Here is a 144179-nt window from a genome sequence, read left to right as displayed (position 1 = left end):
TCTAAGGGGTCAAAGAAAGAAAGAAAGAAAGAAAGAAAGAAAGAAAGAAAGAAAGAAAGAAAGACATGAAAATAGCAAGGAGAGAACAGAGGTTGAAATGAAAGAAAGGAAGAAAGAAGAACAGCAAGAAGAGAATGGAGGTTAGAAAGAAAGAAAGAAAGAAAGAAAGAAAGAAAGAAAGAAAGAAAGAAAGAAAGAAAGAAAGAAAGACTCCTGTGTCTTATCCCTGTCTAAGGGGTCTGAGTCACGTCAGTTCAAACTAAGGCAAAACAAGTTAATCAGCAGTAAAAACTGCTCACCGATTAAAGAGACGGTTAGAATGAAAACCTGCAGCCATGCAGCCCACCAGGACCAGTTTCGTAATTAGATGCCAGGCCTAGTAGATGATGACAGTCGGTGTTTAGTTATTTGGCTTGTTTGTGCTTCCAATTTTCCAAGACAAATTATCACGTTGTAGATTTTTCCATTTTCTACAAGTGTTATCCTTACGTTTTGTGGTCCGAAGCAGACCTGTACGTCTTGGCCCTTCCCTTGTCTCTCGTTTATTTCCAAACATTTTCTTAACGCAGGTACTTCATGGTGCAGGCACACTGGTTTAAATGGCGCAGCACGTTAGAGCTGCTGGTTATCCTTTGCAACTGACGGCTGGTTCAGAACTGTATTGCTGAAGTTTAAAACTAAAATAGAACAGAAATAAATGAATTATAAAGAAAGGTTAAAAGAGCTGAGCCTTTAAATGAGATTAAGAGGAGACCTGACTGAAGTGTTTAAAATGATGAAGGGAATTAGTCCAGTGGATCGAGACGGTGAGTTCATCAAGAGCACGGGGACACGGTTGGAAACTTCTGAAGAGTAAACTTCACACAAACATTAGGAAGTTTTTCTTCACACAGAGAACCACAGGCACTTCAAAAAAGTGACAAAGTATACGAGGAGGACATTAGGGACGTTTAGAACTCGACTTGATGTTTCTTTTAGAAGAATGGAGTGGAGAGGACTGGCGAGCTTTGTTGGGCTGAATGGCGTGTACTTGTTCAGATTATTCTAATGTTGGCAAATAAAGGCAGTTACGTGTTCTGAATTGTAACAAATGAGTTAACAAAAACTAAGCCCTAAGTTATTTTGCATTATTAGTAGACCAGTGTCGGCACGTTGCACGATAACATACAGTGAATATTCTTGACTTACAGTTTTCATCCTCTTTCTTTCTCTGTACGTTTACCATTCGTGTGCTCAGAGGTTGATGCGCTTGCTGCTTCCTGAGCAGCTCTTCTTCTTTTCTCCACCCTAGCGGCCCACTTCTTCTCTTCGGTCGTCAGCATCTTTTCGCGTTAGAACTGATTATTCGGTGTTTGTGTTGCAATTACTTAGTACGTTTTCTTACATTTTTTTCACCTAAGCTGGCACTTAAGTTTTCAATCTGCCTCAAGAATGATTTAAGATATGAAGAGGTAGGGGAAGTGATGGCGAAGGTGGTAGGGAATGAGAACGGCACACGGCTGCTGCGGAGAGATGATACTACAATAAAATAAAATAAAATAAAAAGAGGAGTAACTTTGGAGATCAAGCATCACCCCGAAAGCGGATAGTAGACGTCACGCAGTATATGTGTACCAAATTTCAGGTCAATATTTCAAACGGTTTGCGAGCTACAGGCGATTTAAAATCCTGGTCAGACAAACGGACAGCCGAAGAAGATAAACAGGTTCTGTTTAAAAATTCGGTTAAAGCTGCAGCCACTGCAGACCTCCAGGACCCGAGCTGAGTACCCCTGCTGTATTCGCTTTCATAAATATATCTTCTGTTATCTTAGTGTTGTGAATAAATTGCATCATTTGGTTTATTGCAGGAAGCGTATTTGGGCTACTTGTTGATAAATAGTGCATCGCCACGTCCGAACACACACACACACACACACACAGAGTGAAGGTTGCTTCGTGCAGACCTTCATCAGTTTTTGAACTTTGTTCTCAAGCACAGACCCCCTCATAGTTCTGGCGCCCACCCCTCACACAGACTTCCACAAGTTCTTCATGTCAGACGCTACATCAGATCACACAGTCAAGAGTCGAATCCCCACCTTTGTGTGTATCCCTGGGTAGGACACTTAAGCTGTCATTTGTCACCTTATATACGATGCATTTTTGATTTGCAAGTCGCTAATATTTTTTCCCCATTGAAGTATTTTTATTTTTTTTTTTATTGTGTATAGTGCGCTATTTGTAAAATGCAAAACTGAAATCGGGGAGCTGCTCCTCATGGGTATAGCGGTGGGCATCCCCACCTGTCACATGGGTTCGAGTCCCGGACGGGGGCCGCTTACGGGCTGGACGGACTGAAGGGTCTCCTCTCGTTTGTCAGGTTCCCTCATTTTGCTCCAACATCTCAAAGACTTACACGTTTTAAGACTGCACATCGACTCAATGCCTGAGTGTGGACTGACACCCCTTACATCCCCCTGGGATTAATAAAGTATCTATCTATCTATCTATCTATCTATCTATCTATCTATCTATCTATCTATCTATCTATCTATCTATCTATCTATCTATCTATCTATCATACAGTGCCTTTCATATCTATCTGCGTATCTATCTATCTATTATATAGTGCTTTCATATATATCCTTCTTATTCTGCCTACTATGCTAATATTAAAATTGATCTATTTATCATGCAGTATAAATAAATAAATAAATCTATTTATCATACAGTACCTTTCACATCTATCTATCTATCTATCTATCTATCTATCTATCTATCTATCTATCTATCTATCATCTTGCCAACTACACTATAATTGATATCTATCTATCTATCTATCTATCTATCTATCTATCTATCTATCTATCTATCTATCTATCTATCTATCATCTTGCCAACTACACTATAATTGATATCTATCTATCTATCTATCTATCTATCTATCTATCTATCTATCTATCTATCTATCTATCTATCTATTATATAGTGCCTTTCACATCTATCTATCTATCTATCTATCTATCTATCTATCTATCTATCTATCTATCTATCTATCTATCATCTTGCCAACTACACTATAATTGATATCTATCTATCTATCTATCTATCTATCTATCTATCTATCTATCTATCTATCTATCTATCTATCATCTTGCCAACTACACTATAATTGATATCTATCTATCTATCTATCTATCTATCTATCTATCTATCTATCTATCTATCTATCTATCTATCTATCTATCTATCTATCTATCTATCATCTTGCCAACTACACTATAATTGATATCTATCTATCTATCTATCTATCTATCTATCTATCTATCTATCTATCTATCTATCTATCTATTATATAGTGCCTTTCACATCTATCTATCTATCTATCTATCTATCTATCTATCTATCTATCTATCTATCTATCATCTTGCCAACTACACTATAATTGATATCTATCTATCTATCTATCTATCTATCTATCTATCTATCTATCTATCTATCTATCTATCTATCATCTTGCCAACTACACTATAATTGATATCTATCTATCTATCTATCTATCTATCTATCTATCTATCTATCTATCTATCATCTTGCCAACTACACTATAATTGATATCTATCTATCTATCTATCTATTATATAGTGCCTTTCACATCTATCTATCTATCTATCTATCTATCTATCTATCTATCTATCTATCTATCTATCTATCATCTTGCCAACTACACTATAATTGATATCTATCTATCTATCTATCTATCTATCTATCTATCTATCTATCTATCTATCTATCTATCATCTTGCCAACTACACTATAATTGATATCTATCTATCTATCTATCTATCTATCTATCTATCTATCTATCTATCTATCTATCTATCTATCTATCTATCATCTTGCCAACTACACTATAATTGATATCTATCTATCTATCTATCTATCTATTATATAGTGCCTTTCACATCTATCTATCTATCTATCTATCTATCTATCTATCTATCTATCTATCTATCTATCTATCTATCTATCTATCTATCATCTTGCCAACTACACTATAATTGATATCTATCTATCTATCTATCTATCTATCTATCTATCTATCTATCTATCTATCTATCTATCTATCTATCATCTTGCCAACTACACTATAATTGATATCTATCTATCTATCTATCTATCTATCTATCTATCTATCTATCTATCATCTTGCCAACTACACTATAATTGATATCTATCTATCTATCTATCTATTATATAGTGCCTTTCACATCTATCTATCTATCTATCTATCTATCTATCTATCTATCTATCTATCTATCTATCATCTTGCCAACTACACTATAATTGATATCTATCTATCTATCTATCTATCTATCTATCTATCTATCTATCTATCTATCTATCATCTTGCCAACTACACTATAATTGATATCTATCTATCTATCTATCTATCTATCTATCTATCTATCTATCTATCTATCTATCTATCTATCATCTTGCCAACTACACTATAATTGATATCTATCTATCTATCTATCTATCTATCTATCTATCTATCTATCTATCTATCTATCTATCTATCTATCTATCTATCATCTTGCCAACTACACTATAATTGATATCTATCTATCTATCTATCTATCTATCTATCTATCTATCTATCTATCTATCTATCTATCTATCTATCATCTTGCCAACTACACTATAATTGATATCTATCTATCTATCTATCTATCTATCTATTATATAGTGCCTTTCACATCTATCTATCTATCTATCTATCTATCTATCTATCTATCTATCTATCTATCTATCTATCATCTTGCCAACTACACTATAATTGATATCTATCTATCTATCTATCTATCTATCTATCTATCTATCTATCTATCTATCTATGTCATCTTGCCAACTACACTATCTATCTATCTATCCACAGCCACCACCATCCAAGCCCCCCCCCCCCCCCCCCCCCCCCCCCCCCACAACCCCCGTCTGGTGCCCAGTCCTGCCAGTATAGGACTCTGGCGACAAACATCTGAACGAACGGGTGGAAGGCTTCAATTACCACTAGCATTATTTCAATTCGTGCGTGGGCCGCGTGTCTTGATGGAGTCCGCACGGCCATAATTAAAGTATCCCGGTGGGAAAACAAGGCGGTAATAACGAAGGCGTTATGTGGTTCTAAACACTTCTGGATGCCACTTATGGCTGCCTGTGTCCAGCTCCACGTTCCGGATCGCCTGATCGTGTAATATTTGTTTTGGGCCAGGTTTAAAGCAGCTCCTTGATTTTTAATTATAGCCTTCCGGAAAGGAAGCTGCAGGCACTGATAGGGGTGGGAAAAGAGAAAGGGGTTAATATTTAGTAAACAGGATTTCACGCTCTTCCTCACTGGAAATTATCCATCGCGATTTAAATAAAAAAGATGAATGAAGGGCCAGACGTCAGCTCCGCGGGTCTGCCAATGGCCGCGCTGCAGCGCCACAGGATGCACAGCGACCTTGATTCATCTCTCTCCCACTTTCTGCGGAGAAGAGGCAGGAATAGCAGCCCAAACACGGCGGGGCGGAGGTATGGAGGGATGGAGGATGTTGTTTAGGGTTGAAATCCTGTTTTCTTCCTTTTCCTTTTCCAGAAGACTAAAAGCAGTGCAGGTGCGTAACCAACCCCAAACCCCCCCACCATGTCCAAAGATCCAAGGCAGCGTGTGAACCGCCAGCCGGCCATATCTTCAAGTGGCCAGAGGTCACGGGTCCTGCACAATGACAGCCCCGTGGAAGAAAAGTCCGCACCTCTCCTTTTGTTTTTTTGCTGCATACACAAGATTTACCGGCTATTCTCACTCGATTCTCATCAGTCTGTTTGCTTCGAGTCCTTCCTCCAGAGACAGCAGTCATCCTAATAATAATAACGATGATGATGATGATGATGATGCTTCCTTTTGTATGCCGTGCTCTTCTGTCGCGCCCCCATTTGTTTTTTGACTGTTTTCTTCAGCCTAAATATAGAGACGATGCTCCATTAACAACTGCGAATACAAAGCATTGATCAAAAAATACTCTTATAGACCCCCTTAATTCAGACAATGGTTCAAATCGAAATCTTTATAATTATAGTAAAAAGGCAAGTGGGAGGGACAATATTATAGTCATGGGGGACTTTAATTATCCCAATTTGAACTGGAAATAGAGTGGAGTTTTCATGCAGTATGTTAAGGCACCAATGTGGGAGAGCTAGGGGAGCAGTGCTGGGCAAAGCCCACTTGGAGCCCTATGTGGCAAGGCGGGACAACAAACCCTTTGGTGTCCATAACGGGTAGTCAATGTTAGACTTCGATGACCTTGGTAGTGGTCCCCCTCAGTGACCGGAGCGTCTGCCCCTTCATTTACATACATGGTGCCCCTCCATGCTCATACTACAGAATTTAAGGAGTGTGCCCCCTTTAACTTCTTATATACGCCACACAAAAGTATTATTAGATTTAGATGATTGATGTTTGGTACCCCTCGGTATCCACCACGTTTGCCCCTTCATTTATTTAAATGGTGCCCCTCCATGCTCATACTACAGAATTTAAGGAGTGTGCCCCCCTTTAACTTCTCATATACGCCACACAAAAGTATTACTAGATTTCGATGATTGACGGTTGGTCCCCCTCAGTATCCGCCACGTGTGCCCCTTCATTTACATTGTGGTATGGGCTGTATTGCGCCCGACCTGGCACAGACTTACACAGAGGCACGTGTCAAAGGAACATCCATCCATCCATCCATTTTCCAACCCGCTGAATCCGAACACAGGGTCATGGGGGTCTGCTGGAGCCAATCCCAGCCAACACAGGGCACAAGGCAGGAACCAATCCCGGGCAGAGTGCCAACCCACCGCAGGACACACACAAACACACCCATACACCAAGCACACACTAGGGCCAATTTAGAATCACCAATCCACCTAACCTGCATGTCTTTGGACTGTGGGAGGAAACCGGAGCGCCCGGAGGAAACCCACGTAGACACGGGGAGAACATGCAAACTCCACGCAGGGAGGACCCGGGAAGCGAACCCGGGTCCCTAGGTCTCCCAACTGCGAGGCAGCAGCGCTACCCACTGCGCCACCGTGGGTCTTTTATTTCTTTTATGTCTTTTATGTCTTTTAAATCTTTTATTTTTCTTCAGCCATGGGGCACACCTTCCCTGTGTCCCACAGGCCCAACACAGTCCCAAATTAGTCCCAAAACACTTAAGTCACAGACCACACTCTTCCTCTGGCACCACCAACTCTCCTTCCAGGCAACCTCGTCCTCTTCCTCCCGATTCTGGCTCTGAGAGGTGGTTGCCGGCTCCTTTTATGGCCCTCCCGGTCAGTGCTCCTGGTGCTTTCTCACCTGTTCCCAATCGCACTCCCAGTTGGGGCCGATGATTAGACCAGCTGGGCTTAATGATCTCTGCCACGCCCCCTGGAGGCCATCCCAGGCCCCCACAGGGTTGGGGAGAACTCCATCTCCCATGAAACCCTGCGGGAAACTGAGGCATCATCGTCAACCAGGGAGGCTGCCACCAAGTGTCCCGGGGGAGGTAGTGAGGAGTCCAGGGCTGCCTCCCCGGAACATAAGCAGAAGGGGCGTCCCGGCTGGGCAGGGGACCTGGCGGCCAGCCACAACATAAATGGTGCCCCTCTGTGTACATACCATGGAATTTACGGAGTGTGCCCCCTTTTACTTTTCATATACAAGACTTTGTTGACCTGTGAATGGCCGCCCTTGTTATCCAGTTGTCAGTTTCATAAACGGCACCCCACTGTGGGCATATCATTGAATTTACGGAGTGCTCACCCCTTACCCTTTCATATACGGCGCACAAAGTATTACTAGATTTGGATGACTGAGGTTTGGGCCCCCTCGAAGTTCACATCATGTGCTCCTTCAGTTACATAAATGAAACCCTTCTGTGTTCATAGCAAATTTACAAAGCCCATGCCCCTTACTTTTCATATATGCCACACAAAGTATTACTAGACATTGACGATTGGGGTTGGGGGACTCGGTGTCCTGAGAACGTGGGTCCATATATACACTAGGCAGACTTTACGGAGTGCATAACCCACACCCTTCATATACACCTCATAAAGTATTACCAGACCCCGATGACCTGTAAATGCCTCCCCCCTTGGTCTCCATAGTGTGCGCCCCTTCAGTTACATAAGTGAGGCCCCTCTGAGTTTCATACCGCAGAATTTACAGTGCATGTGCCCCCTTACCTTTCACAAATTCTGCAGGTAGTATTGCTAGCCTTTAATGACTGGGGCTTGGTCCTCCTTGGTGTCCAGAGCATGCGCCCCTTCATTTACAAACACTGAGCCCCTCTGTGTACTGTGAAAAGGCGCTAAATAGGCACCCAAGCTGGCACAAAGAGACAGGGAGGCAGGCGTAAACATAACACAAATATTTATTTTTCGTCACCTGTGGGGTACGTCATCCCCGTGTCCCACAGGCACAGCACAGTCCCAGAAAGAACAAACAAAAACACCAAAATAAAACACACTGGTCCTCCCAGCAAGCGTTGTCCTCCTCCTCCCGACTCAGGCTCCCAGAATGGTGGCTGCTGGTTCCTTTTAAAGTCCATCCGGAAGTGTTCCCGGTGCTTGATCACCTGTTTCCGGTTGCACTTCCGAGTGTGGCTGAAGAACCACCCAGATGGGCTCAGGAACCCTTACAGCACCCCCTGGTGGACACCCCGGGCCCCAACAGGGCTGTGGAGGACTCCATCTAACATGGAGCCCTGCAGGAATCTGAGGCACCACTGCCACCCAAGGGGGCTTTCATCTAGTGACCCGGGGGAGATATCGTGCAGCCCATGACTGTTCCTCCGGATCATGTGCAGAAGGGGCGTCCCGGCCGTCCGTCACAGTACATACCCAATTTATGAAGCGCGCACCCCTTATCTTTCATATATGATACACAAAGTATTACTAGATTTCAATGATGGGGGGCCCTCGGTGTCCTAAGCACGCACACCCCCTTCAGTAAATAATAACTGGCACCCCTCTGTAAACATAACATGGACTTTACGGAGTGCATGCCCCTTACCTTTCATACACACCCCTCAAAGTATTACTAGCCTTCAATGACCTGTGAATTGCCCCCCCTTGGTCCTCAGAGCATGCGCCTCTTCAATTACATAAACGGAGCCCCTCTGTGTGCATATCTCACAAATCATGTTGTGTGCACCCCATATCTTTCTTATACAGCGCACAAAGTATTGCTGGACTTTGATGACTGGGGGGGGGGAATTGGTTGGTCCCCCTTGTCGCTTAAAGCATGCGCCCCTTCATTTACCTAAATGGAGCCCCTCTGAGTTCATACACAGAATTTACAAAACGTGCCCTCCTTAACTTCCATACACTTGCTACACTTCGTCAACCCGGGGGGAGTTTGGCCCCTCGGTGTCTTGATTTCATTTATATATGTAAGTGTTATGTCCTGTGTGTTTTGTGGGTGGTCCCCCAAGAGTCAGGACCACCTGCCAATCACTGCTAGGAACTGCCCTCCGCCTACAGATTGAGGGGGTCTCCCACAGTTCCTGCCGGTTGATTTCAAACGTGCCTTCTGCAAAGAGGTGGCTAGTAATGAGTTACATTTACTTGAGTAACCTTTTTAAAAAATTGTACTTCTAAGAGTAGTTTTACTGCACCGTACTTTTTACTTTTACTTGAGTACATTTGTGAAGAAGAAACGCTACGCTTACTCCGCTACATTGGGCAACACTCGACTCGTTATTTTTTTCCATTTACACATTAGATACGCTATATTTTTGCCAGAGAGAAGCAGCCAGTGGATCTACTGCATGACTGTTTCACCAATCAGACATAGCAACAATAATCACATGACTACATTTCACCAATCAGACATAGCAATCATGATCACATGATTCCGTTTCACCAATCAGACATAGCAACAATAATCACATGATTCTGTTTAACCAATCAGACATAGCAACAATAATCACATGATTCCGTTTCACCAATCAGATGTAGCAACAATAATCACATGATTCCTTTTCACCAATCAGATGTAGCAACAATAATCACATGATTCCGTTTCACCAATGAGACGTAGCAACAATAATCACATGACTCCGTTTCACCAATTAGACGTAGCAACAATAATCACATGATTCCTTTTCACCAATCAGATGTAGAAAACAATAATCACATGATTCCATTTCACCAATCAGACATAGCAACAATAATCACATGACTCCGTTTCACCAATCAGACGTAGCAACAATAATCACATGATTCCTTTTCACCAATCAGATGTAGCAACAATAATCACATGATTCCATTTCACCAATTAGACGTAGCAACAATAATCACATGACTCCGTTTCACCAATTAGACGTAGCAACAATAATCACATGATTCCTTTTCACCAATCAGATGTAGAAAACAATAATAACATGACTCCGTTTCACCAATCAGACATAGCAATCATGATCACATGATTCCGTTTCACCAATCAGACATAGCAACAATGATCACATGACTCCGTTTCACCAATTAGATGTAGCAACAATAATCACATGATTCTGCTTCACCAGTCAGACATAGCCATGCAGTCACATGACCACACACAAACTGTGGCAGCACAGCGGCACAAACTCCTCACAGACAGCAGACAGGGAAAGAAAGAATACATGAAAAATAGCAGAGGCAACTGTCTCCAATGGTAAAACTGAAGAGGATGAGGATGAACACCACTGGCCTCATATAAAAATCAAGTTTCGCTTACACTCAATACAAAAGAACAGCTATATAATGCAATGTCTTCTGTGTCTGCCAAAACAAACGGACATTTCAGCATACAAAAACTTGACGTCTAACAGGTGGAAACATGTCGCGGTAAGTTTTACATAAATTCATTTTTTGCGGATGTTAGTTTTGTTGTGAAAAATTTGTGTTATTTGTGCATCTTTATTTTGCAAAGATGTTTTTTATTTTTACTCAATTTTTATTTTATTATTTGGAAATAGCAGAATTTGCACATTATTTTATATTTTTGTCTGTCTTGTTACAACATTTCTAAAAAATAAATCATTTATTATGCTCAAACAGTTACTCAGTACTTGAGTAATCTTTTCACCAAATACTTTTTGACTCTTACTTGATTCATTTTTTGGATGGCTACTTTTTCCTTCTACTTGAGTCATATTACTTTGAAGTAGCGCTTCTCTACCCACCTCTGCTTCTGCATTTTGTAAATGACTGGGTTTTTCGATCCGTTTGCTCTGTGTTTGACTGTCCCTTACAGTTCTGGTTTGGGATTTGATTGCTTTGGGCTGCCCCTGCCTTACTGTGCTCTGCAGAGTTCCATGGATTTATAGAGTTTGTTTTGTGAAATAAACCTTTTGATTTTATAAAGATTCAGTGCTTGCCTTTATTAATAGCCAGGGTTTCATGGTGATATCCCCCTCATCTCCTTAAGGTGAACAATGAAATGTCTTACCATGAAAAGCCCGTGTGTCACTGATGTGCCTATTTATCTTATTTTATTTCATGGATGGGGTCCAGTAGCTGTGGGGCATCTGTTGATGAAGAAAGATTCACTGATCTTGACTTTGCTAACGATGCTATGGTCATCGTGGAGTCAATGGAGGCTCTGATCGGGGCTCTCGAGAGACTAAGCGAGGAGTCTGAGTGTTCTGAATACAAACTAAGATGCAGGCCTTGTAATGACCTCTTGGGCACGGCCATCAGCAGTGTGTCTGTCTGCAGAGAGAGTGTCGACCTCAAGCTGTGACATTCATGTCTCTGGTGACTCTTCCTATGAAGTCAGTAGGCAGATTGGGAGAACATGAGGGGTCATGAGGGGTGTAAAGGGGTGTGTGGCACTCCTGATATCCAAGTCTTTAGAGTCCTGGTGCTTACTGTTTTGCTACATAGTTGTATGGACGCTATCCAGTGACCTGAGATGAAGACTGGACTCCTGTGTCTCTTCAGAGAATCCTTGGGTTTGACTTTGTGTTGCTCATGGAGTCCCGAATGAGGCACATGACCTACATTGCGAGGGAACGTCAGTTACGGCTCTATGGCCATGTGGCGCTATTCCTCAAGGGTGACCCAGCTCATTGTTGAGGCCAAAGGGATGGCAGATAGATGGTCATTTCTGTGGGCGAGGGGGATTGGACCGCATGTCTGCCCCAGTGGGATCCCGAGCTGTTTCATCGTGTGGTGGGTGCGGCAACTTGCTGTACTAGTGCATGCTCTCCCACCCGACCTGATTTGATGGATGGCAGAGGTAAGAGCACAAGCATGGAAACAGGTACGGCCGGGGAGCGATTGACTGAGCAATCTTGCTGGCATTAAGAAAAAAGGGAGATTATCGTCAAATAGGTAGAGAATTAACACCAGAAATCCAGGGTTACAGGGGTTGAATTATGAGGGAAGGCTTAAAGAGCTGAGCCTTTACAGTTTAAGCCAAAGAAGATGAAGAGGAGGGCGGCACGGTGGCATAGTGGGTAGTGCTGCTGCCTCGCAGTTAGGAGACCCAAGTTCGCTTCCCGGGTCCTCCCTCTGTGGAGATTGCAGGTTCTCCCCGTGTCTGCGTGGGTTTCCTCCCACAGTCCAAAGACATGCAGGTTAGGTGCACCGGCGATCCTAAATTGTCCCTAGTGTGTGCAGTGGGTGTGTGTGTGCCCTGCGGTGGCCTGGCGCCCTGCCCGGGGTTTGTTTCCTGTCTTGTGCCCTGTGTTGGCTGGGATTGGCTCCAGCAGACCCCCATGACCCTGTAGTTAGTATATAGCGGGTTCGATAATGGATGGATGGATGGAAGATGAAGAGGAGACCTGAGTGAAGTGTTTAAAAATGATGAAGGGAATGAGTCCAGTGGATCGAGACGGTGACTTTAAAATGAGTTCCTCAAGAACACAGGGACACTGTTGGAAACTTGTGAAGGGTTAATTTCACACAAACATTAGGAAGCTTCTCTTCACACAGAGAACCGAAGACACATGGAATAATTCACCAAGTATTGTGGTAGACAGGAGGACTTTAGGGACCCTCAAAGCTCCACTTGATGTAATTTTAGAAGATTGAAGTGGAGAGGACTGGTGGGCTTTTCTGGGCTAAATGGCCCACTCTTGTCCAGACTGTTCTAATGTTCTAACATAATGAAACCTCCGTTCCTTAAACTGGCTGCTATTATGACACAAGACATTTTTTCTTCAAGGCAATGCTTCTCCTCACTTCGGGTCGTGGGTTGAGGGTATCTCACCGTGAAGAATGTATGTGTGCTGTCCATTACCTTTTGGCAGCTCTGTCTCCTCTGTTCATTTTGATCTTCGTTGGACCACATTGCTGATTTGTTTTCCATTTTGAGTTCTTAGCGTCATGAGGCATTCACCCATCGACCCCAAAAAAGATGGCCTAAGTGATCAACCGCGCACGTACGATATTCATCCGCGTTAGTATCAGAATCCCACCCTTGTTTTCACTTGACAGCAAGGAATCCTGAAAAGTGACGACAGGTTACAGAAATTAAACAAAAAAGTTCTTCAGCAGAAAGGTAAACACAAGAGTCGGTACACCACATTCATCGTTTTTGAGTTTTTACGCATGTCGCAATAACGGCTCGGTGACACGAAGTATTACACGCGAGACTCATCATTTAGCTGGTTTAGCTGCACTTCCCCACGTGATCAAGGGTGTCGCCATTTCCCACTTATGTTGCCATAAATATGCGCACGTTCTCCCGTCAAGTTTTCTTGATTTATAAATCCCGACGTCCGTGCAGAAAGTTGTGTACGCACACATTTCGCGCCTGATCCTGCATTTATCTCATTCGCCGTCCGACTGGCCCATTTTTTTTTGTATTTGTGGCATAACAGCCCCCGTCTGTTGCATTATCAGTTGTTGTTTCTGCAACGAGATTGCGAGACATCATCACAAAGCGTCAAATAAAACGGGAGAAATCCCAACATGAATTTTGCTGTGACGTTTCTAAACCCCTAGAATATTTTCCTTGTCGGTTTCGTGATCCTGTTTGGGATGTCTGTCTGAGGCGGAGGCCATTATCGAGGTGCATGTAAATCTAATCCACGTGGCTGGAGTGCTCTACCCTGATACAGTTAAGAGAGGAGTCAGAGACCCCAAAGTGAAAACATTTCTGTCCTCCCCAAAAGCCGCGGAGCTCTGGTAGCCCGTCCACATTACTCCAAGTGAGGCATCTGAACAACCTTAAGGGCAGCGACAGAAACAGAGGCCTGTGAAGTCTGCTTATCCACAGGGCTGCAGGCCAGGTCCCCACTGCTTCATAATATCCCACAAGAGAAAAAGAAAAAGAGCGCTGCCAGCTCCCGATGGCTGAAAGGTGAGAAAGGAAACAATCTGACGTCTGAGGGCAGGAAGAAAAACAGCTTTGTTGGCCCAAGGAGTAAAGCACGCTTCAACGGCTTTGACTGAAGGCCTTTAAAAAAAAAAAAAAAAGGGATAACGATCCGCATTCCAGCCACATCCGGTATCCGAAAGCACAAAATGATCGGCAAACGGGGACTCCCTTTGACCTCTAATGGCTGGGCCGAGGCTACTGAGGGACGTCGTCTGATTTCACAGGCAGAACATTTCAGGATTAAGGAACACTAAAGTGGACTGAAGCCAAGCAGGGCCACACCTCGCAATCCCCCGTCTTGACCTCTTGGAGGCAACGCTTGTACAGTACACTGTGTGGATTACACAGCACCACCTGTTGGGCTCGAAAAGAACTTCAGTCAAGGAATGGTTCGAACTTGAGGCACATCGGAGTTTGGAGGAATGACTCACCTTGTTGTGCGGAGTAAATCTCATCCAGAAATGAAGTTAAACTTCTCGTTTAGAGGGGCATCGCTCTCACACGGGTTAACCAACACGCAACCTCCCCCCAGCACGCCAATACTGGAACTTCATCAGCTTGAAGAGACATCATCATCGTCAAGAGGAATTGGAGCAGAAAAGCTCAAACTCAGATGGTCCTCCTGACCTCAAAGTCTTTTAGTCGCCTTTAACGACATGCAAGAGGGCCGGTGATCTTATTATGAGTCCAGGTCACAAGGAGTTACGAGGGGGAGTCAAGCTGAATTAGAAAATGGGATTTATTAGAAAAGGGCAGCACAGTGGCACAGTGGGTAGCGCTGCTGCCTCGCAGTTAGGAGACCTGGGTTCGCTTCCCAGGTCCTCCCTGCATGGAGTCTGCATGTTCTCCCTATGTCTGCGTGGGTTTCCTCCAACAGTCCAAAGACATGCAGGTTAGGTGCATTGGCAATCCGAAATAGTGTGTGCTTGGTGTGTGTGTGCGCCCTGCGGTGGGTGGTTTGTTTCCTGCCTTGCGCCCTGTGTTGGCTGGGATTGGCTCCAGCAGACCCCCCGTGACCCTGTAGTTAGGATATAGCAGGTTGGATAATGGATGGATGGATTTATTAGAAAATGGTAACGAACCTTCACAAAACTGATAATGGAGTCTCCACCCCTCTCAATGCACTGGAAGTGCCCAGATTCCAGCAGAATAAAAGGTTTTATCTTTATCTTGTCCTCGCCACCACTCGTGCACCCAAGTTATTATCGAACACTCCATGCCGAGGGGTACAGCAGTCACTAGTGCAAGTTACTGGGACTTGCTGGAGACCAATGTGAAGCCCGCTATTTGATCCAAGCGGCGGGGACTGCTCTCTCAAGGAGTCCATTACTGGAACTTTTGCAGCTTGAAGAAACATCATCACCAAGGGGCATTGGAGCAGAAATGTTTAAACTCAGATGCTCCTCCTGACCTCAAAGTCTTTTAGTCGCCATTAACGACATGCAAGAGGGACGGTGATCTTATTATGAGTCCAGGTCACAAGGAGTTACGAGGGGGAGTCAAGCTGAATTAGAAAATGGGATTTATTAGGATAAGGCGGCACGGTGGCGCAGTGGGTAGCACTGCTGCCTCGCAGTTAGGAGACCCGGGTTTGTTTCCCAGGTCCTCCCTGCGTGGAGTCTGCATGTTCTCCCCGTGTCTGCGTAGGTTTCCTCCAACAGTCCACAGACATGCAGGTCAGGTGTATTGGCAATCCGAAATAGTGTGTGCTTGGTGTGTGTGTGTGCGTCCTGCAGTGGGCTGGCACCCTGCCCAGGGTTTGTTTCCTGCCTTGTGCCCTGTGTTGGCTGGGATTGGCTCCAGCAGACTCCCCGTGACCCTGAAGTTAGGATGTAGCGGGTTGGATAATGGATGGATGGATTTATTAGAAAATGGTAATGAACCTTCACTGATAATGGAGTCTCCACCCTTCTCAATACATTGGAATAAAAGGTTTTATCTTGTCCTCGCCACCACTCGTGCACCCAAGTTATTATTGAACACTCCATGCCAAGGGGTAGTACAGTCACTAGCGCAAGTTACTGGGACTTGCTGGAGACCAATGTGAAGCCCGCTATTTGATCCAAGCGGCAGGGACTGCTCTCTCAAGGAGTCCATTACTGGAACTTTTTCAGCTTGAAGAAACATCATCACCAAGGGGCATTGGAGCAGAAATGTTTACACTCAGATGCTCCTCCTGACCTCAAAGTGTTTTAGTCGCCTTTAACGACATGCAAGAGGGACGGTGATCTTATTATAAGTCACAGGAGGTCACACATTGGTCTCCAGCAAGTCACGGTAACTTAGACTAGTGACTGTAGTACCCCTCGGCATGTAGTGTTCAACTGTAACGTGGGTGCACAAGTGGTGGCGAGGACGAGACAAAACCTTTCATTCTGCTGGAATCCGGGCACTTCCAGTGCATTGAGAGGTGTGGAGACTACACTGAGAAATGTACAGTAGTCATTATCAGTTTTGTTAAGGTTAATTCTATTTTCTGATGAAGATCTTTGGCCTGAATCAAATGTATTCAAGGATTCATCTGTACAAGCTAAACTGAAGTCACCTACTGTAAGATCAGGTTGTTTTAAAATTTAAAATCTTCAAAGACATTGGGCGTAAGAAGTCTACCATCGACGGCATCCTGGCACTGAGGGTTCTCATGGAGCGCAAATGCGAATATCAGCAGAGTTTCTTTGCAGCCTTTGTCGAGTTTCGTAAAGCGTTTGACTCAGTTGATCGAGCTGCCCTGTGGGACATCCTAAGGGTTCGCGGGATCCCCTCAAGGTTGCTGGATATCATGGCCGGCCTGTACACTGGTACTGTGAGTGCTGTGCTTAGTGGAGGCAGAACCTCGGTGTTTTTCCCAGTTGATTCTGGGGGTCTGTCAGGGGTCTGTTCTGTTCCTACTCTGTTCAATGCTTATATGGACTGGGTGTTGGGCAAAGTCATGGGGTCCAGCGGCTGTGGGGCATCTGTTGGTGAAGAAAGATTCACGGATCTTGACTTTGCTGACGATGCTGTGATCTTCGCGGAGTCAATGGAGGCTCTGATCAGGGCGCTTGAGAGACTGAGCGAGGAGTCTGAGTGTCCTGATAAAGACCAAAATCCAGGCCTTTAATGACCTCTTGGGCACGGCCATCATCAGAGTGTCTGTCTGCGGAGAGAGTGCCGACCTCGTTGAGAGGATTACTTACCTCGGCAGTGACATTCATGTCTCTGGTGACTCTTCCTATGAAGTCAGTAGACGGATTGGGAGAGCATGGGGGGGTCATGAGGTCACTGGAAAGGGGTGTGTGGCGCTCCTGATATCTATGCAAAAGGACGAAGGTCCAAGTCTTTAGAGTCCTGGTGCTTCCTGTCTTGCTATATGATTATGAGACATGGACGCTATCCAGTGACCTGAGATGAAGACTGGACTCCTGTGTCTCTTCAGAGAATCCTTGGGTACCGCTAGTTTGACTTTGTGTTGCTCATGGAGTCCTGAATGAGGCACATGACCTGCATTGTGAGGGAGCCTCAGTTACTGCACTACGGCCATGTGGCGTGATTCCCCGAGGGTGATGCAGCTCATAAGATCCTCATTGTTGGGAACCGAGTGGCTGGACCAGGACAAGGGGTCGCCCACGTAATACCTGGCTGTGGCAGATAGAGGGTCATTTCCGGTGGGTGGGACCCTGGGGGGTTGCCAACCGGGATCCCGAGGTGTTTCATTCTGTAGTAGGTGCGGCAACACACTATACCAGTGCATGCTCCCCAACTTGACTTGACTTGAAAGACTGATAAAGTAGATCCAGCAACGCTCTTTCAGCTTGAGGGTGAATCACACACTCGAGGACGGCAGAGGAAGGGCGTTTAGGGCTGAAGTCAGGGAGCACTTCTTTACGCAAAGAATCATGGGACTCTTTAATGAACTACCAAGACATGGAGCTGAAGCAGAAACCATGAGAACCTTCAAGAAGGATCAGGATGAGATGTTGGGACAACGTAGCTATTAGCTAAACAATCAAGCCTGATGGGCTGAATGGTCTCCTCTCATTTGTTTAATTTCTGGAGATGAAGCAGAAACCTTGAGAACCTTCAAGAACCTTTAAGAAGAATCTGGAAGATACAGTTGGGACAGCTTAGCTATTAGCTAAAGAAACGAGCTTGACGTGTTGTTTATCACATTCTTATGTTCTTATGATCAGACCCAATCTGACAGAGTATGCGACTCAACTCCCGGTCCAGGATTTTGTCTTGTCACGACGTCTCAACTTCTGCCAATCTCTGCTGGCAGGAGTTGAGGCCAAATTTCCCCCTGGGGACAAATAAAGTTCTCTCTGTGTGTCACCAAGGTGCTGCTTGATTCAAAATGTAGTGGCATGTTAACTGACATCACTCCTCATGTCAGGTATTTCCAAATCTTGATGTTTACCTATAGAGTACTCAGTGGGTCAGCCCCAAGAATGGCTAAGAACAAGACATTGGACTTTCCTGAAGTGGCCTTCTAGAAGCCTGTGGAACATCAATGGAAAGACCTGAAACTTGCAGTCTGGAGAAGGACGTTCCCCCCCCCCTCCAACCCCCTCTTCAAACCTGACCCAGCCTTAGCTCAGGACGAGTGGGCCAAACTACCTGTGGACAGGTGCAGACGTCTCATGGATGGCTCCAGGAATCGCTTCTCTGCAGTGACTGCAAACTCAAAATGTTATGCAACAAAATGTTAGGTTTAGGGTCCCATCGCTTTTGCGTTATTATCTGAAATAATCTGTTAAATCAAAACTCCAACGCAAAGTCTGATTTGTATTAAATACGCAATAAACAATGATGGCTGCCAGTTTCAGGTTCGTTCAGAGACAATTGGGGGTTCTTCTTTTCCCGTGGAGGGGAACCAACAAATGTGTCCAGTTACACATTTACATTTACTCAATACAGCGGCCATTTATGGCAGTAATGGCGAAGGGCACCACAAGGATTGAGTAGAGCTGATGCCAGGTAGCGATGCCCTCCCAGAGGTTTTGTGCTAACGAGTTCAATGTGGAGGAGTCTTAAATAAGAAGTCAACAGTGGACATCATGTAGGAGAAAGACAGGGGGTCCTTCTGGTCTGTCACAGGATGAGTCCACCTTACAACTGGCACTTAACTTGACAAGCATATCTTTGGAGATTGAAGAAGAATGGGGTGACCTGCACTGGGAATATGAAGCCAGGCTGCTGAATCCTTACCGAGGCACCACGTTCCAGTGTGCCACCCACCAATATTCCACCAACATTCTTCATTTTCGGATTCTGGAGCTGCGAGGGCAACAGCACAAACCACCATGCCGCCATGCTGCTTTTCAATGATGTACACTGAGGGCGATGTTGAGTAACACCTGCACTGCTGTAGCTCTGGCTGCCATAGGTCTGGCCTTTATTTCAGGTTCAAGATCCAGCTGTCCATTTTTCCGTACTTTTAACTTCTATTTCAAGGTTACCCAGATCCTAACCCAGCACCAGTGGCAGCAGTCCATCTCTAAAACAGATGGCCCTTATGTTCAGAAAGCTCAATTGTTTTGTCTAAAACTTTGTTTGCATACAACATCAATGAGCACTCGGGACATATCAGCTTATCTGACCTTGTCACATCAGTATGTGACACGGGTTTCTGTCCCTCAGCCAAGTGAATAAATGCAAAGGAAAAAACAAAAACTTAGTAAGAAAATCCACCGAGGCCAAGAGAAGTAAAGCGTCTGACACAATGAAGAGGAAGCCAGAGACGTCCGAGAGCTGGCGTGAAGTGCATCTGATTGCCTTGTCAACTGTCCCGTGGGCCTCATCTACCACGGGCTGAGTGCCAGCATTGACACTTTGTTTAAAATACGGCTGTGGCATTCAGGCTGTGCCGGTGGTACGTCCCCAAACTGGAGAAGACGACCAGATCAGCGTGTTGTCTACCACAATTTTATACCCAAATTGGCTTTCTGAACCTGGAAAAACTGGTTTATTATTTTTGGTTAGAAGGTTATGTTGTCTGTCTTTCTGGATTACACAGCCGATAATGACTTGTGACTTGAGTCGGAGACGGGAAGGTGGCTCAAATAATTAAGACACTTCCCTTTCCTTGAATCATAATGATAAAATATCCCACGCTTTCCTCACCATGGCTCATTACAGAAAAAAAAAGACATTGAGAATGAAAGGAGACCATGATCAAATTGAGCCTTCCTCTCTCCCATAATCTGCAAAGAAGACACGCAAGCAAAATGAGTGGCATAAGTGCCATGGAACATTTGACACCCACATATATAAACAGCACAGTGAGGCCCCTTCTTGGATTGATCTGTTGCCATGCCATGCCTGAAGGGCTTAACTGGTGGGTGACCCTTAAAGTTGTCAAGAGTCTTATTCTCCTTGTCTGGAAAGCCTTAACTGTAGTGTTTCTGAAGATAGATAGACAGATAGATAATTTAGCGTAGTTGGCAGGATTACATAGATAGATAGATAGATAGATAGATAGATAGATAGATAGATAGATAGATAGATAGATAGATAGATAGATAGATAGATAGATAGATAGATAGATAGATAGATAGATAGATAATTTAGCATAGTTGGCAGGATTACATAGATAGATAATTTAGCATAGTTTGCAGGATTAGATAGATAATTTAGCGTAGTTGGCAGGATTAGATAGATAGATAGATAGATAGATAGATAGATAGATAGATAGATAGATAGATAGATAGATAGATAGATAGATAGATAGATAGATAGATAGATAGATAGATAGATAGATAGATGGATGATTTAGCGTAGTTGGCAGGATTACATAGATAGATAGATAGATAGATAGATAGATAGATAGATAGATAGATAGATAGATAGATAGATAGATAGATAGATAGATAGATAGATGGATGATTTAGCGTAGTTGGCAGGATTACATAGGTAGATAGATAGACAATTTAGCATAGTTCGCAGGATTAGATAGATAATTTAGCGTAGTTGGCAGGATTAGATAGATAATTTAGTGTAGTTGGCAGGATTACATAGATAGATAGATAATTTAGCATAGTTGGCAGGATTACATAGGTAGATAGATAGACAATTTAGCATAGTTGGCAGGATTAGATAGATAGACAATTTAGCATAGTTGGCAGGATTAGATAGATAGACAATTTAGCATAGTTGGCAGGATTAGATAGATAATTTAGCGTAGTTGGCAGGATTAGATAGATAATTTAGCATAGTTGACAGGATTACATAGATAGATAGATAGATGGATGATTTAGCGTAGATGGCAGGATTAGATAGATAATTTAGCGTAGTTGGCAGGATTACATAGATAGATAGATAATTTAGCATAGTTGGCAGGATTACATAGGTAGATAGATAGACAATTTAGCATAGTTCGCAGGATTAGATAGATAATTTAGCGTAGTTGGCAGGATTAGATAGATAATTTAGTGTAGTTGGCAGGATTACATAGATAGATAGATAATTTAGCATAGTTGGCAGGATTACATAGGTAGATAGATAGACAATTTAGCATAGTTGGCAGGATTAGATAGATAGACAATTTAGCATAGTTCGCAGGATTAGATAGATAATTTAGCGTAGTTGGTAGGATTAGATAGATAATTTAGCGTAGTTGGCAGGATTACATAGATAGATAGATAATTTAGCATAGTTGGCAGGATTACATAGATAGATAGATAGACAATTTAGCATAGTTGGTAGGATTAGATAGATAGATAGATAGATAGATAGATAGATAGATAGATAGATAGATAGATAGATAGATAGATAGATAGATAGATAGATAGATAGATAGATAGATAGATAGATAGATAGATAGATAGATAGATAGAGTAGTTGGCAGGATTACATAGATTTTTCCTGCATGAAACAACATTCAATACCACAGCATAACAAAGTGAAATGATTTTTGGACTTTCTGAAAATGTAAATAAAAATCAAACACTGAGATATTCCACTGTCACGAGTGTTCAGACCCTTTGCTATAACACCAGAAATATGTCTCAGGCTCACCCCATTCTATTGATCAGCACTGAGATGTTCCCACACCTCAGACTGGGCGGAAAGTTCACCGTTCAACAGGACAAGGACCCCAAGATGAAAGTAAAGACCAACACAGCCATGGCTTAGGGTCAAATCAGGGATTTGTTCTTGAGTGGCACCACCAGTGCCCAGACTTGAACCTGATCAAATATCTCTTGGGCGATCTGAAAAATTGCAGACCACCAACTCTCTGAATCCAACTTGACAGAACTTGAGAGGCTCTACAGAGGCGAGGGGCAGAAAGCCTCTAAATCCAGGTGTGTGTGAAGCCCGCAGTGTCAGACCCAAGAAGATGCCAGGCTGGAATGACTGCCAACTGAGGACTTTTGTCAACGTGAGAGTTCAGTTTTTTGTTTTTAATAAATCTGCCAACATTTCTATTTATTCTTATTTTGGGGCATTGAGTGTTGCTTGATGTGGGAAAAAATAAATGTAAATGATTTTAGCAGGAGGTGGCAACTGATCAAAATGTGTAGAAACTTTAGGGGTCTGAACACTTAGTGAAGGTGCTGTAGACAGACAGAATGTCATCCATGTTCAGAAAAGCACATCAATACATCAAAATCACTTACAAAGACACAAAAGGAACTCAGGAAGGAAGATGAAGAGAGAGGGCCTTCCTCAGCTTGCTGGAAACATAATCCATACGTCCAAGCCAGTGATCCAAAAATAGGTTTGCTTGCTTGCTTTCTTTGTAGATGGAGATAATTTAAGGCCGGGTTCAAAGAGTCACAAGCGACCGGGATGTGCGTCAAAACAAACCTGCGTCAGCTCTGGAGCAGGTGCCACCGCCATGAGCCCCAAGAAGCACAGAAATCTTCCCAGCAAAGGAAGTGAGTACCCGCCTCTGCCAGTGAGAAGATGCCCAGGCCAAGGGGATTGCTAGCAAATGTCTTTTATCAAGTTGTTTGTAAAGTTGTATCCTGTGTATACATTTGAGGGTCTCAGAGGTTAACTTGCTGTTTAGGTTCCAAACCTGGAAAATCAAAATGTTTCATTTGTGAACATGCAATTTAACCAAGGGAGTCAACTATAAAATTGAAATGTCCGCATCATGTGTTGTCCTTCATTCGTTCATTGAAGTACGCTCTCTTGATGAAGGTTGTAGCAGCCCAGTTAGCATGGGAGGCACCAGCCTTGGATGGCATTCAAAGCCAGCTTAAAATCTGGGTGAGCCTGTGGATGGCCGAATGGTGGTCTCCATAGGGGTTTTGGGGCAGGATCTCAAATGTGCAGTTACCACTCCAGCGAAACGACAAAAATGATGCAGTTTTATAAAGAGTAGTTGGCCACAACACTCTGAAAGAGACTTCTGCTGTTGTGTTACCTGTGTTGATTTCAAGAGTTGCAACTACAGTCATGGTGGCGCAGTGGTAGTGCTGCTGCCTCGGAGTAAGTAGACCAGGGTTCACGTCTTGAGTCCTTACTGAGTGGAGTTTGTATGTTCTCCCCATGTCTGTGTGGATTTCCTTCGGGCGCTCCGGTTTTCTCCCACAACCCAAAGACATGCAGGTTAGGTGGATTGGCATTTCTAAATTGACCCAAATGTGTGTGTGTGTATGTTTGCCATGGCAATGGACTGGCGCCCTTTCCAGGGTTTGTTCCTGCCCGGCGCCCTACCGTATCTGGGATAAGCTCCAGAAGCCCCCGTGGCACTGGTCTGGAGGAAGTCCCAGCGTGCATGAGTGTAGGAGTTCTCCTCTAATCTCATGGCTTAAAAGGAACCGTCTCTGAGGGTCTTTGCAATAACAACGCCATGTGTTCACCACTAGTTATTGGCAGTTGCAACAGTGCAAATGTCTGGAGCAAGATGGGCCGTAGCAGGACTCAATGACAAAACATTTGGCATAGTCGGCAGGATTTTCACTGTGGACGGGTAAGTGTGGTGGCAGTGCAATGCAAAAAATTTGGAGGATGAATGGAAGAGAGCTCATCTGACACCACCAGGAAGCCCGCCACTTGGTCGTGCTTAGAGTGTAGGAGGTCTGCAATTGCTCATAGCGTGAAAGGCTCCATTTCTGATGACATTTTTATTCCAGATGTCGCATGTTTGAGACTGGTCACTGGCAGTTACCTCAAAACAAATGTCCATCCAGATTGTGGTTTGATCCCACGATAAAACACAAGTTAACTAGCGATTCTGAAATTGGCCCTTTGGTGAAGCAACTCCTAAACTAGAACACTAAAGCATTCCTAAAGCAAATCGAGCTCAAATCCTCACCATTCATTCCCAAAATGTAATCCTCCATTGTTACCGACAGGATATTATACAGTGCATCCAGAAAGTATTCACAGCGCCTCACTTTTTCCAGTTTTTGTTATGTTACAGCCTTATTCCAAAATGGATTAAATTCATTTTTTTCCTCAGAATTCTACACACAACACCCCATAATGACAACGTGAAAAAGGTTTACTTGAGGTTTCTGCAAATTTATTAAAAATAAAAAAACTGACAAATCCCATGTACATAAGTATTCACAGCCTTTGCTCAATACTTTGTCGATGCACCTTTGGCAGCAATTCCAGCCTCAAGTCTTTTTGAATATGATGCCACAAGCTTGGCACACCTATCCTTGGCCAGTTTCGCCCATTCCTCTTTGCAGCACCTCTCAAGCTCCATCAGGTTGGATGGGAAGCGTCGGTGCACAGCCATTTTAAGATCTCTCCAGAGATGTTCAATCGGATTCAAGTCTGGGCTCTGGCTGGGCCACTCAAGGACATTCACAGAGTTGTCCTAAAGCCACTCCTTTGATATCTTGGTTGTGTGCTTAGGGTCGTTGTCCTGCTGAAAGATGAACCGTCGCCCCAGTCTGAGGTCAAGAGCGCTCTGGAGCAAGTTTTCATCCAGGATGTCTCTGCACATTGCTGCAGTCATCTTTCCCTTTATCCTGACTAGTCTCCCAGTCCCTGCCGCTGAAAAACATCCCCACAGCATGATGCTGCCACCACCATGCTTCACTGTAGGGATGGTGCCATGTTTCCTCCAAACGTGACGCCTGCCATTCACACCAAAGAGTTCAATCTTTGTCTCATCAGACCAGAGAATTTTCTTTCTCATGGTCTGAGAGTCCTTCAGGTGCCTTTTGGCAAACTCCAGGTGGGCTGCCATGTGCCTTTTACCAAGGAGTGGCTTCTGTCTGGTCACTCTACCATACAGGCCTGATTGGTGGATTGCTGCAGAGATGGTTGACCTTCTGGAAGGTTCTCCTCTCTCCTCAGAGGACCTCTGGAGCTCTGACAGAGTGACCATCGGGTTCTTGGTCACCTCCCTGACTAAGGCCCTTCTCCCCCGATCACTCAGTTTAGATGGCCGGCCAGCTCTAGGAAGAGTCCTGGTGGTTTCGAACTTCTTCCACTTACGGATGATGGAGGCCACTGTGCTCACTGGGACCTTCAAAGCAGCAGAAATTTTTCTGTAACCTTCCTCAGATTTGTGCCACGAGACAATCCTGTCTCGGAGGTCTACAGACAATTCCTTTGACTTCATCCTTGGTTTGTGCCCTGACATGAACTGTCAACTGTGGGACCTTATATAGACAGGTGTGTGCCTTTCCAAATCATGTCCAGTCAACTGAATTTACCACAGGTGGACTCCAATGAAGCTGCAGAAACATCTCAAGGATGATCAGGGGAAACAGGAGGCACCTGAGCTCAATTTTGAGCTTCATGGCAAAGGCTGTGAATACTTATGTACATGGGATTTCTCAATTTGTTTATTTTTAATAAATTTTCAAAAACCTCAAGTAAACTTTTTTCACGTTGTCATTATGGGGTGTTGTGTGTAGAATTCTGAGGAAAAAAATGAATTTAATCCATTTTGGAATAAGGCTGTAACATAACAAAATGTGGAAAAAGTGATACGCTGTGAATACTTTCTGGATGCACTGTATAATATCCTGTCAGTAACAATGGAGGATTACATTTTGGGAATGAATGGTGAGGATTTGAGCCCGATTTGCTTTAGTGTTCTAGTTTAGGAGTTGCTTCACCAAAGGGCCAATTTCAGAATCGCTAGTTAACTTGTGTTTTATTGTGGGATCAAACCACAATCTGGATGGACATTTGGATGTCAAACAAACACGCGGGCAATGATCAAATATTCTCCGACACATAGATTATTGTGTAAAAATATGTCTTTATTGAGTTTACATCAGTTCAATTGCACACGCTCAAACTCTGCAACCTTAAGTGTTTACAGAAACATTCCCAAAAAAGAAAAAGAAACATAACAACAGCTCTTAGTCGTAGACAGCGATGTGTTGAGACACTGAGAACTCAGGGAGTGTGTGTGAGTTTGGCATGTGCTGCATGGCTTTGGCTATCATCTCTACCTTCCCAGGCTCATCATTCGTTTGGTTAAGTTGTGTGCAACAACCGACTCCGACGCTAGTCATTTGCACACTACAGGCCATGCGAGCGCCGGCCTACGCTTCCTAAAGTGGGTCGATACACGTCTACCCTTGGGACTGATGGCAGTCACTTGGAGTCACGGTCTTTGTCATAAATGAAATTCATTGAGGATAATTCTTTACTACAAAAGACACCCGGAAAATGAACGGATTTAAGCGATCACCTAGAAGATCCACTCCGTGTATTGAATCTCGTTGCACGTATTTATTTTCTTTTTGTGGATGCATTATGTGCCACTTGACTCTGTTTGCAATCTCGTCTTTAAAAACAGACCAGCACACACCTATCAATCCATTTTCCACCATTCCTTCCGGGTTCCCACTTCCCAACTCCAGGCTTCTTCCAATCAACCAAGTGTTCATTTCTCGATTTTTCGTAAGCATGTCGACTGTTATGGTGCACGAGGTCTGAACGAAAAGTTCTAAGACTCGGTGGTGATGTACAGGCTGTGAGCTGCCATGATGTGTGTCCCAACCAGAATATGAACGGAAGCCCAGAGGAAGTCATTTGCACACACCGTACACCACTGTTGAGAAAAAGGTGGTGTGCAAAGATCTCCTGCCCCGGTCATGATACAAATGGATGGAAGTGAGGAGGCAACGCGTGAGCTTTAAACTCGATGATAGTTGTTGCCCTAAGCATGGCCCTTAATGTGAAAATTGCTCCAAGGGCGCTGTACAATTTTAAGTTACGTTTTAAGCCTTCGGTGCCTTCTGTGATGTGAATTTCCCCTTGGGATTAATAAAGTATCTATCTACAATGGCTGACCCTATGCTCTGACCTCCAAGGGTCATGTGAAGAGACAACTTCCTCCTCAGAGATTAAGAACGTGAATGAAATATGGAACGGAAATCCTCTCATTGTTAACAACTACTTTTAGTGATTAATCAGTGGATAAAACATGTCCAAGATGGCCGGGAGTGAGCCAACGATGACCCTCAACACCATGGAATAAGAACATCTGAACAGGTCAATCTGATAAGCTTTGAAGGTCTCCAAACGATTTCTCTCTACCCCGCTATTCCATACATCTATGATTTTATAACGGTTATCCAAAATGTACCATATATACTCACATATAAGTCGGGTCTTGAAACCCAAAAAATCAATCATAAAATCAGAACCCGACTTGTACGCCCGTTCAGAAATGCGACGCTTAATTTTTTTAAAGCACTTCTTGCCTCCTCCAATCTCGCACCAGTTTCTCAGGGGCATTGAATTTTGTTGCAGCAGCGCAGTTACCAATTTCTTTCGTTACTTCAACCAGCTTCATATTTCCTTCTGATCGAACGCTCCATCACAGATAAGGGATGCTCTTATGATAAAAGTGTATGAGGGTGTGAGATACAAAAAAAACACAAAACAGTGCAAACGTCACTTCGGAATGGTTCGGGCATTACTGTGTGGTCACGTAGGCACGATACAGGCCGTGTGCTCTGTGGTTACTCTGTCAGTTGAGTGTTAGCATATCATCACCTTTTGGACCAATAGCATCAGTTTTACACATTCGACTTATATGACGGACATTAAAAAAATACCAGAAATCATACGTTAAAAACAACTCCCGACTTATCCACGGGAGAACTTATCCGTGAGTATATACGGTACCCTTAACAAGTTTCCATCTGCGTTCTTGTTAATTGATAAAAAGGTCACCGGGATGAAAGCAACAATTTGTACCCATCGACGGTTCACAATCCGAGAAATCCCCTTTTGAGTCGTGTCAACGATTTCGACAAGATGACCTTTGCATACGCTGAACGTCAGCAAAAATCGTTCCGAGATCACTAACAGATGATCGAAAAATGTCACTATCGAGAAACGTGAAAGGCTGAAATTTGAGCCTAGAGTGTTGTGTGTTCTCAAAATGAGGCAGAAAGGGGAGAAATTTGTTGATATTCTCAGCTGGTGGAATACTGAGAAGACTGTGAATGCTGTGCCTGCGAAAGTAGCGAGGATCTTGGGATAAATGCGTACAGTCTTACTTTGAGGACAACCGCACATAATTAAGTACAATTCTCAAACCTCCTTAACCCAATTCAGGTTGTGTGAGGGTGGGGGGGGGGGGGGGTATGGTCGTTATACTTTTCAATAAACATTAAATCTTAGAATTTGTTTCCACTCCTCATATGTGATAAATCTTAGAATTTTTCGACCACGCCCCATAAATGGCTGCTGCAACTGAAAAGTGAATATCGAAAACGGGATGAAACTGTAAAGGAATACTCCACCCATAAATATTTTTTTTTTATATGTTACTTACCCCATGTAGTTGGTAGTGATGGCCGAGAAAATTCTTTAACTCACGTTTTTAGGTAGCAGGGAGATAACAAGGTTGCTCTGAGGCTAGGGATCTGCACTGGCAATCGGAAGGTTCACGGTTCGAATCCCATAAAATGCCAATAGGGACTCTGCTCTGTTGGGCCCTTGAGCAAGGCCCCCTTAACCTGCAATTGCTGAGCGCTTTGAGTAGTGAGAAAAGCGCCATATAAATGCAAAGAGTTATTGATAGAACAGAACAATGGACAACAGCAAAAGGGTATCAAAAAAAAATCTGCGAAAAAAAAATTTCATGTTGCTTGTGTCGAGTAATCCACAGGTCAAGTCATCCACTCGTAAGCTCACAATGTCTCAAACAAATATTTGTTGAATAAACCAGATCTGGAAAACATTCTCGTGAAGCATTTCAATTGAAGTCCCGCCTCTCTCACTCGTTCATTGGTCAGGAGGGCGGCCAAGTAACAGCTTATCCATTGGCCAACATTGCGCGTCATGTGATATTCACATGACAAAGTGCACTGAGTAACATGTAAAGCTGAAGATTAAGAATGGACGCTTGGAACGCAAGGTACGAGTCGAGCCGTGCGTCACTGAGCCTGTCTAGGCGCCACGTATGATATAACTCGTATGTCAGTATACCGCCACTATAGACGCAGCTTCTGCATCTCGGTTTTCTACTACACTGCTGCCATCTAGTGGGCATCCCTACAATTTTCTTTTTTTTTTCTAGCTGTAACAGTTAATGGAAAACAGTTGGTTAGTGAGGCTAGGGATCTGCACTGGCAATCGGAAGGTTGCTGGTTCGAATCCCGTAAATGCCAATAGGGTCTCTGCTCTGTTGGGCCCTTAACCTGCAATTGAAGATGTGAGTTCCAAAATCTGCTAATTACGCCTTTTGGTAAAATTTACTGAACACGTGATTGTGACTTTTCATGCAGTTGGTCATGCGCTGAAAATATGTTTGAGCTTCAAAACCTGCTAATTGCAACACAGTGTAGCACTATTGTTGTAGAGATTTAGTTTCAAAATCTGCTTACGGACCCAGATTTTTCTATTTATCTCCAGTACTAGGGTGTTGTACCATGTTAGCCATTATGAATGTAGAGAAAAGCCCAGCAATATGACACCTTTTATTGGCTAACTAAAAAGATTACAATATGCAAGCTTTCGAGGCAACTTAGGTAATTACATCTTGCCTGAAGAAGGGGACCTAAGTTGCCTCGAAAGCTTGCATATTGTAATCTTTTTAGTTAGCCAATAAAAGGTGTCATTTTGCTTGGCTTTTCTCTCTATTTATCTCCAAAATTTATCTTTTGTACTTGGCTGATTTTGGAACTGAGCTCTTCAATTGCTGAGTGCTTTGAGTAGTGAGAAAAGCGCTACTATATAAATGCAAAGAATTATTAGTGGTGTCATTGCAAAAAAGCTCCTGATGTTTTGAAACAACTAGATTTGCTGCAAGATTCATATTTTGATGACCGTGATCGTGTTTCTTTCATTGAAGAAATCTTTCTAAACTAAGAACTGCTGTTTCAAAGTCAGAATTGGAGAGGCTTGCTCATTCATTTGTTTCCTCACGACTTTATATGGGTCTGAGCAAGTCCTCTCTCTCTCACGTCTTCAGTTAGCCGCTAGCCGGAGGGATCATATCACTCCCATTCTGGACACGCTGCACTGGCTCCCAGGGTTTTATTGAATTCTTTTCAAAATTTTGGTACTTAGCTCCTGAGTTATACAGCTTGTCAGGCTCTGAGATCTGGGCAACAGGGACTTTTAGTTGTCCCACGCACCCGGCTAAAAACCTGCAGGGATTGTGCTTTTCAGTCCGTGGCACCAAGACTATGGAACAGCCTGCCTTATCGTCTGATTCTTTTAAATAACAACTGAAAACATTTCTTAGTAAACAGACATTTAATCAGTGCTGAGTAGTTTCTCTTTGTTTGTTATCTTATGTTTTGTTCTATTTGTTATGCTTTGTATTGTATTGCTGTTCAGCGCTCTTTGACTCTTGTCTGTGAAGGGCGCTATATAAATAAACGACTACGACTACTACTATCATAGATTGAATGATACAATACAATACAATACAATACAATTTATTTTTGTATAGCCCAAAATCACACAAGAAGTGCCGCAATGGGCTTTACCAGGCCTTGCTTTCTGACAGCCCCCCAGCCTCGACTCTCTAAGAAGACAAGAAATACCTATTGTAGGGGAAAAAATGGAAGAACCCTCGGGAAAGGCGGTTCAAAGAGAGACCCCTTTCCAGGTAGGCTGGGCGTGCAGTGGGTGTCAAAAAGAAGAGGGGTCAATAAAATACAATGTGTAACTAACTATGAACCTCTGTATTGTGAATTTCCCCTTGGGATTAATAAAGTACAGTATCTATCTATCTATCTATCTATCTATCTATCTATCTATCTATCTATCTATCTAATCCTGCCAACTACGCTAAATTATCTATCTATCTATCTATCTATCTATCTATCTATCTATCTATCTATCTATCTATCTATCTATCTATCTATCTATCTATCTATCTATCTATCTATCTATCTATCTAACTATAACATACAGTAACTACATGATGTGGACACCTGTAGACCCTGGCACCGATGTCTGGATAGCACTACATGGACATTCTGCTGCCCACCGAGTGCAAACATCACTGGCTACTAAATATGGTTGACAATGCAAAGAAACTACGCCTGCACGTGGAAACTTCTAGTCAAGTTACTGGTGAAAATCACGTAAGAAGCAGTTTCGTTACATTGCTTTCTAATACATTTCTTTAATGAATTTTGATAGAGTTCCTAATTTATCACATATGCATAGACCAGCGTTTCTCAACCTTTAAGTATTTACGACCCAAGTTTTCATAACAGTTTTAATCGCGCCCCCCTAAAGTTTTTTTGAAACCCTAATAAAATTTATTCCTGTATTTTTTGCTGCCGATACACTGCTACAAGTTAAAAAAGTTTCCTACGAATAGCGAAATTACGCCACATATGGCAACATTCGCACCCCCTTTTTTGTTACTTTTAGTTTGAGAACCGCTGGCACAGACCAATACATCAGCCTCCTGGTAATAAACAGTCCAACAGTCAATGTTTTAGGAAAGCAAGGAAGAGAATGAGCCGCGTACTTGTGTGGAACCGAGATGCTTCAGCAAGCAGGAGATCTATAGGCTGCTGCTAACTGATCTCGAGGTGCTCCAGTTTTTGGATATGAATATAAACGTAATGACGGGAGGGGGGTCTTCTTCACGTCGGAGTATGTACCATTTCCGTTCTGAAAAAAACGAAGGGGTTTATTTAATGACATTTGAGTAAAAATGCATGTGTTTGGCACGTTGTGAGCCTACAACTGGATCTCTTAAAACACGTGGATTACACAACACGGTCTGTCTTCATGGAGATCTTTGAAACCGTGTGCTGTCGTCCAGCGTTTGTCACCCTAGATGCCTATTCGCTCACAATCTCATGAAAACATGAGATTAAAGTTTTTTCTCGTCCTTCACTACAAACTACAAGGAGTGCATAACATGTGGAGTACTGTAGGCCTTTAAGGGGTACAAAACACATCTCTGCCACAGAAGACATTTTCAATTGAAATTTCATCAAAAAACGACAGCCCTTCTTACGGCTATTTAAATTAAAACAATCATCTTGACCAAGGCCCTTCAGTATATTTGAAGAAACAAAATACTAGCTATTAGCTAAATACACATCAATTCGGTCTTTAAATTAAAAGCAGATCGGCTTTCAAAACATGTGTGCATGTGCAGGTACGCATGTGTATGTAAGTGAGGTTGTGAAATCCAAGCATGTGCAAAGCAGCAGCCACCTGGCTTGATGGCTTCAGTTCTTTCTCTGCTCTCACGGGACGCACAAAAGAAATGGGAAAGGCGCTATATAAATAAAATTATTATTAAGGATGTTAGAATGACAACCTGGCCTACTGGATATGGTGTGCAGTTCTGGTCACCATACAACCAAACAAACCATAGCAGCTCTAGTGTCCATACAAGGAAGAGCAACCAAGGGGCATCCATGGAATTAAAGGGCATGTGCCACCGGGAAGCCAGTGTGAGGATCTGTCTGGCAAAGGCGTCAATTAATATGGGCAGGGTTCTTTATTTTTTTGCCATCTGACTCACAAATGCAAGTTTGCTCAATGGAAACAAAGATCTACTCAAGGCAGAAACGGGAATGCGCTTCTGTACACAAGGGCTTGTAGAAATCTGAAGCAAACATAACGTGTCATGCAGGTGCAGAAAAAAAACATCTGGATGAGATACAACTTCTTACTGCACCGTCCTGCATGCACTCATACAGAAGGGCGGCTGGTCGGCTCAGGTCATCAGAATTGTTCCTTTGGGGTATAACCAAACTGTGGACCCCCAGAGGTTGACTGGAGTTTTTCTTTCCCTATGCACCATTGTCAATTATAATGTCAAAGGACCCACACTGTCTTCATTTATGCTCCTGAAGCGTTCAGTTTTTCTACGTATTCACTGTAAGTCATATCTGTATACATGCTTGGTGGTTACTTATTAATTGTTAATTATTTATAATTGTAAATACGTGCAAGTGCTTTTGAGTGCGATACAAAAATAAATCAAATTGAACACCAACACAACCAAACAAGCCAGATGGACTGAATGGTCTCCTCCATTTTTTTTTTTACACTCTCTAATGTATCTTTTGGATGCCCACGACAAGCTGGGTGGTCTTTTATCTTTGGAACCCCCAGAGGTTTGTTTTTTTTTTTTTTTTGTCTCCATCAACCATGTCTGCTGAATTTTTTGCTGTCCTCTCCTTCTCAACTCTCTGACCATAGCGTTCAAGGGGGGAGATCGGAATCGGTCAACAGCACAGGAGTTTAATATGTATATATAATATATGTACTATATTATATTATAAATATTAAAAGAAATATATATCTTTATATACTGTATAATACACTACCGTGGATGTCCGCTTGTCTGTCCAGGATTTTAAATCGCCTGTAGCTCGCAAACCGTTTGACCTATTGACCTGAAATGTGGTACACAGATACTACATGACCTCTACTGTCCACTTTCAGGGTGATGATTGACCTCCAAGGTTACTCCTCTATTTATTTTTGTTTTACTTTATTGCAGAATCAACTCTTGGCAGTGACCAGCAGGGCGGCGCATGTGTATGGGCGCCGTTCTCATTCCTTACCACCTTTGCCGTCACTTCCCCTACCTCTTCAAATCTTAAATCATTCTTGAGCCAAATTGAAGACTTAAGTGCCAGCTTAAGTGAAAAATTAAGGAAAACGTACTAAGTAATTGCAACACAAACACCGACTTAATCAGTTTTAACACGAAAAGATGTCGACGACAGAAGAGAAGCAGTGGGCCGCTAGGGTGGAGAAAAGAAGAAGAGCTGCTCAGGAAGCAGCAAGCGCATCAACCTCTGAGGAAACGAATGGTAAACATACAGAGGAAGAGGCTGAAAACTAGGAATGCTCAAGTCAAGTGTATTCACTGCACGTTATCGTGCAGTGCGCCGTTACTGGTATCTTATATATATATATATATATATATAAAGGAGAGTTGGGATCCGAGAGACTGTCTTTGTGTGTTTGTGGAGGGATGGAGAGTTAAGGCGGGTGTTGGAGTCACGTGATCATCTCCCCTCCAATTCACCTCATTTCATTCACTTCATTTTGCTCCGAGCTGAGCTCAGCTGCTGACTTGGTCTTGCCGTTCTTGATTTGCTTTTCACATGGCCAACTATACGTTGCATGCTCAAGAGTAAGATCAGCGCCCAGCTTGGTCATATTACAACCGGAGGGGCAAACTGACAACATGGTATACAAAGAGATCCTTAACAAATAATTATTGGTATATTTTCCCTCAGTTTATTATTTAAAATTTTAAAGCAGTACTTCGCCACTGTGAAGCGCAGGTATTTTGCTACTACATAATATAGCACAGTTCTCGAATATGCCGCTGGGTATCGTAGGCCTACAGTCTGGTTAATCAGTCCGCCAAGCGGCATTGTGCAGAGCTGGTTATTATACGTATATATAAAATGCCAATGTCTCTTTATCCGTCATGTGATTACTCACCAACTAATGGGGCTAGAACCATTTTCTCTGCCTTATTCATAAGTTCATGACCTGGTATGTTCTGGAAATTCAAAAAAATTTAGGTAGGGGCAACCTGGCGGGCAGAAACGTTTGATGTAATTAAAACACAGTCCCCACGGCCCACTTACTGACAACGCCCCAGGACCTGATACATACATTCAAATGTACGCTCTTTGCGTTTTATTTTGTGACGGTAGGTCTGCGCGTTTCACTAACATTTTTTAACAGCACATTTTGCTCGGGCGTAGGCCGAAGCCAACCAATGTAGTGAAAGCTAGGCTGCCTTCTTGTGCACCCTCCTCTGGACAGGCTGGTGGGAATCAACCTATACTTGGAGAGTCTTCCACATCTGTCTTGCTCACCAAACCCCCAGTGATTAGCGCATCTTTGGGCCAATTTGTGGAAAGACTTGCAAGTCAGATGAAGAGGTGAAGGACAGGAGGTGTATGGATGGCTGCGCACACAACCAGAAGACTTTAAGTGCTGGAGGACTTGTATCAAACGGCATGTTACACTGGAAAATGATACACTTGTACGAAACCTATGGTGCAATACATTATGGAGAAAAACATATTTAAGGTTTTCATATTTAAGGTCAATTTTAGACATCATTATCTTCACCTGCTTTAAAACTTAAGGCGTCAGAACAAGTTTTTCTACCTCCTTCCCCAACATAACGTAACCCTGCCAAGACAATCCCAACACCGATATGCTACACTCCTACACCACCAGTCACCACATGCATAACTCAGTTTGACTAATGAGAGACCCCCACATGCAACATGCAGTCAAGAATCCCCACTGACTAGTCTACCCAAACTGGAGATAAGGTGGCACTTTTCAGTTTCCAAAAGGGAAAACCATGAACTCCTAATGCTCACAACAGGCCTCATCAAGGCTCAGCGACACAACACAACACACCTCTAGACATCTAAAATGTTTTAATTCCTCAGATGTCCAAGTACAAAAAAATGGCGTAATTAATCCACACAACTTGCACAATGACTTCACGTGATTTTTCAATCAAAGCAATCAGACTCACTGTTATCAGAAATACTGAATACCAAGGAAGTCCACCTGACCTCCAAGCTGTGGCAAGTCCATTTCAGGTGGTGCTTCATCCTGTCTTTGTCAAACAACTCAAGAATTATTTGAGTGCTGGACTAGAAGTGGACTGTCCGACCTCCTCGATCAGCTGGTAGAACATCCCATGGACGTTAATATGATATTGGTTTTCCCAAGAAGCACACATTTTGCGGATTTAACTAAAAACACTCAACTTCTCATCTCACCTACATGCCACTCTCACATGCCCATTGCAACCTGGCATTACATTTCTATGTCCATTCTCTTCAAAGGTTTTCAACATGTTTGACTTGTGGACCAGCAGAAGACTGAGAAGATCTTTGCGGATCAGGAAGGTGGAAACATCTAATAAACGTATTTATTATAATTTGTTCAACCAGTGCCCGAAGTAGAAATCCATAACTGCCGGAGATTTGACTGCCCACATTTAATAACATTAGATCTGTAAGCGGTAAGAGATTTTCCTGTTTTTAAATTTACTAACTTGGTGGAGGGTTCACCCCCATTGGAGTTTTGAGCATTTAGATTTACTAACATTAAATTGCATGTGCAGACCCCCAATTCAGATGTACTAACATTAGAACGGTGACCAGCTTCCCCTTTCGAGTTTCCAGGACCCTGATTTAATAACATTAGATCGGTAACTGGGGTCTCCTTTGGAGTTTCCAGTGTTAATTTTTATTAACTTGGTTTCATTAACTCTGGAGTTTTGAGCATTCAAATTTACTAATATTAGATAATTGATACGGGCCGCCCTTCAATCTAAGAATGTCCAGATGTACTAACGCTAGATCGGAGACCAACTTCCCCCTTAGAGTTTCCATTGTCCAGATTTAATAACATTAGATTGGTAAGTGGGGTCTCCTTGGGAGTTTCCAGTGTTTATTTATATTAACTTGGGGGGGGGGGGTCTTGTGCATTCAGATTCACTAACATTACATCACTGGTGCGGGCCACCCTTCAATCATAGAACGTCCAGATGTACTAACATTAGATCGGAGACCAACTTCCCCTTTGAGTTTCCAGCACCCTGATTTAATAACATTAGATTGGTAAGTGGGGTTTCCTTGGGATTTTCCTGTTTTTAGATTTACTAACTTGGTGGAGGCTTCACCCCCATTGGGGTGTTGAGCATTAACATTTACTAACATTAAATTGCACGTGCAGACCCCCAATTCAGATGTACTAACGTTAGATCGGAGACCAACTTCCCCCTATGAGTTTCCAGCACCCTGATTTAATAACATTAGATCAGTAAGTGAGGTCTCCTTGGGAGTTTTCCAGTGTTTATTTTAATTAACTTAGTTGTGGGGGTCTCATCCACACTGGAGTTTTCAGCATTCAAATTTACTAATATTAGATTATAGGTGCAGGCCCCCCTACAATTTTCGAGCATCCTGATGGACTAACGTTAGATCAGAGACCAACTTCCCCCTTAAAGAGCTTCCAATATCCAGATTTACTAACATTAGATTGCAAGTGCAGGTCCACCTAGAAGTTTTGAGCATCCAGATTTACTAACGTTAGATTGGAGACCACTGGCGGGTTCTTTCCTCCTTGGAGGTTTCAAGTGTTGAAATTTAGTACAATTTGCTCGGTTAGGTGAAGTTAAACATATAGCTGTAGGGGTTTTGGATTCTACATAATGGTTTTTGGAACCTTTCAAGTCCAATAGAAGACCTGAGTTTCCTTATTAGTTTATGTGTACACCAGATGCACAGGGCAGAACATGGTGTAACTTTTCATTTGAAATGTCATCTGAAAGTGTTCGCATTGACTAATTCACAGACCGGTACTGATTCACGGATTGGCGGTTAGGAATCAGTGCTGTACAGCATCTACTGTAGCAGCTGCCAGAAAAATTAAACTGAAGCGTAACTTTCATAGAGAATAGCATGGCCATAAGCAGCTCTGGATTGCTCTTTCTTCTCTTCCTACTAAATGAAACTGCTTAGCAGTTTTAATTGCAATGTGCAGCCGGTGACCTGTTTGTGTTGAGCCCACCTCTGACTGATGTGCGCATTCTGATTGGCCAACTCTTCTGTCACTCAGTATAACCTTAGCATTTAGCCTAACCACTGCAATGTCACAGACAGTGTTTCAGCTTCTAGGGAAGAATGACTGGGTCAAAGTACCTGGAAAATATGGAAGGTGAAGGCTCTGGACAATTTCAGTTAATGGGCAGCCATGTGCATTTTGTACAAGTGCTAAGGATTGCATTTGTTCTAATGTGCACACCATTAAGCAATGCACTCATTTCACCACCCATCTCTGTGGCCATGAGATTATCTCCTGCTACTAAGTAGGCATGGCCCTTTATTCTAGCACACACGGAAAACTCATAGACAAGTCTAGCTAGGATTGAAAGGAATAGCCCACCACATACTGCAAGTCACTGACCTGCTGCTGACCACACCCATGTCTTCTTGTAGTAGCAGTGTTATCCCTCATATAAGTACAACTCACTCTGTGTTAGTTGGATGACTAGCTGTGGACTTGTTGATGAAGTTCGAGAAGAACATTGAGTATATGGGCACTGTTCTGACTAGAGGAAATGGAGAAGACCACCGATTCTGCAGATGTTGTTCACACTGGAGATGGTCGAGAAGACCATTGAGTCTGCAGGCATCATTCAGACTGGAGATGGTCGTGAAGACTATTTAGTCTATGGCCACAGTTCTGACAGAAGAAGGTCAAAAAGACAAATGAGTCTGATAGTACCGTTAAGACTGGAAGTTGAGAAGACCATTGAGTCTGTGGGCACCATTCACACTGAAGGATGAAGAAAAGACCATCGAGTCTGTGGGAACCTGTAGACTAGAGAAGGTTGAGAAGACTATTGAGAATGAAGACACCAATTACTCCAGAGAAGGTCAAGAAAACCATTCAGCCTGTGGGCATCATTTAGACTGAAGAAGGTAGAGAAGACAAAAGAGTCTGCTGGCACTATTCAGTCTAGAGAAGGTCGAGAGGACCATTGAGACTGGAGATGCCATTCAGACTACAGAAGGTCGTGAAGACCATTGAGACTGCAGGCACCATTTCTACAGGAGGAGGTCCAGAAGATCATTGAGACTCCAGACACCATTCAGACAGCAGAAGGTTAAGAAGACCATTGAGATTGCGGGCATCATTCACACTAGAGAAGACCATTGAGTCTATGGACACAATTCTGACCGGAGAAGGTTGAGAAGACCATTGAGTCTGTGGGCATCATTCATACAAGACAAAGTCAAGAAGACATCCAAGTCTGTAGGCACCATTCAGACTGGAGAAGGTCAAGAAGACCATTAAGTCTATGGGCACAGTTCTGACTGGACAAGGTCAAGAAGACCATTGAGTCTATGGGCATCATTCATACAAGACAAAGTCAAGAAGACCACCAAGTCTGTAGGCACCATTCAGACTGGAAAAGGTCAAGAAGACCATTGAGTCTGTTGGCATCATTCATACAGGACAAAGTCGAAAACACCACAGAGTCTATGGGCACAGTTCTGACTGGAGAAGGACAAGAAGACCATTGAGTTTATGGCCATCATTCATACAAGACAAAGTCAAGAATACATCCAAGTCTGTAGGCACCATTCAGACTGGAGAAGGACAAGAAGACCATTAAGTCTATGGGCACAGTTCTGACTGGACATGGTCAAGAAGACCATTGAGTCTATGGGCATCATTCATACAAGACAAAGTCAAGAAGACCAGCAAGTCTGTAGGCACCATTCAGACTGGAAAATGTCAAGAAGACCATTGAGTCTGTGGGCATCATTCATACAGGACAAAGTCGAAAACACCACAGAGTCTATGGGCACAGTTCTGACTGGAGAAGGACAAGAAGACCATTGAGTTTATGGCCATCACTCATATAAGACAAAGTCAAGAAGACCACCAAGTTTTTAGGCACCATTCAGACTGGAAAAGGTCAAGAAGACCTTTGAATCTATGGGCACAGTTCTGACTGAAGAAGGTTGAGAAGATCACCAAGTCTGTGGGCATCATTCAGAATTGAGAAGGTCAAGAAGACCATCTGCTGATGGCATTTTTCTGCTCGTTTGTTTTGTTCATATTGATGTGCACAAGAGGAGAAATTAATCAAGTAATCTGTAATTTAGCCCTTTGATGTCTACCAGGTAATTTCTAACTTTAAATTAATGTGTGCATATATATATACACACTTACTGTACATACACATACTATAATTATATACTGTATTTGTATGTGTGCACATTATACATACATACATATACATATATATATATATAAATAAAAATAAACACACACACACATACAGACACAAATAAATATCTCTCACTTTATGTGTGTGTGTTTATGTAATACATGTTTTATATATATATATGTATGTATACACACACATGCACATACACACACCCACACACACACAGATTCATATTGTATAGATAATTACACACTTTAAAAACAATTAAAACATTGCTAAATATTTCAACTATTTTCTAAATCATTTTTAAGACCCATTCCATAATCCTTGTGCTCTAAATAAAGTCTGCAATTTACCCATCTATAGTATTTTATTAAAATATTTATTTTTGGAAATCACACAAAATTATTATTATTTTTTTAAACATTATTAATTTAAGCATTCACTATAAATAAAAATAAAAAAAAAACAAAAAGAAAAGAAAAACCAAGTGTCTACACAAAACTTCATAACTCACTCTGCAGCACCCTGGCGGCTGTACGGGGGGGGCCTTGAACGGACGAGCAGGTTTCTGATTTGCGAGTTCTCAGTTTGCGGATGTCTAAGTGTGGCGGTCACCCCTTCCTCCGTCGTCACCGCCCTCCCTCACCCATAACCCTTACGGCACGTTAACATGAATTTTGCGGGATCACACTTCTTTCATTTTTATCTTGTGTGTGTGTTTTCTTGCTGTTTTTGTCCTCTCAGACTTTCCAGATTGCAGTTGGTGCGTTTGTGCAGCAGTACAAGCTCGACTCGTTGGACTGGTCCGCGGGAATTCATTCCCCCAAGATAATTTTTACAAAACTGGCCACATCGGTCTCTTTGGAATCATGAAGGGTGAAAAACTGATGTTGCTGCAAAATCAAAAAAGTAAAAAAAAAAAAAAAAAAAAAGAGAAGCCCATTAGCGATTTCATCAGAACAGTTTGCCTCATCTTACTAATGAATGAAACGCAATGAAGACAATTCTAGAACAATTATAAGATGCCGTTCCTGGATTGCGCTCAGACAGAGATATTAAACACAAACGGCACAACACTTCAACCTCCATACGACACAGAACATCAGAGAGGACAACTTATAACACCAATGTGGACCCTGATAAGATGGCATGGCACACCACCTCATGACGTTCTTGTGCGTTTAAGACTGCGTCATATAGCTGGCTAAGCTGTGGTGATCTGTTGTTATGCCAGCCATACAAGATCAAGTTATAAACAAACAGAAATTTTTCTTAAGGACGCTGACATTACAAGCAGTACAAGAAACAACCCAACGGCTCCCATCAGCTGTAAACTACTGACACAGACAGACAAACGTTAGACATTGAGAACTGGCGCTACAACACACACAGCAGCCATATTAGAAGTTCAGCCAGCCTCACCACGGCACACACATAAACTAGACTGGGACAGACAGAAGAGACCACCAGAACAGACCAGACATGACACTGGTAGACAGACAAAAATCAAACGAAATGAGCTATTGACATTGCCATACTAAACACACACACAACTTACACAATACACACACAAAATGAAAATCCAGAACTGACAGAAGAAGACACCAGTGGGGAGCGGACAAGGTGATCATGGTGCCCGTTGGTGTCATTCCACAAAAGCCTACAGACATTACACAGAAACCAATGCACAGATAGAAAACTACAGAGAGCAGCCATTTTATATACATATTGCATAGTGAGGGAATTCCTTAACACAAACGCAATCACAAATGTACCCCCCACATGCTGGAAATCCGCCCCATGTCTTGGCCTTCGCCCAACATACACGGTAGCATTGGGACTATCCCAGATAATACTTGGAAATAAAAATATTACTTTTATTATCATTTACTTCATTTACTATGATGATGATGATTTTGTAACAAACAAAGCAAGAAATATTAAAACAACAAAAGACACCCTATAACAATTTAATTGTACCATTTACAGGTAACACAAAGTCTAAATTAGCGTAAGATACTCTAATTCAGGATTTTCATAAGAAATGTATTAATTAACTTCAATGTTTTACAAGTACAAAATGAACAAGAATACTCAAATATTAAAATGTGCTTCAGTGTGAAAGTTCAAATATTCTCAAATATAATTGAAACTAGTCATTTGTCACCCTCTGATGGAGGTCCACACAGGGTTATAGACCCCTAATAAAGGATCAAAAGTCAAAAAGAGCATCGTATTCAAATTGCTGACCTTAAAATAGTCTAAAACGATACCCCACATGCTTATGTTTGGAATTTGTCATTTGTAACCTTCTTGGAGGGGCTCTTCAAGAGCTTAGGACCACCAGTAAAGAATTAAATATCAAAGATATTATCATGTTCGTGATCAGCAACCACAAATTAGCGCAAGACTCTCCACTACTGATCTCCATTTGTTTTGGAGGTTTTGTGTAAAGGAGTAGCTTTGACCCCCGCGTATCCCATTAGGTGGTCGGCTGATGGGCTATGCGCAGCTTCAAGTCATTCTGATCATTTTTGCTGAAGACACCTGTGGGTTTACTCTTAATCATAAGGGGGTCCTTTCCTTCACAATTCAAACACGGCCTACAAAATAAGTGTTTTTCAGGTCTGGAGGGTCAAAAATAGTGAGGGACCCCCAATTTTACATAACTAGACATGAAGATGTGTCAAATGGTATATCACATATGGGGGATTTTCTCAAATGACTGAGTCAGGAGGCACCAGACCAAAAAATTGAAGTGATTTCAAAACGTTTAGAAGTAATTCTTATGAACACAACAACCTTAGAAAAAGCAAAAATCCCCCAAGAAGAAATTCATTGTACGTGCCACCTTCAGATAACAATACATTTGAACTTGAACTTAACTGTGGACCGTAAAGCACGATTTCAAAGACTTTAAGAAACAGAGCGCGGGATCAGCTGACAGTGGTCATTACTTGGGCTCACCTGCCACCTGGTGGTCAGAGTTTAGAACTGCAGCAGGTCCAGATGAGCCATGCGGGAGTGAAGTGGCAATGAAGAGATAGATAGATAGATAGATAGATAGATAGATAGATAGATAGATAGATAGATAGATAGATAGATAGATAGATAGATAGATAGATAGATAGATAGATAGATAGATACTTTATTAATCCCAAGGGGAAATTCACAACGATTCACAAAGAGATGAGATGAGACGGCCTGCTTCTCTACATACTTTAATTACTAAATGTTAGCTGAGATCAAATAAGATACTTGAGAATTAAAAAATTCCTTGAACTAACTAAATATAAACCCTAATAGAAATCCTATTTACAAAGATAGCATCCATAACTGAAGCCAACCAAGTGTTATGGCCGGGATGCCAGCAGGATGGAAGGACCAGGAGGGAGAGCACCTTGTGAGGCGTTACCACCCCTGGGATATTGGAGGGCAGCTGTGTCACCACGGGTTCCTCCAGCACAGACTGGGATTGAGACTTTCATGCAGTCCTGTTGGTTCCCATGGGGGCCACCAGGGGGAGTTGAAGAGCCTGGCGAAGGATTTCCATCACACCTGAGAATGATCCCAGGTAATACTGGGACACTTCCAGGACCTGTTTAAAGGGCGCTAGCCACTGCTAATCTGGGGAGAGAGTCGGGAGGAAGAAGAAGATGACACAGCTTACCAAAGAGGAAATAGAGGCAGAAAGAAAAAGAAGAAGATGATGAAGAAGAAGAAGAAGAAGAAGAAGATGACCTTGTTGTGTTTGGTACTGTATAACAGAAATGTGCTGTAAGACTGGGAACGGAGTGGACTGATTCCCAAGAGGAAGATTAATAAAACGAGTGTTGTGTGGTAAGAGCCGGTGTCGGGTAAGGGTGGCACTGCGTGTCCCTGGGCTCCACAGTGGCATCACAGTTTGCACAGTCATGGCCAAAAGTTTTGAGAATGACACAAATATTAAATTTTCACAAAGTTTGCTGCCTCCGTTTTTATGATGGCAATTTGCATCTACTCCAGAATGTTCTGAAGAGGGATCAGATGAATTGCAATTAATTGCCAAGTCCCTCTTTGCCATGAAAATGAACTTCATCCCAAAAATCCACTGCATGTCAGCCCTGCCACAAAAGGACCTGCTGACGTCATTTCAGTGATCCTCTCGTTCACACAGACGAGAGTGTCGATGAGGACAAGGCTGGAGATCACTCTGTCACACTGATTGAGTCAGAATGGAGAGGTGAAGAAGGCTTCAGGGTGCCCTAAGAAAGTCCGGCAAGCGCCAGGACCGCCTCCTAAAGTTGATTCAGCTGCGGGCACCACCAGGGCAGAACTTGCTCAGGAATGGCAGCAGGCAGGTGGGAGGACATCTGCACACACATTGAGGGAGGTGAAGACTTTTGGAGGACAGCCTGGTGGGTGTCAAGAAGGGCAGCAAAGAAACCACGAAAAACATCTGGGACTGACTGATATTCTGGGATTGGACTGCTGGGGTCAAGTCATCTTCTCTGATAAATCCCCTTTCTGATTGTTTGGGGCATCCGGAAAATAGAAAAGGTGAGTGGCGCTACCATCGGTCCTGTGTCACACCAACAGTAAAGCATCCTGAGACCACTCATGTCAGTCAAGGCAGTGGGCACACTCACAATTTGGTCTAAGAACACAGCCATGAACAAAGAATGGGACCTCCGAGAGCAACTTCTCCCAACCATCCAAGAACAGTTTGGTGACCAACATGACGGAGCACCGGGAGTTAAGGAAAAAGTGATAACTAAGTGGCACGGGGAACAAAACATCGAAAATTTGGGGTCCAAGGCCAGGAAGCTCCTCATTGAGAACTTGTGGTCAATCCTCAAGAGGCGGGTGGACAAACAAAAACCCACCAATTCTGATTATGCAAGAATGGGCAGCTTCCATCAATCAGGATATGGCCCAGGAGTTGATTGACAGCATGCCAGGGTCAATAAAACGAAGGGCCAACACTGCAAATATCGACTCGTTGCATAAACTTCATGTAATTGTCAATAAAAGCCTTTGAAACTTATAAAATGCTTCTAATTCTACTTCAGCCTACCATAGAAACATCTGACAGAAAGATCTCAAAACACTGAAGCAGCAGACTTTGTGAAAACAAACACTTGGGTCATCCTCAAAACGTTTGGCCACGACTAGAAGTGCTTCTTCTGAAAACGAAGGGATTAGTGGTGAGCAGATTTTAAACAAAGCGTCAAGCTGTCCGCGCTGAGTTAGAATTCTGAACGGAGCTGAGCTGAGATGGTCACGGGCCAATGGTCACTCAATTAGCAACTTCTGAAATTCCTGTGACTCGTTCATTTGCGAGACTAGGGATCACTTGTATCCTGCTGTTAATTATTGGTCACATTTACTTTAGTGCTCATAAAACATGGATTTTCTTGCAGGGTATTTTATTATGTCGGCCACTTCCTGGCACATATTTACAATCTTAAACCCAACAATAAGACAAGGCACTTACCATAAGTTCAGGATAGGTGGGCCTCTCCATGGAATTCTTCTTTAAACTACGGGAACACAAGTTAGTGCATCAACCAAATGAACGTTCAGATCAACATGAAGCACGGGCGTCTCAAAGCCAACACTCAGTCAGTCCTGTCTACCAGGGCAGAAGCAGCCGCATATGGCCGGCCGTCTCCTGTCTGGCACTGCCCCTGGCACTCAGCTCCTGCACCACAGGCTGGCGTCTTATCAGAGACGAGCACAACGCTTCTGAATCTCAGTCTGCTCTTGTGCGTGTCCTCTGATGTAAAATAATATTTGAAGAAAAGATGCCCTTGTGCCAACGTATTGAAACAAATTCCGTAAACAATAAAAATCAGTTTGGCTCAATTTATTGTGAAAAATACTCATATACTCACCTCAGTATGTGATATGACCTCCTCGACTCTTGAGAAGCATCTGGATGCGATTTTGCATGCAATCCATCCGGTTTTGAGCAATCTTGGATGATTCTGGGGTCTCCGTCCCAAGCTTGAATTGGGGCCTGAATCATCTTCTCCATGGCTGTGCAGTCCCATTCATTCCATGAAGTCGCTGCTTATAAGCAGATTTTCAACTGGCTTCAGATAAGGAGATCTACCAGGCCACTTTGGTTCTCATCTAAAAATTTCTTCACTTGTTTCAACGTGTGACACGGGGACCAGACCTTGATGAAGAACACCAGATCCATTGGGAAAATAACTTTTTCAGTATCTGGAACATTTTTTTCCGCAGAGAATATATTGTGGTGGGTACATCATGACCTCAGCTGGGTGCAAGCAACCAATGTCATAATAGCTGAAACAACCCAAAAACTTCTTTGGTGGGAGTTTCATGTGATCTGGAGTTTTTCAACATTTGAACACATTCGAAAACAAGTGAAGACATTTTTCAATGACAATCAAAGGAACATCCAGGAGTGGCCTGGAAGATCTCTTAATCTGAACCTACTTGAAACTCTTGTGGTCCGCCTGTAAGCTACAACTTCATGGAATGAATGGACTGCACAACCGTGGAGAAGACAATTCAAGCCGTAATTCAAGACCATAAAGTCCTGCAAGCCTCCTTAAAGTTGGTGGATTCCAAGCCAAATCGCATCCAGATGCTACTGAAGGGTCGAGGGGGTCGTACCACGTACTGATGTGAGTTGTTTACGGAGTTTGTTTCGATTAATTTGTACAAGGATGTATATGCTGCCCACTTGAAAGACACGGTTTCATTTTCTGATAAATACATAAAATATATATAGAATAATAATAATATATATAACATTACATTCTGTATAAATAACAATAAATATATTCATGTTTCAACTTAAAGTAATTGCCTACTGCATATAAGAAAAGGAAGTGTAATCTTATGTGTATAAGTTGAAAAAATGAAAACAAGTGAAACGGTAGGATGACTTGAATATCATAGAAGGAGGTGACAGCTGACACGGCTCGACTTTCAAGTCACCCAAACAGCAAGTGACATCCACTGGGGAAATGGCGCCCCCTGCCGGTGATCGTCTTGTAAAGAGATTCTACTTGGTTTTATTGTTTTATTCCCCTTGGGATTAATAAAGTACCTATCTATCTATCTATCTTGTTCCATTTTTGGAACAGAGTTAATTCTACAATGTGCTATAAAGGCCTCACTGATTGGTTACCCATATACTGGCTTTATCATGGTCTACAACTTCATGTTTTTCTCATACTCTCTCTATATATCTCTATATATCTATATCTATCTATATCTATATATAAAATCCAATGTCTGTCTGTCTGTCTGTCGGTCCGCTTTTCCCGAGAGAACTACTTAACGGACTTAGATCGGGTTTTTTTCTATAATTTGCTTGAACATTCCGGCTGATTTTGCGACTCCTCTCATTGCGCTATGTATCATGGTTCACATGCAGGAGTGATATATTCGCACTAATCCGAGACAAAGGGTGTGGGCCGAGGGGAGGGGGATGCGTGACGTCAGGAGTGGGGAGCCGGGTGGAACCCTCCACATTGTCCTGTTTCACTTCTATGAGGGCGGAGCCGCAGGAGACGGCTAGTATAGAATAAAGTAAAGTGCTGTATAAAATTTTGCTGCAAGACAATTAACTTGATTTTGAATTACAGTTGCAGAAAACTGGAAGGAAGACTGATTCATTCCTTGAGCAGTTTTGCTCACATGTTGCCTAGAATTAAAACAAACTGCACATCTTATACTTTTTTTGGAATAATTTAAATTAGAATAGTGGGGGGGGGGGGGGTGATATCTTTGAATGTAAAATACTTGTGGCATCTCGGAACAAATGTGTGCTCAGTTTCCTCAGACCACCAAAGAGATATCTGGCGGGGGTTCTCATAAATGTAAAGATGTAAATTAATAAATGGTTTAATTATGATTGTTTCTGGAGCTGTAAACTTCTACAAGCACTCTGTGACTGCACTTGGTAAAGAGTGCTATGCTAGAAAAAAAAATTAAATTAAATGAATAAATAAATATCTTAGAAGAATAGCAAAAAGTAAACCTGGGCTAAAAAAAATTGGAGATAAATTAATGAACAGATAAAGAAGAACAAAGGCAAAAAACAAAAGTACTGTGGCAAACAGCAAACAGACAGAAAATGTAATCCTAGATAGATAGATAGATAGATAGATAGATAGATAGATAGATAGATAGATAGATAGATAGATAGATAGATAGATAGATAGATAGATAGATAGATAGATAGATAGATAGATAGATAAGCATAGTTGGCAGGATTACAGACAGACAGACAGATAGATAAGTGTAGTTGGCAGGATTACACATAGATAGATAGATAGATAGATAGATAGATAGATAGATAGATAGATAGATAGATAGATAGATAGATAGATAGATAGATAGATAGATAGATAGATAGATAGATAGATAGATAGATAGATAAGCATAGTTGGCAGGATTACAGATAGATAGATAGATAGATAGATAGATAGATAGATAGATAGATAGATAGATAGATAGATAGATAGATAGATAGATAGATAGATAGATAGATAGATAGATAGATAGATAGATAGATAGATAGATAGATAGATAAGCATAGTTGGCAGGATTACAGATAGATAGATAGATAGATAGATAGATAGATAGATAGATAGATAGATAGATAGATAGATAGATAGATAGATAGATAGATAGATAGATAGATAGATAGATAAGCATAGTTGGCAGGATTACAGACAGACAGACAGATAGATAAGTGTAGTTGGCAGGATTACACATAGATAGATAGATAGATAGATAGATAGATAGATAGATAGATAGATAGATAGATAGATAGATAGATAGATAGATAGATAGATAGATAGATAGATAGATAGATAGATAAGCATAGTTGGCAGGATTACACATAGATAGATAGATAGATAGATAGATAGATAGATAGATAGATAGATAGATAGATAGATAGATAGATAGATAGATAGATAGATAGATAGATAGATAGATAGATAGATAGATAGATAGATAGATAAGAAGTTAGCGTAGTAGGCATGATTACATAGATAGATAGATAGATAGATAGATAGATAGATAGATAGATAGATAGATAGATAGATAGATAGATAGATAGATAGATAGATAGATAGATAGATAAGCATAGTTGGCAGGATTACAGATAGATAGATAGATAGATAGATAGATAGATAGATAGATAGATAGATAGATAGATAGATAGATAGATAGATAGATAGATAGATAAGCGTAGTTGGCAGGATTACTTACAGAAAGATAGATAAGCGTAGTTGGCAGGATTTCAGACCTATAGATAGATAGATGGATAGATAAGCGTAGTTGGCAGGATTACAGACAGATAGTGCTCTCTCTCTCTCTCCCTGTGCTCCGGTCTTTCTCTGTCACCTTTGCACATTTTCCAGATTCTTCTTTGCACCACTGCTCCAGCTCAGTCAGGTGACATGGTGATGCTGGGTGATCGGCCTTCTTCCCGTCCAGCTACCAATTCTCAGTTGGACTCGGACTCTGACTCGGCCACTTCAGGACATTCACTTTGTTATTTTGAAGCCATTCCTATGTAGCTTTGGTTTCATGCTTGCAGTCGTTGTCGTCTCCCAATGCCTTGGTTTCTTGCAGAGTTTTCTTCCAAGATGTCCCCATGTTTTGTTGCGTTCGTTTTCCCCTCTGATGCCTTCCAGGGCCTGCTGCACAGAATCACAGCCACAGCTTGATGTTGCCACCATCGTGTTTCATGTGGGGATGGCGTGTTTTTGAAAGTTGCGTGGTGTTCAAACATGGCTTTTAGTCCGATGGCCATAAAGCTCAATGGTGGTCTCATGAGACCTTAGACGCGTCCTCCAGCTACCTTTAGAATGTCTCTTGTGCCCTCTGCTGAGATGTCTTGTGCGTTTTGCTCTCTTTGCCCCTCTCCCATAACGCTCTGACTGGGCACAGTTGTTGCCTGCCCAGTCTCCACAGTGTAACCCCTTCAGAGTTCACACAGGTCTTTTGGGGGCCTCCCTCACTCGTCTTCTTGCATGATCGCTCACTTTTAATGGATGGGCTGTTCTAGCAGATTTCCAGCTCTGCCACACTCTTTCCATGTCTCCATGATTGATTTAACTCCAAGGATATTCAGTGACTTGGGTATTTTCATGTCTCTGACCCAAGTGTTCTTGTGTCTTCATTGTGTAGCTTAGCCCACCATAATGACTCCCCATAAGTTAGCCTGTCCTCATTTGGGGACACATAGACTGACAATCCAGTCAAACCCCAGACAGGTGGAAGTCATCCAATGAATGAATTCTGAGAATTCTAACACCAGTGGGCTACATGTGTGCTTGGTGTGTGTGTGTGTGCGTGTGCGTGTGCGTGTGCGTGTGCGTGTGTGTGTGTGTGTGTGTGTGCCCTGCAGTAGGTTGGCACCCTGCCCGGGATTTGTTCCTGCCTTGCACCCTGTGCTGGCTGGGATTGGCTCCAGCAGACCCCCATGACCCTGTGTTAAGATATAGTGGGTTAGAAAATGACCGACTGACATATTAGACGCAAAGCTGTCATGGCTGCCATCTACGAAATGCTGACTTGACAGGGTGAATACGTATGAGATAATTATTTTGTGTTTTATATTTCTAATTATTTTGCAGGGGTCCCTTTTCATTTTGATATTAAAACGTTTGCTAATGAGTGTCAAAAGGCCAATGCAGTCCCCTGTGATTCAGTGTTGCGTGACAATAAAAAGTGCCAACTACCAAAGGGGTGAATTCTTTTCCAAGACACTGCAGACAGACATTTTGTGAGAGCTTCATTGCTGCCTGTAGTTTTCTTTGCCCAACTTTAACTGTTCTGACATTACAACGGCCCCCTCAGCTCCAACTCTTTGCTCCACATTTCTTTTGTGCGCTACTGATAACACAACTTGGGCCAAAGAAGGAACAGCAAATGTCACATAAAGACACTGTCAAGGACAGATAAGGTTTCACCGTGGCAGTGTGCCCCTTTCCCGGGGGTCCTTCCCAGCTTTATAAGCCTACATGTTTTACTTCAAGTCACTTTCACATTTGCTCTCTGACTCTTTCAAAACATCCTTATTGTTGTCACATTAACTAAACTGACGTCCAGGGTTTTCTAAAAGTGCCGGTAACCTGGCCATGTTGGCATTTCTTAGCTAACAGCGCCCTCTAGTGTTGGTGGATTTGCTGCTGCGCCCACAAAACAATTTTTTTTATTCATTTGTTTGTCCATTGAGCTAATTTTATGATTGGCACCTTAAACATAATCTTCATAAGCCTTGGCCAAAGTTCTAAGCTCCCTTTCAAAAATCTTCAGCCCCTCCCTGAACTAATACCAAAACACATTTCGGGACAAGGGACAACGTAACTCACCACTGGGAAGTGAAGTCAACAAACTCTCGGGAGAATCGGTCCGCAGGGAGCTGAGGTGAAGGCTCCTCCACAACCTGCTTCAGCTGCTGGAATGGTGTGCCCCAGGAATCATAAGGGAAGCGCAGGATGGCCAGCTCGATCTGTAGACCATGGGGGGGAGAAGAAAAAAAAAACAAAGAAGATGAGCTGGTAGCCCCTTCAGCACTGAAGTGGGAACGTTTGCTGCATTTCAGATGATCCGCTCGCTAATAAACAAGACGGCCGTCCATAGGCCTTAAAGAGTGGATCAGAACAAAATCAAGGCAGCTGGGATCGGGTCACAAGGAACACACTTTGTTTACAGTCGTTTCATCAGAAGGTGACCACCAATGGCCAACTGCTCTGTGTCAGCCACTTGTGTGTATCTTTGATGAGCTAATGAAACGTTGGCCGCTAGGAGGCATCCAAAGACAACAAATTAAATGGTGGTCTGCCATGCCTTATCTGTTAGAACTGCAAGCCCCAGGGGGAGCTGCTAACCTTGCTGACGGCCTATGCTCTGCTCTTTTGTGAGATGATTTCCATCCCCATGATGTCGATTGCTTCCAGCTAAAGCCAAAACAAGAAGTGAGACCCATTTACAAATTAGCAATGCCTTTGAGCCTCCATGGGGATTAAAATACCCATTTGCAGGTTAGAGTAACCACCCACAAACAGTCAAACAATTGTTACTGCCATTCCGTTATGGAATGGACAATCATCATTTTAGGACTGCAGGGACTATATTAACAACAAACTGCAATCTGCCTCGGTTACAGGTTTGTGGTCTGACTGACTGCAATGACCTGGAAAGGACTGTGCTGGGAAGCGCAATGCTGTGAGACACTGCTTTAATCCACCTTAATAAAAGGAGAAGTGTCCCTGTGTGTGTGTGTCCATCCACTTGCTATGTGTCTTTCACTCCAACAGATGGCGCATCAAAAGCATTTGTAGCAATAAAATGCATTGCACTTGTTATTCCAACAGATGGTGCATCAGAAGCATCAACAGTGCTTTAACGAATCCCATACCAAATATCATATAAAAAAAGACATATGCATTGCATTTGTGATTCCAACAGATGGCACATCACAAACAATGACATAGCTCTTATACATCCCATACCAAAAGGCAGATAACTAAAATATATGTATTAAATTTGAAATTCCAACAGATGGTGCATCACAAATTTTAATATTGCTTTTAGAAACACCATACCAAATGACATATGACAGAGACATATGCATTACATTTGACATTCCAACAGATGGCACATCACAAATATTAATAATGCTTTTGCGAATCCTATATCAAATGACATATGAGAGAGACATATGCATTAGATTTGGCATTCCAACAGACAGCACATCACAAGCATTTGTAGTAACAAATCGCATTGCACTTCTCATTGCAACAGATGGGGCATCACAAACATCAACACTGCTTTAAAAAACCCCACACAAAATGGCATGTAACAGAGACATATGTATTGCATTTTCCATTCCAACAGATGGTGCATCATAAGCATTTCTAACAACAAAATGCATTGCGCTTGTCATTCCAACAGATGATGCATCAGAAACATTAACAATGCTTTAACAAATCCCATACCAAATATCATATAACAAAGACATATGCATTGCATTCGTGATTCCAACAGATGGCTCATCACAAACAATGACATAGCTCTTATGCATCCCATAACAAAAGGCAGACAACTAAAATATATGTATTAAATTTGTAATTCCAACAGATGGCGCATCACAAATTTTAATATTGCTTTTAGAAATATCATACCAAATGGCATATGACAGAGACATATGCATTGCATTTGTCATTCCAACACATGGCATATCACAAACATTACCACTGCATTTATGTATCCGATTCCAAATGGCACATAACAGAGACACATGCATTGCATTTGTTATTTCAACAGATGCCGCATCACAAACATTAACACTGCTTTTATGAATCACATTCCAAATGGCATATAAAAGACATATGCATTGCATTTGTCATTCCAACAAATGGCACATTACATAATTTGTTTAGTCACAAAATTCACTGCCTTTGTCATTCTAACAGATGGCGTATAACATGGCAGATCATTTGCAGTAACTTATGTCTTAGCCAGGATCCCTCCCCAGGCGGTGGCTCAAATTCATGCTTTAAGTTTCTTTAGTTTGTGTTTGGTCCTTTGATTTATGTTGATTATACTTTGCTTTTGTAGGTCCCACTACTTGGAGGACCACCCACAAAACACATGGAACATAACAAAGGCAGTTTAAAAAGATAGGCAAAACCAAAATTAAAGAATAATGCACATAAACAAACATAAATCAAAGTACCAAGAATGAACAAAAGAGACATAGAACATGAATTTGAACCCCAGCCTGGTTGAGACGTGACGATCGATACAAAAGCAAGGCTTTCTCTAGGGCTTGGCTTTTAACAGCTGGGATAACAACACTGTGAAATGGGTGACCAGTCGCTGCAATAACCTGTGGGTCACGACCTTGGGAGACACGCCCCTAACAACAGGAAAAGCTGCCCAGGCGACGGGAGCAAAACTGCTCCGCTCCCAGAAGATCACAAAATGGCCTCTATATTCAAATAAAATAGAACACAGCCTAATAAAGTTGTTATGTTCTGATGTCTTTTTAATTCAGCCTCTGACCTGCCACTTACCATGGTGATTCCTAGACTCCAGATGTCAGACTTGACGTTATAGCCTCTTTGGTTCAGCTCAGGATTTATCCTCTCAGGCTGCAATAAGACCAACAATAACAATTTACAATTAAAATAAAGTCATCCAATAACAATCAAAATATTGCTTTGAGAAGCGGATCAATTACTTGATTTTTGAGACTGTCCTTTTCTAGACAATAAGGCCTACCACCCACCCCATCGAGATGACCTTCACCCCAGCCCTTAGTACTCACAGCCATGTAAGGCTTGCAGCCAGCGTCCATGGTTTTAGCCACAGAATCCACCAGGTAGCCGCTGATTCCAAAGTCACACATCTTGACTTGTCCAAGAGTATTAATCAGCACATTGGAAGGCTTCACATCTGCATGGCAAAAACAATCGAGACAAAGAGACGCCCGCTTAATGCAGGTGACGAGGGTGTCTAATGCCATTTTCGTCGATTTCACTCGGAGCTCAGCTTTAAGTGGTGATGTTAGAGGAGAACATTGCACAAAATTGATTTCTGGTCATTTACAGAAAATCCTCCCACCCCCTTCACTTTATTGTCACACACGTGCGCTTGGGGGACAACTTCAGGAGTCATCCAATAGGAATTCGACTCTGAGCCACGGGGTGGCGCTGTATCTAACTACCTCTACTCTTGCTCCCTCGGAAGATCGACTGGCCGAAAGACCACTGGTGTCACTTCTGATTTCTGACATGCTTGGCCTGCCCCTCATAATTGGCTCATCCAGCAGACCACCAGAGCTCCACTCCATTGAGGAGGTTGTTGCTTTATATTATGCGTCAGTGATAACACCTGGTTACACTGCGGTTATAACATTAGGGTCAGGGGACAGTCAAGTAAACCAAGTGACAAAAACCTGCAATCCAATTGGCTACTGAATCTCAGAGCTGCAGCGGTCAGCAGCTGGACCTATCTCGGCTAATCTGCCCTCTGGGGGCAGTTGATAGAAGACTCTCGTCTGAAAAGTCCTGCATGCCAATTAAACAATCCTTCTTTTTATTGTTTTGTTAAATCAAGTATATGGGATGGGGGGGTCACCTCTTGTAGGTGCCAAACTCTTTACAATCTCTTCTGTTATGGTATTTATTTTTACATTATTCAGTAGTGTCTTACCTCTGTGGATTACTTGCAGTCTGCTGTGTAGATGTTCCAGCGCTTTTACTATCTACAATGAAGACACAATATGTCAGGACAACAAATTACATGAGAATAAAAACGTGAAAGTCACAAGACAAGGGTCTGCCACATTAGAGCATACACCATGAAGGGTGGGCATCCTGATCCAGAATTCCTTCAGATATGAGCAGCCTATCAAGATGATGAACACACACCAGCTTCCCCAAACACTACATGCTCCTAAATCCCCCATTATATTAATAATAATGATGATGATAATGATGATGAAGAAGACTCACAGACACAGTGATTTTTCCAAGAATATCTTCAGGAATCGTCATCCCTTTCTCGATCACTTGCTTATAAAATTTATCCAGCGATGTGTCCATAAGCTCCATGCAAATCCAAACATCTCCCTACAGATAAAAACAAGACAAGAAGAAAGTGGACATTTGCTCAAAACTGGACTCGAACAGCAATTTGGTCCTTAAATGTAAATGTTCTCTACTCAGTGACTACTCAGATCTCAAAGTACATTAGTTGACCCCACCAGAATACAAGGGTGGGTGTGAATGGAGGTCCTGCAACAGGCTGAAGGTCCATCCAGGGCTCTGTCTTGCCTTTTGTCAGATTCTGTCCATATAGGCTGTAGGACCCTCAGCCTGAGCTGGATTAAGTGGGGTCTCAGCTCACCTCTCTGAAAAGCGCTCCGTAGAAAGTGACGGTAAACAAGCAGTCCACTGTCCTCATAGAAATGTCCAGATCCGTCAGAAGCCGCTTCTGCTCCTGGCTGTTCACAGTTGCTCTGATCCTCTGGGAAAAGCAAATAAGGTTCCACATTAATCATGTCCATTTACGAGATAAAATGTGATGAGATTTATCATTCATGCATACTGTAATGTAATGCAAACAAATGTTTGTGATGCACCATCTGTTGGAATGGCAAATGCAATGCCTATGTCTCTGTTAAATGTCATTTGGTATGAGATTTGTAAAAGCAGTTGTGATGTGCCATCTGTAGGAAAGACAGATGCAATGAATTTTATTACTAGATGTGTTGGTGAAGACATATGCAATGCATTTTATTACTACAAACTAGCTCTGCTAAATGCCTAAGACAAGTTGAAATCTTAATAATCAGTCTAGACCTCAGTATGAACATTTGCAGTTCACCATCTACTGGAATAGATTTTGTAATGCATGCAGGAATAAAATACATTGCATTTATCATTCCAACAGATGGCACATCACATACATTTGTAGTAATCTACGCGGAGGTGTGCTGGTGAGGCAGCATAAAGAAGAAGGACGCCTCACGCCTGGACAAACTGGTGAGGAAGGCAGGCTCTATTGTTGGCATGGAGCTAGATAGCTTGACATCTGTGGCAGAGCAACGGGCGCTCAGCAGGCTCCTATCAATTATGGAGAATCCACCGCATCCACTAAACAGGATCATCTCCAGACAGAGGAGCAGCTTCAGTGACAGATTGCTGTCCTGCTCCACTGACAGATCATTCCTCCCCCAAACTATGCGACTCTTCAATTCCACCCGGTGAGGTAAACATTAACATTATTCAAAGTTATTGTCTATTTTTACCTGCATTTTTATTACTCTTTAATTTAATATTGTTTTTTGTATCAGTATGCTGCTGCTGGAGTATGTGAATTTCCCCTTGGGATTAATAAAGTATCTATCTATCTATCTAATAAATGTAATGCAAACAAATGTTTGTGATGCACCATTTGTTGGAATGGCAAATGCAATGCACATGTCTCTGTTAAATGTCATTTGGTAGGAGATTTGTAAGAGCAGTGTTAATGATTGTGATGTGTCATCTGCAGGAAAGACATATGCAATGCATTTTATTACTACACACTAGCTCTGCTAACCACCACAGACAAGCTGAAATCAAAATATCAGCCTAGACTTCAGTATGAACATTTGCAGTTCACCATCTATCCATCCTATAGGGTCCTGCTGGAGCCATTCCCAGCCAACACAGGGCGCAAGGCAGGAAACAAACCCTGGGCAGGGCACCAGCCCACCACAGGGCACACTCACACACACTTACACACCAAACACACACACACACGGGACAATTTAGAATCGTCAATGCACCTAACCTGCATGTCTTTGGACTGTGGGAGGAAACCCACGCAGACACGGGGAAAACATGCAAACTCCACGCAGGTAGGACCCGGGAAGCGACCCCAGGTCTCCTAACTGTGAGGCAGCAGCGCTACCCACTGCGCCACCATGCTGACCCAGTTCACCATCTATTGAAATAGATTTTGTAATGCATGTAGCAATATAATACATTTAATTTATCATCCAACAGATGGTGCATCACATGCATTTGTAGTAGTAAACGTAATGCAAACAAATGTTTGTGATGCGCCATCTGTTGGAATGGAACATGCAATGCCTATGTTTCTATTATAAAAACAAAAAAAGATTGTGGGCTGTTTTAAAAAACAGCTAAAGACTTTTCTATTTAGGAAAGCATATTAACAAGAATGCTACAATTATTGTTGTTTTATCTCTGTTTTTATCTTGCCTTGCCTTTGTTTAATCTTTTTATGTTGCACTTTGAGATTTACTGCTAGTGTAAAGTGCCCCTATAAATAAAATGCATTATTATTATTATTATTATTAAATGCCATTTGGTATGAGATTTATAAAAGCAGTGTTAATGTTTGTGATGTGCCATCTGTAAGAAAGACAGATGCAATGCATTTTACTACTACAAACTAGCTCTGTAACCGCCTAAGACAAGTTGAAATCTAAATAATCAGCCTAGACATCAGTATGAACATTTGCAGTTCACCAACTATAGGAATAGATTTTGTAATGCATGTAGTAATAAAATGCATTGCAACAGATGGTGCACCACAGACATTTGAAAATGCATTGCATTGCATTTGTCATTCCAACAGATGATGAATCCATGCCAAATGGCAAATAACAGAAACATATGCATTGTGCTTGCTCTTTCAACAGAAAGCACATCACATGCATTTGCTGTAATAAATGGAATGTATACAAATGTTTGTGATGTGCTTTCTGTTGAAAGAGCAAGCACAATGCATATGTTTCTGTTATTTGCCATTTGGCATGGATTCATCATCTGTTGGAATGACAAATGCAATGCAATGCATTTTCAAATGTCTGTGATGCACCATCTGTTGGAATGACAGAGACATAACAGCCAGACAGACACAGACATTAATCCTTGTTTTTAAGTGGATTATAGTACATAAAAGACATAAGAGCCCTCGAAAAGACAGGTTACCCAGAGCACTGGGTGTACAGCGGGTGTGTTAAAGGGCACCGGAGGAAGTCCGCGCCAATACAGCACAGTGGGACACTCACCTTCACAGCCATTATCAGACCACTGGGCATGTGCCGCATCTTGTCCACGACACCGTAGGCCCCTCGGCCCAGCTCACTGATCTGTTCCAGGTCATCTGCTTTCACTTCAAAATTCTATATATAAAAAAAAAGGTTTTGAACTGAAATAAATAACAAATCAGTATGAAGCACAGGGTCCAGCTCTGAATATTTAATAAATCACAAATATTCTTTCATTTCATAAACTCATACACTCTTTAGCCAAGTCAAGTTACTTTATTGTAACATCACTTAAAGTCCCCAGCAGTAATACAGCATGTACATAATAAATACATTTAAAAATCAATTCATCGACTGTACACTGTGCGATTATGTAGACGCTTAGACAATTCATGCTATTCTATACCAGCTGTGGGCAAAGTCATTCCTGGAGGGCCGCAGTGGCTGCAGGTTTTTCTTCCAACCCAATGGCCTAATAAGGAACGCTTATTGCTCAAGTGACACTTCTGCTTCATTTTAGTGGTCTCGCTTGTTAAGATTTTGAACCTTTATTGCTTATTTTAGCCTTAAACAGCTGGATTCTTGTTTTTTGATGGCTCCTTATTAGCAATATAAGATGCAAATGACAAAGGAAAGCAGTATTTCTCCATTTAGCTTGTTACCATTTACACCTGTGTGTATTTATCTTGTGCTATTTGGTTTAATTAAATACTTAATATAATTCTTTTGCATTTATATAGCGCTTTTCTCACTACTCAATTGCAGGTTAAGGGCCTTGATCAAGGGCCCAACAGAGCAGAGTCCCTTTTGGCATTTTACGGGATTCGAACCGACAACCTTCTGATTGCCAGTGCAGATCCCTAGCCTTGGAAGGAAACTGTAGAGAAAAATGTGAAGGACTGAGAATTACTCCTCCATTTTAGACTTCAAAAAGAAGAAAGGATGAACAGACGTGGCAGAGTTAAAGCACTAACAAACCATAAAATTTAATTATTGGCAAGCATTGTTTTCTAATTAAGCAACTGGGTTGGATCAAAAACCTGCAGCCACTGTGGCCCTCCAGGACTGACTTTGCCCACCCCTGTTCTATACAATGCACACTAATAACACAAAAGAGTTTTGGGTTTTTTTTGTTCTTTATTTCACGTTATACAATTTCTTGTATTAGGAATTTGTCCATTTTCCCATACCCCTGGGGGTCCGAGCACAGGGTTAGCCATTGCACAGCACCCCTGCAGCAATTAAGGGCCCAGCAGGGTAGGATCCCTTTTGGCACTAAGGGGGATTCAAACCAGCAACCTTCCGGATAGCAACCGCAGATCCTTAGCCTCAGAGCCACCACTCCACCCAAACCGGCACAATGCAATGAAGAGATGAAGAAACAGCAGCCTGAATGGAGGGGGTGATAAAGCCCGGTGGTCCCAGTCACTGTGCAGAATTCAGCATCCTAACAGCTTGATGGAAGAAGCTGTTTCAGAGCCTGCTGGTCTGGGACCCGATATTACGGTTTTGTCTGCCTGAAGGGTGATAACGTGAACAGCTTAACCCTCAGACGACTGGGGTCCCCGTTTTTCCCTAGACATCGCCTAGCTCAGTGTTTCCCCGACCTTGGTCCTGGGGGCCTACTGTGGCTTAAGGTTTTTATTCCAACCAGCTTCTGTTTTTAATTGGACTCCTGGGCTAATTAAGTGAGTGTGTTATTTCCCAAGTTCTGTGTTTTGGGAACAATATAGAAATTAGAAAACTAAATTTGATAAAACATACATACACACAGTTAGGTCCATAAATATTTGGACAGAGACAACTTTTTTCTAATTTTGGTTCTGTACATTACCACAATGAATTTTAAATGAAACAACTCCGATGCAGTTGAAGTGCAGACTTTCAGCTTTAATTCAGTGGGGTGAACAAAACGATTGCATAAAAATGTGAGGCAACTAAAGCATTTTTTGAACACAATCCCTTCATTTCAGGGGCTCAATTCCACTTGTTCCGGGCTGATAATTACTTTCCTTATTTTCTGATTTTGCACCTCGATTATTCTTTTTTGCTCTTTGTTCTGTCCAACGCATTTGAGTCTCTTTTCTCCGCACTGCTTTCTTCTTTGCTTAGATTTCGACATTTAATTTATAACGTACTGTCCTTATACGCTTTATATGCGCTGAGAGCCCTGGATCTGTGTGTGCTCAAATCCTTCACAAGACTGAATGTTTTGCTGCCTATTGTCCTATTTGATAGATTGTAAGTAGGGCGTGCCTTTGGTCTCGCGGGTCTATAAAATGTCTCCCGAGAAGATCACGTATCGTAGACTTGCTTTTTCCTTTCCAGGACAGGATTTCTTTTTATAATAGATAGAAAAGACAGAAGGTGGTTAGAAATGAAATTCATCAAAGGACCACTAGATGCCACTGTAGACTGGCAGCACTGGAGTTCTGGAGGATGTCCCTCTTCTTAAAAGTAGATCAAAAAGTAGTAATGGGCATTTCAATTTACTGATGCAATCCTTTTGAACTACCTGATTAACTGAATTGATTTATTTGATTCTTTGTTTTGTGCCCTCTTTGAATGAATCTCGAATAATTATTTCATTATATTATTTAATTTTATATAAAACATGCTCCTAGTTCACATTTTATAATATTGTTATTAGAATATTGTTAGAAATAGGACCAATTCTGTATAAGGTTCAGTTTTGTGTGACTAGTTGTTGAATGTACAAAGGCACATAAACATATTGGTTTATAATTATGATTATATATTCTGTTTAAAACAATTCAGATATTGAACTGTACAAATCAAACAATTAAAACATTTGAATATGAATGTGTTGTTACCATATTGTACTTGTACAATGAACAAGTGATGATCAATAACACAGTTCTCATTCACCATTGATAATTTAGTTCTAACCACAAAGAGTCAGAAGTGGAGTGAATGAGAATCAAGAATCAGGCGGGCAGAACTGTCACATAGGCTTTAAATATCTACACAGCATCAGACATGCACTTTAGCACTCCCGTAGAGCTGTACTGAATCGATTTTTCTGTGCTTGTGAAACGATTCCTGTATTTCACTGAAAAGAGTCGTTAAAAAAAAAAAGCAATTTGATCGCTAATCGCATAACACTATTAAAGAGGTGAGAGAAAGAAGTGGGGCTGGAATTGAAGTGTCATAGATAGATAGATAGATAGATAGATAGATAGATAGATAGATAGATAGATAGATAGATAGATAGATAGATAGATAGATAGATAGATAGATAGATAGATAGATAGATAGATAGATAGATAGATAGATAGATAATTTAGCGTAGTTGGCAGAATTTGATAGATAGATAGATAGATAGATAGATAGATAGATAGATAGATAGATAGATAGATAGATAGATAGATAGATAGATAGATAGATAGATAGATAATATGAAAGGCACTATATAATAGATAGATAGATAGATAGATAGATAGATAGATAGATAGATAGATAGATAGATAGATAGATAGATAGATAGATAGATAGATAGATAGATAGATAGAAAGGCACTATATAATAGATAGATAGATAGATAGATAGATAGATAGATAGATAGATAGATAGATAGATAGATAGATAGATAGATAGAAAGGCACTATATAATAGATAGATAGATAGATAGATAGATAGATAGATAGATAGATAGATAGATAGATAGATAGATAGATAGATAGATAGATAATTTAGCGTAGTTGGCAGAATTTGATAGATAGATAGATAGATAGATAGATAGATAGATAGATAGATAGATAGATAGATAGATAGATAGATAGATAGATAGATAGATAGATAGATAGATAGATAATATGAAAGGCACTATATAATAGATAGATAGATAGATAGATAGATAGATAGATAGATAGATAGATAGATAGATAGATAGATAGATAGATAGATAGATAGAAAGGCACTATATAATAGATAGATAGATAGATAGATAGATAGATAGATAGATAGATAGATAGATAGATAGATAGATAGATAGATAGATAGATAGATAGATAGATAGAAAGGCACTATATAATAGATAGATAGATAGATAGATAGATAGATAGATAGATAGATAGATAGATAGATAGATAGATAGATAGATAGATAGATAATATGAAAGGCACTATATATAATAGATAGATAGATAGATAGATAGATAGATAGATAGATAGATAGATAGATAGATAGATAGATAGATAGATAGATAGATAGATAGATAGATAGATAATTTAGTATAGTTGACAGGATTACAGACAGACAGCTAGATAGAGAGATAGATAGATAATTTAGCGTAGTTGGCAGGATTACAGACAGACAGATAGATAGATAGATAGATAGATAGATAGATAGATAGATAGATAGATAGATAGATAGATAGATAGATAGATAGATAGATAGATAGATAGATAGTATGAAAGGCACTATATAATAGATAGATAGATAGATAGATAGATAGATAGATAGATAGATAGATAGATAGATAGATAGATAGATAGATAGATAGATAGATAGATAGATAGATAGATAGATAGATAGATAGATAGACATAATTTGTGTTCACCCTATAATCATCCCAGCCTTTTGTTGTGTTTTGTTAAACCACTTCTTTTGTTATAATTGCATTCTTTAACGTATTTTTACTTCTATGACAAGCTAGATGTTATTTGGTAAAGGACGTCCCCTTGAAAACCTACCTTATCGCCAATGGTCACACAGGCCTTAGAATCCAAATCCCTCGGCGGTCTGTCATGACAAATGAAAAACAGTTTTAATCAGCAGCCTGACTTGATGTACCCAGCAATACCCTCCCCTCCCCACCTCTTACCCCCCTCCCCCCCCATAACAAATAATTTCTGTCTGCTACCCAATCTTCAAACCCCATCTTAGTCTATTTACTTACCACTAAGTAACCATTTTAAAATTTCCCCACAGTTTTCCCTTCTAGAAATGATCAACAGAATCCTCAGTCAACAGTATGTCAAACTTTAGTTCTGCTCAGTTTATGGGACGTCCTCCATTTATAAGTTTCACCATTACAGCTACTGTGCCATTCATTACTGAATCCGCTCTGTTATGTTACAGAATTCTACTGAAAAACCTTTAAAAATTCTATGACAAGTTTTCGCTAAATAATAACAAAAATAATGTGCAGATTATAACCAGGCATGCTGTGTGACTGAAAAGCAAAGGGGGTGCTTACGTTGCAGGGACAGCAGGCTGTTCAAAGACTTCCTTGGAAAGCTTGAGTCCTGGATTTTTCTTTTTACCTTTAAGAGAAAGAAAATACAACGTGGTAAGGGAAGGACACCATACGCCGTACTGTATATACTGCTGTGAATCTTCTTCTGTGCTTATTAAAATCTACGCCTGACCAGTAGGTGGTGCTGTCACTCAGCAATTAAATAATTCAATAATTATTCAATTGCCCAAATCCCAGTCATTCCATGATCATAAAACTCATTTTTACCTCGGCCAGCCTAAAAAACAACTACAGTGAATCATGGGAACGGCATTTAGAATCAATAACTGACCAAACAAAGAGAGGAGACCAACAGCAGGGCTTCCCAAGTTCACTCCTGGAGACCACTGTAGCTGAAAGATTTTCATTCCAACCAGTTTCAATCTTTTATGATTTTTTTGCAGCATGATGTTATATCACCCACTAGATGGCAGCAGATTACAGTCCCAAGAGTTAGAAATGTAAAGTGAATCATTAAACAACACCTTAAATCTGACTTGTGGTTAACTGTAATTGCATAGAATTCAGAGTCTGAGTCAGGCTCGGGGTCAACACCAAGGAGGTTAATAAAAGGATAAGTGTCCGTGTGTCTGTCCAGCTGCTATGTCTCCGTCATTCCAACAAATGGCACATCACAAATATTTGTAGCAATAAAATACATTGCATTTGTCACTTTAAAAGATGGTGCAACACATACTGCTTTTATGAATCCCATATCAAATGGCATAAAACATGGACAGGTGCATTGCATTTGTCTTTCCAACAGATGGTGCATCATAAACATTTGTAGTCATGCATTTTATTACTACAAAAGTTTTTTGATGCACCATTAGTTGGAATGAGAAATTCAGTGCATTTTATTGAAAATACATTATAAAAACCTGGTGCACTGCAAACCTTAACACTGAGAGGTCTATATTGATTAGTTAGAATTCAACCTATCTTAGAGGGGTAGCACAGCTAGTGATTAAAATAATAATACTGCAGTACTTCATACCCTCGCACCGCAGGTAAACCTACAACATTCAAACAACAAATTCAAGAAACAGATTCCTGAGTGAACAAAGCAAAAAGCAGCGTCTGAAGCAAAATTAAGGTCAGTTTGCTCGGTACTGTGGTGTGATAGGCAGGCACATTCTGTACATGGAGTTGCAGTTTATTGTGCTTTTCATTTGACTTTCCATCATTTTTTTACATTTATTTCATGTTTGATTTCAGTTCTTATTGGTTGTAATTTTTAGTGACGTAAACTGTTGTTTCCATGCACTGGGCACATTTCAGTCTGTATACTGCTTTTCAACTAAACCCTTGAAAAGTACAACGAATGGTACAAAAGTACAGATCAAAGCGGTACACTCAAATCTCACTGAAGCGACCATTTTTACAGGATGTCCCACAGGAGAATTTATATTTATACCCCCAAATTCCCATTATTCTTACTAATTTACCTGTTGTAATTCAAAATTAGTGCCGTTCCCCAGGGTCAGGCAGGTACTATATGAAGATAGATAGATAGATAGATAGATAGATAGATAGATAGATAGATAGATAGATAGATAGATAGATAGATAGATAGATAGATAGATAGATAGATAGATAGATAGATAGATAGATAGATAGATAGATAGATAGATACATTTTAATTTTAGCGTAGTAGGCAGGATTAGATAGATAGATAGATAGATAGATAGATAGATAGATAGATAGATAGATAGATAGATAGATAGATAGATAGATAGATAGATAGATAGATAGATAGATAGATAGATAGATGTGAAAGGCACTATAGATAGACAGACAGACAGACAGACAGACAGATAGACAGATAGACAGATAGATAGATAGATAGATAGATAGATAGATAGATAGATAGATAGATAGATAGATAGATAGATAGATACCTTAAATATCACGTAGAGGAAAGTATTTAGCTACATAGTACTTCTGATACACCCGATTAACCAATGGCACTATAACCGAGGTCCTTTATCTTTGCAAGTTGCCCACGGGAAGCCCTCTTCTAGAAGATTCCACTTCAGTCAGAATAAATCACTCAGGATTGCGACAAATTAATGAATCAAGAGTGACGGTCAAAGCTGGGGGATCATCGGGTCCCACGCAATCACCAGAGCATTACATGAATCAAGTGCAATCGTCAGAGCCAAGGTTGTGGGGGTCATCTAGGATCGGCTATGATGCTGCCACTGTGAATTGAATGGGATCACCTGAGGGCCTCTAACCCTAACCCTAACCCTAACCCTAAGGCCCATAAAACACCTCCCTAATGTTAAAAACTCCATAGGAGGCCCTGATGTTAATCAGTGTTTTTAGTATTATTTATTTAAACCTACCCGTACCCCTCAAGTTCAAGTTTATTGTCATGTGCACAGTAAGGAAACACATTTCCCTGTACAACGAAATTCTTTCTTTGCTATCCATACCAAATGCCAAAACCAACATATAAAGAAAAACATAAATAATAAGTAGCAGAGGTAGCATAAAGTATAAAAACAGAATAGAAGTATAAAGTGTAACGTGCAGGTAGGTGTGTGATGGACAAGTCAAATACAGTTACAGTTGTGTGAGGTAGATGGAATGATGTGGCCCACGGTTATAAACTCCAGTCAGTTATTTAGGAGTCTAATGGCCTTGGGAAAGGAAGAGTTCTTTAGCCTGGAAGTCCTGCATTTCATACTGCTACACCTCCTGCCTGAGGGTAGAAGTGTGAACAGTTCATGTTGGGGTGGGTGGGGTCCCTGAGGATTGAGGCAGTTCTCCTGTGGACTCTGCAGTTGTAGATGCTCTGCAGAGAGGGCAGTGGGGTCCTGGTGATCTTCTCAGCGAGTCTTTACCACTCTCTGCAGGTGTTTGCTGTCCATAGTAGTGTTGCCGTACCACACGGTGATGCAGCTGGTCAAGATGCTCTCAACAATGCAGTTGTAAAATTTGCCGAGGATCTTAGTCGACATACCAAACTTCCTTGGCTTCCTCAGAAAGTACAGCCGCTGCTGGGCCCTCTTGACCAGCTGTGTGGTGTTAAGTGTCCAAGTGAGGTCCTCACTGATGTAGACGCCCAGGTATTTAATGCTGCTCACCCTCTCCACTTCGAGCCCTCGGATGAACAGTAGCCGGAGAGGTCTCCTCTCCTTCCTCATGTCCACTATCATCTCCTTCATCTTGTCTGTGTTGAGGGTGAGGTTGTTGTTCTCCAGACACCAGACTGTACACCTCCCTCCTGTGAGCCGCCTCATCCCCACCAGTGATGCGTCCAATCACTGCGGTGTCATCTGCAAACTTTAGGATGATTTTATCTTTGTGGGAGGCGACACAGTCGTGGGTGAACAGGGTGTAGAGGATGGGGCTGACAACGCATCCCTGTGGGGTGCCTGTGTTTGTGATAATGGTGGCTGAAGTCCTATTACCAATCCTGACAGACTGGGGCCTGCCAGTCAGAAAGTCTAGGAGCCAGTCACAGAGGGTGGGGTGCAGGCCAAGTGCAGACAGTTTACAGGTGAGTTTATGGGGGATAACCGTGTTAAGGTGGAGCTGTAGTCAATAGAGACAATCCTGATGTAGGAGTCTTTGTTCTCCAGATGGGAGAGAGAATATGTAGTGCGGCTGCGACGGCATCTGAGGTGGACCTGTTGGGCCAATAGTCATACTGCAGGGGGTCCAAAGTGTCCGGTATGCTGCTCTGAATGTGGGCCAGCACCACTCTCTCAAAACGCTTTATGATGATTGGAGTGAGTGCTACCGGCCTGTAATCATTCAGGCAGGTGGGTGGGCTTTTTTTTAGCAAGGGGGACGATGATCGTAGTCTTAAAGCAGGACGGAACAATGCTCTGACTGAGGGAAAGGTTGAAGATGGAGTTCGTTGGCACATGCTCGGAGAGCCCGCCCAGGGATGTTGTCTGATCCAGCTGCCTTACGGGGGTTGATCTTCCTTAGTGCTTTGTGTACCTGACCTGAAGAGACCTTGACTCTCACCCTAATCTTTAATAACCCTGATATTAATTTATTATTAGGGAATAAAAATTAACCCTAAATAACCCTACTTTTTGAAAAAAAAAATCTTTTATATAGCACCTTACAGCTATTAATATGGATGTATTGAACACTAGATATCCCATTTTAAGAGGGTGAGATAGCTTTTAGCTAGTTCATTTTAAGGTTTCAATAGACCTGAATAGGGCGGCACGGTGGTGCAGTGGGTAGCGCTGCTGCCTCGCAGTTGGGAGATGTGGGTACCTGGGTTTGCTTCCCGGGTCCTCCCTGCATGGAGTTTGCATGTTGTCTGCGTGGGTTTCCTCCAGGCGCTCCGCTTTCCTCCCACAGTCTAAAGCCATGCAGGTTAGGTGGATTGGCGATTCTAAATTGGCCCTAGTGTGTTTGTGTGTGTCCTGCGGTGGGTTGGCACCCTGCCCAGGATTGGTTCCTGCCTTGTGCCCTGTGTTGACTGGGATTGGCTCCAGCAGACCCCCATGACCCTGTGTTCGGATTCAGCGGCTTGGAAAATGGATGGATGGATGGATAGATCTGAATAGTTTTTAAAACTTATTGATTGAACAGATCCTTTAAAAACAATTTTTTAGAATTTTTGATAACAGCATTTTATTCTCCGTATAAGGGACATTTTACAGTACTTATTTCATAGATTTAATTATTTATCTCATAGATTTTAGAGTATAAAGTATGTTTATACTAATGCCATAGACACTGACATATACAAAATAACCTTTTATAATTGAAACCAAGTGTGTCAGAGCATGGCATTCATGGCCATATCCCCTACCCTAACCCTAACCCTAACTACAACACCGGCAAAGACGGAGTGGTGGCTCTGAGGCTAAGGATCTCTGCTCCCTGCTGGTAGCTGGAAGGTTGTCGGTTCAAATCCCATTACTACCAGAAAGGATCCCAATCTATTGGGCCCTTGACCTTAACCTGAAAATTACTCCAGGGCCGCTGACCCTGTGCTTTGCCCTCCAAAGGTCCAAGTGAAAAAGATTTCCCTTCAAGGAATTAATACAGGGTACCAAATACCACAATGCCGTTCAACAACATTCTACTTCAGTCGGAATAAATCACTCACAGTAGCTTCAAATTAATTAATGGAGCCCAATTGTCAAAGCAGGGGTGGGGAGGGACCAGGGAGTGGGTCCCGCATGATCGTTAGACGAGTCGAGCGCCATCGTCAGTCCTTTCCCTCCTTCCTTGGTGAGTCGAGCTCGATCATCAGAGCAGGTTATCGGGTAGATCGTCACAGACTGAGTGCGATCGTCAGAGTGGTGTTTTTTTTTCCTTCCTGTTGTCGGACATGGCCCGCCTGCAATGCCACCCGCTCTAGAATATTCCACTTCAGCCAGAATAAGCCATGCAGGTGAACTGACATGAGAATCAATGAATCAGAACTGTGTTAAGACAACAGTCTCCTGCACCACACCAGCTCGTTGTAAGAAACAAGCAATCGGACTGGAGAGCGACACGTGAAATCGTCCACCTGTTCACATCAGGCCTTTGTGCTCTTTGAAACCCTTTTAGATGTGAAGATGAGTGAACTGATGAAGAGTTGCTCGCCCACATTTCCTCGTATCATGATGTATGTATGGACATTCAGGGTTGAGGAGTTTGCAAAGCCACTAGCTGCTGATGCCCACCCTTAACCTTCCATACCAAACATCCCTTTGATTCATTCTTCCTCAAGCACATCCATCTTTACTAAGCTCCTGACAGATGTTCCACCAACTACTGGCCGTCTTTCAAAGTTCACCGAGATCAGTTTTTGTTGGCCCGGCATTTTCTTAAATGGCCATGGGGCGGAATTGCAAGGTAATTACTTCCTGATCTCAACGGCCACACCTGCCCTTTAGCAGAACTTGAATCTCTCATTTACTGAGGCGTTCCTCTGTGGTGTCAGTAACACAACTGAATGAGCCGGGGGGCTCGAGGAGGAGATCATGAAGTCAGCACTGTTGGAAGATGCGGCACCCTGCCAGATGAATACAATGGGCAGTGGGACACACAAGGATGGGTCCTGCATGGTGGATTTGAAGGAGAGGGGAAGAGCCCAGAGGAGGTATATGTAGACATTTGGGGGGCCACCAGTAAAGATCAGAACGTGGAAAGTTTACAGGAATAGTGCATATGTGTCGTTTTGGTGGCATTTCTTTGAGGCTCTAACAGCAGGAGCTGAAGGAAGTAAATAAAGTTGCCCTTGTGTGTCATTATGGGTACTTATGCCAATGTCAGTGTCAATTTACTTATAGAGCACATTTAAAACAACATCAGTAATGCTGCAGCCAAAGTGCTTTACATTAAAACATAGAATAAACACAAATAAAATAAATAAAATAAAGGACGTCACACAGGTGAACATGGGAGGCAGCTAACAGGATCAAATGAAGGCAATGCCATGCCAGGCCAGGGGGTGGCAGGGTGTGCCAACTCTTTTTCTGTTGTCCCTGCAGACCAAACACAGGGAAATTCTGCCACAATGACATCACTTCCAAGTCCAGCCACGATGATGTCACTTCCGGCCACGATGATGTCACTTCCGGTTCCCTGCCTTAAAAACCCAAACCAATTCCTGTGTTTCCTCAGTTCTATGTTGGACTCAATCCTGTACACATCTGTGTAAGCTATTTTGCCTTTTAGCAGCCAGGGCTCAAGAATACCGGTAGCTGCCCTAAACCTATTTTCTGTCTGTCAAGGCTATTTATTTCACAAGGACAATAAAATGAAATACAGCCAGCGGTGAGTTAAAGAAAAAGAAAGAAGACGACCAAGAGTCGGGCAACCATCAGTATCAGTGAAGGTCTGTGAAAGCGAGAGCACAGAAAAGCGTCGTCAATCTCGTTTTAAACATTTCAACTGAAGGAGACTCCTTAATGTGATGAGGTAAAGAGTTCCACCGACGAGGAGGTGCAGCAGCTGCAAAAGCCCTGGCCCTCCTTAGTTTTGTACTTAGTACGAGAGACCATAAGAGACAACCGACTGGTAGACTGAAGCTCTCTGCATGGCTGGTGTCAAAAACACAATTCAGATGAACAGGCAGGAGCAGACGCGTGTAGAGATTTAAAAACCAGCAGCAAAATTTTAACGTCATTTCATTAAATGTCAACGACCAGATTGATGGGAGAGTCTCCAAGATCCGCCTGAGTGAAAATTAAAACAAGTGACAAAATCAAAGGGGTGGCAGCATTATTAGGTGGCGATCACAGAATCAGAAGGATGGCAGCATAAAGCTTGGTTTATACTTACCACAAAGGTGGCACTTGCATGGTAAGTGACCAAAACACATTTAGACTTGTTATGGCCCATTCTCCTTCAAACCCACCATGCAAGACCCGTCGCTGAGCATCCCACTGACAGTTGATAGTCCTAGTGAGTGACAGTGTTGGGACAATGTCACATAGCCAATAAGGTCACAGCAGAGGACACGAGACTCTGCTGATGGAAGAAGAGCTGTGCCTGCCATCACCGATTTTAAGAGGAAGAGAAGGAGAAGCTGGAGTGTCACACCTGTTGACCGTAGCGGTGAAGGAGGGGCGAGTGAGCGGAAGACCTACACGATGAGCAGATGAATTTCAAGTGATGTTGCGTGTCTTCCATGTGTTTTCATCTCTTGTTGCGTCCTATGGAGCCCTCTGGTCATCATTTTGGCACCCATGTAACCAGCCTCTCCTCGAAATTCACCGTTTTGAATCCACCGTCTCACATCAGCATTGCCACATAGTTAGAAAAATTTACATGCGCAGCACACGGGGGGTTTGTCACCAAGTCTGATGTTATTTTCACCATGTGGCCCTCACGCCCAGTACAGACACATCTTAATACATAATTCGCCTGCCTCCTCACTCACTCACTCACTCACGTCCGTCCAAAGCCGAATGCGCAGTCGCCTTCTGCACAGCTGCCCGAAAAACCTTACGAGACCGACATCCAACCCCAACATCGTGACAGGCGGCGGATTTATGGCTGCAAAAATTCAAAGAGAAAGGCGACTTTGATTAAAGCTCTAGAGGCCTGAAAGGCGATTTCGACTACAGCTCGAGGCCTAATTACGCATTCTGATTCAATTACGCATTCATTCAATACACCTATATCAGGTTTGTGGTGCTTATACTTATTACTATTCCATATTGTACTGGAACATTCATCATTCAATATTATACTATAGGCCTGGAAAATTCATCAACTAACAGTACAAGCCTGTACAGTAATGAGTAAAGCGGACTACAATCATTACAAAACAACTTCTTCGTTACTTATCATTTGTTCTTCATACACTGCTGGCACAAACTCGTGCCCATTTCATCTTACGTTGTCGAAACGGGCTCTTTGTCTAGTCTGAACATAATCCAGCCTTTAACAGGTGGCATGTGCAAAATCAGAAGGATGGCAGCATTAACAGGTGGCACACACCAAATCAGAGGGTTGACTGCATTAACAGGTGGCACACACAAAAGCAGTGGGATGACAGCATTAACAGGTGGCAAGCAAAAAATAAGAAAGGATGGCAGCATTAACAGGTGGCACACACAAAATCAGAGAGATGGCAGCATTAACAGGTGGCATACAAAAAATTAGAAGGATGGCAGCATTAACAGGTGGCATACAAAAAATTAGAAAGGATGGCAGCATTAACAGGTGGCATACATAAAATCTGAAGGATGGCAGCATTAACAGGTGGCACACACAAATTCAGAAGGATGGCAGCATTAACAGGTGGCATACAAAAAATAAGAAAGGATGGTAGCATTAACAGGTGGCATACAAAAAATAAGAAAGAATGGCAGCATTAACAGGTGGCACACACAAAATCTGAAGGATGGCAGCATTAACAGGTGGCACACACAAATTCAGAAGGATGGCAGCATTAACAGGTGGCATACAAAAAATAAGAAAGGATGGTAGCATTAAGAGGTGGCACACATGAAATCAGTGGGATGGCAGCATTAGCAAGTGGCACACAAAAAAATAGAAGGATGGCAGCATTAACAGGTGGCATACAAAAAATAAGAAGCATGGCAGCATTAACAGGTGGCACACATGAAATCAGTGGGATGGCAGCATTAGCAGGTGGCATACAAAAAATAAGAAAGGATGGCAGCATTAACAGGTGGCATACAAACAATAAGAAAGGATGGCAGCATTAACAGGTGGCATACAAAAAATTAGAAGGATGGCAGCATTAACAGGTGGCATACAAAAAATCTGAAGGATGGCAGCATTAACAGGTGGCACACACAAATTCAGAAGGATGGCAGCATTAACAGGTGGCATACAAAAAATAAGAAAGGATGGTAGCATTAAGAGGTGGCACACATGAAATCAGTGGGATGGCAGCATTAGCAAGTGGCACACAAAAAAATAGAAGGATGGCAGCATTAACAGGTGGCATACAAAAAATAAGAAAGAATGGCAGCATTAACAGGTGGCACACACAAAATCATAAGGATGGCAGCATTAACAGGTAGCATACATAAAATCTGAAGGATGGCAGCATTAACAGGTGGCACACAAGAAATCAGTGGGATGGCAGCATTAACAGGTGGCACACAAGAAATCAGTGGGATGGCAGCATTAGCAAGTGGCACACAAAAAATAAGAAAGGATGGCAGCATTAACAGGGGGTATACATAAAATCAGAAGGATGGCAGAACTAACAGGTGGCATACATGAAATCAGTGGGATGGCAGCATTAACAGGGGGTATACATAAAATCAGAAGGATGGCAGAATTAACAGGTGGCATACATGAAATCAGTGGGATGGCAGCATTAACAGGTGTCACACACAAAATCAGAGTTCAAGTAGGCAGCCCTGCTGGGTCACATGGGAGCCCCCAGAGGGCGCTGTGGGGAGGAGGTTTCCTCCTTCTAGACAAGTTCCATCTGACCTGGAAGTGCTTCCTGGATGCAAAGTGGTAGCACCAAAAGTACTCCTGGGTCCAGTATAAAGGAAGCCATTCCTCCTCATTCGGGGAGGAAGGGAGGAAGAGGAAGAGGACGAAGCTCATTGAGGAGAAGTGAAGACAGAAAACGAGAAAAGAGAAGGGTTTGTTGTGTTTAATGGGGAAACCTGTGTAACAGAGGTATTTGTACAAAACATCATTTGCTTGCACCTAGGACTGGGTTTGTATTGTTGTGTCTACGGTTTAAGGTGTTGCAACACCCCCTACTGGTCACAGTTTGCTGGGATAGGTCCTGGCTTCCCCATGACCCTGTCCTGGATATGATGGTTAAGAAGACTGATGGATATGATGGATGGACTGAAGGAAGTTGGGTTTGCTAGTAATCATTTTAGAAATCTACATATATAAAAATTCTATGGGTGGTCTGTCTGTCACACTATTACTCACAAACTACTGAGGCTAGAATCTTCATCTTGGCGTTAATAGAAAGCTTATGACCTGATGCTTGCTGTTGGATCAAGTTTGAGGTAGCGCCAACCTTGGCAAAGTGAGCCACAATCTTGTGTTTCTTACTGCAAAACTGATCACAAAGGTGACATAGCAGAAGGAAAAGAAGGCAGAGCAGTGACATCTACTGAGCATGAGACAAATTGCTTAAGCAGATTATGGGATAGGAAGAAAATGAATGATGGCTGCAGCATCAAGTACATCCAGTGTGGCAATCAGCTGGGACTCACAAAGCATTGAGGCTGAGCCTTGGTCTTAGTCTTAATCGAAAGCTTATGACCTGATGCCTTCGGGAATGTCAAAAATGTGAGGCCGCGGCAACCTCAGAAAGATCAAGTGACTGACAAAGTGACACAGCAGAAAGAAAATCAAGCATCTCACTGGTGGGTAGAAAAGAAAATTGCAATAAAATTTCAAGACCCTGCAAGCCCACCTACTGATTATCCCCCAGTGTATGCTACATGCATCCTCCAAATTCATAATCAAGTGTAAGTGTTGTGTTTATCGATCCTCGATCATGAAGAGGAACTCCATAACAGGAAAAAAGAAAAAAAAAGAGAGTGGCGACATGTGCTGAGCATCAGGCACATTGCAGAAGGCACTTAACTCAGGATACAGAATACACACAGGAGAACAAGAGAGAAATGCATGCTGACAAAATGAGCACTACTTTGGAATGTGTGATCCCTGTGACACTGTCTTGCTCTATAGGAACCACCTTTATTTGAAGACCGGAGGTCTGCGTGTTTTTCTAAGTACATTAAATTATTGAGACGAGTTTAATACTTACATCATTTTTGCAGAACACCGCCATCTGCTGGGAATGGAGGATCAGTGTCCCACTTGCTCCTAATGTAGACACACTGCTATTCTTTCTATACTGAAACCCTTACTGTGCATGCATCTTCATAAAGTACGGCATTATTTTTCTTCCACAGATACAAGCAAGCAGCAAACTATATGTTGTCTGGATCTGCTTTGGAACTGCATTTTGGCACAAAGCACTGCTAACATATCCATATGCCATATTATTCAGTCAGCAAATATTCCTTCATCCTAATAGGCCTGGGAGTAGCAGCCATTCTTCAAAACAGTGTCATCCATTAGCTGGCCGTCTGTGCCCTTCAAAGCTCCATCTTGCAATCTGAATTGACAGCGCAGAACCCCCCCCCCCCCCCCCCGCCCCGTGCATAGCTCTATTTAACAAGACTGACGTGTGCCCCCATTTAAAAAGCCTTTCCATTGTCATACAGATTTTTCTTTTTTTTTTTTGTGGACTTTTCCGTAATATGTACGAGAAATACAACAGGTCAGACGCCCCCCCCCCCCATCCACCCCTAAGGGTAACAAGACCTACTCCTCTGTAATACTTGGCTCGCCATTAGCGACTGCAGTCCTCTTATTTGAAAGAAACGAGGCTTTACTTAATCCCCCCGCTGCTGCTGCAGCAGCCGCCGCCGCTTCGTCGCTTGCTGAATATTTATGGGCGCTTTCTACCCCTGCAGCTTCCCAAAAAACGAAGCTAATTACCGACCCATTTCCCGGCCAGGGACACCTCTCACCCATCGAATGCTGTTCTGAAACGAGAACTCCAGGAATTCCAAGTATTTTTCAAAGGAATTCCATGATTGCTTAAAGCATGAGTCACAGGATAAATATCTTCCGTCTATCAGCCCTTAGACTTCCCTTCTGCCATCTGCATCTCTCAACAGGACACAACTGACCAAGGAGCATGTCGGGCTGGCTATCGCAGCAGCTGCGTCCACCTTTGAGAGATTTTTCTGGGGGCGGGGGGTCCTGACCAAATAAAGCAATTAAATGCTGGAAAAAAAAAAAAACAAACACGGATAAAGAAAAAGGCTGAATTAGTGTAAGCCGCCTTAACTTGGGCTGCTCATCGTGGAACTGTAATGATTAGCTTTCAGGATAGGTGCATCAGATATCTGAAATATTGAAATGTGTGCAGCCAATTAAATGTTTAAAGTTTAAATATTCTTGATTGCAATAGAAATTGCTCATATGTCACTATGTGATGGAGGTCCATAGCGGACTAGAGTGCCATAGTGATCAATAGATCATTTTTGTAATCATGGGCCTTGAAATAGTCTAAAACAACACCGCACCTGCTTATTGTCACGTCGGAGGACCTCCTCACAGGCTCGAACAAGGTATGTGATAACCCGCCGGGGAGACAGGGGGCGCTGTTGCTGATGTTCTCTTCTCCTTCTCCCCCAGCAGCTCTGAGGAACCGCCCAGTGAGGGCACTTAGCCCCGCCCCCTCCGGGACAGAGCACCACCATAAGAAGCCTGACAATTCAAAAGGAGTCAGCATTTACCCAAGAGTGAACTGCCGGGTGGCGCTCCCAAACAACTGACCCCTTTTTCCAGTTTAGAAGATACCAGAGCATAGCTTGTTGTCAGCGCCATCTTAACAGCATCATAGCTGTACGTATGTACGGCAAAGTAGTGCACTTGGGCCCCAATTTTGATAGCAAAACAGAAACATACACAGGCATCAGAAACATCGTGGCATCCCGACCGGTGCCCACTGTGCCCCCCCCCCCCAGACAAGAGAGAGATTTGTTTTGTTAATTTCGAGACTCTGTTTGTGTTTGACTTTCAATAACTAAACAGGACCACCCAGTTGTTGCCCTTGCTGTCTTCCTGCACCGGCCCCATTATGTCTGAAATTTGTCGTTTTTAGCCTTCTGGGAGTGTCTTCTAGAGGGATAGGACCACCAGTAAAGAATCAAATAACCGAATGTCCGAACAGGGCTAAAGTCTGTCTCTGTTGTCATTATGATCATTTTTTCATAATTATATTCATACTTTACTTGATTCATTTTATCATTTCTTAACGGAGAGATTGATTTGGTTATTATGCTGCCATCCATGTCTTTTTTAAGAAGTTTGATATTTCCTTGTTATTGTGCTGTTTACATAATGGAGTCTGGTAAGGGCTGGTGCCACCTTTAAGGTGAATTAGACATTCGCCAGGGGCACAGATCATAAGTGGGGGGGTCCCAGCCACACGGGTTAGCTACCGAACAATCGGTTGGTGCACTAATAAGCTTGGCATATGGTGCAAAGTAACAGCACTGGCACCGTGTCTGGTACTTACATGACATCCACTACACGGCGTTTACACTCACACAGTGAATGAATACACAAACCCTGGAGTTTGGCTTCATTCTCAAGAAGAACAACTCTGTTTTCGTTCATCCCTCTATCTTGCTCTTTGGTTTATTTCTGTCTTCAGTGTCGACCCTCACTTATCTGACTACAACTTGCAGTTCTTGCCATTCATCTCCCAGTCCCCTTTCTCTTTCACAATAACCCTTCAGTATCTGAATGTACACATAGCAGTCTGCACTCATATTAAATTATGACAGTACCGTTCCCATCTATTTACATGTTGGTCAACATATTTACACACTGAGACCTAATAACACTAGGAGATGACAATTAAGGCAAGCTTTAAACATTTAGAACTATAAAAATCTATTCCATTAGTTTGTATCAACCTGAATTGATAATTGTATTGCTTAATTGTCCAAGCTGTTAAAATCATCACTTACAGCCCTTGTAAGAAAATGGAATGATGAACGCTCTTTCCAACTCATTAGCGATCACGTCCATGTCAGCTCACATAATTTGCACTCTAACAGCCAAACCACTCTTTTAATGTGATTTAATTTTACACTTTCATTCACCTCCTTATATTGAGCCATGTAAAATATCCAGTTGCTGCTGTCGCAGTCCGTCTCCTCGTACCCATTGAGCTAGACATAGCCCTGGAAAAGGGGACTGAGAACTCCGGATGCCTCAGAGCCTGTTAGGCCCTCTTTGAAGTAGGAGGCTGGAAGTTCTTCGTAAAGGACGTGCCCAGAGTGATAACCAGGAGGCCGGAGGAAAGAAAAGAGGACATGACCCCAGAAAAGTATAAGGGATAGCCAGAGGAAAGGAAGGGCTGTCTGTCTACAGTCTGTGCAAGAGACAGCAACTCCGAAGGAGCGAGGCCGCCTAATTGCAAAAGTGGACTCACTCTTCTGACTGATGATAGACTTGGGTACAAGGCCATTAGATCATCAGGGCAGCTCAGCTAAGCAGACAGAAACACTAAACTCATTCTTCACAGTGAAAATCAAAAGCTACCAGCAGTAGTTGTGTTGTCAGACTGCCAACCAGCGTGCAACAAATCACCAATCTCCAGCACCAGGATCAACAAGGAAATCTTATAAAGCGGAATCAATAAATATGAAAAGCAACACTGATTAGATAGATAGATAGATAGATAGATAGATAGATAGATAGATAGATAGATAGATAGATAGATAGATAGATAGATAGATAGATAGATAGATAGATAGATAGATAGATAGATAGAATGAAAAGGCACTATATAAGAGATAGATAGATAGATAGATAGATAGATAGATAGATAGATAGATAGATAGATAGATAGATAGATAGATAGATAGATAGATAGATAGATAGATAGATAGATAGATAGAATGAAAAGGCACTATATAAGAGATAGATAGATAGATAGATAGATAGATAGATAGATAGATAGATAGATAGATAGATAGATAGATAGATAGATAGATAGAATGAAAAGGCACTATATAAGAGATAGATAGATAGATAGATAGATAGATAGATAGATAGATAGATAGATAGATAGATAGATAGATAGATAGATAGATAGATAGATAGATAGATAGATAGATACTTTAGCATAGTTGGCAGGATAAGATAGATAGATAGATAGATAGATAGATAGATAGATAGATAGATACTTTAGCATAGTTGGCAGGATAAGATAGATAGATAGATACTTTAGCATAGTTGGCAGGATAAGATAGATAGATACTTTAGCATAGTTGGCAGGATAGGATAGATAGATAGATACTTTAGCGTAGTTGGCAGGATAAGATAGATAGATAGATAGATAGATAGATAGATAGATAGATAGATAGATAGATAGATAGATAGATAGATAGATAGATACTTTAGCGTAGTTGGCAGGATAAGATAGATAGATAGATAGATAGATAGATAGATAGATAGATAGATAGATAGATAGATAGATAGATAGATAGATAGATAGATAGATAGATAGATAGCCAGGTAAGTTTGCAGAAGACACCAAGCTAGGTGGACTGGCAGATGATCTTCAAATGCATTGATTCACGACAGAGGGACTTGGACACCACACAGGCTTTGTCAGATTTCAGTCAGATGAAAGTTCATCAAGAACACAGGGACACAGTTGGAAGCTTGTGGCAGTAAATTTCGCACAAGCATTAGGAAGTTTCTCTTCACACAGAGAACGACAGACATATAAAATAAGCGACCGAGTAGTGTGGTAGACAGTAGGGCCGATTCTTTTCACACTCTAAAGCACTCAAAGTGCCACAGAGGATCAAATTTGATAAATGAACACTCAGCCTTCTGGTTTGGAGTCCAGTTCCTTTGTGACTAAACCCCAGTGCTTAATCTATCTAACACAAATATACACAGCATATGTACTGTATTGTATATCCACAGTCAGATCATAGGACTTCAAGAAGCCCCCTGGTGCAGACCTACTCAAACTGGGATCTTGACTGCTACCCCAACACTGTTCTTCACTCCCTCATACATATCCTGGACAATCCTCACACACTTCTCTTGTCCTCCTTTTCTCCCTCATGCACCTCCAGACCTCTCAACGTGGTGGGCTATCATAAGCCCCCTCCAAATCAACGCACACCATATGCAAACCTTCCACTCCAGGACCTTCAAATCGAGACTTAATGCTATTTCAGACAATCGAGGTGAATTGGTGGAGCAGCTTGTTGGACTGGCCGACGTGTTCTCGTCACAATTGTTCACCCACAGTCACAGATGAGTGGTTTAGGACATGTGGCCTTCTACATATGAAGGCGTTACAAAAGTATAAACGGCAGTGTAAAATGGTAGCCATAAAACATTAACTGCAAATACATAATAAATTCCATACACAAAAATAAACCTTTGGCTTTCTCCAGAATGGAATCAGCAGGCCGTCTATAAATGGGACACGCAGTATTTTGTTTGGCTTTGTCCATGACAACAGGAAACAGTGCCGTCAAGGTAACTTTACTCTACTTAGACGGCTGGCCAAGAGCAGGGTGTAAGATATCCTTACACTGCTAAACTTGGACCGCCGGCCTGACCCATTCCAGTACACCACCGCCATGCCACTCATTCCCTGGTGAGACAGGTTGTGCCCATCTGTTTTTTTTTTTTCTTCTTCTCTTCAGAGGTGCAGGGGGCACATGTGCTATTTTATTTATGCAGCTACTGTGAGCAAACACAGATTATATAACAAGTTAATTATACCCTATTGTGACACAGGACAGCACTGCGGTCTTTTAAGTTTTTGTCTCAAAAAATAAAATAACCAAAGAGCTCCTCGGGATAGTAAGTTACATACATGGAGTTTCGAATGAGTGCACACACACGAAAACCAGTTGACTAGATAAGGGCTACTAAAACAGTGCGAGATTGGACTAAACACGCTTAATGTGCTTCAAATGCTGGGAGGAAATGTAACTGTTAGTTTGGCACGAAGCCCCCTTATCCAAGACATCTTACAGGATCAGAACACAGTGCAACAGTTCACAGATATTTTTTAACAGATGGCGCCCAAGCAGTTGAGCCTCAGAATGGAGCTTAAAGTCCGGGGTCTCAGCCACTACACCACTCTGCCTGGTCCTATTAGCAATCCAGAAGCAGAATTAATGAAGATGTGAGCAGCACAACTGGGCTGAATCGCAACTTTGAGTCCTTCCAGGGGTAGCACTGCTACAACTTTCCATGTTGGTCAAGAGTGACTCGCATGTTTTTTGTCCAAAGTTTGCAGCAAGAAATGAGTCACTCGGTCTGAGCCCATGAGGACCTGTGTGGAGATGGAAGAAACTTCTAGAAGGTGCAACCCTTATTGCAACACTCCACTAATCTGGGCTTTCTCACAGACTGGCCAGACAGAAGCCTCACCTCAGTAAAAGACACATGGAAGTCTTCTTGGAGTTTGCAAAAAGACACCTACGGGATTCTCACAGTTTAAGAAACAAGATTCTCTGGTCTGATGAGCCCGAGATTAGTGTCATGTGTGGATGAAACCAGACACCGCTCATCACCTGCGCAATGCCATTCCCTCCATGACGCATCATGCTCTTTGGTTGTTATTCAGCGCCAGACTAGCCAGGGTTGAGGGAAAGCTGAAAGTACTGAGATATCCTTAATGAAAACCTGCTCCATGTTCCTGCTCTGGACCTCAGGCTGGGCCAAAGGTTTGATTTCCAAAAGGACAAAGACCCTAAGAACTTAGCAAAGACAACATGTCACATTTTTCATTGTAACAGATGGCACACCACAAACATTAACACTACTTTTACAACTCCCATACCAAATGGCATAAAACAGAGACATATGCACTGCAGTTGTCATTCCAACAGATGGTACACCACAAATATTAACATACTGCTTTTATAAATCTCACACCAAATGGCAATACACAGAGAAATTAAATGCATTTGTCATTCCAACAGATGGTGCACCGCAAACATTAACACACTGCTTTTACGACTCCCATGCCAAATTGCATAAAACAGAGTCATATGCATTGCATTTGTCATTCCAACAGATGGTGCACCACAAACATTAATACACTGCTTTTATGACTCCCATGTCAAATGGCATAAAACAGAGACATATGCATTGCATTCATCATTCCAACAAACAGTACGTCATCAACATTTGTAGTAAGCATTTTATTACTACATATGTCTGTAATGTGTCATCTGTTGGAATGAAAAATGCAATGCATTTTATTACTACATGCAATACAAAATAAATTCCAATAGATGGTGCCCTGCAAACATTAACACTCAGGTCTACATTGATTACAGTAATCCCTCCTCCATCGCGGGGGTTGCGTTCCAGAGCCACCCGCGAAATAAGAAAATCTGCGAAGTAGAAACCATATGTTTATATGGTTATTTTTATATTGTCATGCTTGGGTCACAGATTTGCGCAGAAACACAGGAGGTTGTAGAGAGACAGGAACGTTATTCAAACACTGCAAACAAACATTTGTCTCTTTTTCAAAAGTTTAAACTGTGCTCCATGACAAGACAGAGATGACAGTTCTGTCTCACAATTAAAAGAATGCAAACATATCTTCCTCATCAAAGGAGCAAACAAATCAATAGGGCTGTTTGGCTTTTAAGTATGCGAAGCACCGTGGCACAAAGCTGTTGAAGGCGGCAGCTCACACCCCCTCCGTCAGGAGCAGGAAGAGAGAGAGAGATAAAAAAATCAATACGTGCCCTTCGTGCTTTTAAGTATGCGAAGCACCGTGCAGCATGTCCTTTCAGGAAGCAGCTGCACAAAAGATAGCAACGTGAAGATAATCTTTCAGCATTTTTAGACGAGCGTCCGTATCATCTAGGTGTGCGAACAGCCCCCCTGCTCAATCCCCCTACGTCAGGATCAGAGAAAGTCAGCGCAAGAGACAGAGAAAAGTAAGCTGGGTAGGTTCTCAGCCATCTGCCAATAGCGTCCCTTGTATGAAATCAACTGGGCAAACTGAGGAAGCATGTACCAGAAATTAAAAGACCCATTGTCCTCAGAAACCCGCGAAGCAGCGAAAAATCCGCGATATATATTTAAATATGCTTACATATAAAATCCGCGATGGACTGAAGCCGCGAAAGGCGAAGCACGATATAGCAAGGGATTACTGTACTTAGGTATAAACCTATTTTAGACAGGTGGGTTGGCACCCTGCCCAGGATTAGTTCCTGCCTTGTGCCCTGTGTTGGCTGGGATTGGCTCCAGCAGACCCCCATGACCCTGTGTTCGGATTCAGCGGGTTGGAAAATGGATGGATAATATAATATAATATAATATAATATAATATAATATAATATAATATAATATAATATAATATAATATAATATAATATCTAACCGGGAGGAGGCCCCGGGGAAGACCCAGGACACGCTGGAGGGACTATGTCTCTCGACTGACCTGGGAACGCCTTGGGATTCTCCCGGAAGAGCTAGAAGAAGTGGCCGGGGAGAGGGAAGTCTGGGCATCTCTGCTCAAGCTGCTGCCCCCGCGACCCGACCTCGGATAAGCGGGAGACAATCGATGGATGGATGGATATAATATAATATAATATAATCTTCTTCTATAATATGCTACCGTGGCTGTTTGTTTGTTTGTCCAGGATTTTAAATCACCTGTAGCTCGCAAACCTATTGACTTGAAATTTGGTACACATATACTATGTAACGTCTACTATCCTCTTTCAGTGTGATGATTTTATTACTCTTTTTATTTTTATTTTATTTTATTGTAGAATCAAATCTCGGCAGTGCACAGCAGGGCGGCCGTGCGGCGCATGCATATGGGCGTGTTCTCATTCCCTATCACCTTTGCTAATCATTCTTGAGGCAGATTGAAGATTTAAGTGTCAGATTAAGTGAAAAATTAAAGAAAATGTACTAAGTAATTGCAACACAAAAACTAACTTAATCAGTTTTAACGCAAAAAGATGCCGACGAAAGAAGAGAAGCAGCGGGCCGCTACGGTGGAGTAAAGAAGAAGAGCTGCTCAGGAAGCAGCAAGCACATCAACCTCTGAGCAAACGAATGGTAAACATACAGAGAAAGAGGAGGAAAACTAGGAATGCTCAAGTTAAGTGTATTCACTGCACATTATCATGCAGTGCGCCGTTACTGGTATAATATAATATAATATAATATAATATAATATAATATAATATAATATAATATAATATAATATAATATAATATAATAGCATGGAATGTATACCTACAAGCTTACATTCTTGCTCAGGTGTAAATAACATGGCTTCGCAAAATCATCCTCATCCTCATCCATAAACCCCATCTTTTCTCCATTATTGTTAGTAGTGAATTCACAGAGGACTTGAACCTGTGACCTCAGTGGCATAATGGACATTTTGCAAAGTAATACCTGTCACCTTCAAGTGTTTAGGATTTCCCATGGGCTCACCAGATAATTTAAAAACGGATCCTGAATCTGACAAAGAAGCTCATGCTCATAGATCGTCTCCATGGACGTTCTTTTTTTTTCTAAAAGCTGGACATCTTGCCCATGAAGATGGCATGTGGAGATTTTCACAATATAAAAACCACGGTGCAGACTCTGGGTCATTTTAATAAAATACTGCCCTAAAAATATTTTATTTCAGGGTGCGGGTTGTTCCTATGAGCAAGAAGGAATCCATAACTGCGAAACTGTAAAAAAAAAAAAAAAGAGGGTGAATTATTTCTTTAGAGCAGTAATTCACCAGGTAGACTCGCTTTAAGCCAAATGACGACATACTGCATTCTTGCTTTTCAGAAAGGTGTGAAGAACATCATCTCAGAAATACCATGCAGTGTTTCTTTTCTCAAAAATGGTGAGATGTCTTTGAAGCAAACGTAGACATACATTAATAATTAACGGATCGTGCCAAGGGTGTCAGTTTCCCAGGAGTTCTAGGAAACTAACATTGTAATTAACAAGTCCATAAACAAAAATTAACACAAAAAGCATTACTTTGCAGACACATCTTGCACTACAGATATAATAACCTGTAATATCCACAAAAACCTATAATAAACAATGTACCGGAGTGTGAAAAAAAATTATATTTCATTATTTTTAAACAAACCTCAGAACTGGAAGTCTGCATAAAAAAAAACCTCCTAGCATGGCAGTGCCCAGCTGTGCCAAGGCGACTTCAGTAAAGTGCACCAAAGCGCCAGTGGGCTACGCACTGTCATGTAGTGATGCAATCATTAAAATGACAGAAGGATGTCGTAGCAGAGGCACTTCTCAAACATGTGGATCCCAGTGGCTGCGTTGGTCCACATGTGTGTGTGTGTGTGTCTCCCTGTCACAGCAACTCAACATGCAAATTAATTATTCAGCTTCAGTCACCTTGTGCTACTGAGCACCTTAATGGATAACAGCTATCATAGACAGATTAGAAAATATTTCAAAATTTGCTAAGGGAAACACGATTACGATTCACTAGGAAGCACTCAGACCTCCCGTCTTCAAAGAAAGGTGGTTGTTACAATCACGTGGGTCTTCATGACCAAAACTGTCCCACGTCTACACACAACCCCACACCTTCATATACCGCAGGACGATTAAATGAACATAACACAGCCGTGAACGCTACTTTCCGCCAACACCAGAACTAAGCTGAAGGTCCTGCTTCCAGATGTTTTTCCAATGCTGACAGTGAACGTACTTGTACTTAAATAACAAATGCCAGTGGTGGACCTCGTATGCCTACTTACCCACACTCATAAAAAAATAAATAAATAAAGGTGCCTCAATGGTTCTTCAGAGTGGTGCCACAGGGGGACAGTTTTTGGTTCCTTAAAGGAACGTCTGCATGAAGGATCCGGGAAGATCCTTTTTTTGAGATCTCTAACAGGTTCCATAAATAACCAGATAACAGATTTGTGAAAGACCAATGGGCTCCTGATATTTATAGGACTCTGACTGCCTACAATCACACAGGGTGAAGTTTAAATCTCTTTAGTGTCCTGTAAGGTCACATATTAGACATTAAAGATTTTGGTTTTGTCCACTTATTGGGAACCTTTTCGATGCCCAAATGACCGACGTCATATGCAAAAAAGACCATCCCAGAATGAAACGGTTCTATGGGAGACCACAAAACCCAGTAAAGTGTCGCAGTGGAAAACTACTTCCAAAGAATAGTTTGTTTTTAAAGCCTTGCATGGTCTCGTTCCAAAATATATCTGTGACCTCCTTCACCCCTATGTGCCACCACGAGCACTGAGGTCATCTGGACGACTGCTCCTTGTAGTGCCAAGATCTCGGCTGAAGTCCAGGGGTGACCGAGCTTTTTCAGTTGTTGCTCTACGGCTTTAGAATGACTTGCCCCTGCACAGCAGGTCTTCATCCTCTTTCGAGGTTTTTAAAAGTCGGCTTAAGACCTCCTCGTTTTCTTCTGTCTTTCACTGTGTATGATGGGATTGTGGTGGATGTTACAACTGGTTGTTTTACTAATCTGCTTTTGCAGGATTGTTTGTATTGTGCTTGCTTTAATGCTTTTTTGTACAGCACTTTGGCGCAACCTCTGTTGTTTTAAATGTGCTTTTATAAATAAAATAATCTAAATCTAATCTAAAGAATTAAGATCATAAGGAAAGACTAAATGTAGGATCATTTCACCCAACTTTACAGATGTGACCAGCTTTTCGAGATGTCAGTGAGAAGATTTAAAGGACTTTGAGCTTCATGTCATATTGTCAACCCCGGGAGACATCAATCAATAGCGCTGATCGGCGAAATTCACCAAAACATTTTTTTTTTTGCAGCAACTCTGCTGGGGTCACAGGGGACCTCATTTCCCAAATTTTTCCCTGAAAACTCTCAATACAGCCAAGTTTAGGCACATTTTTATTTTTTTATCCCAGCGCCCCATGATGCTTTATGAGGCCAACGTGACATCACAGAACTGGAGCAGCCATATTGGAATGGGGATGTCACCTACCTAATCTGTGCTTCCCGCCCGATTTGTACAAATTTTCACACGTGGCATACCGTAAGCTTACTCCACCTCACACTTTACAGCGCTGAACGATCTCCTTCAAACACGGAGATATAATTTATGGGTCCTTAAAAAAAAAAAAAAACTGCAATATTTTCATATGAGGGGTACATTAGCTGAGCACAGTGAGAATATCATAAAATTACTTCATTGTTCTGCACAGATTCATTGTACGTTGTGTCTTCACTGCTGTTTTACGCACGTTCAGCTCCTCACTGTGCAGCACAGATCGGGTAGTGATGGTGACAGTGACAGGGACAGGCATCGGCAAAGAACGTACTAAGAAACGATCCACCCTGCACCTCCTGCTAGTCTTCCACAGCATCTGAAGTTCAAGCAGTTATGTCAGGGGTGTCCAAACATTTTTTACTGGGGGCCACATACAGAGAAATATACGAAGGCCTGGGCCACCCACTAGACCTCCAGTGTATTAAGCTAGCAAAATCAATCAAACACAATTGAATACGCTTAAAGAAAAAACAGCATCACACCTCTCCATTAATGGGTTTTTAATTTATTGTATTATAAAGTGCTCTCGTCACATGCAATCGAGTAAAAATCAAAAGCACAAAGCGTTACCTGACACTTGATGTTTTCAGTTAGCTGCCAAATTTTCAATTCGCCGCACAACGCCGTTTCTGGACAAGCAAACGTTGTTGAATTCCTGCATTTTCTCCGGGCACATTATTCCTGCGACTTTATTGAGGCACCGTTTTATGAAGTCTGAGAAAAGTTTCCCGTGACGGGCAGTGAGTTACGCTACCTCATAACTGGCTAATGTGCCATTTTCTTGTGTTTTGTTAGCACGGAAAAAAAAATCCTGTTGTTGATTTAGCAGACTAGCCGCCATTTGCTTAACTTTCTGTTCTCGCGCGGCACCAGTGTGGGACGTGTAGGTCAGATGTTTGGTTTCGTAGTGTCGACACACTTTTGTCACTGCAATAGTTTCATTGCAAATCGAACAGATACACTTACCCTTGACTTCTAGGAAGAAATATTCACTTTCCCACTGTGTCTGAAATTTTCTGCACTCGGCTGCTATTGTGCGTTTCTTTGGTTCTGCCATTTTTGGTCACCCGTAACAAAATTGTTCTTTGGTTGCGCTTGTTTGTGAAGACGCTGCCTTGATCAAGAGAGTAGCTACCGCCTTGTGTTAAACCTAAGACGTTAAGAACAAGTTTCGTGTGGGGTCCATATTTCATTATATTTTTAGAATTTGCTGCGGGCCAATTCAAAATGGACCATGGGCCACAGTTGGCCCACGGTCCATAGTTTGGACACCCTTGAGTTATGTGCAAACTCTCTGCAACAGGGAAGAATTAGATATCAAAAATTAAGACCACCTCTGACCCCTAGTGAATCTTGAACCTTGGCAAAGCTTCCTAACTCCTTATGGCAAATAGAAATGCATACAACTACAAGCTCTCATCATTCCCGGCAGCATCAGGGATCATTTTCACCTGCACGCTCCTCCAAACTCTTTAGAGAGGGGACGGTGTAGATGCTGCAATAATTAAATTTACATTAGGCCCCCCCACATTCAGTCTTCCTTATTGCATCAAGAAGTCATGTAATCCTATGGACTAACCCATCAGCATTAAGATTGCCTTTCAACCCCCCCCCCCCCCCCCCCCACCACCAGTGCCTCTACCTACACCAGTCTTTTTGAACTTCTGAATAACTGAGAACATTACGGGGTCTCTCAAACCCTTCCAAGTTTCAAGTATGCCGTCATAATAACAGATAGCCCCCCCAGTGTATAACGCTGATCCCTTACATCACGGACACTGTGGGTGTTACGCTACATCTCTTCTACTACCTTTTCATTTAACAATAGAGTTAAAGCAAAATGATCTCCACCCATACTAGTCTTTTCAGCAATATAGAAGAAGCAGGACACTTAAGAAACTGGGCAAAAACAAGCGAAAAAAACAAATAATGAAAAAAATGAAAGAAAACTCACAAAAATAAACTTTGCTGAATGCAATCAATATTGTACCACCAAATGAAACACCAATCACAGTCTTAGGACAGGTTTATACTTCACAAAACGCATGCTCCAACATACACTCCTGCTACGCAACTGTTTTACTGTTTATACTTGCGCGCGTACTTTACGTAAATCTGGAGGAATCCAGCAGGTGGCAGTGCAAGATTTCATCACGGTGAGAACAGGTTCGGCTTCTGTGTGTTGTGAATTGCCTGGAGCAGCCAATAAATACCGATGACACCTTAATACAATTTCTGAAAAGGATATTTAATGATTAAATCCATCAATCCAGGGATGTGTCCATTCCAGCAAGCATTGGGCACAAGGCAGAAACAATCCCTAGATGGGGCATCAGCTCATCGCAAGGTGAATACAAGCACACACATACACAGGAGTCATTTTAACGGCACCAAATCCCCAAATCTGCATATCTTTGGAAGGAAACCGGAGCAGAGTGTGAAATCCAAGCAGGGAACACCAGGGACGTGACTCCCTGTGAAACACCAGTGGTACCGCTCCGTCACCCCATGTGTGTAATTATTAACAGTATTCATTATTTAAACAACATTAACGATTTATCTGTAAAATGTAACATACACACGCTAATGCATTTCATCATGAAAGTGATATCAAGTACAAATCTAAAGATTCTAGATAGATAGATAGATAGATAGATAGATAGATAGATAGATAGATAGATAGATAGATAGATAGATAGATAGATAGATAGATAGATAGATAGATAGATAGATAGATAGATAGATAGATAGATAGATAGATAGATAGATAGATAGATAGATAGATAGATATGAAAGGCACTATATAATAGATAGATAGATTTTAATTTTAGCGTAGTAGGCAGGATAAGATAGATAGATAGATAGATAGATAGATAGATAGATAGATAGATAGATAGATAGATAGATAGATAGATAGATAGATAGATAGATAGATAGATAGATAGATAGATAGATAGATAGATAGATAGATAGATAGATAGATAGATATGAAAGGCACTATATAATAGATAGATAGATTTTAATTTTAGCGTAGTAGGCAGGATAAGATAGATAGATAGATAGATAGATAGATAGATAGATAGATAGATAGATAGATAGATAGATAGATAGATAGATAGATAGATAGATAGATAGATAGATAGATAGATAGATAGATAGATAGATAGATAGATACTTTATTAATCCCCAAGGGGAAATTCACAAATTTGCAGAGAGTTGGAATATCATACATTTAATGTGTTCTGTGTGGTGATCTATTGCTGCTTGCCACAGCGATTAAAAACTGGGATGACGTTTACGACGGTCTGCTTTAATGATAAAGTGGACATTTCGAGATTAAAGCCGATATTTCCACTTTAATCACAAAATACACCTTTTCAACATGTCCTTATTTTTTTTTTTCTCTGTGGCTGTACATTATGTTGCTGTTGTGAAGTTGCAAAAAAAAAGAAAAGACGGCACAAAAGATGGTATGTGAGACTTTTAAAATGTATCGTGTCATTACGATCGGAAATATGCGACACTTGAATATAAAAGCACCACGAATGCATCTGTATGTCGGCATTTTGCTTCACCACATCGAACCATTCATCAAACATCGAAGCGCGCACATCGATCCCATAGGATCCGCATATAGGCTTTCTGTCACATAGATCAGTGCTCCGCAACCTTTTCTCACCTACGACACACCAAAGTTCTTCCTAGAATTCCGCGGCACATCAAAAGCCAAAATATATAGCAGTAGCGTAGCTAGGTGGGGGGAGGGGGCGGGGGTCCGCTCCGAGCGCCAGCTATTTAGGGGCGTCCAAACTACGGTACTTTCCTTTTTTTTTTGTTCCTTGAGGACGCGCAAAAAAAAAAATTTCTTTCAGCTTTGGGGCGTCAAATTTTTCACCGCCCCTAGCAACATGATCTCCAGACGCCACTGATATATAGATATGAATTTAATACACAAATTTTACAATAAATTTTCATTTTTTATTATAAGTATACATTTTTTATAAGTATACATACATAAAAACTATACTATATTTACTTTTATGCAATCTTAATAATTATTATAACATAATGACTGATTAATGTGATACCTGCGCTTGTTTCAATGAACACAAAAGTTTTATATTCGGCTCAATATTTGACAGCGCAACCCGAAGTTCTTGGTCAAGATCTTTTAAGCATGACCGCTTATCATTTTTAATTAACACAAGAGTTGTTTGTCTTTTTTGGCGTAACTGGGATGGTTTGAATTTAGATGACGATTTAGTTTACTGGGTGCCATTGCCTCGTTTGATAGCTGATCGCCGCAAATGATGCATTGTGGCTTTGGAGCCGTTTCGTCACCACACCACGAGAATCCATATCGAATGTAGTCTTCGTTGTACTTCCTTTTCACAATCTTTTGGTTTTTTTTGCAACACTTGTGCTGGGTTCTTCATCATCTGTACGTGAAGACGAATCTTTTCCACGTAAAAATTTATCCATATTTAAAGGGGTATAAAACTAAATATGAATCACACGAAGAACGTTAACCATACACAATTCAGCAACGCAACTAATAGTAATGAATGATAACTACTGTCGCAAGACATGTGAATGCGACGTAGCACGACTAATACGTCGGCTTGAACTGAATCTAGGTGAGGACACGGAGCGATCTGCCTATCAAAGCGTACTACGGAGTTGTCTGGCGACTACGTAGGGCCTACGTCGTAGGCGCCAGGCGATGGGATTTATTATTTCAGAGAAATGACACATAAAATTATGAAACCTTTAAAAGGCTATTTACGCGAATATTTCATTGCACGTATTCTCGTTATTGTGTTTCTAACGAGGGCCATTGAAATATTATTTAGTTAGAAAATTGTCTTATTTGACCGCGTCACACCTGTATCGGCTCAAGGCACACCAGTGTGCCGTGGCACACCGGTTGCGGAGCACTGACATAGATAGTAACCAGAGACTCTGATGTTACGTTCCAACTTTTAGCACGCTGCGCCCCCCGACTTTTTGCTGGTACTGCAACTCGCGCATGCATCACGTTAATTTCTGAGGACCTGCTCAGAGGACACGTCAAATGAATGCTGGGAACGCGTGGCAGCCATGATGTGTGTGCGTACGCGTTCTGAGCGTGAAGTATAAACGAGCCCTTACTGGGTGCACAATTACAACATAGTGAAAGACACAATCCAATGGACCAAAATATTAATAAACATGTAGATAATGTTCATTACAAAACATCTGTTTAGGAGAAAACAAATAAACACCATTAAAAAAGGAAAGGCAAATAAAAGCAATGTAGACAAATGATAATAAAATACAATGCAATACACACAAATACACAATAGATATCAATTCAAATGAACTTGTAAGGAGAAAACTTACACAAAGCTATGCAAATAATTTACCACAAAGGAATAACGTAAAAAAAAAAAATGAAAATAAACATATAGTGATTTCACATCATTTACTAAAGTATCTCAGTCCGCACTAAAACAACCGAAAGCGCATAAATGAAGTAGCCGTTCGCCTGCACAGGGCTGGTGCGCATCTGTGGAAAAATCCTTCAAGTCATCGTAACGTCGCTGAGCACAGGATTTAGCACAAAACTGTAGTAACAGGTAAATCTTCTTCAACAGTACAAACAAAACTATTTAGATGCATACGGGTGAGCAACACAACAAACGAAATGGAAAGTTGCTCTTCTCTGTCTGCTATGCTATGTTTTCTGTCCGTGAAGGGTGTGACCAGTCAGGGAATGAGCTGCTGTAAGGCGCAGGATCCAATCAGAAAAGAGCCACGTGGTAAGCACCAGCAAATCAGAGCGTGATTTTGGAAAACCGTGTTTACACGCGTCCACATTACAGAGTGGAGGCTGTGCTTTCTGACGCATATAGCTCTGGAGAGACGAGCGTGCCGTTTATACAAAAGTCTTCACATTCAGAGGGGCTAAAAACATCAGGGTAGTGTGGATGAAAGGTGACAACAGAGACTAGTGTCCGCATTTGTGAAATGAAAACTTAGGAGGCGTGAACATGCGGAGAGGTAAATGATCTTGAATATTGTGGACTCTGAGTAGAATTTGATCTCAGAGGGTCAAGATGGGATGCAGCAAGGCAGTGGCGTAGCTCGAGTTCGTGCAGCTCGGGACGGGGCGGTGCTTCAATTTGCCGCCCTCCAACATGTCTGAATATGTTAACCTATTTAAATAGAAAATTCAAATGACGTATAGAGAAAAATTAAGATAACTTTTGCATAGATTTATTCATATATAGAGAAACAGCAATAAATTTTCACATATAAGCATCAACTAGACAAGAATGTAGTATAGACGCACTGATAAGCCATGTTCTAATTATAAGTTTAGTATAATTACGCTGCGAAAACCAGAACCAGTGTAGTGTACAAGTGATAAGATAGGTGGGGATGTTTTCTGCGCAGAGCAAGAACACGTTCGGATTGATCACGAAACGAAATTATAAATTGTAAATTAGTTGTTTATCTTCCTAGAAATTATTATCGGTGTAATGTTTATGTTTATTTTTGTTATTGCCTCAGAAATTTCAACTGCTGTGTCTGAAGCCGTCACAGAAGGACAGTCTGAAAATTATTTTTGAAGCATTTGTGGATTAAAAAAAAAATCAGAGAATTTGACTTTTTTCATTCATGAGTGATATTTTTCCAAACCCTGCTGCTTATACGTACACGAATTGTACTGAGCCTTTCGGCCAATAATGCCACCCCTAAAAATGTGCCGCCCGGGGTGGACCGCCCCCTCCTACGCCACTGCAGCAATGCTAACCATAATAATTGACTCAGTAAATTTGTCAGACCCTTCCTTAGCTTAGACAGTATGCCATTAAAATCCACTACTTCATTTACTATTGACTTCAATTGAAATTTGCCAGGCTAATACTGCAGAACAATTTTAAAAAACTGCTAAAAACCCTTTATTTTAAAATAGGTTTTTCGTAGCTACATTTTAGTTGTATCTGTAATAGTCTATCTGGGAACTGAATTATCATTTTCCTCTGGGTTCTGCAATACCGTACTAATGGGATTAATAAAGTATCTATCTATCTATCTATCTATCTAATCTTTGCTATTCTCTGCAGTCTCTGCACCACCACCACCTGATCAAGGTACCATGCTGCCCCTTGTGTTTATGGACTGAATAGCAGGTGTCCCAGATGTCCACATGACCATCTTCATCAAACTCTTCCATGTGAAGCCTGTAAACTATATGAGGACTGATTTCAAACATCTATGTTGTGTAGAATGATTGCCCAGTCTGGGCAGAGTGGTCTTTTGCCATTAGAACCCTTGCAGATTTTGTTTATTTTCTCAGCCTAACTGGAGTTTTTATGTTTCTGTCCTCCTGGCCTGTTGACCTTACTTTTTTCTTTGTTACATACTATATAATATTATTGTCTAATTTTGTTTTTTGTATATTATATATATATATATATATATATATATATATATATATATATATATATATATATATATATATATATATATATATCTTTTTTATCAAGTAAAGCACTTTCAGTTGTATTGTTTGTATTAAAATGTGCTATACACATAAATGTTGTTGTTCGATGCATTTCGCCGAGTTCGCAGAAATTCCTGAACATTTAACACGTTTTGTGCCAAGCTCGAGGTGTAGCGCATTGATCGCTGTCAATCATCACAATCCACCCAACCAAACCCCCCCCCCCCCCCCCCCCCCCCCCCCCCGTCACACACACACACAGTGACAGATCTTTCTTGGAAGCAGCTTAGAATGAGTGCCTCGGGCTTTGAGCGTTTTCTGCAATGTTTAAAACGATCTGGCAGTCCGGGTCTGTTCTCTTCGCTATTGCACTTCCCATATGCCCTGCAGGTGCATTCGTGGCTCGCGTGCACACGATCCTCATTGCTGTGCTATTTAATTTCCACTGAGCAAGCAATGCAACTTGGCAAATTAACCGTTTCAAATGGGAAACGAGGGAACAGGGCTCAACGGGAGTGGAAAAACAAATCTGGCATGCCTTCATTAAAGAAGAGGGCAGGGGAGGGGCGATTCAGCCCAGCACCCGTGCAAAAGTGCCCGCCTGTCTGCCCTGACAACCCCCTCGGCAGCCGCGGCTCCCAACAGAGTTGTGCAGCCAGCTGCTATTTTTAGATTTACTTTGGTGCAAACTGGATTTGCGCGATGCAGTGTTTCTTAACCAATAATAATAATAATAATAATAATAATAATAATAATAATAATGGGGGGGGGGGGGGTCTTGCAGAAAAACGTCAAGGCGTTACCTCTTCCCCGGAATGCGTTCTGGCATTCCGCTTGAATGCTTCAAAGAGTGGCTTCATTCTGAATAATGACATTCAAGAATGCATTTATGCACGCAAGCAAAGGTCGCGCTGCAGTGCCACTTGCAAGCAAGAGACCCAATTTACGCTGCGTAACAATCGGAGAGCTGCACAAGTTTGGCCGGCCGGTCGGCCGGCTGGCTGCCTGGCTCTCCCTCTGTCCGTCCGTCACTTACCACTGCGTGCGCGCGCGCGGTTGGTTGCGCGTGTGCGTGCGAGCAAAAGGAGGTTAAAAAAAAACTCCGAAACAGGAAATGCAACTGAACCCTTGTCTGCAAGAGCCTCAAACTTGAAAATGCACACACGAAACGCGAGCAGCTGGGGTGCAATCGGCATCGTCTGCAGCCCCGTTTGCACGACTCGAAAATTGCGTGAATCTTACCTCCCTTTGATAGAGACATTTCCCCTGCAATAGGGTCGGTCGGGGTGAGGGGGCGGGGAAGTGGGGGTGGGGGAGCACAAAAGACTTTGCCTTCTCCCTCTCCCTTTCCCTCTCTCTCTCTCTCCCCCTCTCTCTCTCTTTGGAGCTTCAGAAGCAGGACTTGCAGCAAAGATGCAGAATTCAGCCTCTGATCTTCATGCACTCGGACTTTTTTCGACTTCTAGTTGCAGACTCCCGTGCAGAAAGCGAAAGTAGAAATGCACAACCTGCAAAGCGGGCTGCAAAGCAGGGATTTCTGGTGCAATTGCACGGCCAGCGGAGGAGCTCCACGGCACTTATAACATGATGGGCCAAAGCTGGAAGCCGTGAGCTCCAAACTCGGATCAGCGAGTCTCCCTGCAGACGTGCTTCCTGCACCTGACGCGAGGCTTGACGGGAAATGTAGTCTCACGCCGCTTCCTCGGAACACATTCAACAGGCTCAGCGCAAGCGACTTCAAGCCAGCAGAAAGGCTAGAGGCGTTGTAATTGATAGAGGGAAAAAGAGACACAGGTGAAAGGTGGGATCTTCTTAAAACTACACTGTAGCGCAGATGTAATTTAGCCATTCGAGTACAGGCGTGCGCTTAACTAAAGCCTATCCCAGTTTTAACACGGGCACGGAAATCAGTCCTAGACGGAGAGCCAGTTCTTGGCTCGGCACACGCCTATTTAAAGTCATCACTGTAATTATTTCCCCAGTCTTGAACAACTTAGAATGCAAATGTATGGAAGGAAAAAAAAAGAAACGAAAGAAAAAAGCCTGAAGAGCTAGGCGGTGATGTGGAAGATGACACAGCAAGCCTTCAAGCAACCCTGCAAGATTGCTGCTAATCGTCAGCTATTAATACAATGCAACCCCGCATTTTACTTGATAAACTGATTGATCAGTTCATGGTGGAGTGGATTCTGGACACTTACATCTTGTAATGGCCAGAGAGGACAGAAAAATAAAATAAATTTTAAAAAAACTCCAGAAAAAAAAATCTACAGGGGTCCCCAGGCCACGAAACCACCCAGCCCCCATTCGGCCTAACAGAGCTCGCCAGTCCAATCCACTTTATTCTTCTATGAAAACATCAAGTTGAGTTTTGAAAGTCCCTAAAGTCCTACTGTCTACCACACTACCTGACAGCGTATTCCAAGTGTCTATAATCCTCTGTGACCCCCTGAGGTGCTTCTTAGCAGACCATGGTGGAATGAGCCTGTGGCTAAATGAGAGAGGATTTTTCACAATGACGTCCAAATTTGCCACCATTCTCTCTACAACAGCTTCCAGTGTATCCAGGGTTCACCCCATGTTGGCGCAGGCTTTCCTGATACCTTTGCTCAGGTATTGTGCTTCTTTTGAGCTCAAGTTGTTTCCCCAGGAGACTGCAGCGCAGACCCCACACTGGCTACTATGGACTGGTAGAACATCTCCAGCAACTTGCTGCGCACATCCAAAGACCTCAGTCTCCTCAGGAAGTCCACTCTGCTCTGGCCCTTCTTGTGTTGTCAGACCAGTCCAGTTTGTTGGTCATATGGACCCCCAGGTACTTGTAGCTCTGCACCACTTCCACGTCCTCCCCCTGGATGGTGACTGGTCTCACAGGGTCTTCTTGGCACACTGGAAGTCCACCACCAGCTCTTCTATCTTGCTGATGGTGGGTTGCAGGTTGATGTCCCTGCACCACCAGACAAAGTCCTGGACAAGCCTCCTGTGCTGCTGTACTTATGGACTTAGGATTTGATAACCAATGCTGGCCAGTGACATACAGTAGATAGATAGATAGATAGATAGATAGATAGATAGATAGATAGATAGATAGATAGATAGATAGATAGATAGATAGATAGATAGATAGATAGATACTTTATTAATCCCAATGGGAAATTCACATTCTCCAGCAGCAGCATACTGATACAATAAATAATATTAAATTAAAGAATGATAATAATGCAGGTGAAAAACAGACAATAACTTTGTATAATGTTAAATGTTAACGTTTACCCCCCCGGGTGGAATTGAAGAGTCGCATAGTTTGGGGGAGGAACGATCTCCTCAGTCTGTCAGTGGAGCAGGATGGTGACAGCAGTCTGTCGCTGAAGCTGCTCTTCTGTCTGGAGATGACACTGTTTAGTGGATGCAGTGGATTCTCCATAATTGATAGGAGCCTGCTGAGCGCCCTTCGCTCTGCCACAGATGTCAAACTGTCCAGCTCCATGCCAACAATACAGCCTGCCTTCCTCACCAGTTTGTCCAGGCGTGAGGCGTCTTTCCTCTTAATGCTGCCTCCCCAGCACACCACCGTGTAGAAGAGGGCGCTCGCCACAACTGTCTGATAGAACATCTGCAGCATCTTATTGCAGATGTTGAAGGATGCCAGCCTTCTAAGGTAGTATAACCGGCTCTGTCCTTTCTTGCACAGCGCATCAGTATTGGCAGTCCAGTCCAATTTATCATCCAGCTGCACTCCCAGATATTCGAGGGAAGGGGGATGCAGTTGAGTGGAAAAGTGACGTTTACTTCCGGTATGAAAAATCCAGAAATACTGATACTGTAGTATTCTGAATTTTTTTTTTTTTTTTTGTGGTACTTTTTCCAGTACCGGTTGTGGTGGGCGGCTGGGGGCTGTGCCCAGCCAGGACGCCAAGAAGGACCGAGAGAGGGACTATGCCTTCACCAGACCACGAGAGGGCAGCCACCCTGGTTTGTTTGGGGGCCAAGGGAATTGAACACGGAAGCTCAACCCCATAGTGGCCCGTGGCCACTGCCAGGGTGCGCCCGGACGAGTAAGGAGCCCTGAACGTCAGCATTTCCGCCACACCTGGATGTGCTGGCGGAAGAAATACCAGGGACACCCGGGTGCTCATAAGTGCCGTAGGAAGCTCATCAAGAGGCACCTGGAGCACATCTGGGTGAGAATAAAAGGGGCCGCCTCCCTCCAGTCGTCAATCGGAGTCAGGAGGAAGAGGATGAAGCTCGCAGGAGAGGAGTGGAGATGGTGAAGGAAGGACTTTTGGAAGGCCCATACATAGGGGTGTTTGGTGCAGGGACACTGGGTTGTGTGCGAGACTGTGTTCATTGTACATATTGTAAATAAATACATGTGTTTTGGAACAGTTGGTGTCTGCCTGTTGGTGTTCGGGCTGGTTATCCACACGGTTTACTATGCAAACCTACAAGACAACAACAACAACATTTATTTCTATAGCACATTTTCATACAAGGGGCAGCACGATGGCGCAGTGGGTAGTGCTGCTGCCTCGCAGTTGGGAGACCTGGGGACCTGAGTTCGCTTCCCGGGTCCTCCCTGCGTGGAGTTTGCATGTTCTTCCCGTGTCTGCGTGGGTTTCCTCCGGGCGCTCCGGTTTCCTCCCACAGTCCAAAGACATGCAGGTTAGGTGGATTGGCGATTCTAAATTGGCCCTAGTGTGTGCTTGGTGTGTGGGTGTGTTTGTGCATGTCCTGCAGTGGGTTGGCACCCTGCCCGGGATTGGTTCCTGCCTTGTGCCCTGTGTTGGCTGGGATTGGCTCCAGCAGACCCCCATGACCCTGTGTTCGGATTCAGCGGGTTGGAAAATGGATGGATGGATGGATTTTCATACAAATAATGTCGCTCAAAATGCTTTACATGATGAAGAAAGAGAAAAACAGACAAAATTAAGAAAATAGAATTAGGGAACACTAATTAACATAAAATAAAAGTAAGGTCCGATGGTCAGGGAGGACAGAAAAAACAAAAAAAAACCTCAGATGGCTGGAGAAAAAAAAAATCTGCAGGGGTTCCGAAGCCACGAGACCACCTGGCCAGCCCCTTCTAAGCATTCTACCTCACATCAATGACCTCAATCAGTCCTCATTGTATTCAGGGTTCATATGGAAGAACTTGATGGTGACGGTCACGTAGACTTCTGGCCTTTAATCCATCAATGAAGGAACATCACAGTGCTTTAATCAGGTGGTGGTGGCGCAGATCTCCAGCACAGAAAACTGGAAAAAGAACAGCAGAGAAAGTAGATGGTGAGTAAGGATTTTGGAGCCACCATGAATAATAATGATAATTAAATGCATATACAGAGCATGAGGATTAACTTAAAATGAAGCTATGAGAAAGCCATTTTAAAATAAAGGGTTTTTAGCAGTTTTTTAAAATTGTTCTACAGTATTAGCCTGGCAAATTTCTATTGAAGTCAATAGTAACTGAAGTAGTGGATTTTAATGGCATACTGGACTTTTAAGTGTCCCTGACAGCTAAGATAGATAGATAGATAGATAGATAGATAGATAGATAGATAGATAGATAGATAGATAGATAGATAGATAGATAGATAGATAGATAGATAGATAGATAGATAGATAGATAGATAGATAAACTTTATTAACCCCCAAGGGGAATTTCACATACTCCAGCAGCAGCATACTGATAAAAACAATATTAATTAAAGAGTGATAAAAATGCAGTGCAGGGAAAAAAGTGCAAGGTGGAGAGTGTGAGGCAGGTATACAGACAGACAATAACTTTGTATAATGTTAACGTTTACCCCCTGGGTGGAATTGAAGAGTCGCATAGTGTGGGGGAGGAACGATCTCCTCAGTCTGTCAGTGGAGCAGGACGGTGACAGCAGTCTGTCGCTGAAGCTGCTCCTCTGTCTGGAGATGATCCTGTTTAGTGGATGCAGTGGATTCTCCATAATGGATAGGAGCCTGCTCAGCGCCCGTCGCTCTGCCACGGATGTCAAACCGTCCAGCTCTGTGCCTACAATAGAGCCTGCCTTCCTCACCAGTTTGTCCAGGCGTGAGGCGTCCCCTTTATGCTGCCTCCCCAGCACACCACCGTGTAGAAGAGGGCGCTCGCCACAACCGTCTGATAGAACATCTGCAGCATCTTATTGCAGATGTTGAAGGACGCCAGCCTTCTAAGGAAGTATAGTCGGCTCTGTCCTCTCTTACACAGAGCATCAGTATTGGCAGTCCAGTCCAGTTTATCATCCAGCTGCACTCCCAGGTATTTATAGGTCTGCACCCTCAGGGCCTCCTAAAATCCACCACCAGCTCTTTGGTTTTGCTGGTGTCTGACAAGGAAGGGTCTGACAAATTTACTGAGTTGATTATTATGGTTAGCATTGCTGCAGTGGAGTAGGAGGGGGCGGTCCATCCCAGGTGGTCCACATTTTTGGTGGCGGCATTATTGGCCAAAAGGCTCAGTACAATTCATGTGTAAGCTGCAGGATTCGGATAAATATCACTCATGAATGAAAAAAGTCAAATTCTCTGATTTTTATCCACAAACGGTTCAAAAATAATTTCCACACTGTCCTTTTGTGACGGCATCAGACGCGGCAGTTGAAATGTCTGAGGCAATAATAAAAATAAACATAAACATTACACTGATAATAATTTCTAGGAAGATAAATAACTAATTTACAATTTATAATTTTATTTCATGATCAATCCTGCACCTATCCATCACTTGTACACTACACTGGTTCTGGTTTTCACAGCGTAATTATATTAAACTAATAATTAGAACACGGCTTATCAGTGTGTCTATACTATATTCTTGTCTAGGTGATGCTTATAAATAGTAATTACAGGTGAAAAATTATTGTGGGCGGCACGGTGGCACAGTGGGTAGTGCTGCTGCCTTGCAGTTAGGAGACCCGGGTACACTTCCCAGGTCCTCCCTGCGTGGAGTTTGCATGTTCTCCCCGTGTCTGCGTGGGTTTCCTCCCACAGTCCAATGACATGCAGGTTAGGTGCATTGGCGATTACTAAATTATGCTTGGTGTGTGTGGGCTGGCACCCTGCCTTGCGCCCTGTGTTGGCTGGGATTGGCTCCAGCAGACCCCTGTAGTTAGGATATAGCGGGTTGGATAATGGATGAATGGAAAATTATTGCTGTTTCTCTATATATGAATAAATCTATGCAAAATTTAAATTTTTCTCTATACGTCACTTGAATTTTCTATTTAGCAGTTTTTTAAAGTGCTCCACCATAGACATCATGCTGCATTTTGATTTTTTTATCCACGGAACCAAGGAGGGTAACGTGCCACCACCAGTGTCAGCTCCCTTCAAACATGAATTTTACTCATTTAGGTGCAGTCTTGCCAGGCAGACAATCTGTCACTACAAACGTTTCTATTTTCAGTGGCTTAGTGTAATTCAGGTGCCATGGCAGTGCAGTGGCTACTGTTGCTAATATTGCCCTGGGTTCAAATGAGCACCTGGGCATTGTCCTTGTGGAGTTTCCTGTGTCTGCATGGGTATTCCTGTTGCCCTCCCACCTCCCCAAAGATGCCAAGGTTATAGTAAACTGTACTGGAATGGACTGATGCCCTGTCCAGAGCTGCTGATGTTAATGGGGCCCCCTCACTGTGACCCTAAATTGAAATTGTTTTTGCCCCCCTCCATATTACAGAAACAGCACTTATCAAAATGACTAATGACCTCCTTATGGCAGCTGATTCTGGTTTAATCACTATTCTCATCCTTCTTGATCTGAGTGTGGCCTTTGATAATATTTTATAATAATAATACATTTTATTTATACAAGGTGCCTTTCTAAGCACTCAAGGACACTGAACAAACAATAAAGAAAAAAGCACATTATAAACAAAACTTAAAACATCAGAAAATATAAAAATTAAAACCAAACAAAGCCACTGTAATCATAAAGAAAAAGATATTATTAATTAAGGGGCTTTAAGTTTACAGTTGAAAGTTAAAAATGATTCAATATTTCTAAGCTCGGTAGGTAGAGTGAATGCTGAATGCTCGGCTCCCCATGGTGGTTAGACGGATGATGGATGGAGGACGAGGATCTAAGGTTACACGAGGGAGTGGCAACATGAAGAAGGTTGGACAGACATGGAGGGGTGGAGGTTATGAATGGCCTTAAATGTTAACAGCAGAATTTTAAAATCAATTCGAAACTTCAAACAATGAAGCTGCTGCAAGACCGGAGTAATATGGTGAATAGACCGGGTATGAGTGATGATGTGAGCAGCAGAGTGAGTGAGCGGATGTTCAGTAGACCGAAATTGACAATGGCGACTGTCGCATTTGGCAACGGTGGTAGGAGACCGAGCTAGGCTGGCCAACACACTGTGGTCAGCAGTCCTATCTGTGTTACGTGGAGGGTGCCGAGAGCTACACCAGAAGGAGTTAATTCCTTTTGAGGTGTCCATTCGGAATCTCCTGGCGGGACCCACGATGGATGATTTATCTCCGACGAGGGAGAAATATGACGTCTGGTTCGAAATGCAGCACAGACTGGTGGAGACGCAGCAGCTGAGTACTGGAGCAGGCCCGTCGCAGGTTGGATAGCGAGTGACAGGAAAGACCAAACAAACATAAACCAGGTGAATATCCTACCAGTCCACATTGTAGGCGAAACCACAAGCAGCTCAGGCGTCCAGAGAACAAACCAGGTCAGTTAGGCTGAAGCTAGTGCATACACAGCCGTACACAACCACGCGGAGATATCCGCAATAACGGCAATATCACCAGCAAAATCACCAGTCGAACCTAAAATCAGCAGTCTAGTTACTGGCGAGCAGCGGCGACCAGTCCTGCCAGCGTCCACTCACAGCGGAAGTCTCTCAATTCAACAAACTTCTGAATGTTTGCCACAGTACTTTCCTTAATAGTTAATCTTCGATTGGCATTACCCACACTCCACTACATTGGTTCAGATCCTGTCTCTCAGGCTGCACTCAGTTTGTTCAGCTTAAAACTTTTACATCCCATCCCACCGCTGTTACTTCAGGTGGGCTCTGTCCTGGGACCCCTTCCATTCATTATTGACCTCCTTCCCCTTGGTAATATCTTTCGTAAAAATAACATTAGCTTCCACTGTTATGCTGATGACACCCAGCTCTGTCTCACTAGCAAACCTACTGCTTCCTTTCCACCCTCCTCACTTATTGATTGCATAGCAGAAATCAAATCCTGGTTTTCTTCACATTGTCTTAAATTAAATAGTGACAAAACTGAGGTTCTCCTCATTGGTACAAAATCAACATTATCCAAAACTGATCATTTTCCCTTTGTTATTGATAATTCCTGTCTCCCCTTCCCCACAGGTGTCATCCGTGACAGTACTTTATCCTTTCAGTCCCACATCAATAACATATCCCCGTTTGGATATTTCCACTTGCGTAACATTAATTGTATTCGCCCCTCCCTCACTCCCCATACCACTGCTCTCCTCGTTCATAGCCTTCTCACTTCTCGTCTGGATTATTGCAATTCCCTTTTCTTTAGTCTTTCTCATAAATCTCTTTAGAAGCTTCAACTGGTCCAGAATTCAGCTGCCTGCCCGCATCATTACTAGAATTCTATTCACCACATCACTCCCATCTTGCAGCAGCTTCAATGACTTCCAGTTCAGTTGTGAATCCATCCATCCATTATCCATCCCGCTATATCCTAACTACAGGGTCACAGGGGTCTGCTGGAGCCAATCCCAGCCAACACAGGGTGCAAGGCAGGAAACAAACCCCGGGCAGGGCACACACACACACACACACCAGGGACAATTTAGAATCGTCAACGCACCTAACCTGCATGTCTTCGGACTGTGGGAGGAAACCCATGCAGACATGGGAAGAACATGCAGACTCCACGTAGGGAGGACCCAGGAAGCGAACCATTCTCCTAACTGTGAGGCAGCAGCGCTACCCACTGCGCCACCATGCCGCCCTCAGTTCCGAATTCAATCCAAAATTCTCCTACTAACTGTTAAGGCTCTCCACAACCTCGCCCCTCCATATCTGTCTGACCTCCTCCATGTTGCCATTCCCTCCTGTACCCTTAGATCCTCTTCCTCCATCCACTTGACTGTCCCCTTCGTCCGTCTTACCACCATGGGGAGCAGAGCATTCAGTTGCTCTGGAACTCACTACCATCTGAGCTTAGAAGTATTGGATCATTTTCACTTTTCAAATCTAAACTTAAAACCCATTTCTTTAAGACTGCAATTGCTCTGTCTGATTTTAAATTTAGTATTTTTAGTTTTGTTTATAATCTGTGTTTTTTCTATTGTTTGGTGTCCTTGAGTGTTTAGAAAGGCGCCTACGAATAAATAAAATGTATTATTATTATTATTATTATTATTATTATTATTATTATTATTATTATCCATCCATCCATCCATTTTCCGAACACAGGGTCACGGGGGTCTGCTGGAGCCAATATTATTATTATTATTATTATTAGGGGTGGAAACTTCCGGTTGAGAGTACGCTGTGCGCGCTTGGCTGCCGCTTCTCACCGATGTCGTATTTGTTTTGTTTTACTTTGTCCCATCTGACTTTTCCACCTTTACCTTCTGATGTTCAAGATTCTGCTTCTTACCTTCAAAGCCCTCCATAACCTTTGCCCCCCTCTACCTCACTCCGCTCCTAGTTCCTTACACTCCCTGTCGCTCTCTTAGTCATCTCCTTACTGTCCCACCCACCAGACTCTCCACCCTGGGAGGCAGGCAGCTCCTTCAGAGTTATGGCCCCTGTGGCATGCCGCTGGGGGTGGTACCCAGCCGAGACGCCCGAGAGGACCAGAAGGAGGGCTTGCATGAGGGGGCAACTGCCCTGGTTGCGTAGGGGCCCGGGCGGAGGTGGACAAGAGTCTTGTTGCACAGGAGAGGAGGCGGCCTGAAGAAGGCAGGCACTGGAGAGAGTTAGGCCTGGACTTTGGGGGATTGGTGCTGGAGGCACTGGGTTTGTGCAACTTTAAGTACTGTAAATATTTTAAATAAACGTGTGTTGGGTGCAAACACGATGTCCGTCTGTCTGTGTCCGGGCTGCTTCTCACACCCCTCAACTCTGGAACACTCTTCCTCGGTCTCTCCAAGATTGCTCCTCTTTCTGCACTTTAAAATCTCAACTGAAAAACTTTCCTCTTCTACAAACTTTTGTCTTCTGTGTATTTTTTTTTTTACTCTGTATGTAAAGCAACCTTGGGTTTGCGAAGGCGTTCTATAAATGTAACTTATTATTACACTGGTCTACAAAAAAATAGTTTTTATTTTGCTTCTGGGAACTTCAGAGCAGCTCTTTATTAAGTTTTTTACACTGATTTCATATATGAAATCGGAATTAAGCTAGCATGTCAGGTTTTTGAAATACACATCATTGACGTTTTGACACTTTTGAATATCAATATAATATATCCATCCATCCGTTATCCAACCCGCTGAATCCGAACACAGGGTCATGGGGGTCTGCTGGAGCCAATCCCAGCTAACACAGGGCACAAGGCAGGAACCAATCCCGGGCAGGGTGCCAACCCACCACAGGACACACACACACACACCCCGCACACACTAGGGCCAATTTAGAATCGCCAATTCTTTGGACTGTGGGAGGAAACCCACGCAGATACGGGGAGAACATGCAAACTCCACGCAGGGAGGACCCGGGAAGCGAACCCAGGTCCCCAGATCTCCCAACTGCGAGGCAGCAGCGTTACCCACTGTGCCACTGTGCCGCCCTCAATATAATATATCAACACAATATCTGGAGTTTGGACTGTGTCCCACCAAAATTGTTTTGATGTGTTTATTCTAAAAAACAAGCCAGAAGATGATACCAGAGACGCGTTAAAGTATATTTATGTCAATTTACCTCAATATAAAAGTGAGGTCAGCGTGCCCAAAAATGTTGGAGGCCCTCGCTTTTGCACTTGTACTGCACATCCGTCTGTCTTTGCAAGAACCAACAGTAGTCACCCATCATGCTCAGAGTGAATTTTCCCCAATATCAGTTTTCCATCACCTTTATATCTTGATGCAATCTTTCCCCATGCTCATCTCTGGCATCGCTTAGATTTGGTGGAAAAAAGTCGAGATGAGAATGTAAAAAATGCGTCCTCAGTGACACCATAAGCTAATATACTTTCAGCAGGTTCTCCACAAGCTCAGCATAATTCTCTGCTCTGTGACTGTCAAGAAAATTCTGGACAACCTGCACGAATGAGGGCGCTGATTCAGAGGGCTTCAGTTTCGTTTTGAACTCATCGTCAAGCATCAGTTCACAGATTCAGGGCCAACAAAAACACCTTCCTTGATTTTGGCTTCACTTTTCTTGAGACCAAACTTATTTCTTAAATGCTGAAACGCATCGCCTTTACTGTCCAGTCACCCTTAGCTGTCCAAGACCTGGAACATCATAACTAAAAAACGGAACGTGCTGGACGAAAACGTTTTTCAGATTTGGAGTCAGCAAGTGAAATTTGTTAAAGTACAGATGAAAGAATCCCAGTAGCAAACTGCTTGTTGACCAGTGAAATCATCCAACCCACTATATCCTAACTACAGGGTCACGGGAGCCAATCCCAGTCAACAAACCCCAGGCAGGGGCGCCCAGCCCACCGCAGGTCACACACACTAGGGACAATTTAGGATCGCCAATGCACCTAACCTGCATGTCTGTGGACTGTAGCCCACGCAGACACGGGGGAGAACATGCAAACTCCACGCAGGGAGGACCCGGGAAGCGAACTCAGGTCCCCAGGTCTCCCAACTGCGAGGCAGCAGCACTACCCACTGCGCCACCGTGCTGCCCCTTGTATGAAAATGTGCTATAGAAATAAATGTTGTTGTTGTTGTCTTGTAGGTTTGCATAGTAAAACCGTGTGGATAACCAGCCCGAACACCAACAGGCAGACACCAACTGTTCCAAAACACATGTATTTATTTACAATATGTACAATGAACACAGTCTCGCACACAACCCAGTGTCCCTGCACCAAACACCCTTATGTATGGGCCTTCCAAAAGTCCTTCCTTCACCATCTCCACTCCTCTCCTGCGAGCTTCATCCTCTTCCTCCTGACTCCGATTGACGACTGGAGGGAGGCGGCCCCTTTTATCTCACCCAGATGTGCTCCAGGTGCCTCTTGATGAGCTTCCTATGGGCACTTATGAGCACCCGGGTGTCCCTGGTATTTCTTCCGCCAGCACATCCAGGTGTGGCGGAAAATGCTGACGTTCAGGGCTCCTTACTCATCCCGGGCGCCCCCTGGCAGTGGCCACGGGCCACTATGGGGTTGAGCTTCCGTGTTCAATTCCCTTGGCCCCCAAACAAACCAGGGTGGCTGCCCTCTCGTGGTCTGGTGAAGGCATAGTCCCTCTCTCGGTCCTTCTTGGCGTCCTGGCTGGGCACAGCCTCCAGCCGCCCACCACAACCGGGTACTGGAAAGGCAGCAGTTCTACCCACTGCACCACCATGCCGCCCTGTTGACCAGTGTGATTATTATTATTAGTGTTGTTTGATCGTTCCATTCAGAAAACCAAAGCTGAGCATGGCAGCAAGCAGCCTCTGCAAAAATAAAAGGGGGAACCTACCCTTGTGGCCATCGTCCACCCTGAGTGAAGTGCCATCTGGAATGTGCAATGTATACAATTTCCATATGCAAAGCATTTCACTTTAAATGTCAAATGTGCACTTATCTGAACTGCATGTCCAGGTGGCCCCAGCCCAAAAACAAGACTTGAGGAAGTTCAATCAGCATTTCCCCTCTTGGTTTAACTGCATCCTCTCTTATATCCTCTTATAGGTTCACTTTGTTTGACATGACAGATCTTCATTGTTGTTGATTTTGTCAATCATTTGTGTCATCTGTTCTAGTAGATCCCATTCATCTAGGAATGTGGTAAAGCACATCAGGGGTCCAGGACAATGTGTGATGTTTTGTTATAAAAACGTTGCTGCTCAGGCTTAGGGATGTGGGTGTATATCCACTGGGAAGCTTTGTGGCCATGGATGTGATCAGTGAGGAACCTGACTGATTGCTAGTTCACATTGTGAAAAGAGAACACACACAGAAAGTGTCTTAGGCCATCTTGTGGCCCACCCGGCCTAAAGTGAGTCATTCCGTTATAAATTCAGGCAGACTGCTCAAGATGGTGTTCGCTTGATTTCAGAGGAAGAGGTGGGGACCCCAAAGTGACATCATAGATGGAACGGTATGAAGAGAAAAGACAGATGGTTAGTAGGCAGCGCCACCTCATGCCTCGGTGGAGAATTACAATCTCTTAAGCTGTTTTTTTCCAAGCGCACGGGTGTGACAAACGTGCAAACACAATCAGCCCAGCCATTCCTCATTGATGCTCCCCCGTGTCTTTGAGGGAGAAGCCTGAGTAAGACAAAAAAGAAATCAAAAGAGAGCAAAGAATCAGGAGATCGAGCCGGTACAGAGGACAGGAGGCATGGGCGGTTGGAAGGCCCCCTGAGAGTAGACCGAGGAATGGCGCTCCAGGGGTGTGTTGCTCCTTCTGAGGGACTGAGTGACTGAAGACTCCAGGGATCATCCTTCGGGTGCCTGGGGATGGTGGTGGGATGATGAGATTGTGTTCCAGGCGCACCGGCGATGTGGCTGGAATAAGGGCGATAAGGTGTTGACCGCATCTGTCAGCGTCTCAGCCTGGCTGAAAAGACCCCAAGGGTGAGCAGGGGAGACGAACTATAGGAGGACACACTGGGCTTGGAGGGAGATAAATTCTGACTGTTTTTTAATTCTTGGTTGTGTTATGACCAGCAGGTACAAGACGTCAGAGGAAGACTAGGACTGAAGCGAGGGTCCGAACCATGAGAACAACTATCAGTATCGAGGAACAAAATAAAGCAAAATTTTCAAAAAGGTCTGAAGGGTTTTGGAATCTGTATAGTCAGATGGGGAAGGTATATCCCTTAGATGACCTTTTAATTTATTGGGTCATGATTGACAAGTCCCGACCTAGGAGGACACGCCCACTCTGTGAGGGTCCTGGCAACAGGAATCAATAAGAGAGCCATTAAAATGGTGGCAATATATAACGGCCCCAGTTCAAAAATCTAAATCATAAATATCTCTCTATTATAGTAAAAAAAAATCCAGCGACGAGACGAGACTTTTTATAAGATTTTTTCAAGACCCGCGAGACGAGACTTTTGCCATGAGATTTCTTCAAGTCACGCCCTCCTCGCAACCATTTTCAAACAAGACCACGGTCCTCTCACCTCTCATTTGTGAGAATGCTTGCGTTTGTCAGACACACTTCCTACACTCTCAGCTCTTATACATTCGTTGTAGTCATTTGCTGGACAATAATTCGTTGTATTGAGGTTCAAAAACGTTGCCATGATACACATGAGGAGCAAGTCTGTATGTTACTATAAGAGATGCCCCTTCTGTATCAGCTTTTAAATCCCGGCTGAAGACTCACTACTTCAGTTTAGCACACCCTGACTAGAGCTGCTGATTAACTGTGCAGACTGCATCTCTGTTGTTAGTCATTAGCACTAAAACATAAGTAACGTGATAGTTAGAATTTGTTACTAACCCTCACCTATTCTGTTTCTCTTCTCGGTACTCAAGTTGTTTTGCCTGCCTAAGGTAAAGTCATCCCTGATGGAGGATCACAGGAATCGTGGGGTAGAGGGGTCCTTCCATTAGATTGGTTGGCCAAGCAATGTTTCAGCTGTGGAATAATAATAATAATAATAATAATAATAATTCATTACATTTATATAGCGCTTATCAGAATGGCCAAATGGGGGAGGCAGCTTGATGGCCGAGGTCTCCAGGATTCTAAACAAATCCAAATCATATTATGTGATATCATCAACTGTTAAATTCTGGTCCGTACATGTAAAATTTTTATTTTTATACTGTATTGAGGATTTGTTCTGTTCTGTGTATTTTATTGTATTGACCCCCTTCTTTTTGACACCCACTGAACACCCAGGTTACCTGGAAAGGGGTCTCTCTTTGAACTGCCTTTCCCGAGGTTTCTTCCATTTTTTCCCTACAAGGTTTTTTTTTTGGGGGGAGTTTTTCTTGTCTTCCTAGAGAGTCAAGGCTGGGGGGCTGTCAAGGAGGCAGGGCCTGTTAAAGCCCATTGTGGCACTTCTTGTGTGATTTTGGGCTATACAACAAATAAATTGTATTGTATTGAATTGCATTGTATTGTATTGTACTTTGGGGTCCTTGTCCCATTGCAAGGTGAATATTTGGCCCATCTGAGGGTCCAGAGCAAGCACAATAGTGCAGGGATGGCCCATTGAGGCACTTCTTGTGTGATTTTGGGGTATACAAAAGTAAATTGTATTGTATTGTTTGCATGAAGATCCAGTATTTGCTCATTCAAATATGCTGAAAAAGTCCACAGTCTTACTTTTTTATAGGATGCTGTATATATATGATTACTCATGAACTAATGAGGTTAGAATCTGGATGATGGTCTTAATCGAAAAACTTATGACCAGATATGTTCTGGAAATTCAAATAAATGTAGGTAATGAAATGTTATTTTAGGGACCCGTTGGGTCTGTGTGTTTCAGTAGTTATTTGGAATATTCCGGCCTGCTCTTTGGCACTATGTGGTGGGTTAGGGTGCCCAGCAGGAGCACTGCTTCTGAGAGCAGAACCACCTGTGCGCCCCCCCCCCCCCCCCCCCCCCCCAATATCAAATGTGACTCAGCCACAAGTCATTTACTGGAGTGACACGACCTGAACACTAGACTGCCCAGAATGAGGAGAGCTAGAAGCCCACATCCTGATGTCATGATGGTTCTGACTGAGCTGTCTAAGTCCATTTCCCATGAGGGTTTCACTTCAGAGTAGCTGGAATGCCCCCAGGGTCTAAATTCATTTTGCTGAAAAGTTACGCTATGTAAATACTACAATAAACTTTTTTTTAACAAACAGGTCAATTATGTTTACCTACATAAAGAATAAAACCATTCGATTTTTTCCTCAGCATTTTGTACCTTTCACAGGCCCTTCAGCTGCGTCCACAGAGGACCTTTGCTTGCAGCTTGTTTATAAATGTGAAGTGTCTGCGTCTTGTCCTTCCTCATTAGGCAGCACAATTGAAACAGGTCTCTCCAGATCTGGGGGCCCAGGCTTCGAGCAAAAAGTCCCAGTCACGTTTGGCTTCTTTATACAATAGAAGGCATGCAAATGCGTCAGCAGGCACCAGGGTGAGGCCTTATTTACAGTGAAGCCTGAGCGTGGGCCTGGCTCAAGGCCCATCCTGACAACACCTTTCCCGTTTCAGATGAGGCGAATGAACTCTCCTTTAGCTTCACAATGTTGCACAAATGCATGCTCACGTGTCTTCCATTTTGGAATTAGCCAGAGAGTGAGTGCAGCAGTACTACAAGATGGCAGAGCGGACAGCATGCTGGACCACAAAGCACAAGGTTGCTGGTTCAATGTCCACCACCGTTGGCTCAGTTTTATTTTTTCTTCCTCACCTTGGAACATGAGGTGGTGAGCGCTACCTCCTACATCCCGGATTTCAATCCACATTTGGCTTCTGTCTTTGTGGACTTTGCACGTTCTCCTCATGTCTGTGTGGGTTCTCCTCATTCCAAAGGCAGACACACTAGGGTTAATTACGGATGCTAAACTGGACCTTTGTGGACGTGTGTGGTGGTTTTAGAAAGTATTCATACCCCTCAACTTTCTGCACACTTTATTGCATTGTATTTAAATGGACAAATTAGCAATTTTTGCTCAACATTTCACACTCGGTGGCCCAAAATGACAAACTAAATACGTTTTCATGAAAGGTGTGCAAATATATTAAACATCAAAAACTGAAACATCTCGCTCCTAAAAGTATTCTGACCGTTTATTCAGCACTTTGTAGAAGCTCCATCCATCCATCCATTATCCAACCGGCTATATCCTAACTACAGGGTCACGGGGATCTGCTGGAGCCAAACCCAACCAGCACAGAGCGCAAGGCAGGAAACAAACCCCAGGCAGGGCGCCAGCCCACCACAGGGCTGTAGAAGCTTCTTTAGCAGCAATTCCAGCTTTGAGTCACCTTGACTTAAAAGTTCACAAGCTTTGCACACCTGGATTTGGGCAGTTCATCCCCTTCCACCTGGCAGATCCTCTCTTGCTCCATTAGATCGGATGGGAAACATCTGTAAACTACCATCTTCAGGTCCCTCCACAGATGTTGTATGGGGTTTAAGTCTCAGCCACTCAAGGACAGTCAGAGGTGTGTCCCAAAGCCACCCCAACATTGCCTTGGCTGGATGCCTCATGTCATTTTTTTGGTGAAAAGTGAACCATTGCCCCAGTCTGAGATGGTGTGCACGTTCTAAATCTCTGAATTTAGTTGCTTTCATCCTTCCCTCAATTCTGACCAGTCTCCCTGTCCCCCATACTGTGATGCTGCAGCCACTATGTTTAATGGTAGGGGATGGTATTAGGCAGGGGATGAGCAGTGCCTGGTCTTCAGCAGACAAAGTACCCTCTGGAGCAGGTCTTCTTTGAGGACCCCTCTATGTTTGGCTGCATCTGTCCAATTCACCAAGGGTGATGGTGAATGGGGCATGATCGTCAACGTAATCCCCATTAGTGAATTGAATGTGATCATCAAAGCATAGAGAGTTTCCCTCTTGGTGAATTAGGCATAGGGGCGTCCCTCTGGGCAAATTGAGAGTGTCATGCAAGCACATTGGAGGACTTCCTCGCAGGATCAGTCAAGGTATGTAATAACCTGCCGAGACAAGAGGGGGCACTGCCACTAACACTGTCATCTTCCTCTGTTCCCACAGTGCCTAGAAGCCACCTGGTGAAGGCATGTAACCCTGCCCCTTCCGGTCCAGCCACCAAAAATTCCCAGGCATCCCGTAAAGAGATGTCACTACTGGCCATCCATCCATCCATTATCCAACCCCCTATATCCTAACTACAGGGTCACGGGGGTCTGCTGTAGCCAATCCCAGCCAACACAGGGCGCAAGGCAGGAAACAAACCCCGGGCAGGGCGCCAGCACACCGCAGGGCACACACACACCAAGCACACACTAAGGACAATTTTAGGATCGCCAATGCAGCTAACCTGCATGTCTTTGGACTGTGGGAGGAAACCGGGGTACCCGGATAAAACCCACGCAGACACAGGGAGAACATGCAGAACCCGGGTCTCCTAACTGTGAGGCGGCAGCGCTACCCACTGTGCCACCGTGCCGCCCTACAGGTAACAGCAACCCACCAAACAGAGCTCAGCTAGAGCGACTGCAACCCTTATTCATTGCTCAAATCCTCGCTGAATGGACACTCCTACTAGCGCTGTTTCTGTTTGTTTCGGCTTATTTTTGCTGTTTCCGGACAATAAAAAGAACCACCTCCCTGCAACATGGAGGTGCTCTGAATTCCCGCAGGGCATCATGGACAATGGAGTTCGGCTTCACAGTCCTGCTGGATACTGTGGGGGCTGCCAGGGGATGCTGCAGGGAGGCACAAGTGTTTCTATTATAGCCCGGAAGTACTACCTCGTCACGGGGACGGAAGAAATGAAGTACGGGCTGAAGAAAAAGAAGAGTTTTCATCTGACCCGGAAGTGCTATGGAAGCACATGGACTGAAGGACAGAAGCACTTCCGGGTCAAGGACTATAAAAGGACTTTGGGAAACCCAGCAAGCTGAGCCGGAGTTGGGAGGGAGTGTGACGGAGCTGCTGGGTGGAGAGAAGGAGTGATTTATTGTGATTATTGTACTAATATTGATTTATTATTGAGTATTGTGGAGGTGGAGGTGCTTTGTGCACATTATAAAGAAATTAAATTGATTTCTTATATTTTTACCTGGTGTCTGGACGTATTGTCTGCGGGTTTGGAGGTGCGACAGCGCCCCCTACTGTCACACCAGTGATGAGTCCATTTCTGACAATCAATATGGGCTGTCCATAACTGATGACCAGGTGAGGGGGCCACAAACAGCAAAGAGTCAGTGCTCAAGTTTTGAAGGCCTGTGCTGACCAACTTTGTGGTGTCCTCTGTCACCCGTTCAGTTTGTCCCTAAGACTCCAGAAAGTGTCACTGCTGTGGAAACCATCCTGCAGTGTTCCTCTTCATCTAATGACTACAGACCAGCGGCACTTACGTCTCACATCATGAAGACCTTTGAGTGGCTGGTCATGGACTATATGAGTCTTCTTGTGAAGGACCATTTGGACCAACTGCAGTTTGCCTAATAGACAAAGACTGGAGTGGAGAATGCCATTATCTGTCTGACCCAAAGGCTTATTCTCACCTGAACAAAGCCTGGCAGCACTGTGAGAATTATGTTTTGTGATTTCTCCAGTGTCTTCAGGTATCATCCATCCATCCCTGTTAAGGGGCAAACTCACCGATATGCAGGTGGATGAGCCAATGGTGTTCTGGATAATGGACGACCTGCCGGATGGACTGTATGTAGTTTGTGAGGCTTAAGGACTGTGTCTCCGACATGAGTGTGAGCAACACAAGGCAGAAAGAAGGAATAAGGATCAGGAGTAAGATGGTACATTATCTCACACCCTGTGAGACAGAACAATTCGAAACATTAGAACAACCTGGATGTGAACAGGCCATTCAGCCCAGACACGCTCAAGAGTCCTATCCACTCAATTTTTCCAAAACAACCTCAAGTCATATTTTGAAAGTCCCTAAAGTCCTACTGTCTACCACAACACTTATTCCAAGTGTCAATGGTTCTTTGTGTGAAGAAACATTTCCTAATGTTTGTGTGAAATTTACTCTTAACAAGTTTCAACTGTGTCCACATGTTCTTGATGAACTCATTTTAAACTCACCGTCTCGATCCACCGGACTAATTCCCTTCATCATTTTAAACACTTCAGTCAGGTCTCCTCTTCATCTCCTGAAGGCTCAGCTTTTTTCATTTTTCCTCATAACTCGTCCCCTGTAGCCCTGGACTCAGCCTCGTTGCTCTTCTCTGGATTATTTCTAGTGCTGTTATGTCCTTTTTAGAAGCCTGGAGACCCAAACTGAACCCAGTACACCAGATGAGCCCTCACCAGTGTGTTATAAAGCTTCAGCAGAACCTCCTGTGACTTGTACTCCACAAATCAAGGCGCTATATAACCTGACATTCCGTTAGCCTTCTTAATGGCTTCTGAACACTGTCGGGAAGTTGATAGATTAGAGTCCACACACTATGACTCCTAAATCCTTCTCATAAGGTGGACTCTCGATTCTCAGACCTCCCATTGTGTATTCAAACCAAACATTTGTACTTCCTACGTGTAACAATTTACATTTCCTTACATCAAATTACGCTTTCATTAAATTTACATTTACAATAAATTACCTTTGGTACGAGGGACTGAACAGGGGAACCCACTAAAATACCCCAGGCAGAATATTCATGCTCCATGTAGACGTCCAGAGGATTTGAACCAAATTCTTAGAAATATAAAGAAGCAGAATTCCAAGGTATTAAAGCACACTGGGCAATATGATCCAGATTTCCTCATATCATCTTAAAATTAAATAGAAATGAATAGGAAATGATAAGCCAGTTCCAGCTTCTGTGGGCGTGCAGAGGCAGCCTCCCAAGTCAGTCTCACTTCAGTCGAATTTACAGCTCAGTCTGAAACGATGGCTATCGTGAAATTTGACCAACTGGACACCTTTAAAATTTGTAAAGAAAGGACGCTCGGACATTACAGTGCTTTGATGAATTAAAATTGCTGTAGTGATGGGTTGGGGTCCGATGAAGAACTCTACGACTCTAGTGATAGGGTCCTGTTTTTGGCGGTGTCACTTAGATGAGATGGCCACAGGAAGGAGGTTGTGTATGCACACTGCAGAAGACTGAATTAGAAACAGAGAATAATAATCATGAAATCATAAGAATATGCCACTGTGATTAAACAACACACAGACTGCACAGATTTAGTGCAGTCACAGAGGGGATATGTAGACATTTTAGGTGTCTATTGCCTGATGTGGATTTCTACAAAACATGTCAACAGACCGCTGCAGGCAGACAAATGAGAAATGTTTGGACGTTTAAAGAATGTTGGTGGAATGCAGAAGTCATGTTGCATGGGGTTTTTGAGTTCAACATTGCGTTTCCGCTTTTGTTGTATGTCATTAAGTAGTTTACTTTAACTGTACTATGCTTGTAATAATGAAGTGCCCATTGGGCTGTGGGGCATCTGTCAGTGAAGAGACAGTCACTCATCTTGATTTGCCAATGATGTGATCTTCCTGGAGTCAACGGAGGCTCTGATCGCAGCTCTTGAGGGACTGAGCAAGGAGTCTGAGTGTCCTGATAAAAACTAAGATCCAGACCTTTAATGACCTCTTGGGCACGGCCATCAGCAGAGTGTCTGTCGGCGGAGAGTGTCGACCTCATCGAGGGTTTCACTTACCTCGGCAGTGACATTCATGTCTCTGGTGACTCTTCCTATGAAAGTCAGTAAATGGATTTGGGAGAGCATGGGGGGTCATGAGGTCGCTGGAAAGGGGTGGGTGGCGCTCCTGACATCTCTGCAAAAGGAAGAAGGTCCAAGTCTTTAGAGTTCTGGTGCTTCCTGTCTTGCTATATGGTTGTGAGACATGGATGCTATCCAGTGACCTGAGACGAAGACTGGACTCCTTCAGTACTGTGTCTCTCTGGAGAATCCTTGGGTACCGCTGGTTTGACTTTGTGTTGCTCATGGAGTCCCGAATGAGACACATCACCTGAATTGTGAGGGAGCGTCAGTTACGGCACTACGGCCATGTGGCGCGATTCTCAGAGGGTGATCCAGCTTGTAAGATCCTCATTGTTGAGGACCACAGTGTCTGGACCAGGCCAAGGAGAAGCCCACATGACACCTGGCTGCAGCAGATAGATGGTAATTTGTTGCCAAGTAAGATCCTGAGCTGTTTTGTCTTGTGGTGGGTGCAGCAACGCGCTGTACCAGTGCAGTCTCCCCAACCTGACCTGACCTGACTTGTAGGCCTTTGGACATCTGACACCTGTGTATATTAACTGTAGGACTCTAAGGACAACTGAGGAATGTAGCGAATGATTTCTGGAAATGTATAATGTGTGAATAATATTTACATATGTTGTAACAAAGCGTTAAATTTACTACAGTGTAAAGCGTACATGCACTATTTACCTCACGGATATCCACTGTTTTAATGGATTATTCATCTATTTACTGCACTTTTTGGACACCATGATTGGTTGAATTGGTTTTAATTAAAGCACTGAGCACCTTTACACCATCTCCTTGCTTTGTGTGTGTTTTGTCCTCATCTGCCATGCTCATCCGGTTACGTTATCGACGTAGAATGGGAGCGTGCAGCCAACCCGCTACAGTGTCTCGGTCAGCCGATTGGACATGAGAGTACAATAAAAAAAATTAATAATTCATTTCCTTTAATGTCTGGTTGCTCGTGTTTTTCAACGCAGTAAAGGGTGAAGAGAATTCATAAATCACTCATTTTGTTTCATTAGCATTTGCTTTTTTGGTTGTATGTCACCAGTAAGTTTGGAATAAAAGACCACATTTGACATTTGGTGAAGTTTTAGATTAGGTATTAACTACAAATAGGGACGTCGCTAGCTTTAAAACTTTTAGGGGCTTAGCCCACCCTCTGATACAGCTGCTAGTCCAACATATATTGCGAGGGCCTGTGGCACGCGGCTGGGGGTGGCACCCAGCCGGGATACCCGGAAGGACCGGAGGAGGGATTGCGCCTCCTCCAGACTATGAGGGGGTGACCACCCTGGTGGCTTTGAGGACTTTGAAGCTCAGCCCTGTAGGGGCCCGTGGTCACCACCAGGGGGCGCCCTGATGCCTATGGAGCCCTGGACCTCAGCGCTTCCGCCACATCCGGAAGTGCTGGGGGGAAGAGGACCAGGGACACCTGGAGTGCTTACCGGAAGACACCTGGAGCACTTCCGGGTGATCCTGGTCCTCTTCCCCCGAGCACTTTCGGGTGTGGCGGAAGCGCTGAAGTCCAGGGTTCCATAGGCATCAGGGTGCCCCCTGGTGGTGACCAAGGGCCCCTACAGGGCTGAGCTTCAAAGCTCTGTACCTGTGGTCCCCAAAGCCACCAAGGCGGTCGCCCCCTTGTGGTCTGGAGGAGGCGCAATCCCTCCTCTGGTCCTTCCGGGCATCCCGGCTGGGTGCCACCCCCAGCCGCTTGCCACAGGCCGTATAAGAGGGATGGGCGTCCTAACCAGGAGGGGAGTAGGTTACTAGCCAGGAATGGAAGCCATAAGCTTCCCAAAGTCATAATCCAACCCGTACACACGGTGGCACCAACCCACTGGTGAGACACCCATAGGCTGGGAATTGTAGTGCCATGGGGACAGCCCTATTGGGGTTCTTGTGTGCCACCAGGGGGAGCTGTAGAGGATCGTTATAACCTTCTTTAAGGTGCTTCCAGTGTGCAATGCTGGCATGAAATAAGCCAAGTAGTTTCCTAAGTGGGTGATCAGAGTCGGGAGGAGTGTGGACGAGGCTTCGAGGGAGGTGCGAGAGGAGGAAAGAAGACTATTGATGTGCTGTTATTACTGCGAAAGAGAATTTGGAGCTCGGTGGAGGTGTTCTAAATAAAGAAGAGCTTGTGTTTGCACCCAGAAAATCTTGCATTTATGAAGTTGTGTCTGGTGTAGCCCCCGGTGGTCACAATATGTGAAGTGGAAAAGTAGTGTTTGGGGGTTGAAGAATGGGGGAGTGATGTTCTCATGATGTGTTCGCAGAGTCCAAAAGCAAGGGCGGGGTCCCCATGACGTTTGATCGGGTTGAAAGGGAGACTGGGATGCCCTAGGACGGGGGGTTGGTGGGAGGGCTGTCTAAGATCAAGGTCTGGACACCTAAGTTCATAGGACAGGACAGGGTAGAAAAGACTTTAGAAGATCAGATGCCTGACACCTAAGAAATGGGGCTATAGACCCAGAAGCCGCATGCCACATCAACCACTTGTGCCATCTACCCCAGGTACAAATCACTACACCCAAAGAATACAGCTTGGTGTGGGGGCCGACCCACTCACAAGTTCAAAGCCCTTGCTCTGTCACTGCCTAAAATGTGTCTGTTAATCACACAAGACCTCATTAAAGGCTTCTTGTGCTCTTAATGACACTCTCAAAGTATCATCTCTGTGCAGTGTGGCACATTCTGGTAACTTGTTCAGCTTTTATTTGGTCTTATTAAACAATAATTCACAAGGCCTGCCATATTTAAGACACATATTATCATCCACTTAAGCCTCCAAAGTGGGGCACATTACACAGTAAGTGTTATTAAGACTAAAAGAAGCCTTTGTTATTGTAGTGTTACATAACAGTATGTGACTGACAGATGCATTGTGGGTAGTGTACCTAATCAAAACTGCTACCTATTGTTGTTTTCATTCATTGGGCGTAGTGTCAGCACAGAGAAAAAAAAAAAATAACACGTTCTTTAGTATCACCACGAGACTGGGAAATGAAAGTGACTGCAGGGAAAATAAAATCAAAATGAATAACTGGAAACAGGCTACAAGTGCAAACACCAAACATTCATCCTCAAGTTTCTAGCGCTAGGCCAAAGTTTATTATAAATAAAAGGCAAAGCAAAGATCCTCAGCCAGAATAACAATTGTTTTCCCTAATCAAACACATCAAGTTTTGAGTTCCTCTCAGGAATTTACCCATAAAAGATTGGCATTGGTGGCAGGATTGGCACTCCAGCACACCGTAACAAAACACACCACACTGCACTCGGGTCCCAATCCAGGTGGTTCGTCGTGTGGTGGGTGTTATCAGTGCACACTCCCAACATCCTCCTCCTCCTCCTTGGCTGTCCAAAATGGTGCTCTGTCATCTTCAATAGGAAAGGATGCGGTGATGTCACACGTACAGTAACAATGACGAGTCACATGACCAGCAATGAGCGTCGTGATTAGGGCTGAATTTGGAGGCCTTGGAGCCTTTTCCTATTATGTGTACTGTTGTCAGGGTTACGTCCAGTGTTTCTAGGGGTGTGGTCTCCGGGGGGTGGGGGGGGGGGGTTGTGACTTTGAATTAATCAGCAGGCGAGATAAATGTCTTCTTAGAGAGTCGAGGCTGGGGGGCTGTCAAGAGGCGGGACCTGTTAAAGCCCATTGCGGCACTTCTTGTGTGATTTTGGGCTTTACAAAAATAAATTGTATTGTGTTGTATTGTATCAAAGGTCAGCGTTTGCATTGAGTCGTATCTGATCTGTGGATTACACCTTTTTCAACCTTTTTTGAATCCACTTTGCGCTTCTTTTTTCGTGTCTTGCCTGAATATCGACTGTGATTTTTGCCTCTCATCTGGGTTTTGGTTGCTTTGTTTTATTTTTGCTTTGCGCTAATGGAGAGGGGGGGTTCATCAAAAATTTCGATCTCCGGTTTTCGACGGATCTCGACGTTTTAGGGTCACCTGATACCGAAAACCTCGACGATGGGTGTGTGTGTGTGCGTCTTTGTGTCACAGTTTCTTGAGGACAGTGTAGACCTAAAACGGCTGGATGGTGTCCCACACGTGCTCATGGGGGACGGTTTACAGGTTCAAATATTCATCCGCCAGACCAGTGGATGGCGTTCTCACTTAATCCTCCCTCCTCTTGTTCCGCTGCGGTTCACCCGGCCTCTTGATGACATCACCACCGGTCCACCCACTGCTGACGTTACTACCGGCCAACACTGATGACATCATTTCCTGTACCCAGAATCCATCAGTTCCTGTTCGGCCATCCTGACTCCACCATATTTAAGCTCAGTTGTTAATCTGTTAGCCAGCTCCATTTTGACGTTACTACCGGCCAACACTGATGACATCATTTCCTGTACCCAGAATCCATCAATTCCTGTTCGGCCATCCTGACTCCACCATATTTAAGCTCGGTTGTTAATCTGTTAGCCAGCTCCATTTTGACGTTACTACCGGCCAACACTGATGACATCATTTCCTGTACCCAGAATCCATCAGTTCCTGTTCGGCCATCCTGACTCCACCATATTTAAGCTCAGTTGTTAATCTGTTAGCCAGCTCCATTTTGTACTCCATGTTTTCTTTATTTTTTGCATGTTTTGCAGTATACAGGGTAGCCATCCCCAAACCTTTTTTCAGTTTGTTATCTGCTGTTTGCCACAATGGAAAAAACACCAAAATCGACACTTAAGCCGATTAGGAGATGACGATGTGCTGATTAGTTTTTGAGCGAAATCGTACGAGAGAAAGTGACGCTCTAGATCACAGGTGTCAAACTCCAGGCCTGGCGGGCCGCAGTGGCTGCAGGTTTTCATTCTAACCCTTTTCCTAATCAGTGACCAGTTTTCACTGCTAATTCACTTTTTTCCCCTTTTATTTTAACAGCCATGTTAGAAGGATTCAGTTCTCTGAATTGATTCGTTTCCTCATTAAATGACAGCCAAACAGAAATGAGATGTGAAACGAGCCAACAGATGACCAGCTTAAACTGGGGCTTCAAACTCCAACAAGTTTCTTGAATGAGAAGCCGATGCTTGCTTGCTGTTAATTAAACCCGTTATTTAATTCCACGGCTTGTTGCTGCTCTTGTTCTGCAACAGCAGACATTTCCAAAACTGCTGATTTTCTGTTTTTTATAAGAACGTCGTCAAAGTGTTTTGAGATATTAACCTTACTGAGACCATCACCTTTCTTTATTTTCAGATATTGTGTGATGTGGCGGCTTGTTTTGTCCTCATTATTGTTTGGCTGATAATTAAGGAAAAAAACTAAAGGGCCTGAGTCAAGTTAATTAAAAGAAGTAATTAGCAGCAAAAATTGGTCACTAATTAAGAAGATGGTTAGAATGAAAACCTGCAGTCACTGCGGCCCTCCAGGACTGGAGTTCGACACCCCTGCTCTAGATGAAACCTCAAATACCGTCATTAGGCAAAAAATTATGAATTCTTCTCATCAATTGCTATCGTAATGAGCTGTTTTGAGAAGATCGTTCCTCCCCTAATCTATGCGACTCTTCAATTCCACCCAGGGGGGTAAACGTTAACATTATACAAAGTTATTGTCTGTTTTTTTCCTGTATTGTTATCACTCTTTAATTTAATATTGTTTTTTGTATCAGTATGCTGCTGCTGGAGTATGTGAATTTCCCCTTGGGATTAATAAAGTAAGGGCGGCACGGTGGCGCAGTGGTAGCGCTGCTGCCTCGCAGTTGGGAGACCCGGGTTCGCTTCCCGGGTCTACCCTGCGTGGAGTTTGCATGTTCTCCTCGTGTCTGTGTGGGTTTGCTCCGGTTTCCTCCCACAGTCCAAAGACATGCAGGTTAGGTGGATTGGCGATTCTAAATTGGCCCTAGTGTGTGTTTGGTGTGTGGGTGTGTTTGTGTGTGTCCTGCGGTGGGTTGGCACCCTGCCCGGGATTGGTTCCTGCCTTGTGCCCTGTGTTGGCTGGGATTGGCTCCAGCAGACCCCCGTGACCCTGTGTTCGGATTCAGCGGGTTGGAAAATGGATGGATGGATGGATTAATAAAGTATCTATCTATCTATCTATCTATCTATCTATCTATCTATCTATCTATCTATCTATCTATCTATCTATCTATGTGATCACAGAGTGGTAAATAATTACTGAAATGTTAGAGAATAGTTCGAGTAACTTGGTTCCTGGGACAGAAAGCTTACTAATTTTTATTTCTATTTCCTTTTGCACGCATCTCCCGGTTTGACTCAGAATTTTTAGTTATCTGTTTTCCTGGTCACGTAGAGCACAAAATGGTGTAAACAGAAAAACATGCTAATCACAAAGTATGCCATGCGTATCTACAAAATAATTCAAAGCACGGTGATGACAAATGTATCAAGAAATCAAATGATTCAAAAGCCAATTAGGACCGCAATCCTAAAGATGCATCAGAGACAGAAAAGAGACTTCCAGCATGTGCCAAACATGTGAGTATGGCGAGCACGTTACAGATTTCGGCCATGCTATTGGGTGGGATAGGATTTGAGTGTGACCCCATCAATCACAAAAAGTACACTTTCACCACAAACCAAAAATCGAAGTCAAGAAGAATAGCCGTGGTTCGAAACCACTAAGGAAGACACACACGTAAGCTTTTAACTTGTTAGTTATCCTAATCGCGGACGATGAGACAAGTGCTGTTATGTAAACTGCCACATAGATGACATCAAACATTGTGACTTACAGAACCGTGCCACCTGGCAGCTAGGAACAGCATACTGATAATGAAGCCCAAAAAATGGCGGCACCCATGACATGAGAAAATGGCTCTGCAGAGTGGCAATGAAAGTAAAACCAGAAAATAGCAGTTCCTTCCCAAAATGGCTGTCAACATCCATCCATTATCCAACCCGCTATATCCTAACTACAGGGTCACGGGGGTCTGCTGGAGCCAATCCCAGCCAACACAGGAAACAAACCCTGGGCAGGACGCCAGCCCACCGCAAGGCACACACACACCAAGCACACACTAGGGACAATTTTGGATCGCCAATGCACCTAACCTGCCTCATCCAAGGTTGGGTTCTGCCTTTTTGCTGGAGTAGATTCTGATCCTCCATACCCATGAGGTCAACCTAGAAGGTTTAAAAATATTATGATATGTTTTATATGTGAATACAAGCTGTGCTACCCCTCTGAGATGGGTTGAAATCTAAGTACTGTAATCAAAATAGACTTTGATGTAAATGCATGCAGTGGACCAAGCAATTGCATATATCTCTGTTATGTGCCATTTGGAATGGGATGCGAAAAAGGAATATTCGAGTGTGTGATGCACCATCTGTTGGAATGAAGGGTACAATGCATATATCTCTGTTATTTGCCATTTGGAATGGGATGCGAAAAAGGAATATTCAAGTGTGTGATGCACCATCTGTTGGAATGAAAAATACAATGCATATATCTCTGTTATTTGCTATTTGGAATGGGATTCACAAGAGCAGTGTTAATGTTTGTGATGTACCATCTGTTGTCTTTGGACTGTGGGAGGAAACCCACACAGACACAGGGAGAACATGGAACCCGGGAAGCGAACCCAGGTCTCCTAACTGCCAGGCAGCAGTGCTACCACTGCTCCACCGTGCCGCCCTTGGCAACATTCTGTAAGGCATAAAACAAATATTTCCATGGCTAAACCTCACAAAGGGCTTGGAGAGCTCCGAAGATACACTTCTAAGCTGGACACTAGTAACAATATCTTTAATTAGCTGATTTAATGACGTGAATACGAGCGAGAACTACAGGCCTTTGAGTAGGTGGGAATGCTGCCGATCACGAGACGATGGCGAGAACTCTTAACTTGATGGCCTTGAATGTCATTGTGATCGAGTTCACGTGAAACAGAAGTGCTTTATTTGACACACTACACGAGATCCTCTTTCTCTCTTCAGATCAGGAGGCTTCAGAATAAGTCAGAATGTACTCAAACATGGCTACTGCTTTCCTATCGGATTGCTGAAAATATTCCATTACAATCTAAAGGGTCATTTTTTGCGAGTTCCTTTCTCATATCTGTAAGTTAGTTTGCTTAAAACACTTATTGGACATCTGATTTTAACGAGATCCCCTTGACGTATAAAAGCCCCCCCTTTAACCTTTCAGAATGCACTAATGCTTATACTCGGGTGTCTTAACAGCAGGCTTTCTTCTAATTCACAGAATAAATTAAATAACTGTAGGACTTATGTGATTTCATTACAGGACACCAAAGCTACATGTCAGTATGAAGTGCACCTTCCGCCGCCACATTACAATCGAGGCTACAGACTTTGGTTAGCACGTCAAATCTGAATGCGTCGCTGCAGCTCAGCATATTACTTTTAAGAATTATGACAGTCATTGTGATCCATTGCTGTCGAGTCCCATTTTCTTCTTTCTCCGCTCCGTGTCTCGCTTTGCTTTGCGGCATCACTGCAGCTTTGATTTAATTTCCCTCTTCAGAGTGGGCTGGAGGTATTGGCAGTAACTTTAGCGAAAGAGCCGCTAGCAGGCCGTTGTCAATGTCTGCCAACATTATGAGCGTTGGTCTGTGGTGCTGGACTCTCGTGGAGTGACAGAGCGCTGAATGGCCTCTTGGCCTAAGTCAATTCCCATTCCCATGTACTCCCAAACATGTGTTTTGTCCTCTGTAGCAAAATAGCTTATCTTTAACATTAAATGAATATTTGAGTTTATGCCAGAATTTAATTATGATTATTCCAGGGCTTTGCGATCTAATATGTGGTGTGCAGTATTAGATGGTGTGCTACTGCTTCAGAGATCAAGCATCCCGGGTTCTAATCCAACACCCAGTTACTAGCTGTGTTAACACATGAAATTCTCACATTCTCCCAGGGTCTGTGTACGTTTTCCTCCAGCTACTGCAGTTCCGCTCTCACATCATAAGATCTAAGATAGTCCTGTGTGGATGAGTGGGCCCTGAGACGGATGGTTGCTTTATCCTGGTTCACATTTTGTGTTCAACACGACCAGGAGAGACTGTAGGCGCCCATCACCCCTGAGCTTCATTAAGAAGGTTTGAGAATGTTAAATTATGTTCCTCCAGTATTCGGAGCACATCCCAAATAAATCCATGGTAGGTCGACAGATGAAACCAGTGTTAACATGAGTGCAGGCGTGACTTCTCTGATTAAATGGTGCCTCATCCAAGGTTGGGTTCTGCCTTTTTGCTGGAGTAGGTTCTGATCCTCCATACCCATGAGGTCAACCTAGAAGGTTTAAAAATATTATGATGTGTTTTATATGTGAATACAAGCTGTGCTACCCCTCTGAGATGGGTTGAAATCTAAGTACTGTAATCAAAATAGACTTTGATGTAAATGCATGCAGTGGACCAAGCAATTGCATATGTCTCTGTTATATGCCATTTGGAATGGGATGCGAAAAAGGAGTATTCAAGTGTGTGGTGCACCATCTGTTGGAATGAAAGGTACAATGCATATATCTCTGTTATTTGCCATTAGGAATGGGATTCACAAGAGCAGTGTTAATGTTTGTGATGTACCATCTGTTGGAATGGCAAATGCAATCCATATGTCTTTGTTATATGCCATTTGGAAGGGGATACATTAAAGCAGTGTAATTGTTTGTGATGCACCATCTGTTGGAATGAAAAATACAATGCATATATCTCTGTTATTTGCCATTTGGAATGGGATTCACAAGAGCAGTGTTAATGTTTGTGATGTACCATCTGTTGGAATGGCAAATGCAATCCATATGTCTTTGTTATATGCCATTTGGAAGGGGATATGTTAAAGCAGTGTAATTGTTTGTGATGCACCATTTGTTGGATGGACAAATACAATACATATATCTCAGTTATATGACATTTGGAATGGGATTCATAAAAGCAGTGTAAACATTTGTGATGCACCATCTGTTGGAATGACAAATGCAATGCACATGTCTCAGTTATATGCCATTTGGAATGGGACTCATTAAAGCAGTGTTAATGTTACTGATGCACCATCTATTGGAATGACAAATGCAATGCATATGTCTCTGTTATATGCCATTTGGAATGGGATTGGTAAAAGCAATGTAAACATGTGTGATGCACCATCTGTTGGAATGACAAATGCAATGCACATGTCTCAGTTATATGCCATTTGGAATGGGATTCATTAAAACAGTGTTAATGTTACTGATGCACCATCTATTGGAACGAGAAATGCAATGCACATGTCTCAGTTATATGCCATTTGGAATGGGATTGGTAAAAGCAGTGTAAACATGTGTGATGCACCATCTACTGGAATGACAAATGCAATGCATGTGTCTGTTATATGCCATTTGGAATGGGACTCATTAAAGCAGTGTCAATGTTGCATTTTATTACTACAAATGTTTGTGATGCACCATTTGTTGGAATACCAGAGACATATCAACTGTATGGACACACAGACAGACACATCCTTTTATTAAGGTGGATCACAGTGGCTAGTGCCACTGCTTTTCGGTTCCAGTGTCTTTGGCACGACCAATCCAGGATCTTGGTGAATTCCTGCCCAGACAAATTCATGCTTTTCTGAAGGCCAAAGGAGGTGCAGCAGACTACTGGATAGGAAAATCCAATATACTGGCAACTCAAGATGTGATAAGTGCTGTTCTGCAATGACTCGGGTGGAATTAAATTTGCAGCAGAACTCGATGTTTCACTTTACTAAAGAATTATCAAATCAAATTACATTTTTGCTTTCAGTGAAATTCGGGCTATTGACACAAGAAGAAGGGCGGTTAGCCGTGTCTGGAATTCCGCATGGATCTGCCTGGTATTGTCATGTGTCAGCCAGGGGTTCAAAGACGCGTTTCTGATCCTGTGATTTGTGTTGATTGTGTTAATGTTATCTTTGTTGATTGTGCACGTTAATCTTTATTTTTAATTTTATGTAAGATGCCTGTGTTATGTTCCATGTGTTTTGTGGGTGGTCCCGTGAGAGGCAGGGCCACCTGTCAATCGGGGCTGCAGAAGGAGTCTGAAGTGCAGAAGAGGTTTAAAAGCAAGAATATAAAGGTGGGAACAAAAGTTGATTTAGAAGAAACTGGTCCGATTTGCCAGTCACGCAGGGCGAGGATGGATACACAGACACAGGGACAAGTGAGAGAATCACAACTGGTGAAACCGTAACGCAAAAAAAATATATAAACACGAAGGGTGGGTCTTTCTACCAACATAAGTCGTGGATGTCTTATCTTGTGCGATCACGCTGGGCTATAAACATACAACACTACAGATTGCTGGCGTCTCTACACCACACACGGTGCTGGAAGCCACCGCCGGCGGCCGCGTCACTTCTTTGTCTTGATCAGAGAGTGGTACGTGGGCTTGACGATGATGTGGAGGTGCAAGGAGTTGTCAATTAGATATTCTGAGCCCCGGCGGTGCAGATCAGCCTGCATCAGGAAGTCTCCGTTCTCTTCCGTGCTCTGGTGGAAGTTGTAGACGTTGCGGACCACCACTTTGCCCTGTTGCCGGGCGGTCACAATCACTGTTTTTTGGAAACTGACCCCTGCAAAGTCCACGCTGGAGGTAGCCGGAGTGACGATGATTCGTGGGCGGCCATCTTCTCCTCGGATTGTCTGCACTGCGCCGTGATCCGTGTAGACCGGGCGTATGCTCACAGGTAACCAGCGCGGAGAGAAGAGGGCATTCCACGTCACCTTCTTGGTGGAGTCATGGCCGCTGGGACCTAGCTGAGTTTGAAAGCTGGTACTGCGGTCATCCCTGGTGGGATTGTTGATAAACCATGGAGAGCCCCAGGCTGGGGAGAGGTAGTTCCTTGGAGTGAAGAGGCTACAGTTGACATCAAAGTACTTGGCAAGCTGGAGCGGGGAGGCGGAATGGAACTGGAAACTCATGAAAAGCAGATCTCGCACGGCCTCGTGGTATTTAAGGAGCACGGGGGACTGTCTCTGCAGGCGGAACAGGTGCTGCGGAGGAATCATGGCATAACGCAGGGATCTCAGGGCGTTCTCGATGGTCGTCCCCATCGGCTGGTTATTCCCGATCCAGTTCTCCACAGCGCCAAAGAGCTCCAGCTCACTGTGGAGGACAAGGTCGGAACGCTGCAACAAGGAGAGCAGCAGATCGTCACTCACGGCCGGCCACTCTCCGCTCTGGATGACAGAAGACAAATTCCAGGAGAGGTACTGCAGACAGCTGTCCCTGAGGGCCACGTCGCCAATCTGCTTGGCATAGTGGTACCAGCTGACCACGTGGCCATGCGGAGAGTCGCTGGACAGGTGCTGCATCATATAATGGCTTAGGCCTTGCTGCAGTGGGAGCACACGGTACTTACTGGCCAGCTTATGCAGAGTAATGGCCTGCTCGAGAAGGATGGAGATCTCGCCACAGTAGAGGTACCTAAGAAAAGAACACACAGAGAGGTTAGAGGTTGTGACGGGTGGCCAGGGACGGAAGGAAGGAATATGCACAGGGCACTACTTCCCCCCCCCCCCCCCCCCCCCCCCAAGCACTACATGGCAGCCTCCCCCTGGGCTACAGCGGTGCCTCAGATTCCCACAGGGCTCCATGGGAGTTGGAGTTTGGCACAGTCCTGTAGGGTTCTGTGGGGAGCCACCAGGGGGAGCTACAGAGCCCTACTTTGCTGGGCTTCAATTACACCTGGGAGTGCATAAAAGGAGCCGCCTGCCGTCATTCAGGAGCCAGAGTCGGGAGGAGGAGGAGGAGGAGAACGATGAAGCTTGCTGGAGGAGGAGTGGAGGCGGAAGGAGAAACAGAGACGAAGAAGAAGAAAAAGAAAGTGCCATTGTTGTGTGTCACTGTGTTTCGTGCTGGTGGGAAACGAAAAGAAAAGCGTTTCCCATGGAAATTAAACGTGTGTGTGTGTTGCTGGACTTGTGCCTGGTGTCTGTCTGTGTCGGGTTTGGGGAGCTAGTGCACCCCCTGGTGGCCACAACGTGGAATGTACTGACCCTGCTGGGCTTCAGGAATTAAATAAGAAAATGGGATCACGAGACAGATTGTGGCTCCATTAAAAGGCAAAGGTCGATACTGCGGTAAGAAAGGAGCCCAGAACATGAAACTGAAACGGCAATTCAAAGAACCCAGTACAGCAGAAGAAAAACAAAATAATTTCACTTATCCAGAGCCAAAACTACGACAAAAGTCATGGATTCATTGCTAGAAATGAATTAACGAGAACACTAATCCTTTCTTTGTTGTATTCACAGACTTGGACAAACCATGAAGTGCATGACACGAGCCAAAATCTGGACACTTTGGTGGTCCCAGAGGACTAGATTGGGAACCCCCACTCTAGATATGCCTGAAGCAATCATTTAAAGTTCAGAGAGATGTATTCACTTCCATTAACTTATTTGGCTGACACCTTTTTCCCAAAGGCAACTTCCTCAAAAATGAGGTCGTGGGTTCAAATCCCACTACTGACACTGGGTGACCCTGAGCAAGTCACTTGACCTGTCGGTGCTCCAACTGAAAACACAAAAAGAAAAGTGGAACCAGTTGTATCTCAAATGCTGTTAGTTATCTTGGATAAAGGTGTCAGCCTAATAAGTTCTTAAATGACCACTTCGAACTTAGGTACCTGTCATCAAGACCAGGGGTTCCCTACATAGTCTTTGAGGACCCCCAAACTGTCCCAGCACAGCACACCTGTAAAAGGCAATAAGTAACTGTGTACTAACCGAAATGTTCCTCATATGATCTTTGGATATACAGTATGATGGGACCTATATAGACCACAAATATTTTGGCCAACATAGAACCACCTTTAGTGCTCATATGAGCTCGCTTCAAGGGTTCATTTTTTTGAATGATTTATGAGCTGCAATTTTGGAAAAATCCTTGAAATGTGTTCTATATTATTGATTAAATTATCATCAATAAACATCGGTTTATTTCGAATCTTCTGGAGTTCAACGCTGTTTTCCGTTCCAACACCGGAGCACAAAAATAGAAACGCATCTTTCCAAACAGCGCCTTTCCACGTTTCGGCCACTAGATGGCGAACGCATTCCATGGCTGCTGCTTGACGCGTTAGGCGACTGCGAAATCAAAGCGCAGCGCTAAAGATCCATCCATCCATCTATCCATTATCCAACCCGCTATATCCTAACTACAGGGTCACGGGGGTCTGCTGGAGCCAATCCCAGCCAACACAGGGCGCAAGGCAGGAAACAAACCCCGGGCAGGGCGCCAGTCCACCGCAGGGCGTTAAAGATGACCTCGTCAAGACTCAGGCGGGTTCAAAAGACTACAAATATTCCGCTTAAAGATTATGATCCGTATTTTCATTTAGGGTTTTAATTAGGGATTTAATTTATTGGCGCTTATCAATAAATAAAACATCAGAAAGTAAAAAGATGACGAGAAAGGTCTAAGACTAAGGCGAAGGAAGGGTTTATTCCGCAAATGTTTATTGTATGTCCAATTTAAGACGATTAGGCACATCCTTGAATTGCTGTCATATTTCGGACAGTAAAAGCCCTTGCCAGATCAGACAACTTTCACAGCTGAGTTTGCGAGAAAATGTTATTACGTATTGCAGAAAGTGATCGATAAATTAAATGTATTATTATTATTATTATTATTGTTATTATTATTATTGATGCTCGTGTGGCAGCAGAACGTCCGGCCGGACTTGAGAATCTTTAAAATCAGAAGAAAAAGGGGCGGAGACTTTCGTAGGCAATGAATTAATAAGGCCCCCTCTCAACTGCTTGGTTGGTGGGGCATCACCTCAGTCTTTGATAGGGTTGCCCGATATCGCGATGGTAACAGCGTCCAAGTTGGAAACCCCGTGAGGCTGGTAGTTCCTCGCCCCCGGTTCGTATTTGATGCTTTGATCTTTCCTGTAACTCGCAGAAGAGTGAAACTTAAAGTCGGTAGTCTTGTTAGGCTGTTAAGGGAGTGCTGCTGTACTTCAAATCCCAGCAGCCAACGCGAGTGAGCAGGGGCCGACGGGAGGAGGTCTTGATTGGCGCACATTTTAAAAGGAATTAGCGTGCGTTCGTAACGGGACGGATCAGAGCGAAGCTGTCGCGGTAGCGCATGCGCGATGTCGTATTGTAGATGTGTCATGAAAAGTGGCTGTTTTACGTGAGGCTGGATTTTATTTGCAGAGTGAGTATCTCTGTATGGCGTAATTCGTTTTCTTAAAACGGACATGTCCTCGATGATTTCATGCTCCATAGTTATTTTGTGTTTTATTACATTCTCAAAAATAAAGGTGTCAGAGTGGATAGGTAAGATAAAAATATGTAATTTTTCGAGTGGTGTATTCGTTTAAGATAAACCGCTAGAGTTTTATGACATTGTGAAATGTACTATATCAGAAATAAGTAATAAATATATGAAAAGAAATATATTTAAAAAATGACAAAGTGAAGCAGCAACACCAGAAAGAAAACTCTGAATTCTACTGTATAATGTATTAAATAAAAAACAAAGCAAGCGCAAATCAGAAATGACTAAATTTCAAAATTCTAAACAAAGTACAAAAAACAAAAATAATTACTTAAAGTTAATTTCAAAGCTTAATAGTCAGAAACCACAAAAAACAAAAACAAAGAGCAAAAGGGAGTATTATGACTAGGAATCTCAAAGGACTTCCAGAAATGCCCAATAGAGGGGGAAACTCCAGTGAAAACCCCTGGCTAGATACACAAAGGGCCACATAGAATCTTTATAAAATAAAAGATTTATTCTTTGTAACATGCTGTTCAAAAACAATGAAGGGCCATTGAGCAAAGGCAATAGGATTTTCCCAGAACAAGAAGTTCTCAATACAGAAAAAGAAATGAAGTCAGAAACAGAGCATGAGGTCAAAATCCGAAAATTATTAATAAATGTTGACGGTAACAGTAACTCCCTACACTTTGGCGTTTTCAAATGAACTACTACTATATGATAGATAGATAGATAGATAGATAGATAGATAGATAGATAGATAGATAGATAGATAGATAGATAGATAGATAGATAGATAGATAGATGTAAAAGGCACTATATAATAGATAGATAGATAGATAGATAGAAGTGAAAGGCACTATATGATAGATAGATAGATAGATAGATAGATAGATAGATAGATAGATAGATAGATAGATAGATAGATAGATATGAATGGTTTTATGTAATAGACAGATGTGAAAGGTGCTACATATAAATAATTATCTAAAGATAGATAGAGTTAATTCCAGCTGTTTGGCCATTGTTACATTTGCCACTGAAAGTGCCCACCAGACAGCAACAGAGGAACTTTCCCGTGACTCTGATAATTGTGCCCTCCTACCTGATGAACTTGTCGAAGACGCTGGCACAGTCGGCAGGCTCTCTCAGCATCAGAGTGCTTGCGTTGCGGTGCAGCAGAAGCTCTTCGAAGATCTCGCTCTGGAGGGACAGCACCAGGGTGTGGGCCTGAAACACCTTGACTTCGTCAGAGTGCATCGTCTGCACCCGCAGGGAGACATCACTGCCATTTCCATGGGTCAGCAGGGCCTCGAGTCGCTGCACAAGGGCCTGAGAGTGATTGATTAACGTCGTTGTGCTGCCTTCTAGGGGATTCTCTACCTTCTGAGCTGTGAAAGAGCAGAAAAAGCAAACCTGCTAATGACAAGATGGCAGACACTTTCTCTCAAAGGCCGTATACAGGTACGTATATATATCCGGTTTCTGATGACAGATCCACATGCCCCCTTCTACCGCACTCTCCACTGGACGCTTACACGTACACAAAATCAATGCCAGTGGCTCTTTCAGGCTTTTTAACTGAAGGGCAAGGAAGTTGAATTACTGCTGCCATCTTTAATGAACATTTTGAAAGTCATCTTCTGCAGAGTTGGACAAAATGTTCAAATTCATTCCAATGCTCTCTGCACAAAGTATGGGATTCTGATTTCTGTGACTCCCTGAGGAGACCTCTGACAAGCCCTTGGCATCCTAAAGATGGACACCTTATTTTTGTGGGTATTTCTGCCTCACTCCCTCTTCAAAGCACAGAATCAATTCATTTCTTTATACCTCTTGAGCAAACATTTGCAGGGAACACAGGGAAATTAAATATCTGCTCCTGTGTCAGACAAACATTTCTTGTTAAAGATGGGGTCTAGGTTCCTGCTTATTGCATGTAAAAATTCAGCTTGTGAAGTGTTTTGAGGGCCATGAGGGTCATAAGGCGGATGATGGCTCTGAGGCTAAGGATCTCTGGCAGCAATGGGAAGGTTGCCGGTTCAAATCCCGTAAATGCCAGAAGTGACTCTACTCCATTGGGCCCTTGAGAGAGGCACTTAACCTGCAATTGCTCCATCTTGGGTTGGACGTTAACCTGCTGGTCCCCCAACTGGAAGGGAAAACTTGGGGTTTGGTGACAGGATTGGCACTCCAGCCACTGTACAAAAAATAAAAACTCACTCCATTCAAACTAGTGTGGTGCCCTTGTGCACTTGTATTCAGGTCCTAATTTGGGATCCTGATGTGGTTGTGGCAACGCGCTGTATCAGTACATGCCCCCTACCTCTCTCGAGGGTCATAGAAATAAAATTCTGTCTTTTGAATGGAATAAAGTTAATTGGGCATAAATGTGAAAAATCCAAGTCAAGGGTCTGACTGGGATTGCAAATCCTGGGGCTTCCTCAAATAAGTCAAGGACAGAAACAGAACTCCTAATAAGCTCTTCCTCTCCACTGAAGTTTAAACCCAACTCTTGTGACTGTATTCGCCAAACTGTTTCTTTAATGGGGGGTATGGAGGCCCAGTGATCAATGCGGCCGTCTCACAGGTACAGCATCCCAAGTTGGCTCGGCACGACTGAGTGTGTTTGTGTGCATAATAGGGAGGCCCGCAGAGGACTGACTAGAACATTAGAACACTCTGGACGAGAACAGGCCATTCAACCCAACTAAGCTCGCCAGTCGTATCCACTAAAATAACACCAAGTCGAGTTTTGAAAGTCCCTAAATGTCTTACTGTCTACCACATTACTTGGTCACTTATTCCAAATGTCTATCACTCTTTGTGTAAAGAAAAACTTCCTAATGTTTTAAACACTTCATTCATGTCACCTCTTAATCTTCTTTTGCTTAAACTGTAAAGGCTCAGCTCTTTTAATCTTTCTTCATAACTCACCCCTGTAGCCCTCTAATCAGCCAGTTGCTCTTCTCTGGACCTTTTCTAGTGTTGTTATGTCCTTCTTGTAGCCTGGAGACCAAAACTGCACACAGAACCCCAGATGAGGTCTCACTAGCGTGTTATAAAACTTCAGCAGCACCTCCTGTGACTTGCAGTCCACACATCAAGGCGCTATATAACCTGACATTCTGTTAGCCTTCTTAATGGCTTCTGAACACTGTCTGGAAGTCGATAACTTAGAGTCCACTACGACTCCTCTATCCTTCTCATAAGATGGACTCTCTATTTTCTGGCCACCCACTGTGTATTCAAACCTCACATTTTTACTCCCTGTGTGTAATACTTTACATTTACTGACATTAAATTTCATCTGCCACAATTCTGCCCAAGCCTGTGTGCTATCTAAGTCCTTCTGTAATGATATAACGGATTCTAAATTATCTGCTAATCCACCAATCTTGGTATCATCTGCAAACTTAACCAGCTTGTTACTTATATTATTATCCGAGTCATTTATATATATTAAAAATAGCAGCGGCCCCAGCACTGACCCCTGCTGGTCACCACTCTTAACATCGGCCAATTCTGATGAGGTTCTTCACACCATCACACTCTCCTTCCTGTGTCTGAGTCAATTCTGCACACCACACCCTGAACTGCCACTTCTTTTAGTTTGATGCCCACCCTCTCATCAAATGTTTTCTGAAAGTCCAGATAAATCACATCATGGACTCCACTTTGATTGTATCCTTGTGTTGCTTCCTCATAGAACTCCAGCACTTTACTAAAACACAACCTCCCTCTCCTGAACCCATGCTGACTCTTCAGTCAAACTCTGCTACTTGCCATGTGCTGCTCAATTCTTCTCCTTAGTAATTCCTTCCATTAATTTTCATGTGATGCGCGTTAAGCTTACTGGCCTATACTTGCTTAGATCTGCCTGATCACCCTTTTTATATAATGGGATGATATTTGCCATCCGGACTTCGTTCCTGCCTTGTGCCCAATGCTGCCATGAGAAACTGTGTTCCCCCACACCCCCTGAACTAGATGAAGCTGGCTTCAATACTGGATGAGAGGGTACAGCTACACTCTGTCTGTGTAGAGCCTCCGCCATTATGGAAGACGTCTCTCACCCGTCACACACACACACACACACACACACAGTTTGACCTCCTGCTATCAGGTTGAAGATACTGCAGCATTAGGACCCGCACTGCCAGGTCCTATAACAGCTTCTTTCCCCAAGCTGTCAGACTTCTGAACTCCTACATGTCACCCAGTACCATATCCCTATAACACTCCCCCAGTTAGATAGATAGATAGATAGATAGATAGATAGATAGATAGATAGATAGATAGATAGATAGATAGATAGATAGATAGATAGATAGATAGATAGATAGATATGAAAGGCACTATATAATAGATAGATAGATAATTTAGCGTAGTTGGCAGGATTATAGATAGATAGATAGATAGATAGATAGATAGATAGATAGATAGATAGATAGATAGATAGATAGATAGATAGATAGATAGATAGATAGATAGATACTTTAGCGTAGTTGGCAGGATAAGATAGATAGATAGATAGATAGATAGATAGATAGATAGATAGATAGATAGATAGATAGATAGATAGATAGATAGATAGATAGATAGATAGATACTTTAGCGTAGTTGGCAGGATAAGATAAGATAGATAGATAGATAGATAGATAGATAGATAGATAGATAGATAGATAGATAGATAGATAGATAGATAGATAGATAGATAGATAGATAGATAGATAGATACTTTAGCATAGTTGGCAGGATAAGATAGATAGATAGATAGATAGATAGATAGATAGATAGATAGATAGATAGATAGATAGATAGATAGATAGATAGATAGATAGATACTTTAGCGTAGTTGGCAGGATAAGATAAGATAGATAGATAGATAGATAGATAGATAGATAGATAGATAGATAGATAGATAGATAGATAGATAGATAGATAGATAGATAGATAGATAGATAGATATGAAAGGCACTATATAATAGATAGATAGATAATTTAGCGTAGTTGGCAGGATTATAGATAGATAGATAGATAGATAGATAGATAAATAGATAGATAGATAGATAGATAGATAGATAGATAGATAGATAGATAGATAGATAGATAGATAGATAGATAGATAGATAGATACTTTAGCGTAGTTGGCAGGATAAGATAAGATAGATAGATAGATAGATAGATAGATAGATAGATAGATAGATAGATAGATAGATAGATAGATACTTTAGCGTAGTTGGCAGGATAAGATAAGATAGATAGATAGATAGATAGATAGATAGATAGATAGATAGATAGATAGATAGATAGATAGATAGATAGATAGATAGATAGATAGATACTTTAGCATAGTTGGCAGGATAAGATAGATAGATAGATAGATAGATAGATAGATAGATAGATAGATAGATAGATAGATAGATAGATAGATAGATAGATAGATAGATAGATACTTTAGCGTAGTTGGCAGGATAAGATAGATAGATAGATAGATAGATAGATAGATAGATAGATAGATAGATAGATAGATAGATAGATAGATAGATAGATAGATAGATAGATAGATAGATAGATAGATAGATACTTTAGCGTAGTTGGCAGGATAAGATAAGATAGATAGATAGATAGATAGATAGATAGATAGATAGACAGATAGATAGATAGATAGATAGATAGATAGATAGATAGATAGATAGATACTTTAGCGTAGTTGGCAGGATAAGATAAGATAGATAGATAGATAGATAGATAGATAGATAGATAGATAGATAGATAGATAGATAGATAGATAGATAGATAGATAGATAGATAGATAGATAGATAGATAGATAGATAGATAGATACTTTAGCATAGTTGGCAGGATAAGATAGATAGATAGATAGATAGATAGATAGATAGATAGATAGATAGATAGATAGATAGATAGATAGATAGATAGATAGATAGATAGATAGATAGATAGATAGATAGATAGATAGATAGATAGATAGATAGATAGATAGACTGAAACTGAAAAATTCTACAAACTTTTGTCATCTGTATGTAAAGCGACCTTGGGTTTGTGAAAGGTGCTCAATAAATGTAACCTATTATTATTTTTATTATTACTAGGGGGCTCTGCCCCCTGCTCGCTTCGTGTGCCCACCCTTGTGTTTGGTTTATCGGATATATAATACAATACCATTTATTTTTTGTATAGCCCAAAATCACACAAGAAGTGCCGCAATGGGCTTTAACAGGCCCTGCCTCTTGACAGCCCCCCGAGCCTTGACCCTCTAAGAAGACCAGAAAAAACTCCCCAAAAAAAAAACCCTTGTTGGGAAAAAATGAAAGAAACCTCGGGAAAGGCAGTTCAAAGAGAGACCCCTTTCCAGGTAGGTTGGGCGTGCAGTGGGTGTCAAAAAGAAGGGGGTCAATACAACACAATACAATACACAGAACAGAACAAATCCTCAATACAGTATTAGAAGTATGGAGTAGAATTTCACATTCGATGATATCACATAATATGATTTGGATTTGTTTTAAGTCCTGGAGACCTCATTCATCAAGCTGCCTCCCCCATTTTGCCATTCCACATCTGAAATAGCGCTAATCCGATGAAAGGACCCCTCATTTCCACGTCCCCATTCATCAGGGATGACTTTACCTTAGGCAGGCAATCTAAAATTTAAAGAGATTATTTTCTTGGGACTTGTTACATATGCATTATTTTCACTTTTACTTTAAAAACTTTTGTAAAAACAATACTTGTCCTTTATTTCCGGCCCTGTGCGTGGTTACATCTCTTTTTTGCCAGACGTATAATACTGCTCGTGTTGTGAAGGGTGTTGCGGCTGAACGTACGCTAAGGATATGCCTTTGGATCATTTGCTGTCTTTCTTCTGCTTGCGAGCTGCGTCTTCTGCCTGTCGCATGTTGTTGTTTTAAGAGTTCCGAGCACATGATGCTTGTCTGCCAAAAGCAATCCAACAACTGCTAGCTTAGAGGTCTGTGGACTCCTTTTAAATGATGGCTCACTGCCTGGTCTCGCGTGACATTATAAGAACAATACTTGTCCTTTATTTCTGGCCCCGGGTGTGGTTAAATTCTTTCTTGCAGGATGTATAACGCTGCTCGCATTCATTTGGGGTAGCAGCCGTCGCGCTGCCCTTCGATAATTTTAAAGCCTGTACAGCCGCTGTCCTTTTTGCCACGGCCCTGGGACAATCTCTTGGCACCAAGTCTCATGTTTACGGTCCCCGCAAGACGCACCGTGGCAAGTCTCTTTGGTCTCGCGGGTCTTTTAAAATGTCTTCCGAGAAGATCACATATTGTCGCATTGCTTTTGCTTTCCAGGACGGGATTTTCTTTTATAATAGAGAGATAAAGCACTACATTCTAAGCATTTTTGGTCTGTTTGCGTTTTTTCGAAAAACCACTGGTTTTCGAGATAATCGCAATTTTCCGTTCGACGTTGAAATGGTAATACATAGTACATATTTGAGACTGTTTTTGCTTTACGTAAAACAAAATTTTTTGCACAAGTATTACATTACACACATTACTAAAGTCTCTCACGCTTACTGAAATTTGGTAATTTGCCTGAATTGTTCGCCAAAATAAAATTATCATGACAACATTTTTTTCATGCAGCTGCGGAGTCCGATTTATTCAACTTTACATTTATAATAATTGTTTGATATATCATTAACTTGATTTGATTTGTTATTGATGGTTCTTTAATGTACATATTATTAAAATATAATAATTGCCTTGCGGTTTATTCCTCAAATAGCCATCCCCATATCTGAGTATACGAGAAAGTCTATGGGAGACCACTCGCGATTTTCTTGAAGATGCTGTTATAAAGCCCACCGAAACATAGAGATGACCCTTCTGTTGATGTCTCTTACAAGCTTTCATCGATTCTTCTGGTTATTTTTGCTAGTCAAGTCATACAAATAGGAAATCCAACTCCTCCCTCCTCCTTTAACAAGTCTTTGCTGGAAAGACAAGGTAACCACATTCCTATTGCTGTCCCTCACCAGCAGAGACAGAAGACCAATTATTAATCTGATCTTTGGTAGGCTGTCTGTTTAACACCAGGAAAAAAGCTCCTTGTTGGAAGCTGTCTATGACAAGCATTTATACGAGGGTCTCATGGAATCAGAATCTCTGACAAGCTTCTACCCTTCACCGGAGTGAAATCTGACTCTCGCAGCCATTCTTTATTTAGCACACTAGAAATTCTGCAAGGAAACCGAATTCCTGTGGCTACCTCCGACAAGCTTTTAGCCTCACAGAGGCGAGGACAAGTCACCTTTCTCTTGCCAGGCTCTTGGCTTAACACAAGGTAGAAGATCCACGTGGGAGGTGCTGTCAAACAAGCTCTTTAAAGGCAGCAGACTTGAAATCAGAAATCTGACAAGCTGAAGTTAAAACGTGATTCATGGAGCAGGAATCAGTTGGCCGGGGCGATAGTGAGAAGTCAAGCAAAATGACACCTTTTATTGGCTAACTGAATAAAAATTACAAGACACAAGCTTTCGAGGCAGCTCGGGCCCCGAGATCTTCTCGTTACATCCATAATGGCTAACACGGTACAGCACCCTAGTAGGAGAACCACATTCCAGCTTGGACCTCTAAAAAGCTTCCTGTTTCCTAAAGATGGAAGTATAATTCCTCAAGGTGTCCTAGCAGCTGCTTGATCATTTTTGACAGTAAGTTGTTTTTTTTTTTCCCAGATACATGGAACGTAAATTTCTGTTGCTGTCTCTAAAAAACTTTCTAAGTGAACACTTTAACGGCTTTTAGATTCCTTTGGCTGTTTATAGCAAACACGTACTAATACCATATGTGTATGATGCTATTCACATTGGACATGTTGAGAGAGACGGAGATCCAAATTTAAATTTCTCATTTTCTAGGAGTGAAATTCCTAAGCCTGAAAATGTTCGTGTCAATGAGCAGTAAAATCCTAAAGCCGTCTCTAACGAGCTGTAGCCCTCTGAGAGCGTCCAACGTCCATCTTAAGCAAGTTATTATTTTAAAAGACATTTAGCCCCTACCTGCACTGGAAGTTGGACTTCGGGAGCAGAAAGCTGCAAAGAGAACGCCTATTTGGATTCGGACTACAAGGTTTCCTCTGGCGCCTCCAGCCATTTCCTCCTCGTTGGCTTTCTTTTCTCTTCTTTTGCTCTTTCCCACAAGCGGCAGGTCTCCCCTCTTGCTCGTCCGACAGATGGACAGCCGGATGGCCCGTGTGGCTTTCTGCAGTCAGCCCCTCACACTTTATGTCGGACACTACAGTCCTTCCAGGCACACACAGCAATGTTTGCGGGACCCATTGATTGGTGGAATCTAGCAGGGCCGTTGTCAAGGCAACAACTTTGATTCTTTCGCTTTTTCTTTTTTCAGTGCAGAGTTGCATCGATCCACCGCCAGCCAACACTCGACAAGCGCGGGTCCCCCCGGTGCTGCAGGCTTTATTGTTTCAACCCCGGCTACCTGGTATGTCCTAATTACACGAAAAGTTCTGCGGGAGGTCCACATAAGAGCATCGCATAGCAGCAGTCTGTTCGGGGGGCTTTAACATGGGGCAGCTGGTGGAGGCTTCTGGGTCCCCAAAGTCACAAGGCCAGTGTATGAGCACTACAAGGTCATTTCAGAGTAACAGATAACAATAAATGTGAATAAATTAACTAACTTAACGCACAGTATAATAATAATATAATTTCCTCTTGGGATTAATAAAGTTATCTATCTATCTATCTATCTATCTATCTATCTATCTATCTATCTATCTATCTATCTATCTATCTATCTATCTATCTATCTATCTATCTATCTATCTATCTATCTATCTATCTATCTATCTATCTATCTATCTATCTATCTATCTAATAAGCAAGAGTGTCAGTATTTAAACAGTGAGAAGCCTGGCAGGTAGCGTGAACCACATGATGAGCAAAAAACTGGGAATTGAACTGGCAATCAGTTGCCCCTCCGGTGCAGAAGGCCATGGCTTGTTGAGAAGCAGGGCAGCTTCTCCAGAGTATAGTGGCCATGTGTGCCAGGAAGGGTAACCAGGACTACTAAGTGGCTTTATTACATTTTAGTGATGGTCCATGTTGTAGCCACCGCCTTGCGCAAGTGTGCTCGTCGTGTCTCTTGCATGTGCCATGATTCAAAATGAATGGAGATTTACGGACTCAGAGATTCATATGGAAAATGACTTGAGTCAACCTAACAGACATGGCTTTGGGTAGTAGGAGGAAAGTGGGGGATCCAAGAGAAGAAGATTCACACTCAGAGAACAGCCAGGTGATTTATCAAAAGTTTCGGTTCACATTACATACTGCAGGCTCACAAATGCCCAACACTTCACTTCAATAAATATATGCTTTCTTTAGTCGAGCACAAAAACATCCAACATTGTTACTTGAGCACAGAGGCTTCCAACATGCGAGACGTTTATCAAAATATCTACAGTTAGGTCCATAAATATTTGGACAGAGACAACTTTTTTCTCATTTTGGTTCTGTACATTACCACAATGAATTTTAAATGAAACAACTCCGATGCAGTTGAAGTGCAGACTTTCAGCTTTAATTCAGTGGGGTGAACAAAACGATTGCATACAAATGTGAGGCAACTAAAGCATTTTTGGAACACAATCCCTTCATTTCAGGGGCTCAAAAGTAATTGGACAAATTAAATAACTGGAAATCAAATGTTCATTTCTAATACTTGGTTGAAAACCCTTTGCTGGCAATGACAGCCTGAAGTCTTGAACTCCTGGACATCACCAGATGTTGGGTTTCCTCCTTTTTAATGCTCTGCCAGGCCTTTACTGCAGCGGCTCTCAGTTGCTGTTTGTTTGTGGGCCTTTCTGTCTGAAGTTTAGTCTTCAACAAGTGAAATGCCTGCTAGTTGGGTTAAGATCAGGTGACTGACTTGGCCATTCAAGAATTTTCCACTTCTTTGCTTTAATAAACTCCTGGGTTGCTTTGGCTGTAGGTTTTGGGTCATTGTCCATCTGTATCATGAAACGCCGCCCAATCAATTTGACATCATTTAGCTGGATTTGAGCAGACAGTATGTCTCTGAACACCTCAGAATTCATTCGGCTGCTTCTGTCCTGTGTCACATCATCAATAAACACTAGTGTCCCAGTGCCACTGGCAGCCATGCACGCCCAAGCCATCACACTGCCTCCAGCGTGTTTTACAGATGATGTGCTATGCTTTGGATAATGAGCTGTTCCATGCCTTCTCCATACTTTTGTCTTGCCATCATTCAGGTAGAGGTTGATCTTGGTTTCATCTGTCCAAAGAATGTTTTTCCAGAACTGTGCTGGCTTTTTTAGATGTTCTTTAGCAAAGTCCAATCTAGCCTTTCTATTCTTGAGGCTTATGAGTGGCTTGCACCTTGCAGTGCACCCTCTGTATTTACTTTCATGCAGTCTTCTCTTTATGGTAGACTTGGATATCGATACGCCGACCCCCTGGAGAGTGTTGTTCACTTGGTTGGCTGTTGTGAAGGGGATTCTCTTCACCATGGAAATGATTCTGTGATCATCCACAAGTGTTGTCTTCCGTGGACGTCCAGG

At 42.8% G+C, this 144179-nt stretch overlaps 2 protein-coding genes and 1 long non-coding RNA gene across 4 annotated transcripts; 1 reads left to right on the top strand and 2 right to left on the bottom strand.

Moving 5' to 3' along the window:
• The first annotated feature begins 38948 nt into the window (after positions 1–38948).
• On the top strand, positions 38949–40377 carry LOC127525879 (uncharacterized). The gene is made up of 3 exons (XR_007933465.1): positions 38949–39014; positions 39554–39620; positions 40265–40377. It is a non-coding gene; the product is annotated as an uncharacterized LOC127525879 (long non-coding RNA).
• A 460-nt stretch (positions 40378–40837) lies between these two features.
• On the bottom strand, positions 40838–96634 carry map2k6 (mitogen-activated protein kinase kinase 6). 2 transcript variants are annotated; one of them, XM_028819242.2, is made up of 12 exons: positions 96125–96634; positions 64258–64324; positions 63752–63800; positions 59058–59171; positions 56378–56497; positions 55984–56100; positions 55682–55733; positions 54795–54922; positions 54541–54618; positions 51832–51971; positions 45954–45999; positions 40838–41370 (listed from the first exon to the last, which is right to left on the bottom strand). In XM_028819242.2, exons 1-12 carry the CDS (start codon positions 96141–96143, stop codon positions 41293–41295), a joined length of 1008 nt encoding a protein of 335 aa, XP_028675075.1. In that variant the 5' UTR covers positions 96144–96634; the 3' UTR covers positions 40838–41292. The 2 variants fall into 2 exon arrangements, with proteins under 2 accessions (XP_028675075.1, XP_051774937.1); XM_051918977.1 differs by lacking the exon at positions 96125–96634 and adding an exon at positions 76076–76115.
• A 28803-nt stretch (positions 96635–125437) lies between these two features.
• LOC114665198 (BTB/POZ domain-containing protein 17-like) lies at positions 125438–141908 on the bottom strand. Its single transcript, XM_028819630.2, has 3 exons — positions 141637–141908; positions 133685–133970; positions 125438–129771 (listed from the first exon to the last, which is right to left on the bottom strand). Exons 1-3 carry the CDS (start codon positions 141728–141730, stop codon positions 128697–128699), a joined length of 1455 nt encoding a protein of 484 aa, XP_028675463.2. The 5' UTR covers positions 141731–141908; the 3' UTR covers positions 125438–128696.
• Positions 141909–144179: the final 2271 nt, after the last annotated feature.

Source organism: Erpetoichthys calabaricus, chromosome 14 (genome assembly GCF_900747795.2).
Source record: "Erpetoichthys calabaricus chromosome 14, fErpCal1.3, whole genome shotgun sequence".
In the NCBI taxonomy this organism is placed as follows: domain Eukaryota; kingdom Metazoa; phylum Chordata; class Cladistia; order Polypteriformes; family Polypteridae; genus Erpetoichthys; species Erpetoichthys calabaricus.
The sequence above is the reverse complement of the archived record's forward strand: the minus strand, read 5'-3'. Positions and strand labels throughout refer to the sequence as shown.

Bases quoted from the DNA above. Each gene is read 5' to 3' on its own strand.
- map2k6 (XM_051918977.1), bottom strand. From the start codon at position 76,100: ATGGCGAGCCAAGTATTACAGAGGA. The intron at 59,172-63,751 runs GTAGGTTTTCAA...TTTTATATATAG, and splicing joins GTGTGACCATTGGCGATAAG to AATTTTGAAGTGAAAGCAGA. The intron at 51,972-54,540 runs GTAAGTGGCAGG...CATGGTCTACAG, and splicing joins GGAGTCTAGGAATCACCATG to ATCGAGCTGGCCATCCTGCG.
- LOC114665198 (XM_028819630.2), bottom strand. From the start codon at position 141,730: ATGGCTGGAGGCGCCAGAGGAAACCTTGTAGTCCGAATCCAAATAGGC. The intron at 133,971-141,636 runs GTAGGGGCTAAA...GCTCTTTCACAG, and splicing joins AAGTCCAACTTCCAGTGCAG to CTCAGAAGGTAGAGAATCCC. The intron at 129,772-133,684 runs GTAGGAGGGCAC...TTCTTTTCTTAG, and splicing joins GTCTTCGACAAGTTCATCAG to GTACCTCTACTGTGGCGAGA.